Below are 144,179 nucleotides of genomic sequence, written 5' to 3'. Positions count from 1 at the left end.
GTGCGGTGCGGCTCCAGAGATCAGGGGCGTGATGCAGGGCGGCCGGTACGCTTCGAGCGTACGGGCCTTGCTTGCCTCGCGCTGTACCTCCGATCTCACTTCTAGCAGTGGGGGGCGGCGAAGCGAGCAGTGCGGCTCAACGGGGAGGAGGAGGCAAGGTGCGGGCGGCCCAAGCATGACGGGACAGACACAGCTCAGGTAGAGCGGAGTCACCCGAGGCGGGGCGGCCAGGCACAGGCTACACAATAGATGGGGGTGAGGCGCACTTGGGATGGCGGCTTCCAGCGGCACAGAAGGTCGAGCAAAAGTCCAGGAGCTTGTCAGGAAAGGCAGGGGAAGAGCCCAATAGTCCTGGGGCTCAGTTCAGGAGGCAAGCTCACACACAAGCCCTGGAGATTTGTTTCAAAAGCACAAGTTGAATAAAAGTCACTTCTGTCCTTTTCCTCTCCTTCTTGGAGCAAGGCACCCACCACAGGCCAGTCTCCCAGGTCAGAGACAGTAGTCCTCCATGCAGCTTTTCCTAGTCCTTCTCTTCGGGCAGAGGTTCTTCTTGGCATCAACAGGATCTGATTTCTTAGGAGCAGGGCTCCTACATTTATACAGGGGGGCCTTTACCTAATCCAGTCCAGTTCCTGAGCATTTTGTTTTGGAGACTGTGTCTTTTCTTTCAGTGTGCAGGGCAGAGACATCAGACGCACCTCGGGGGGTGGAGCCAGCATTGAGGTGGTAGAGCACAGCCATATTCAGAGTCATGGGGCACTCCTCCCACCCATCCTGGTGTAATCCTTGTATTCACCACCTGGCAGCCCAGACTGTCTCCTGGAATTCCCCAGCCCTGTCACTCACACAAACCAGACAGCAGAGACACATAAGAGCAAAGGCGGGCTGAAATGGTTAGGCAAGCAAACACCAGCTTTCTAAAAGTGGTGTTTGCAAACACAGGATATTAAAATAAACTTTACTAAAAGATGTATTTTATTATGCTGAGTTCAGGCATATCAAACTTGACTTTCTACCATGTTCCCTGAGCCTGCTGGGATTATAGAGTGTAATAATTCCAGCAGCCCATTCTGGCCTATGAGAACAGGTAGCTTTCCAATAGTGAAAAACGAAAATGGCTGTAATTCACTATTAAGACATGCCACACACATCAGGGCTTGTCCTACCTTATGCTTAAAATGCACCCTGCCCTGGGGCCTACCATAGGGGTGACTCACATAAAGTAAAGGGGAGTTTTAGGGGCTGGCAAGTGTGTGCACTTGCCCAGCCAGCATGACAGCACCAGACTGCACGCAGGTTCTGCAATGGCAGACCCTAGACACATTTTACAAGGCTGCTTCTGTGGGTGGCACAACCAGTGCTGCAAGCCCACTAGCAGCTTTTGGAGTTACAAACCCTGGCACTCCTGGTGCACTTTACTGGGGTCTGACAGTAAACCAAATAAGCCAATCATGGAAACCAATCACATATACACTTTTCATAGGGAGCACTTGCACTGTGGCACTGATTGACAGTGGCACAGTGCCCTGAGCAGCTAAAACCAGCAAAACACATGAGGCATATCAGCAAAAAGTGGAAGGGAGACTCACGCCAAGGTGCCAGGTCTAACAGTTTGCAAGTACACATTCAGTTTGTGGGGCTTTGCAACCATAAGGGGCAGAGGGCCTGCCCATGTCCTTGACGATGGCTGGCAGGCGGCGCATCTGACCAGGGGGTCTGCCTACATGCTCCCGTTTCAGGCCATTGGGCCTCCCTGTCTCACAGAGGGGGCCGCAAGCGTGCCCCTGCTCCCTGACTGTCGCAACCGGAGAGGGCACAGTGATTGCCCATGTCCTTGCGGTGGCGGGTCTTGTGCAGAGCTACATTTGGTGCGGCAGGTGAACCCGGGCTCCAGGGCATACGAAGCCTTTCGAGCCAACAACAAGGGGAGGCAGGTTTGGCCGGGAGGCTCATTGCAGAAGTAGCCTCATATAAAAGTAACACCGTCAGACAAAACGGGGAAGAAGGGGAGGGGGTGAGGGGGCGGGGGGGAGTGGGTGTTGCGGCTTGACAAACTGGGTGCCATTTGTGTGCGCACTTCCATCCCATCTGACACATTCCAAGGAGAGGGTGTTGGCTTCATTCAGAGCCAACAGTGGACCACAACCAAAGCATCACAGCCGCAGAAACAGGTGAAGAGGTAAACTACTTTCGGTCGTAATTGAGTCGCAATGGCGCCTGTGGTCAGTATCTGGTTGCTCTCAGGTTTGTGCTCAGGTTTGTGCTCTCAGGTGTGTGCATGATTGGCATTGCGAGGGCCTTGCTTTTAATACTCTAAATGTATGTGACTATCTCCACGCATGTCGGCAGCATGTGTCGATTCAAATACAGTGATCCTACTTGCTAGTTGTGTGCGGTGTGAAATGAGTTAAGCCATAGGGTGAGGTTTCCTGCTAGAGGACGCTTACACCACCACTGTTTAACTGTATTTTATGCATCATGCCGCCTAGTTTATTCAGTTATCACTTGACCCTGTATGTACACGTACGCAGTTGAATGTACACGTGCATATGATGAATTATTTTTGACCAGATAAACGAGATACCAGTCACGGCACAAACAGGACAAACACTGTGATGGACGTTGCAAAAACTTTACTTAAGAATACTGTTGCCTTCAATTGATATCTTTAAGGTGTGTTCTACCGATGAGGAAAATAAGTTCTCTTTGGTCAGTCAGGCATGCTAACATTCGTTAACAATAAGCATAAAATAAATAAGCATCCCAAAAAATGTATTTTTGTTTGACGGTTTTGGGGGGGGGAGGCACACTGTTGCAACACTCACCATATTAAAGTTAATGTCCCCTCAATTAACCATTCCAAATGTATTTCAAAGTTACTAATACGCCATAATGTATGCACAGTGTGAAATGCAGTTGGACTCAGTGTATGTAGTAAGGTTGCATCATAACTCCTTGTATCATCTGACACCTCTTTCTACTATACCTATCCCCCAAACCAAACCTTTCTAAACTCTTCCCTCTGACTCCTCCCCTCCAAAACTCCTTTTTACTCATCCAAAAGCCTTCTCCTACTGCTAAGACCTAAAAACAAAACAACAAAAAAATCCTTCACTCTTTTATCCCTCCACTATCCTTTTCAATCAAAATTAACAGAATAACATGTTCACTTCTCAAATTCCACATTCAACTATACTAATTCACCACTAATCCTTTATGGGCTTTCGGAGTAGCGTGTTCAAAACCCCATCAGGGGTAACAAGCGCCATATAAATACAAACCTTTTTCTTCCTCTATCCTTCTGCTATCATTCCAAATCCAAATAACTGACTAACCTATTCACCACTTAAAATGTACTTGCATGTTTCACTATATTAATTCAAGACTAATCCTCTATGGGTCCCGGAGCAGCGTTCCTGTCCAAGGCAGCAGCGACGCACGCTTCTTTAGAGTCTTGCGTACTGGCCCAAAGTCTGCCCTCTGTTGCAGATGTAGCAGTAGCGTGCACTCATTTTCTGTGCCCCGTCTGCTGTGAGTAGTCTGCATCCAAAAACATACCCAATATAAAGACACTAACCTCCCATAAGCCTTTTTAAAAGCAGTTAATGGCAAGAATACACTTTATTCCTCAGCAAGGGCATCTGTGCAGGGGGGATGGCGTCCACCCGGTAAAATAAGTGGGGGGACGCCGTCCACCCACGTGGTACCCCTGGTTACGCCCCTTTGAGAGACCCCCTAGTTTTTTCATCCCATCCAAAGCCCTGGCCTACACGCGCGGTCGGGTTCTTGGCGCACATAGCCTTGGCTGCAGCGCACAGAGACCTTACTCTGCCGCACACGGAGGAAAATAATTAGAGGGAACATTGGTGTCAGTTATTACCTGCCCCATGCTGGCATGTTCTGGAGCATGCCCAGTGGTGGAGTGGGGTGTCTGTCTGTACTCTCGCAGGAACACTTATATCAGCCAGGGGTTGCTTGTTGGTATGCACTATCTGAATGAGCATATGGAGGGTTTACTTAAAACGTTCAACCACTCCATTAACTAGGGGCCACTTTGGAGTTATTCTTTTGTGTTTGATGCCCTTTGACTGAAGATATGCCTCAAACTCTTGCTTCTGGAATGCCAGGTCATTATCTGTTCAAAGTTCCCTGCAGTAGCCCATGGGTGTCCATCATTTTTTCAATCTTGGGAATTACTTCCGCCGCCTGAGGTGACGCTTCTGGTGAACCTGTGACTTGGCACCACTGACAAACCGCACCCAGGTTTCTACCATCTCATCCATGAGTGGGAACTAAACATTGTCGCACCTAAGATGGTTCTTCGTCTTCACCATGCCTTTGTGCCCATTGTGTGCTAGTTGAACCACCTCATGGTGAGGCTGGTGGGAATCACTATTCTGGGTTCTCACCGGAGACACCCTTCTGCATCTGTCACTAATTTGTGACGTACGTGGTGGAGTGAGTCCAAAATCTGCTGGGCTTCTGGAGTGCACAGTGCTCGATGCTATTTGAAGGAGTTCCACTTCCCTGATTGTACGGCCTCAAGAGCAAGCTGCAAACACTCATCCTAAGTTATCGCTTCCCTGATTGTGTTGAGGGATAAAGGCAGCGGCCGATGCCGCTCCACCATATACCTCACATACTCCTCAGATGCTTCATTCTTTTCTATCTCTCTCTGGGTGGCGTTGCGCGGGTTGACTGACAAGTAGTCCGCAGAGTTCTTGGTCCCTTGTCGGTACTCTACACGACAGTTGTAGTCCTCAAAGTGCACCATTCACTTCTCAATGCAAGGCGACGACTTAGATGAGGTGCCTTGGAACAGGGAAATGAGCTGTTGTGACTGTAAAAGGATGGCCTTAGACATACAGATGAAAATGCCAACAGGCCCAGTGGATATCAATGGCTTCTTTCACTATCTGTGAGTATCTCTGCTCTGTGGGAGTCGGCTACTGGCTGGTGTACACAATAAGGGCCCACTCTCCTTCAACTTGTTGCTAAATGAGAACAGCTCCTAAGCCTTTAGGGCCAGTGTCTACTGCAATAGTGGTCTACTTGGACAGGTCCAAATATACTAGCATTGCATCGGCCAAGAGAGTGCCCTTGGTTGCTGCAAAGGCTTTGGCCTCTTTGTTGTCCAAGGACCATGGGGTCGACGCTTTTGTGAGGTCTCTCAGTGGTTGTGTGAGGGTGGGTAGGTCAGGAAGGACCTGGCCACAGTAGTTCACTTTCCCCAGGAAGCTCCTCATTTCTGACAAATTTTTTGGGGCAGGTGCCTCTCAGACATCTCGTACTTTATCTTGATCAGGGGCTACGCCAGCCTTTGAGGTGTACCCGAAAAAAAAAGATTTACTGTTTCAGAAACTCACTCTACTCCTTGTGGAGGGTTAGCCCTACTCCCTGTATCCAGCACAGTACTTTCCAAAGTTGTGTATGATGGTCTGTGATGGAGTTTGCAAAGATGAGAATGTCATCACTGATGTTGATGACACCTTGTAGTCCAGCTAGGAGTTCCTGGATTGAGTTTTGAAACACTTCTGCTGTGCTTCAAATTCCGAAGTTTAGGCTGCAATATTGCCTGATCTGACATGTGTCAAAAATTTTGTAACATACCTCGAGTCTGGGTGCAGCGGCAGCTGGTGGCAGCCGGGGTGCAGGTCAAACTTGGAGAACCATTTGGCTCTGTTGAGCTCTCCAATGAGGTCACTTATTTTGTGGGTGAGGTGGCACTCACACTGTATTGCAATGTGCGGCACCCACATGTCCATGCATATGCACACTTCTCCAGGTTGTTTCTGCTTTTTCACCACAATATTGGGGGATGCCCGTAGGATGGACTTGGTGACCTTTTTGATTTTTCCTGCACTGTCTAGCTTCTCTAGTTCTTTCTTTTTTTTTTTTTGAAAACCTTTATTGTGCAGATAGTAGCAAACAAATACGGGCCTACAACCAATTAGGCCGGCCACGAAGCAATCTGAAAAGCACGTAAATCAATAAAGAGGTTTCACGGCAGTCACCCAGTATATTGCGGACTAGTAGTTCAATCGTAGAGGAGCTGAGTGTGACCGTCGGACATAGGATCAAAGAAGGTTAATTTTTATAATAGAAAGTATAGCAGGATCAGTTGCATTTTAATCATCTGAGTGCCCATAGCGGCCACGAATCAAACAGCAAAACATTAAGGCATTAATAAAAACGGTTATCAGCAATAGTCTACAGCAATCAGAATATAGATGCCATATTTCCAATCAGTACCCATCGTAGCTCGCCACGTGCACACAGACCACCAAATTATTATACTTATACCTAACTGAGTAACCAGAACGGCATAAGGAGATACAGTCATTCTCTATACTGACCCAGAAGATAAGAAAAAGGGGGAACGCTAAAAAAGAAGAAAAGAAGGGACGCCGCGCTGCTGTACGCGCCCCACAGCGATAAGGGCGAGCAAAATGACTGGGGACCACGGTATTGGGGGTAGGGGCGTTCAAGTCAGGATATCTGTGCAAGCAATATCGTATATAGTAAGAAAACCTCACCCCCCCCCCCACAAGCAATCAAACCGTGGGAAACACGCACAGCCACTGCGTCCTAAGAAAGGGACACAAAAGAGCCATAGAAACTAAAAAACGGTCAGAAAAAGACCCCAACCCACCCACCCCACCCTGCACCCCTGCAGAAGGCTACGGCATACCCCCCCAGCAGCGTGCCTGTCGCACTAAATAGGAGACCCGAAATATAGGAAAGGTTAGAGAGAGGGAAAGGAAACAAAGAGACAAAAAAAAAAGGAAAAAGAACCAGGGGGAGAGAAGATCCATCAATCGAACCATTCGGCCCCTACCCCCCGCCATAACACACATTAATGCAACATCAAAACGAAATCGACATAGTCTCGGGTATCATAAACCTTCGAAGGAATCGTCCATAGTATCATGTTTGAGGGCACTCCTCATCTCCATCCGCCAACCATCAGTCCTCTGGGTCCAGAACCGGCTCACCCCTGTCCTTTCTTATCCATCACTACCGCGCGTGGTAGAGCAGTGGGCAGCAAACAAATCAAAGTGGTGAGGCCGTATGGTAGAAACAGGACAGACCATGGGAGCAAACCAGAGGACTCCAGCAACCAGCGGCCAAGCAGGAACTTTGTGCGGCAGTCTGGACGTTTCAGCAACGACAACGGGAACAACAAACAGTGTGGGTAAAGTCTCACCGCCCAGGAAAGTAGAGTCGTCCCCGCAGGATAACACTGGGGTCTCGCCGGGGCAGTTCGAATCGGCAATCCACGTTGTTCCCCGATCAGTCGAGCAGGAACGGGCCCGACGCAGTGCCCACGCCCACGCCCGCCACGATCAAGGCGACCCCGGGATCCGGGGCTGCTGGTGTATAGTCTTGTCGATGCACAGTGGCAGCACTCTTCACTGCAACAGAGGGGGACGAAACAGCACATGCTCGGAGCCGAGCCGCGTCCGTGAGGGACGGCCCGACAGCCATGGCGGTCGTCCTTCTATCCAGCACAAGGGCGTCGGGGGCCAGGGTCGCGCGTAGAGTCATTAAGGGGTCAAGGACATCGCCAAGCGTGGGCTCCCGCTCACATGACCAGACCCCCGTACACTTCAGTGACACAAATTCGCCGCCCCGGTTCAGTCCGTGACTCAGGGCGCCGGCCGCCATCTTGCAGATCCAGCCGCGTCCCCGTGCGCCTCAACTTCTGGAACGGGCTCTCAAGCAAGGCCACCACAAGAGCCCCCTCGAGCCCCAGGAATGACAATCTGGGTGCAGAAAGGAGAGCCACCAAAAGGGGGACCACCAGCGCCACACGCCGACTCCGTGCGCAGGGCTTCAAGATGGCCGGACAAGGCAACAAAGGGGGGAGCCTCCTACACGGTCTTCCCCCGTCCACGGCGTGCTGCACCTCACCACGGGGCCCTCTGGCCGCTGGACCGGGCCCGATCCGTTGCCATCGGCATAACCGCACCACGGCCTCTCCCAGGCAACCTCTCCTCTCCACCGGGGGCCGCCGTCGACACCATCTCGGAGGCTGACCGCCACAGGCAAGTCCCCGGTCTCTACGCCGCGGAGGCCCCAGACCAAGCAGGGGTGTAACTTCGGATCCGCCGCTCGCAGGAGCCCCCGGGACAGACGGTGAGTACAAGCTTTCCTTCGGCTTTCCGAGTCTTCCAAAGGTATGTCGTCTCGGGGCAGGATACGTGTCAGGATATGTGTGTTGGGCAGGAAGGCTAGCGGAGCCGAGCTACATTGCGGCCGTCACAGTCGCGAGCTTGGCTCCTCCCCCACTAGTTCTTTCTTGACCTCAGGTCGCAGGTTGAAGTCTATTCACAAATGTTGCAATGCCACTGGTTGTATTCACTTGTCAATATGAAGTCTAACTACTTTGCCCCGTCAAGCATCCTATGCCATTGAAGAAACCGTCAAACTCAGCAAGGATGTGGGAAAGAGTCTCAGTTTGGACTCCTAGGGCGAATATAACCAGTCCTATGGTTTGGGCTGTGCTGGAACTGATTAACATGCCCTGACATCCTTTCCCTGCATATATGGTTGTGTTGATGCATGCATCCAGATGTGAGACTTGCGAACTATCGCTCGCCGTGACTAACGACGGAGGCTTCAGTATGTGCTTGTACATGTTTGCTGACATGATGTTGATGGATGCTCCAGTGTCTATCGTTGGCTGTGATCGGGTGGTGGCCAACAAGTAGCTAACACTGAGGGTGCAGCCTTCGAGACGTAGCAGTGTTGCCAATGGTAAATACCATGTGCACTGTGTACTCATTATCCATAGCATGGACTGTCTCATTTGGCTTTGTTTGGCGTGGACGAACGGCATACTTTCATACTTTCACAAAGTGTTTATACTTGCTGTAGGCGGTGCATTTTCTGCCTTTCGATGATCAGTCCACTGGTCGATTGGACAGGCCACCACAGTAGGAGCACTGACACTTGTATGCAGACGGCTTCCAACCCTTGTCTGGTGTGGGTCTCACTAGGACTGCATTGATGGGCTCCACCTTGGCTGTTCTGTGGAGTGTTGCCTCCATGTGTGAAGCTCTCAATTTGGACAGCTCTTCTAAGTGGCCAAGAGTAAGTATGTCCTGTAGGGGCTTGCCTGACTCCTGAAGGATGTGCTCCAACAGTTTCTACTAGGTAAACCCTTGAATTATATGGCCTCTGATCTCTTCATATTGGTTGTTAAAACCACATGCACTGGGGAACTCCTTCAACCTGCCGTAGAGCCCCTCCAGGGATCCTTCGGACTCCTTACATGCTGGCAAAATATGAAATGTTCATGGTCTCTGCAGGCCAGGGCTCGAAGTGTGCGTTTAGGGCAGGCACAACCATGGCATGGGTTCTAGGCACCGCTTCTGGAATAGTTTTGTATATTTTGTGGATGGCTTTGCGTCCTAGATGGAGCAGCAGGGCACTTTGCCTTTCAGTAGCCACTTTTGTATCCTCGAAGTAGAGCTCAAGGCAATCCATCCGGTCCATCTGGGTGCTTGCAATGAGAGGGCACCCTCGATGAGGTAAGGCTTGAGTGTGGTCACTTAAGCCATGGTATTCGATGGGGGAGAGCAGTGACCCCAGTTGACACCTCTGGAAAGATGGACAATGGCTGGCAAAGTGCCTTTGGCACGAGCACCGCCGGCAGAGGTACACAACCGGGCGGCTGCCAAACAGGGCTTACATGGTGCCTCACAGTCAAAGGGGGGCAGCACAGGATACAGTTGCATAAGCCTAAAACACACCCATTGTTTCTGCATGGCACTCTGGTGTTGGAAGCTCAAAAGGGCAGCCCCTCTCTCTGAGGTATTCATGAACTCTTTTGTATTTTGTTCCTTTTCATTTGTTTTTTTTAGTTTGTTATGTAGTGTAACAGTGAGCAATGTGGCTCCTTCTCTCTAAACTGAGGGGAAGACGTTGAAGACCTGGTGGGGGCCACCTTGCGCACTCCGTGGCACGAGCACCGCAAGCGATGGAGCGCTTAGAGGCTCCCAAACACGCTGAAATAGGTGAGACATGAGAGAGACAGTTTTTGGCGAGGCGGGCCGCTCCGCACCTCGTTGCCAATGTAGAGATTCAGTGGCCCGTCAGGGCCCGGTACTGCACGCGGGCCTAACTTGGCACACTGTGTGCGCCAGAGACCCTGAACGACACAGACATGAAGTACTTGGTTCGTCGGCTGGTGCGTCTCTGCCTAGTCAACCCCACCCGCCGCTTTTATTGTCCGGCCCATGCTAGCATGGATCAAGCCAAAACACATGTGCACGGCGGGGCCTCTACTGGCCGGCCCCTGCCATTTGGGATGTCCCTTCGCACCTTGCTCGGGGATGGAGATTACAATCTTCACTTTATTCGTCCCAATAGTGCTTTAAAAAATGGAAAAAGAACAGTTAATGGACAGAATGCAGAGCACTGTCATACGTTCACCCCAGTACAGAGATCTGAGCCTAAATCCATCGTTTTTGTGCTCACCATGCCATTCCAGTTTGAGCTCAGCCATATGCAAATCAGCCTTTACCCTGTGCCCAATGGGGAACAGTCCAGCCCGAACTGCCAGGTCAGGTCTTCCCTGGACTGGAACCAAGCATCCTAGGACTAATTTCGAAGTTTCACCCCTCATTAGCCAGGATAGCTTGGCTCCAGTGGCATGGAGAGCACGGGACCCATGTCTGGGCATACCCGTCCCACTCGGGGTGACAAATGCAAAAAGAACAATTGATGGACAGAATGCAGAACAATGTCATACATTCACCTCAGTACAGAGATCTCGGCCTAAATCCATCCTTATTGTGCTCACCATGCCATTCCACTTTGAGCCCAGCCATATGCAAATCAGTCTTGACCCTGTGCCCAATGGGAACAGTCCAGCCCGAACTGCCAGGTCAGGTCCTCTCTGGGTTGGAAACAAGCATCCTAGGAACGGTTTCTGGGTTTCACCCCTCATCAGCCAGGATAGCTTGACTCCAGTGGCATGGAGAGCACGGGACCCACGTCTGGGCATACCCATCCCACTTGGGGTGATAAATGCAAAAAGAACAATTGATGGACAGAATCCAGAACAATGCCATACATTCACCCCAGTAAAATGGAGTCTCTTCTAGTTTACATGTCACTCTGCAATTCCCCTGCAGTTCCATAATTGGTGTTGTCTGTACCCACAGTGTAGGACATTAGATGCTCATTTATTGAATATGATTACCGGTTGCTACCTAATCTCTTTGTTCTGGAGCAGGCAAATTACTTTTCTCACACTTAGCTTCAACCAACTTCCAAGCTTCAAGCACTTTAATTTGTTCGAAAGAGGGGGGCGGGGTTGCGCTTACAAATATACCAAGAGCGGTTTGCAATTTGGATGAAGTAAAGGGGAGAAGAGAAATTCCAGAAGCTCCAAATGGAATTTCAAACCCAATAAAGTTAGTTCTGAACTATTTATTTGAAATAATTGCAAACAGAGTACAGGACGTAAAAGTCCACCTCAGATGGTGTAGGCCGAAGTTTAATCAGACGCCTCCTTTTTGACTATCCAAATTCATGAATACCTCCATGTGGAAGATCACGCCTCTTCGATGCTTTGCTCAAGTTACATTAGCTAACATTGCAAAAGAAGAATTTCAAATGAAAAATACCAAAATAGGATATTAAGGTTCTGTGTGAGTTAACTGCTATATCTCTGACCACACTATATTTTCAGGGTGCAAATCCAGGCAGATTTTGTTTGTGTAGATGACGCTCTTGCTTTTTTATACAGGTCTTAGGAGGCACGCATATTGTAGATGTATTTTAGAATCATACCTTGAATTCCATAACCTTGCCTCTTTGCCTGGTTTTACTGAACAATGGTGGTGAAAGCAAATACTTACTTTATAATCCTGTTTTACGTTCGACTAAATGTTTGGCAATTTTTGAAACTGAAGAACTTTTCCAGTCAGAAAGGCAGCCAATTTGTTTTATATATTGACAAAGCCAATAGATATAGCTTAGGTGAAACCTGTTGGCTTTTCCAGTGCTTGTTTGGTTTTGAAAATCTGGTCACCTTGCAGACACGGTTCCCACAAGCCTGAGAAGTGAGAGGCTTCCACATAACCCTGGCGCGTGAACACAGACTTCACGCAAACCCGAACCATATGACATTTATCAAAGGACACAGTGTGACTCCGCCTAACAGTGCGTCTGGTAAACACTGCACTGTTGACGGTCACTTTGTGCACACTCACCATCGTTATGTCAACAGATAAACCCAGCCCTTTCAAAGGACGTGTTCTCAGGAGTGTTCTGGTTTTCTCTGCCCAGGTACACAGATTGCTGTTCTCATTGTCTAAAACGTTTTATTGCTTGGAGATGGCTTGTGCACAGACAGTCAGGCCTGCAGCTTCACAGAGCATGGCATGTTGGCAGTGTGTATGAAAGCAAAGACAGTGTTAAACCAGCAATTATAAATCTTTAACTGAGAGTAATGTATGGAAGGGCAGTCAGGTTATCAGAGCTGCCGACCTTAGAGCTGGGGAGCAGGGTTCGAGTCTCGGCGTCGACCTAGCATTCTGTGATCTTGGGCACATCACTTAATCTACCCGTGCCTGCCAAAAATGAATGTGTTCTTGTGTAATGTAACAGGGGCTCATGTAAAGCGCTCTAACCTTAGTGCCGAGTTCGCCCTATATAAAACTGAAAAAAAGGCTGTAAGTAAACAATCAGGGCTCGATTCAGAAATACTTTTCTGTGACTTGTTCTTGGCTTACTCCACCAATCCAAGAGTGAGAGAGATGTACTCCTGCAATTGAGACGTACATCAGTAGTACTACAGGAGTAAGTCAGATGAAGTTGCAGAATGATCGACGACGCATTACTTAACCAAGATACCTTATACCCCAGCCAGGACTTTGAGGTCATCGGCCCAACGTTTGCTAACAGTGCCTAAATTCATCGGACTACGAAGGGGGGACGTTCCTTCCAGGTGGTAGTGGGAAGATTATGGAACACTTTGCCTATCTCCCTCAGACAAGAACAAGAGCTTCTTAGATGTAGCCTCCTCCCTGCCCACGACCTATGCCATTGCTAGAGTGGACAGAGTGAGACAAGTAGGGGGTGGCATTGCTGTGATCTTTAACAGGGATTTTAAGTGCTACCTGGAATTGGTTGACATACCTGGTTGCGAAGCAGCATTTTTTAAAATTTCACTTAACCCTAATTTTATGTTTTCTGTTTTTTTAATCTACCGGCCGCCTGGAAATAGTAATGCTTGGGCTGCTAATCCTTCAAATTTCATCTCAACTTACTATCTCAACGCCCAAAATTTAACCATACTGGGAGATTTAAATCTTCACCTGGAGGATAAATCAAACACTATTGTTACGAACCTCCTTGAGGACCTTGCCGCTTTTAATATGACTCTGCGAAATGAGGGCCCTACGCACAAAGCTGGCCATTTGTTAGACCCTGTCATATCGAATATAAAGGAGCTAAAGTGGCTAAAAACCGACCCCATTTGCTGGTCAGATCATTTTCTAACACTTTTTAGTATTACCCTCAGAGAACCCACACACTCATGTTCCACCCGCCCACCGAATCTCATGAGAAATTGGAAAAGGTTGGATTTGACTGAATTGCAGATTGCATTGAAGAAATCTCCCCCTGTTCTGGGTTGCAACATGGATAATAACGCGCTTGTAACTCACACATGGTTAGAGAAGGCGGTTGATACTTGCCTGCCCCTTGCTAGGTGTAGAGGGAATGTTCATCGCCCACCTGCTCCCTGGTACACTGAAAGTCTTAAAATAGAAAAATCTAACTGTAAGGCGCTTGAAAGACAATGGCGTAAACACTATGACCCTTTAAAAAAAGAGACCTATCGCAAGGCTAGAAATCTTTATTATTCGGCCTGCACAAAAGCTAAAGCCTGTTATGTAACGGAAACCATCAATACTGCTGCAAATAGATCACGTACCCTTTTTAATACGGTGAAAGAACTAGCTGGAGCTAATTCAATGGCTGCTGCATGTCCTCTTACTACCCAGAAATGTCAAGACTTGGCCACTTACTTTGTGGAAAAGATTGAGACCATCATCACTAACATTAATCCTCCTACTAAGGATGACAGAGAGGACTTTCCTCCGATTACAACTGGAGGGTGTCGGCTTGAGTCTTGGCCTCTTATTACGCTGGACACTTTGAAATCTCTAGCTACCTCCATCAAGTCAGGTTCCCCATGTGATCCTCTCCCTATCAGCATTCTGAGCCAGTTGGATGAACCCGCCCTGACCATCGTTTCTGAGACACTCAATGCCTCTATTCGATTTGCGAAAGTTCCAGCGGCATGGAAACACGCCATGGTGAGCCCTTTGCTGAAGAAGCCTACCGCCGACCCTGAGGTGTTAGCCAATTACCGTCCTATCTCCCTACTTCCTGCCTTCTCAAAAATCTTGGAGAAGCATATTCACAGTGCTCTCAGCACATTTACGGAAAACAACGGCTTGCTCCATTTCTCCCAGTCAGGCTTTAGGGCTGGACATTCCACCGAGTCCGCCCTTCTGGGAGTCACTGAGAAGATTAGGGAGCTCTTGGACGATGGGCAAACGGTTGCACTTGTCCTGCTCGACCTTAGTGCGGCCTTCGATACCATCTCTCACTCCAGGCTGCTTGCCAGGCTGGGTGAGGATGGTGTCGGAGGGGCAGCGCTGGACTGGATTGAATCCTATCTTTGCAACCGTACCTTCCAGATCGCGTCATCTCAGGCTCAGTCGGACATTTTCAGCTCGCCCCTTGGCGTGCCTCAGGGCTCAATTCTGAGTCCGCTATTTTTTAATCTGTACCTTCGACCCCTCGCTGACTTAGCGGAGCGAGTTGGCTTAGAAGTAATGACTTATGTGGATGATTCGCAGATTATTTTTTCTCTCTCAGAATCTGACCCTTCATCTCCATCTGCGCTTAAACTTGGCCTTCGTGAAGTCTTCAGCTGGATGTCAAATAACCAGCTGAAGCTCAATGGGGAAAAGACTGAGATTCTTCTCTTAGGTAAAAATAGGGACCTCTGGAAGGACACTCATTGGCCGCCATCCCTGGGTGCTTTTCCTACACCAGCTACCCAGGTTAGAAACTTAGGGGTGCACATCGATGACACATTATCGATGAAACAACAGGCCAATAAAGTAGCTGGCATCTGCTTTACAATTCTTAAATGGCTGCGCAAGATTATATGGATGCTGCCCTCGGTCACCCAGAAGACCGTAGTCAATGCCCTCATTACATCACGGCTTGACTACGGTAACATCCTTTACCTGGGTTCCAATCAAGCTGTTATCAGACGTCTCCAGCTTGTCCAGAATTCTGCAGCCAGGCTGTTGTGCAAAATCCCCAGAACAGCGAGGATTTCTAAACACCTCAAGGACTTACATTGGCTCAGGGTGGAAAACCGGGTACAGTTCAAGGCCATGAGTTATATGTTTAAAATAAAGGCAGGTACCGCACCAAAGTATCTGCAAAAACTGGTTAGGCCTTATCTCCCCACACGCAATCTCCGCTCCTTAAATGCAGCGAATTTTGCAGTGCCCAGATTCAGACTGGCTAGAGTCGGAGGGAGGTCCTTTTCCTTTTTGGGACCGACCCTCTGGAACTCCCTTCCTCTTGTTATACGAAAGGAGGAAAACTTTGCCAACTTCAGGAAAAGCATTAAGACCTGGCTTTTCAATAAATAATCTGGTCTCTAGTCGTTTCTGCTTTTGTACAGCTCTGGTTCCATAGGCCTGGCGCCGGGAAACCCTTTGTGGGTATCTGTGCGCCAAATGCAAAAAATAAAATAAATAAATAAATAAATAAATAAATAATAATAAATAGTTTCAGGCGCCAATTTAAGACCTGGCTGTTCCATCAGTAATAGGGACGTGTAGGATTAGAGCGCATACTGTCTCTCTTTTCAAGGGGGACTTCTTAGCGCCGGGACACTCCTTGGAGTAGCCGTGCGCTTTTAATAAATTCTCCATAACATTAACAGAGATGTCTATTTGCATATGTCAGCCGCTGTCTTGTTTTAGGAGCATCAAAAATATGTTGAGAAAGGCCTAGCCGGGGTTTCAGTTGATCCACATATTCTGATATAACATACAATGACTGGAATTTATGTGCATAGTCTGTTGTTACCACGGAAATCTCTTGTGCATCTGCCCCTGCTGGACCAGGGTTGGACACCCTGAAAAAGCCCCTAATCATTGAATCTACCCTGGACTCTTAGGCGACAGGGCCTGATGCTGGGAAGCAAGCATCCGGGAAGGTGCCCCCTCACCCCCGAGGTATGCGGCTGCCTGCTTGAACTTGACCTTTAGACCAGTGATAGTGCAGTGTGTCACCCAGGTACTTTGAAGTGACTTCAGTAATCCTTTAAAGCATCTGACCTATATATCAACCTCCTTATTTTGGTTGCTGTAGGAAGCAAGCTCTATAAACTCCAGCAACTCTCCCCGACTCCTCCGAACAACCATATTTTACCAGAATTAACAGCAAATGGACACCCGAAAATAGTACTCCTGCAACAAACAGAGAGGATGGAACCAGGAGATAGTGCTTTGAGTGCATATGTGTTGAAGCGCTAGAATGCTATGCTGGGAAGTCCTGTCCTGAAACAGCTTGTGTAATAATAATAATGATCAGGGCCCCTGGAATTATGCGGCAGGGAGGACTAAATTGTGTGATACAGCTGGATATATTATGCAGCGTGAAAATGCTAATTATGTGGCGTTATGAGGCACATTTTGTTGATGACCTCATTATTTTTGAATTGGTAGATGTGTTAACCCTTTCCGTGTAAAGGTTTCACCCCATCAGTACCACTTTGAAACACAAATACAGAAATAAGCAACAGAAGAGTGAGCAGTCAACCTGGCGCATTTTAAGTAACTTTCGCTAGAAACAAATGTTTTTTACGGAAATCGGCAGATTATGCTAGTGATGGATTATGTGGCAAATGCAGCAAATTAATATTTATCGATAAAACGCAGCAGCTGCAAAATAAAATGATTCCATGTGCCCTGAGTATAATTAAGCCAGCACAGCAATGCCAACCTGGCACACAATGAACATGGTTCAACTCCTGTGCAAGTACTTTCAGTGCTTCAGGCAAAATAGCAGTTTGTCATTTGGGTGTTCCTGTTCTTCCTCCACTGTACACAGGAAAATGGCATTTTGTAGCAAATTGCTGCCCCAAAGGCAGCTGTCTACAGTGACTTGTTGCTTACCTCATTGGTCAAAATCAGAATCACATCTCTTGCTTTAGAACTGGCAACTTGTACAGCTTTTTATTGGTAGAACAAGCCAACACCTTGCCATCAGAGATACTGTGAGGGGTAACTAAAAATACAAGGAACCTGTATCAGTTTAGGTGAGTACAAGTAGAAGTGATGTAGATATTCAAGCGAGGGTGAAGGGCATGTGTGTAGTAAAATCAAAACATGCACACAGTGCAAAGCTTGATTAAACATAACTCAAATGGACAGTGGTGGCTCCTCCACTAGGGCGGAGAAGCGTTGCCCACTGCTTTTTGCAGTGAAGAAAAGGAAAAGAAATTAATAATAATAACTCAACATTATTATCATTTTATTTGGTCCATCTGGGGTTTCTTGGCGGGCGGATCTGCTCTGCTCTCAGAGCAGGGGGAGGAAAGGTGGGCACTATGTAAGTGTGCATGAATGTTCTCCATGCAGGCTGCATTGCGGCCTGGGTGACGAACATGCCCAGGCTCCCATTCCCTGGCTGTGCGCCCCACCACGGCACTCAGACCAATCACAATGCTGCATTGCAGCGCTGTGATTGGCTATAGGGAGCCGGGTGCTTCCTGCTTCATGTTTGCAGAGAGGAAGCCAGGAAGAGGAGGGAGAGGATGGAGGAGAGGCGCAGCTGTTTGGAAAAAAGGGGACCCCTATATACAAATAGTGATACACTTGCTATACATAGGGAAACTAAACAGTTTGGTAAAGGTCTATAGTCAAGTGAGAGTATGTATAAAATGAAAAAAGATACAGTTGTACACAAAGAATATTTTCAAAAAAAAGAAAGAAAGAGTTCTTTTTGATTAAATAAAAGTATACAAACTAATGCCTATGCACTAGTGGGTGGTGAGTTTATTTATAAGTCATTATTGGTGTTTTATAATTGTTTGTGTTTCATAACCAACGTACTCTCACTTGACTATAGACCTTTACCAAACTGGAGAGGCGCAGCTGGCCAGCAGGCAGGTAAGTGATATTTCTTTTAACCCCCCCTACCCCTCTTTACTCCTCCCCACCCCACTGCTGCTTCCCAGAAGCAGCCGCCACTGCAAATAGAATGGTTGGGTCGGTGCATTCTACGAAAGGATGGTTCTGAGGTTATCCGCCATTGTGAATGTGTGGTTTTATAGAAGCCTTGAAGAAGGGGAAAAAAGGCGAAACTCTGGAGATGTTCAATCTGGGGGTTAGGATGCTGAAGGACAGAGATATGGATGACAAGGCACAACAACGGCTTTAGCACAATAAGTTGCTGATGTTTCACTGAGTCTACCCTGCGACGAGAGAACGTGAGCCCATCCTAAGTAGCCGAGGGTCTTCCCAGACGTGGTTCCCTTGCTCGCTGTGCAGAGGATCCAAGCTGCATCTCACTGACCAGGCCGAAACTAGTCTGGAGTTGCTAGTGTTCCCTTCTGGAGCAGTCCCCACCTTGCAGTTCAGGATGGACTGTTCCCATGAGGAGCGAGGTGAATACTGATTTGCATAAGGCGGGCCTCTGTCTTGAGTGGCACAGTGAGTGAAAAGCAATTGGTTGTAATGCTACCCTGAGCGATTGCAGTAGTTTGGACTATTTGCAAGCATTCCTCCAATCACCTTTTGTATATGTGGACAGACACACCAGACCAACTCTGTGCATGGGCTTGAATGTAGGCAGTAGGAGGAGCTTATATATTTCCAAGGAGCCAGCCAGTCTGATGGGCAAGGGTGCCTGAAGTTTGTCTAAGGAGGTTAAAGGGAGTACACTGAAACATATAAAGGCAGCCAGGGGATCTATTACTGCACCTCCCGAAGTATTTGAAATGGTGGTGAAGAAAACTAAAACAGCGTTGATCAACTTTCATTCTTAAAGTAGGTGACACCTCTCATTGTTGAAAACCAACTTGCAGAAGGTAAGTCCGAGTGTTAGTTCTCTCACACCTGGATGACAGCAGCATCCTTATTCATCATGGTCTCCGTGATTCCTCATTGGATGCACGGTATACACTGGTGCACAGGTGCGCAACACCCATTGGGCTCAAGGGGCTTCAGCCCCCTCCGTCGTGTGTGTCAGCCCGGGCGGAGACAGCTTTGCCTGCCGGCGAGCATCTAATTGCAGTCGCAGCCGAGTACTTCACAAGTCTTTAAAAGACCATTTAGTTGTAAATGAGGCTTTTGTTGTGTGTTCACCCCTTATTACAGCCACTCTTGTCTAAGTTTGGAAGAATTAGCCCCCCCCCCGAAATATTTTTCAGCCCCCCACCCCCCCCCCCGAAATTTGGCTCTAGTTGCCCGCCTGCTGGTGCGTGTCTCATTTAAGGCGTGTGGAAGTTCAACCAGGTCACCTCAACCTGAAGGACTTCCAGGGGCTTCTCTTCCAAGCTTTGCGTACACAACAAACTAAATCAGCACCCCTGCATACAGTAGCCAAGAAAATCAAAATCTCCGGTGGACAGTCCAAACTAGATGCCAGATGGTGGAAGATTGGAAATGTTATTTGCCAAAAGGAAAAGACCAGAAGACAGTCCCTCTCAATCTAATGCTCACAGGATCTGGAACAATGTCGGGATCACTGGCAAAATATCGGAAACACAAATAGCATGTGGACAGAATATTGTGTCAAAAATATCGATGACCAACTTATCAAGAAGGTAAGTATAGATTTACTATTCTTAACTCCACATCTACGTACCTTGAAGATATATGTATATCATAAAGGTGCATATATGTGGAGGTACTTTTAGTAAAACTTAGCATACCTTTAGAAACTTGCCTTCAGGATAATTGTGTCCTCAATATTCTTGACACAATATTTTTTTCACACGATAATCTGATACATTTTCCTGCACACACATCGGCATCCCCATCAGACCTGCCTCAAACCTTGTGCAGTGGAGAAAGGAAGTGAAATCCCTCCTCTCGAGAGAACACCACATCTCCACATGATAGTAATTGCCACCCATACATATCCTGGTATTCTGGCTTCCTGTAAATGATCCTGAAGCATAGGCTTAAGTGCCAACCATGTGTTCATGCCTATCACAGAATATTAGCACATCAGCGTTGTGTTAAGAACAATCACTATCAGGTAGATTCATCAAAGACCAGTTTTGCGAGTCTTTAATAGCGATTCATAAGGAATCGCTATTACAGACTCGCAAAACGGGATTCATGTAGAAATCGCAAAATGTATTGCCATTCCTACACATTCCTTATTTGCGATTAGCAAATTGCTAATCGCAAATAAGGAATAACTCCCCATTCATTCCTATGGGCCTAAAGGCACACACATGTCCAAAGGACATGTGTGTGTGTAACATGCAACTGAGAAAAATGCACTAAAGTGCTTTTTTCTACTTTTTCGCTATTTACCACGAAGTCAGACTTCGTGGTAAATAGCGACAAATATTGCGAATTCGCAATTTAAAATTGGTTCATGAATTGCATTTAAGGAATCTCTAATAGAGATTCCTTAAATCCAATTCCTCGCAAATATGCGATACCGCAAATAGCGATTTTTGCATTTGGGATGATGAATCCCAAAATCAAAAATCACACTCGCAAAAGGGCCAGATTCTCAGAATCTGGCCCTTTGCGAGCGCTATTTAGCTTCATGAATCGGGCTGTATGTAATTCGGTACCCTCTTGAAGGCACACCAAAGCTGTGAAGATGATACACCGACCAGCGCAGGTCACTTTCACCAAAGGGTTGCCTTTGATTATGAGGTTTATATAGGGTTTAGAAAAACGCTGTGTGCCAACCAGCGCCGTGGGTTGCCAGCGCCCGGGGCAAGGCAAGTATCCTTCCACTTTTCTTTTTAAATTTTGCACCCCTAAGAATTTTGCGCCTGTCGCAAATGTCACTGTGGCCCCGCCCACGCTACACCATTAGCGCCAGTGAACCAGCTGTGGGTAAGGCTCTCGTAAAGACAAGCATAATTTTTTGGTGTATAGTATAGAAAAATTTATCTCTGGAAACCAACGTAATGTAACCCGATAGAATATGCAGGATCAATGAATATACCCAAAACAGTTTGAAAAGCAGAAAAAAGAAGAAGGTGTAAAAGCTTTTAAAGACTTCAATAAACAACTGACCACAAACTTGAACCAGAAGAAAAGCCATCCTGACAACTGTAAAACATGTCGAGTGGAAATATTCTGCATTCTGCATAAATAATTCTGCAAAGACCAGAAAATGGATCATATCCTTTCACTTAAAATCATAGGAAATGGTACAGGATAATGGATTGTAAAATTGGCAATACAAGCTGGAGTTTCATTAAGTGCATGAAATAAAGATTGCCTTTTTAATAAACCGAGGACAGATGCTGTTGTTGTGTGAATCAAAAGCACAACTAAATCTGTATGAATAATTCAAAGTACTGGGCAACAGAAGGACAGACTAATAGCTGATATAAAATCCTGCTACGAGAAATCACAATTGCAGAATGAGTAACTGGAAGCAGCATAAGGTCGCCTCAGTGCCCAGGCAACATCTACCAGCCCGGCCTCTTGCATCCCCCTTACCATCCCAGAGACAAGAAACTGTACGAGTGTTCCATCTTAAAATACATAATGAAAATGTAACTATATTATGAATTAAAACATGTAGAGTGGAGTAGGACGGGTGAATTAGCACCCTAGTCCACCTTCTTGCCTTCAAGTGTTACACTTTGGCAGTGGGCCCATTTGTACAGCGCCTCCGTAGAGGCGCTGATTCCAACATCAGCCAAGCCTTGGTCCATCTGGATCTGTCGGCGGCCTTTGACACGGTCGACCACACCATCTTGGTCGACCGTGTCAAAGAAGCGGGCATCGGTGGGACGGCCCTTAACTGGGTCCGTTCCTTTCTGACGAACCGCCACCAATCCGTCCGACTCTCCCAGTTTTCGGCTGACAGGAGGATGCTTACCTGCGGTGTTCCGCAGGGTCCGTCCTTGTCACCACTTCTTTTTAACCTGTACCTCACCCCTCTGATCCGCTCCCTCCGGGGAAGGAATGTCTCTGCATTTAACTATGCAGACGACATTCAGCTTGTCTTCAACCTTGACTCCTCTGATGAAGCGGCCCAAAATTTCCAATCCACCCTCTGCCATATCAGTAATTGGATGGGCACCCACCATCTCAAACTTAATCCCGACAAGACGGAGCTTGTTCTTGTCGGAGGCCCATCCAACCCTTGGAACTCCACTTTCTGGCCCCTTTCACTTGGCCCCCCTCCCCGCCCTGCTGATAAAGTGAAAAGCCTGGGGGTTTATATCTCCCACGATCTCTCTATGAAGCACCAGGTCAGTGCCACTGTGTCCTCTTGCTTTTTTCAGCTTAGGAAGATCCGAAAAATAGCCCACTTCTTGACCACCGAAGCCCTCACTTTGGCACTGCTGGCCCTAGTCAGCTCTCGGATCGACTATGCTAACGCTTTGTATGCAGGCATCCCTCAATATCAAATCAAACGACTGCAGTTGATACAGAATCAGGCAGCTCGCCTGATCTATCATCAACCTAAACATCATCATGTCCACCCTCTGCTTAAAGCCCTTCATTGGCTTCCTGTATCAGAGCGTTGCAAGTTCAAACTAGGTTGTCTTACTCATAAATCTTTGGCCGTATTGGCCCTTCCTTCATCTCTTCCCTTCTACATCGCTATGTCCCTTCCAGGCACCTCCGATCCTCTGACCATGCACTCCTCCAGGCACCCAGATTCAGGCGCACAAAACATGGAGGTCTCAGATTTTCTTTTCTGGCCCCCTCATTTTGGAACTCTCTCCCACTGGAACTCAGACTCTCTTCCTCTTACTCTCAATTTAGGTCTCTCCTTAAAACACATCTTTTCCGTAGTGTTTATACATAAGTTTTTCTCACCTCCCCCTCTGCCTCTCACCGAATAAAGTGAACAGCGCCAAGAAACCGTCCGGTCTATGCCGCACTTTATAAGTAATTTTTACATTACATTTACATTACATTACATTACATTACTGTGCAAACCATAACTGGAGAATCTCAAGGGTTTTTCGTTTTGATTTTGTAGCCATAACTGCCTCTGTATTTTGTAACTTGGGGTTGCATCATCACCTTCGCTTAAAGCGAATTTCAGAAACTACATACATGACAGTGGTGTAATCATGATTGAACATTTCGACAACCATCTAGTTTGAACTACTGTTCCATATCTTGTATTACTATTATCCGCAGCCCCTCCTTTTCCCTTTTGACTTCCAACCTTCAGCACCACTCCACATCCCAAAAACCACCCCAACACTCCACGCCTCATTCTCTTGTGCACTTCCATGCCCTTCTACCACATTACCGTTGCTCTACTCAGGGTTACGTCCCCAGTACCTGATGGTGGTTGTTAGTATTAGTATTTTTTTTTTTTTTTAATTTTTGAAAACCTTTATTTGTGTAGATGGTTGCATACAAATATGGGCCTACAACCCAGAGGCCGGCCACAGAACAAACTGGAAAGCACCCATATCATAAAAAGTACAGAGTGGTTACGCAATACTACACAATGCTGCGAGTCCATAATGCTAACTGAGTGTAACCCCCCGGCACAGGATAACAGAAGGATAATTTTATGTTAAAGAATAAAGGATCGGTTGTATAATAAGCGCCCTGGTGCACATGGCGGGGAACAGAACCAGCAACACTATAATAGGGAATCCATAGATCGGTCATCAGAATAGTCCAAAGCGTTCAAGCCATAGATGCCCTTGCAATTCTTCTTCGGTCAGTGTCCACCCGCAACCTCATGTGCCCAAAGACAAGCAGAACATAACTCTCATGATAATCAAATTATCAGTGAGACGGATAAAGTTGCAATCATTATACAGCCCAACCCGGTGAGTAAAAGAAAACGAAAATACTAGAAAAAAGGAAAAGGGGACTCCACGTTACTGTACCCGCCCCAAGGCGATAATGGCGATCAACAATCCAGACAGCAAACATTTTTAGGGGCGGGCGGCTAAGTCAGGATAAGCAGAACCTGAAAGTACCATATTATATAGGAATACCCAAACCTCCCCCCCCAGGCACTCACCCCGCGGGAATCACGCACAGTCATGGAGACCCAAAGAAAAGGACACAAAAGAGCCATAGAAACAAGTAACTATCTAATAGACCCCAATCCACCCGCCCCACCCTGCACCCCTGCAGAAGGCTATGGCCTACCCCTCCCAGCAGCGTGCCTGTCGCCCTAAACATGAACCCGAAATATAGAATGAGATAATATAGGGAAAGGGAAAGAAAACAGATAAAAAGGGAAAAAGGAGAACCAGGGGGGGTGGATACCATGGAACAAGGCGCACGGCCCCCACCCCCCGCCCATACAAACAATAAGTGCAGCCCAAAACGATACTGGCATGTTTTCAGGTAGCCATACATATTAAGGATTCAACAAATTATCTCAATTTGGGGCAGTCCATAACTCCGTGCACCGAACAGCAGTCCTCCCGATTAAGAACCGGGCTCACCCCAGTCCTTTCTTAGCTATCGCCACGATGTATGTCGAAGTAGCGGGCATAAAACAAAGCGGAGAGAAAAGGCCGTGGAGCAGCCGCTGAACGGCCAATGGAAGCAATCCATGAGATCTCCTCCGCCGACGGTAATGCAAAAGCTGTTTACAGCCGTCATGTACATCGGTGTCATTGATCACCAGCAAATCTTCCCGCATGCGAACCAAGACATCGCTACCCCCACCAAAATGCGGGAAACAAACAGCAACCACCTCGGGCCCATCCGCATCTCTGAGGGACGGCCCGGGAGCAATGGCGATCACCACATTGTCTTGCACACAAGAATCCCGGGCCAAGGTCAATTGCCAAATCTTCAGCGCTCGTAGGACGTCGCCAATCGTGGGTTCACGCTCCCCAGTGCAGGCCCCAGCACAGTGCAGAGGTACAGCATCGACATCCCGGGGCGTTCCACAGCATACGGCATCAGCCGCCATTTTGTGATTACAGCGCCGTCTTTTCGGAACCAACTCCTGGGGCGGGCTCACAAGCAGGGCCCCCGCGGGATCCCTCTCAAGCATCCAAACAGCAACCTCGGTGCAGAAATGAGGGCCACCAAAAGAGGGGGACCCGCCGGCGCCGCCGCTCCACTAGAACCACTCTCCGCCACCGAGCGATGAAGTTCGGAATGGCCGGGCAAGGCAACAAGGGGGGGAGCCACCAACACAGCATCCCCCACACACAACTTGCCGCACCTCACCTCTGGAGCACCGGACGGTGGCACCAGGCGCGTTCAGTTGCCTCCGGCTTTCTCGCACAACGGCCTCTTCCGGCCAGCCTCCATCCACCACCCGAGGCCGCCACCGACACCGTCTCGCCGGCTACTCGCTGAAGGCAAGGCCCCGGTCTCCACCCCACGGAGGCCGCACTTCCTGGGAGGACGCCGCTGCGGACCCACTGAACGCCGGAGCCACCAGGACGGGTGGTAAGTATCAGCAGATCGTCATCTATAAAATGATATCGTTTTTGGGCAGGATGGGTGGCAGGATAGATGAGTTTGGGCAGGGAGGCCGGCGGAGCCGAGCTACCGTGCGGCCATCACGATGTCGAGCTTGGCTCCTCCCTCGTTAGTATTAGTAATTGATAACCACCACAGGGGAAGCCTTGTACACCTGGACCAGGGGCAATCAATATTTAGTCCAAACAATGGTTCAAGGTATTTAAGAAATTGCAATTGCACAAACAAATAATGGCAATAAACAATTATTTAAGACAAAAAGCATCTGTGCACACATAAAAAAGTGGAAATTAGAGAAACAAGAGAAATGCCCATATAAGAAATATCTAGAAAAGCTTACAAAATGTATTCAATATCTAGATAAAAACACGTTTATAACATAGAGATAATATATACTGATACACATAACGTGTGTTATAAAATACAAGACCAGACAGGTGGCGAACAGAAGGGATTACACAGAGGAGGGAGTTTCAGAACAACACTGAAACTACAACAAACAAGACCTTGCGTTCTTCATTAATTGCGGGCACAGTTGCGTCGACGGCGTTTCGACCTTTGTTATGAATACATGGTCATCGTCAGGACATAAATTTAGCTGAACGTCCAACCAAACAATTTCCAGTCACATGATAAACGATCGTAACAGTTACCAATCATTTTGTATTTCACCAATGCATAATGGGAAATCTTAATGCAATGGTGGATAGTTGAAAAAATGTATTCAACTCCTTATCAATATATTCGTTACCGCAGTGGCTGCATGAATGAATCGGGCAAACTGAATCACGGGATAGGAGAACAAATCTCCTCTACGCTTCCATCAAGCGTGCGGGCGGAGACGTCCCTTCACGCGGCAAGGAAGTTTAGAAGCTGTAGTTAGTGAGTATTAGTAAAGCCACTTTTTCAACACCACTGAGTTGCAATTCTCTGTCCAGCCACAGACAGTAGTGCCACAAGCCAGGCAACTGCCTATGTAGTGGCCACTGGGGGCATTTGAAGGGATCAGCGCGTGTGTGCCATTTTCTGTCCACATTTGATAAGGACGTCTCATCTTTCGCGTTTTGAAAGTGAGGGCTTGGGATACTTCCTGGTTTGTCCAAACATTTTAAATAGTGGGTTTGTCTCCCAAAGTGTTTAAGCAGTGTACAAGACAGGGAGGAGCATCTCCACAATGGCATTGATTCAATTAAAACATTTTATAAAAGCACAAACAAATGCCCAAAGTCGTCACAGCGCTAATAGTGGTTAGTCCAGCACACATGCCGTCCCAGGATTTCGGCACCTCTGACTGAAGAGTTTAGGCACCACAGGCATGTTTTCTAACTTCAAGATACCCAAAGAAGTCAAGGGAGGATTCTCCCACTTCTAGGAGAGGCATCGCCCATCTTTCCTAGGCACAGAAACTGTGTCACAGCACAAGAAAGTTCTTCCTGGGCAAAACCGTCTTAGACAGTAGCTTGATGTGTCTAGTTCCTTAACCGTGTAGTCGTGAAAGGCGTCAGAGCTGGAACAGGAAGGGCATGGACAGTATGCGGTAGACTAAAAGTACCAGAAATACTGTAGCAGCTGATGAGAAAGGTAAATTGGATCTTCCTCAACCTGCCTTTGATCCTGGAAGTGGTGAGCAACATCACCACCAGTCAAGAAACTTTGAATATAACCCAACAATTTAAATGGAAGGTCTTTTGCGGATTTGTTACACAATTCCAGTAATTCTGAAACTTTTAAGAGAAAACAGCATCTCTCATAATTAAATTGTCATTGAGTCAAAGTTTGGGGAATGTATTCTTGGGTTATTGTCACTGTTGAATGTTCTGATGTATAAATCCTAAAGGACAGATTTACTATGTTCTCACACAGCGCAGTGCCGCAGACGTAAATGCTGCGCCACATGAGTAGGAGACCAGCAGAGCACCAAATTTATTTAAATATGGCACCCTCCTCCCATCACCCTAGCGCCAGAACTGAAATCAGCTGCTGTGCGCCACGGTACACCTTTGCGCCGTGGTGTCTCCTGGAGTCTAGCAGAGGTTTTATTAGTACCATATACTATACATAGACTGAGGTCAACCCTTTTCCGACTTTGTACGAGTGCTGTACAGTGCAGCATACTTTAGTTGGAAAAGGAAGGAGAAATGAAAGCATTCCTCCTTCCTTGCGCCCACTTTAAAAGGGCGCAGTTCTCTGACGCCAAACCCAGTCTGCTTTGTTTAGTAAATTGGCTTTAGCATTAGAAACTTTGGAAGGTTGCCTGGGAATGCCCATGCACCACCCAAGGTACTCCCCTTTGGCGCAAAGTAAATCAAAGCATGGTATTCGCTGCTCCGCGTTACTTTCACGTTATTTCCAGCACTAAACAAGTTTAGCGATTGAAAGTAAATTGAAAAAAAAGATTTTGCACAGAATTGCGTCATTTTTTTGACGCAAACACATGGTAAAATCTTAGTAAATCTCCCCCTACGTTTTGTAAGTTTATTGTAATAAATTTAAATTAGATTTTTTTTTTAATCAAGACATCCACAGCATTCTTCCAAGAGATTGGAAGCATGTGAGAGAGGCAGCTTTCCTAGGTTAAAGAAGCGGCTTAACTCTTTGGAACATTTTGCCTTCTGAATCTGGAAATAAAAGGGCATATGAGGCAATGCTAATTTTCAACCCTGAACATTTATCAGTGTGCAGCCTACTTGGCGGATTCCTTATTACAGGTCCAGATATTCTCCTTTGCAGGTCCTTGCAGGGACTTCAGTGTTTACTTTGCAGGATGGTCAAATACCAAGGTGATCTTGGTCTCAAATCGTATTGGTCCACTGGTAGGCAAAGTTTTAAAGAAAGCATTTAGGGCCATATGTATCATTCCAAATTGCAATCTAAACGCCGAAATGGATTACAGATGGCTGCTGATTAGTCTGCCTGAGACTCTATTTGGTGGATGGCGGGGGTGAGAGGTGGGACTGCAGTTTCTTTGTCAGGGTGTGAAGGGCCCTTTAGAAGGAGAGTCACCCCTTGTCTCTCTCCTGATCACTATCAAGAGTGGCTGTTGATAGCCAGGAGTAGACTGTTCGCACACGCTGTAGTGGGCGGAAGGTGTTGGATTTACAATCCAACACCTTACCTGCTGTTGCACAAACTGGAGTAGGAATAGTAAATTATACTATTCCTAAGTCTAGCGCGCCCCCTACAGCAAGTCGTTGATATGACTTGCGATGTAATGGTTTGTGTTGCAACAAAGCGGTTGTTGTAACGACCGCGTTGTAATGCCATGCGATGTAAAGCATACTTAGTAAAGGTATATATTACAGAGCAGCCTGAGGACACATGAAAATGGAACTGACCCAAACCGGTTGTGCAAAGATGGACAAAGAATCCACATCTGTGAACTCTGTGTAAAAGTGAGAGCTGTTGACCGACTTATTGCCCTGTTCCAATTTGTCGCTGACCAAAGAGGGGAATACTCAAGTGAGTACCCCGAAGACTACTGTGCAACTGGGGCTGGGGTCTACCCGAAAGCCCACTTCCCAGAGGTGAAGGGTCATCACCCAGAGTCCCAGTTGAGGGAAGAATTGCCTGACTTGTCCTAGAAATACAAGGAGTCATGAGTAAGTGAAAATAGATTAGCCAGTCCACCCTTCAGAAGGGACTGACCATTAGAAGGGGGCTAGAAACCATTGGCCTAGGTGCATGAATTTCTCTCCAAAGATTAGCTGACTGTGTGACTGGCGTGATCAGCAATGTTGACCAGTCCCAGAGATCCTCACAAGAACCGCATCTTGTCTGAAGTGTGCCCAAGTGTCTATCATGTCATCTCCGTCTTCATGTCATTGCACTTGAGTATGTGGGCATACTCGGTTGGCCATCTCTGAAGCCATGATTGACGTTTGTCTTTGGCATCCACCGCATGCCTGAAACCCCAGATGGCATGAACCTACCACTGCTAACTCTGTGCCCTGTGGTCCCAGCTGCCCCAGAACGAAGAACTGCAAATCAGTGGTGCCTGCCATGGGTAGACCCCAGTGAGCGGCTTTTCTGGCACTGAACCCCAAGGGTGCCAAAGGGACTATGCTGCTCAGAAGCACAATGTGCTGAACTGGTGCCTGGCAACCAAGTCGTTTAAGATCCAAGCGCCTCTTCGGACAGCTTCCCTCATGCTTCCAACAGTACCTGCTAAACCACCTCTACCCCTGGGGACTCCAGTGCGACTGACAGCACCCTCACTGGACGATCTGGGCCCACTGAGCCTATGAGGCCCATCAGTGCTGAGAGACAGCTAGAGTCCAGAAGAGGGCCATACCAGAGGCTGCTGTTTCTGCTGCCGCCATCCAAAGACTCACTGTGTGGCCTGCAGCCGCCTGACCTGAGTGGGACTGATACCAGTCGTGTGCCTTGGGTCCTGAACGCACCCGAAGGGAGGTCCATCTCAACTCCACGCCTCCATAAAGAAAGAGCAATTGAGGGACTATATGGACTTTTTAGCCCCAAGAAGTGACTGCATGCCAAGAGAGGAGAGGAAGTGCTACAACTGAGCTAGAGACTACCCCATCAGAACCCCAACCCCATAGAGTGGATGGAGAAAGGGAGTGGGTTAGAATGCATAGCAGGGTCCCCAACGTAAAGGACATGAGACTCACACCTGAGTATCTGGTATCTAGTGCATTCTTGTAGTGTGTAGTAGGGTGCCTTTATGTAAAATAACTTGTATTTTTCAAAAGTAAAGCACTGCACTGGACAATTATCTTATTGCGCTGCTGGGTGTGACTTTGAGTGTCGCGTCTATGTGTTCGTACACTAACCTCCCAAAGAAGCCTGCGACTGCTCGCTATCACCACCACTGAGAGGCAATTGCTGAAAAAGGTTGAACATAGCTCAGTTTGCAGAGCAATTGTAGGATGGAGCCTGAGACAATCCCGGCTGTGGCCCTGCCTTCCCCTTGGCCCCTCGAACCAAGTCTGACACTATAACATAATTCCCCAGCATCACACTGTCATTCTCATCGCCTCATCCAAATGCTGCATCTCCATATGGCGAATTACAGAATCAGCACCACACCAAGGCCATCGAATACCAGATTATGACCTACAGCAGCTTACCACGACTGCCTGCGTTCATCACCCTCCTGCTCTGCACCACCTAGACAAAAGCACCCCAGGTCCAAAACTGCCAAATAGAAACAACAGGGAAAAAAACTTGCAGTTTTCTTCTCTATGTGAAATTACATATCTAAGTGTGTCAGGGAGAGAGAGGACATTTTAGTAGGTTTTTCATTGGTGTGAGGAGGGCAGTAACTCATTTAAATAAGAACTCCATGGGTGAGCTCCTAGGGTTCTCCGCCTTCTCTGCTGGGACCATTGCTGGCGGTTATGATGGTTCTCAAAACCAATGGCACTAACATAGACTGATATACCCCTTTGTGTTAGTTTCCACACCACCACCCTCAATACTCAGTGGCTCACCCCAAACACCACCATCATCCCCAGGATTGCACATGCTCCAGCACTAGATATCATTCCCAACACTGCCACTACCACCCAGAACAGGGGACCACAACACTACAACAAGCCCAGAATCCCAGCTCCATCATTCTTTAGTCCTGCAGTTTTTACTCACCATTACCCACCACCACCACAACCTGAAGACTAGCAGATAAAGCAAGCCATCACATGGTAAACACACTGTGCTGCTAGGCCAAACATGGCAAATCCTGTTCAGCATCACCTATCAGCTCCTTCATACCAAGACACCACCAGGAAAAGCTCCTCACCACCACCCTCAGCACTACACCACCAAACATGCAAGCCACACTTCACCATTCCTCTAGCAAGGCGTCATTACCTCCCTCACCACACCACCTCCAAACATTACTGTTCCACTTCCCCTATCACTGACGCTAAACTCAAACCACTGTAACACCTACTCTGCACCACTGCAATTACTCCTGAGAACCACACCACAATTGCTAGCACCATAACCCAATACCCCATTGTCACACCGAATAGAACACGTTACAACGCAAACTCTTACTATGCATGCTTTTACAAAGTGGTTTTTACATCGCAACATCCATTACAATGCATAATTTTACAACGCATGCCATCACAACGCATTCCATTACAACGCATACCATTACAACGCATACCACTACAAGGCATAATTCTTTTAGGGCATCAGTAGAGTAAGTGTTGGATAGTGTAGGGGTAAAAACTACTATTCCCACTTCAGTGGGTGCAACAGTAGGGTAAGTGTTAGATAGTGTATGGGTACAAATTACTTTTTCCCATTACTTACCTTATAATGCGTTGTAATGGCATGCGTTGTAGTGACATGCGTTATAATGGCTGCATTGTAAAGGTAGTGCATTGTAATGACTGCCTTGTAATGGTTGTTTCCCATCACACCGCCATTTGACACACCATAACCTAATGCTGCGCCTCCAGATGCCAGCACTACACTGCCACAACATGCATTATACACTTTCTTGCTGTACACCACATGAGGCAAGCACTAGCCCAGCACAAAATTGCTACATAAAGCACCGAGAAGAATGCTTTCTATTTTATTTCTATGTGAAATCAGAGATATAGTGTGGGGCATATCTTGTACTGTGAGCTCCTCTTTGGATTTGTGAGGCTGACAAGTCTGTGTGGATGCACCTGCACTCTGGAGTGGTACTTAACCTTAAACTGAGCATCATTATAAGCAACTCCAAACCAACCTGTTTCTCTCTGCTGCTGATGAAGAACAGAAATCCGGAAGCACCTGTACCCAGAGATACAAGCACTGCCTGTGCCAATGCCTGGCAAACTCTGTTCAAGTAATGCGTAAAGTTAAGTGACACTATTCATGTGTTTCATCTACCATGATGCATCTGAGCGAACAGGTAGTGTTATTCCAAGAACTGTGCTCCCCTTCCCCTTTGACAACCTTTGGAGTTGACCTGGCCTCTCCTCATTCAGCATTGTGGCAGGAGAACAGGGAATGTTTTAGTTGGGTTTCCCTTGGTGTGAGGAGGGAGGTAACTCAATTATCTAGGGAACCCCCCATGGGTGGGCTACTAGGTTCTAGCAGCTGAAACAGCTTTCTACCATCTTAGGAATCTCCTCTATGAGTGCCTAAGCTATAACTCAGAATAACTATTGAGTCGTTGGAAAGGTTCACTGTGATAACTTAATGGGGATAGGATCAGGACCTTCCACCAACCACTGCTGAGTTACTGTTATAGCTTGAAGTTCCTACCACTGGCAAACCAAAACACAAATGGACTTTGAACAAGAAGTGCGAGGAGGAGAAAGAGAGCAAATCTCCTTCTTGTCTGCCTGGGTGAGCACCGAGACCTCAGATTCTGCTCTTCCTTGTACCCAAGCTTTGGTGGAGATTCTCAAAGGGCCAATAAAGTTAGACTCCTTTTGTTCACAGGGTAACTTGGAGAAAAAAGGTTTTTGGAGGAAGAAATTGGCAAGACCAGTGGCATTAGACTTTTGGCTGTGGCCCTAAAGCAGAAAAGGTAGGAAGAACGTCTCCCGTTAGATTTATGGCCTGGATCCCCAGAACTCTTGAATTGGGTGCATAGCGAGCATCCTGGCCGAACTCGTGCAACTTATGACAAAGTTGGTACTTTAAACTTTTTCAACCTCTGGAGGAACGGGACAAGGTGACATGGCTACGGTGCAGCTGAGGTGGGCAAGATGTCCTAATTTTTTAACGGCTTATAAATGTTATTACTTAATAATTTTTGTTGCGATGGTATTAATTTGAAATGTAACAATAGCTGGGTTATCATTGCAGCAAACTGATGTACTTTTTCCACATTAGCACTTTGAAAGGAAGGGGAAATTAATGTTTATTAGTCAGAATATTTTTCTGGACCCTGACAACAGGATCCTCGTTGGCCCAGAGAAGCGGACTTGAGACTTTTTTGAGAACAGGCGTCAGCACCAGCGGTGTAGTGTGGGTCGCCAGCACCCGGGCAAGGCAAATATTGCACCCCTAACCTGTGGACGTTTAGCACTTCCAGGCGCTAAATTTTAAAAGAAAAAAAAATAGTAGTGCAAATTTTCTTTCTTAGATAATTTTGTGACTCTCCAAATTGATTGTGGGCTTAAATTAACATTTTCTGTACATCTGAACAAGCAGATGTCTGATTCTTGTGGTAAAATCTGATCAATCTCTCATAACTTGTACTCTCTCTTTCCTCTAAGTTTTGTGCTGTGTTGTGCATTGTATCTTGTGTGGCATTTGCTAGATGACAGAAAATCTGGATAGAATGAGTAAGACTGTAACTCAAAAGAGAGCCCTGACTGAGGCAAGTAAAGTATGTAACTTTGGCATTCCTGGTAGTCAGCATCCTCAGAGATCCAGTTTTCCATACTGGTCAGTTTCTCTCTGTCTGATGTTGGGCTCGCCACAGACATAGACCAACACGTGCCTATCAGCAGGACATCTGGTAACCCGCAGCTGGGCCAGATACCTTTGACTTGCCTTTAACCCTAGTTCTGAACCAGGAAGAACTCTCCATTGACAAAAGACTGCCTAGTATGTATGAACCGGTGCACATCTTGGACCACTTGGCGCTCTCGCTCTGCAGCCCTTGTTTACTGTGTAAAATACTTGGGAAGATGCCCTTAAATCCCTTGCGCCACCATGTGGGTGAAAGGCGAGGACGGTGGTGCCACTCTGCCCCCTTTCAATTCTTTTTGACCAGTACTATGGTCATCTGGCAATGACCTTAAAGATCTGAGAGACTGGCTCAGTGCTTCCTGGTTTTTGACATTCACCAGCAGAACACAAGGGTTTTCTGGCCTGGGGGGGGGGGGCAACTGAAGTGCGGCCCTCTCTTATCCAAGGATGGCCACTGACTCGCCATACCAGTGCGTGCCCCCAGACCTGTGGCTGTGCGCCTTGCCCATACTGAGACAATGGCAGCTGGAGTTTGGTACCCCGCTGGCGAGGCCGTTCGGGGTACTATTACCACCTCATCACAGTTCCCCCAATTAAAATGTAAGGAGATAATATGGCCCCGTAAGAGGTCTGAATCCTGATCAGAAACCCACTGGACCCTCACAACCGGATCCTTGTTGGCCCAGCTAACCGGACTTAAGACTTTTTGGAGACAAGGCGTCGCCAGCACCCGGAGCAAGGCAAGTACTGCACCCCTAACCAATGGACTGTTAGCACTTCCTTGCACAAAATTTTAAAAGAAAAAAAATAGTAGTACAAATTTTTTTTCTTAGAAAATTTTGTGACTCCTAAGAATTTTGCGCCCGGTGCAACCGCCTCTGAGGCCCCGCTCATTTTTTAAATTTTATTTATTTTATTAAATACTCGGGCACCTAAACTATCATCATTTAGGTTTGGGTGGGGCCAGTGTTTCTGATAGCAGTTTTCTGGCTGTGTGATAATTAGGGCTGTTTTAGCTCGATACACAGAAGCAGGGCCACAAAAACAGAGTTTATGTGTTTTTTTGGGGGGAGTTTTGTATAGCGCGAACAAGCCCGGAGGATATCAGGTATCAGAGCGCTTTACACGAGCACTAGTTTGGTTACAGATTCATTTTTTGGTTATGCACATACAGATTAAGTGATTTGCTCAGAATCCCAGGATGTTGAGCGTCGTTGCCGAGACTCAAACCCAGTTCCCAATCTTAGAGGTCGACCGCTCTAGCCGTTAGGCTACATCCTCTCCCCAAGTTGTATTCCGGTTGTTTCCTGGAGGCACAGAGAAACTAGGAGAAAGAGCAAACACTTCTTATCTGATGGGAACCTTCTGCTAAGCATCTGTGCCCTATTAAGTGAGGGGGTGGACCTGCAGAAGTGCTGCTATGATCCTAAGAAAGGACATTCATGGCTGCCAAGTTTCCCAGGCTCACGCGAGACTCGTTACTTCTATGCTCATTTTTCTTAGAATTCTGGCACTTGTCCTGGCTTTATACTGGGTTTAATAATACTTCAAGCCCCACAATTATAATTTTAAAAAAGTGGACTGGGCAAACTAGTCATGCACGGACCTGGGAAACTTGACAGCTATGAAAGGGCTCGATGATTTCCCAAATAACCAGGATTTCTACAGTAGAGCGTCATCTGATGACGTCAGAGTGATTCCAAGAGTATCTCCCTCTTTTGGTTACATTAGAACGGCAGCTCCCTGGGTCTTTCAAAGGGTAAACAAATATAACATAAACATGGCAGTTAGAGATGGAAACTCTGACTTCTGGGCCTTATAACATTAAGACGTTTTATTTGAATGGTTCTGAGCGGCTGTGACAGGGCTGCTTCAGTCCATTTATTCCCTTTGCATTTTGTAGTCTTGTAAAGGCCATTTTAAAATCAACACTAGAAATCCCAGAATAAAAAAATTTAAAAAACCTGGCCTGGAAATGCTCTTCGCGCAAGGACTTGGAAAATGGTGTAGATATAGACACACTTTATGGTTTGATGCCAGCTTTTACTTAAAAAAATAAAAAATCCAAATATGGTGATGTACTTTAGGCTTTATAGTCCACTTCATATGACATTTAAAATAGATTGGAACGCCTGTCTTAACCCATAAATTTGCAGACGTAGCACAAACAGACCACGAGCTCCCTCTAGTGATGAGAATGTGGATTTATTTCCAAGAACACATGAACATTTTATTATTAAGGCTGTGCATATATACTACTGTTTAAACCTCTTTACTAAAATTCCTTTTGTTTTAAGCTCTTACCTGTCAATCTGCACAGCTATTGGCCTGGCAGTCATGACTGAAAGCATTTAGAATCACTCCAAAAAGAATCCCATTTCCGTTTTTATCCATATTTAAAGTTAAATACAGACAGGAAAAGCAATGTTTTTCTATCTGTGTTATATCTGTAAAAATCAGTAAAAACGGAAAACAGCCTTAATTATAAGTAATCATTGTTTATGATTATGCAATGGTAGCTGGTGATCTTTAAAAGTGGTGGGATGTAATACTTGCTCCGAATTCCGGAGGAAGCAAAATGAGCCTCACTCCTTCAAGATTTTGGCGGGGTTTCTCGCCCCAAGAAAAAAAAAAAATTGGGGTCGAATACAAATAGTGCATGCTAAACCACAATTTTCAGGTAAACTTGCTAAACGCCAGATGGCGCTTCTGAAGCATTCTAGTACATTTATGGTGTGTCAGGGAAGCCCAATGCTTACCACAAGTTGACCCCATTTTTAGGTCGAGCTTGGGCAGTGCATGCGAGGCACGCTGTATTTGAGTAGGGGCTTGAAGCTTTACCCACTCTCCGCCCATATTTTTCATTGGCTTGTGTCATTTTCATTTGTAAATGCTGGCTTCTGATTCGTTAATAGGCTTGTTAGTCTCTCCTTAGAATTGCCTTTTCTTCATTTGTAATCGCCCTTTTACTTCGGTTGTTACACGGTAAGTCTTCTTTAGTCTGTAAGCACCATTTTCTCTAATGAGTTTCTCCTACTACAGACACAACATGCTTTCCTCCAACATTCAGCGCGCCATGCATGCTTTCACTTTCCAAGCAGCCTGGGACAATGGCTGCTGCTTCTTTGAAATAAAATAGGTCTCACATGTAGAAGAGTTTGAGCAATTGACATTGTAAGTGACAATGCCTTTTATTTATGTGTTAATTATTAAAATAGATGAATAAAAGTTACTGTCATTTAGATTGCTAATAGCTTGAGCTCTTGCAAATGCGAGACTTATTGCATTGCAAATGCTTGGCGAATTTGTCATGCACCCGCCAAATGATAAGAATTACCTCCAGCGTGCAATTGCCAAAACGTTGCCATTTATACCGTCATATACCATGGGTGACCATTATGTCACAAACTATCCACCAGTATGTCAGGGCCACTCATTTTCACAAGTTGCGCCCTCCTCATATGCCTGAGATGAAGAATGACCTCTGGTACTCCAACGCAAGCATTTTGCCATAGGTGTCTTGTGTGCCTATGATTGCAGAATGGCAACACCTTTATTTTATCACAGTGCCCTCCCTTGCGCCAAGCATTATGTGCAATAGGCCAGTGCCGCAATGTTGCCATGGGGGCCCCACTGAACTAAGAATTACTTCAAGAATGCCAGAGGCAGTGCCACAGGCTTAATATACATTTCACACATACACTCTCACTGACTCACAATCAATCACCCCCTCATTCTTTCTCACTCACTCACTCACATTCTTTCATTCACTCTGACGCATTCTCAGCCAACCCACTAACTCACTCAAACTTCCTCGGACTCATTTTAACACACACTCAGACTCCTTCATTCGTACTTTCAAATACTCACTCCTTCTCACTCATACTCATCCCAACTCATTCAGTCTCGCTATCACTCACTCTTTCGCCCTCTCACTCACTCCCCTCTCCTTCTTTCACATACAATCTCCCTTAGTCACACTCTCGCACTCTCAGATACTCATTCTAACTCATACTCCTCCCCCCTCAATGGTTTTTACTCTCACTCATACACAAATACACTCCCACACCCTCATTCGTTAACGCTCAATCTTACTAAATCTCAAACACACTCACTCACTCACTCGCTCACTCCCTCACTCACACATGAACAGAGCAGCCTTCCTAATTTTTTTCCATTTAACTTGCTTCCTCTTCTGGCAACTCCTGCATGTAAGCAGCAGGGCAGGAGTGCAGTGCTGGCATAGGAGCCAGAAAGAAAATTCCTTTGCTGAAAACAAGGGTCCAAATAGAGAAGGTGAATCCTGCAATAATGAGGGGTAGACCTGCCACAATCCCTCTTACAGCATCTGCTCGGGTGAGACTCTCGCTGGGTACAGTATTCACCGATTAGTCCCTGACAGCCCAATTTTAGAAGCTGTACTGAGCTGCCTAAGGAATGCACTGTATGTCTGCTAAAGAATAAAGGATTGTGCCATAAGTATAAGGGGATTGTGTCTAAAGGGATCATGGTTGAATTACTAACCTAGTAAACACAAGGAGATGATGGACGGAGCGCTGAAACTTTTCAGACACTCACCCCCAGTCACAGATCTGGGTTGAATCCATCATCGTTCTTTAGCTCACTTTGTCACCCCAGTTCAGACCCAGCTATATGCAAATCAGTCTGACCCTGTGCCTCATGGGAACAGTTCAGACCGAACTGCCAAGCCATGTCTTCCCTGGACCGGAAACAAGCATATGTACAACCCAGACATTCAGTTGCACGTGCCGTCTTCTGAGTCAGCACTTTATAGATGGCTCATGCCTGATCCCCTCAGCTCCCTTGTCCTATCATCAAGAACCTGGAGAGGACGAGAGAGAACCAGATCTCCTAAAAACACGAGTGTTGTGTTTTCATGAAGTTACTAAATGAAATGTATAGCAGTGCAGAGGCTAAGGACATTATGCAATGACTGAGAGGGGTGGGACACCACCCAAAATGCCCCTGTTGACGAACCACTACTCTAGATGCCACTATAAACACCACTCTATTGTTATATGTAGACATATGGCACACCAGAGAACAAACATTATTGTTTAGTTTTTGATATGATAGTATTTTCCTGTGAAACATGTCCCAGAACACTGTTTTTTTTCCTACAAATTTATTTATTGGCATTTTGCATTAAGTAAACCATACAACACAAAACTCCCTAGGTCCCAGAACACTATGTTACTGAACAGTGCACCTAGTCAGTGGGAAATGTAACACAAAATATACTCATGAGAGTCTTTGTTTCAGAGAAAACAATCCAACCAGAGTCCTAGTGAAATATAATACAAAGAAATCATACCCAACGTGTGGGAGAAGATTCTGTAGCAAAGGGTTGTGTCCTGCTGTCCTAGGGTGAGAACTGTTAGGAGGTGAGTTGGTGAAAACCTACAAACATAAAAGGTGTGTGGGTGTGGACAACCCTGGAAAGCCCACTCCCTGCCCCTTGTGAGTTGATGTACCCAAAGAAAAAACTTTATGTGAGTAAAGCCTTTTAGGAATGCCAATCGTTAAAAAAAATAGAGGTTTTACTCTAACGCCCTCTGAACTTCAGGTCCTATCATTTAAAACTTGTAGCGCCTAGAAATGGCCCAACTACCCTTAAAAAGCGCTATATGTTCAAATCTGTGATGGACAGGAAGTACTAACAGCACCACTGAAATAAAATGTGCGTAAGTACTACTTCCGGGCCACGCTGTGTCTTCTACATTAAAACGCATTTGTCGCTTTCTAAATGACTTTGACATTTGAAATGAGGAAAACAGCGGCCTGATGGGAGGCGCGGGGAAAGAACACGCTGTCCCTGCAGGGTACATTACACCAGGGGGAGGGCATGTCACAGCGGCCTGGCACTTCATGGAGCACCGAACGCGAGTTTGTGAAGAATCCACAAACGCCCACCAAGTGCGGACCATATAAAACAGACACCGGACTCAGCCCTCTGTGTTCTCACAACACTGAAAACAAGCACTTGCAATGCAATAGTTCTCGCATGTATGCGAGTTTGAGCTATTGAAATTGTAAATGAAAATGCTTTTTATTTTTGTTTAAAAAAAAAAAAAGAAAGAAAAGGCATTGTCATTTACAATGCCAATAGTTAAACTCGCGTAGACCTGTTGCATTGCAAATGCTTTTTTTTGTGTACTCCCAGTCTGTTGAACACAGGCATTGGCGGCATCTTGTTTTCACATTGAGGCGAGTACTGTGGGGGACGGCAGCTATTCTTTTAAGTGAAAGGGCGCATGGCTCGCTGCAAATACAAACAAGTAGCCGCCATTGCCGAAATTGGGGGCATATTATCAAGGGATTTATCTCAGTTTTTTTCGCTTTAAAAGCCAAGAAAGTGGAGATAAAATTATCTCCCTATCAGCAACAGGGTGCTAACACGCAAATTCGCATGTTAGCACCCTTTTTCTCTACGCTTCCCCTTGCATCTCTAATGAGATGCAGAGGGGGCGTTCCAGAGAAAAATAATAGGAGAAATGTTGTTAAGCGACATTTCTCCTATTATCAAGGATTTCGCTAACCCTGTTAGTGATTAAAAAAAGCAGCGCTAACCACGGTTAGCACTGCTTTTTTTACACCTGGTATTTTCCTGACTTAGCCATGATATCCTATGGAAGGTGGATATCATGGCTAAGTTTGTGAGCCCCTATTATCAAGCTAACGTCAAACTTCGAGAGATTATCGTTGGTTTTCCAGCGATAATCTCTCAATTGGCAGTTAGCGCGAGGATTTTTATCACTTCTGAGATAAACCTTGCTAATAGCAAGTTACCTCTGCGATAATTTCCGGCGATGCTTAGCGTTAAAAAATGTGTTGCTAAGCATCGTTAGCGATAAATATCGCTAAACGTTGGTAATATGCCCCAAGGTGTTTTGTTGTTTTGCGCCCTTGTTGTTTTGATGGCTGCTTGATTGTATTTGCAGTGCGCCATTTATGCTTTCACTTAAAAGAATAGCTGTCCTCCCCACAGTACTCACCTCAAAGTGAAGGCGCGCCTGACACCCTGCAAATAAATACAAGCGGGCACCATTGTCCCCATCAGTATCAATAACAAAAATAGTGTTTATACACTAGATAAAGCAGACCATGTAACGAGCCAAGTAAAAGGTCCAGTCCTTATGGGCGGTAACAAATGGAGAGAACTTGGTACCAAGGAGGGACTAACAAGCCTCATAATGAATCGGAAGCCAGCGTTTACGAATGACAATGACACAAGCCAATTAAAAATATGGGCGGAGAGTGGGCAGGGCTTCCAGTGCATACTCAACTACAACATGCCTCGCAGAGCGAGCAGCGCAGGCGCACTGCCGCTAGGCTCGCACTAAAAAGCTAGAATTCAGGCCTCGGGGACCTAAATTGATTTATTAGATCGACTAAGTGCCCAGTGAATCCTGTACTTCATGCTATGCTACGCCTCTGTGGGTTGCTTATGTAGCGCATGTATGGACCAATGGCCACTTCAGGCGTCCGAAGGAAGGCAGAAGTGGGAAGATGTGGGCAAAGAAAGACCGGAGGCGCGAAGGAGAGAGGGCAGTGCCCGGCTGGGAACCAAAGCTGCCTTTGAAATGTTTTAATACCAGCCCTACGTTGCACCAATGGTGTTTAGTGGGAGGCAGTGAAGGGTCACACCCGAAAGAAAAGTTAGGAATAATAGGAAAAGGCGTAATGTACACATGCGTGGCTACAAACCATATATTTACAGGTAGCTCTTAAAGGGGAACTAATTAAAGCATTCCAATACTCAAGGTTCTGCTGTAGTACTAGTGACTCCGAACTATATGTCCTGGGAGGAAAGGCAATAGGATGTCCACACTCCTGGTTAAGTCCACACTAAGCTTTTGTTCTGTTTGCCTTTGCTATGCCTTCAGGTATAGGGATACTAGGCATGGACATTACAGTAAATTATCTTTTTGCTGCCTTGCAGGTCTCTGCATTATTCTTTCCGTTTACTTCCCCTTTAATGGTGGCCACTTTGTTGAAAACTGTTACCTCTGTAGTACCTTCTCTATTGCCGGGGTGTATTCATTTCATCTCTAGGAACCAGAAATGGTCTAAGTGCTACCGCTGGCAACGACCATACAAATTCTTTAAAGGATCATAAAACCAGGACTTCTAGATGTTGTCCCAAAAGATAATGTTGTCTGACTGTTCTCTCCCCTTTGGGCGGTGGCTGCCTTTCGAAAAGGGCAACTTGATGACACGCCCAAAATTATAAATTGCTGAGTCAAGTAAACTAGATATCGTCTCAACTAGGGCATTTGATTGCAGTCTGTCAACAGGAGTATCAAGGGTGTCGGCTATCCAATTATCAGCTCAGTAGAAGCAGTACTGCAGAAAGTATGCACTTAATTGGCTAGTATGTCAGAATATTATATGGTGAACTATCATCTAACATAAATATTGCATCCTAAATAGAGCGTAAAATAAAATTGTCCCATTGGGTGTAGATTTTCAATTATTAACTCTAATGGGGGGATAGTTTTGTAAACGATATTTAGAACCCGACATTTATGTCAGATGACGTTCTGACAAAGATACTGGTCCCATCCCACTCAATTCTTCACCTTGCTTTTACATAAAATACACAGCATACCCCAGTGCTAATTACAGTTCTTTGTTAAGCCCCTAATGGTTTTAAACTAAATAAGGTAATCTGGAGTTTTCTTCCCTCTTTTCCTTATTTGATCTGATCCGTGGAATGCTGTTCTTAATCTGGTGTAGGATTTTGAATATCATTTCATTTTTTTTGTTTTGTTTGTTGTACAATGTACCAACCAGTGTTATGAAAAGTCATAAATAACGTATTTAAAAAACGAAATAATGTAAGGCAAACTTTATTCGTATGAATCTAGGAGGAGTGAAAAGTTCTGCTAAACTTTTAAAATAATTAGCTCAGTTCAAAGTCGCTGAAAGCTGTCAATAAGACACTCCTTCACCGGCATTTGAAAAAAGGTCAAGATATCTATTAATTGATATACAACTCATTTCAAATTAACCCAGTAGTCTTAGTAATTGGGTAGAGCTAGAAAGTGGTAACAAAACCCCAATATAGGTAAAAAGAGCTATCTTTGTTGAACCAAAACTGCGAGGCGGACATGGACAACACACAGGTGGCTTCCCAGACTCCAACTGCCTCCCCAAGATGAACACATTGTGTGACTCCAGACATTTCAAACCAGCACTCCCACATGAAGGCACTCCAATCATCTGACAAATATCAGACGTGACCTGTCCTTTTTTGACAAAACAACAGAACGCAAAGAAAAATACCAAAAAGACAAAGAACACTTAGCGTATATTGTCCAGAAAGAGGAAAAGCAAGAAAATGTATAAAATCGATGTGACATCCTGAAACTCTTGTGACACTTCTATGAACCACATTGATTTCAGCCTGTGTTGAGGATTCACCTTCTGTCACACCACACTGTCATCAGTCCTCACTCTCACAGCTTCCTAAACACTCTACTACTGATGCAACTATGTGCACAGAGCATTATCTTTGCCCTCCAAAACTTTCCTGATAGGGCCTAACTTAGATAAACCTTTCTTCACTGAACCTGAATTGTAACCTTAATAGAATCTCCAACTACAACATCCGTACTTTTGACAAAGATCAGCCCATCAAATAGGTCGTCAATGTTTGACTGCACCTTGGCTAGTTTTACCTTACTGCCACACTGCCTTTAATGAAATGCCAAATGCAAAAAGAACAGTTGATGGACAGAATGCAGAACAATGTCATACATTCACCCCTGTACAGAGATCTGGGCCTAAATCCATCATTTTTTTGCTCACCATGCCATTTCAGTTTGGACCCAGCCATATGCAAATCAGTCTTGACCCTGCGCCCAATGGGAACAGTCCAGCCTGAACTGCCAGGCCAGGTCATCCCTAGACTGGAAACAAGCATCCTAGGACTGGGTTCGGGCTTTCAGCCCTCATCAGCCAGGATAGCTTGACTCCAGTGGCATGGAAAGCATGGGGACTCACGTCTGAGTATACCCGTCCCACCTGGGGCGACAAATGCAAAAAGAACAATTGATGGACAGAATGGAGAACAATCTCATACATTCACCCCCGTACAGAGATCTGGGCCTAAATTCATTCTTTTATTTGCTCATCATGCCATTCCAGTTTGGACCCAGCCATATGCAGTTTGGTCTGGACTGTTCCCATGGGGCACAGGGTCAAGACTGATTTGCATATGGCTGGGTCCAAACTGTGGTGACGTAGTGGACAAAAGGCCAATGGATTTAACCCAGATCTTTTGACTGGGGGAGAATGTTTGCATTGTCAGCATTCCGTCCATCATTTGTTTGCTGTAACACTTTTCGCCCTAAGTGGGATGGGTATGCCCAGATGTGGGTCCCTTGCTCACTGCGCCACTGGATTCAAGCTAGCCTGGCTGAAGAAGGGTGACATACCCTGAAACCAGTGACAGGATGCTTGTTTCCTGTCCAGGAAGGACCTGGCCTGACAGTTCGGTCTGGACTGTTCCCATGGGGCACAGGGTCAAGACTGACTTGCATATGGCTGGGTCCAAACTGGGGTGGCATAGTGGACAAATGAACGATGTATTTAATCCAGATCTTTTGACTGGGGGAGAATGTTTGTATTGTCAGCATTCCGTCCATCATTTGTTTGCTGTAACACTTTTCGCCCTTAGTGGGATGGGTATGCCCAGACGTGGGTCCCATGCTCACAGCGCCACTGGATTAGAGCTAGCCTGGCTGAAGAAGGGTGATACACCCTGAAACCGGTCCCAGGATACTTGTTTCCGGTCCAGGGTGGACCTGGCCTAACAGTTCGGTCTGGACTGTTCCCATGCGGCACAATGTCAAGACTGATTTGCATATGGCTGGGTCCAAACTGGGGTGGCGTAGTGGGCAAAAGAACAATGGATTTAACCCAGATCTTTTGACTGGGGGAGAATGTTTGCATTGTCAGCATACCGTCCATCTTTTGTTTGCTGTAACACTTTAATGAAATGCCCACACGTTTCTTCCCTATTCCTCAGCCACATTTGAGGAAAAAGTGAATAGCTTGTCAACCATGCAAATGTTCAAACATTGACTTTTTGCGGTAGAGTGTAGAAAATATCTTGGTGGCCCAAAGCATAGATCTCAACTCCTCAAATGAGGGAACTCTACAGTCAAAGACTGATGCACACATTCAATATGAACATTCTTGTGTGTACCATACAGCAGACTGCATGATTGCACCAAAGGTTTTGCATCTTCGTTGCCATCAATGCCCATCTTATATTAATTGAGACAAAAATATCGGAAAACAAAGTTAAGAACACACCTTGTATTGGGCTGGTTCACAAAAATACCTTTATCTACTTAATATATAATCCATCAGAACACTAGTAAATTTATGATCCGTTGGCAACACATGAAATGGCATTATAAAATCATTAGATAGCTTGCTCCAAGGATTCTCTGATATCCACCCTTTCAGGTCTCGGCCTCAGGTTAAGACTCGAAATAGGAAATTATAGGTTCTAATACAACTCCACAACCAAAACTCCCTACACAATCCACTCAACACCTCACAACAAAAATCAACAGGGCAGGGGCATGGAGACTGGAGATCGGCCTGTGATGGTTGTCTCATCAGACTCCTTTGGATGGGATCTTGTTTTGAGGTCACTGTGTTTCCGTTCCTGGGCAAAGTAGTCAGAGTAAGCTCAAAAGGGAAGTTCCTGCAGTTCATGTTGGTCCAGCAAAGCTTTGTGAGTAGCTCTCTGCACTTTGCTCCTGCATAGTTTATCAACCAGATCTACATTCCTGCACCTTTGTTGCTTTCTTTCTGATTGGTCCTCCTGGGTTCCAGCTCCCTCTTCATCTATTGTTTCTATACTGCCCTACCGTCTTTGGTGTTCTCCACTTGGCTCCTACATAATAGGTATTCCAGTCTGTAGTTCTATGAGTCGGATACATATTACACAAAACAATTCTTCCCTCTACTTTCCAAATTTTAATCCATTCTTGCCATCAAGGCCTTTCCACAGCCTTCTCTTTTAAGGACCATGTATAAATGGCTATGTTGCACAATATATCAGCTTTCTTACTTTCCAAGTGATGCCTATTGGCTCTCTTTGAAGGTGGTATTAAGGCAATGAGCAAGAAGAGGTGAAAATAGAGGTTTGGATTTAGACATCTCTATTACCATCCATCAGAAAACCCCCATCCCTCTCCACTCGGAGGAAAAAGAAATAGATTGTAGATCAACTTTTTGTTTCTGTTGTGGGAATGAAAGACATGCTTATGTGGTCTATCCAAAGTGTTAATAAAAGATTTAGCACAGCAGTAATGGGAGAGAATCTGCAAGAACAATTCTCTTCCATCTCTGTCATAATATTAGCAATGCTATGAATGCGCCTATTGCCACATACTTCTGTTTGCAAGGAATATAGGGGTGAATACAATGGAAAAAATGTACATGTAAGTGCTCATATACATTGTAGAGCTATGGGAAATACTATAATCCTTATGTACTGCTACTACAGATATGTCAATGCTTCAGAAGGATGGGTCTGCTGCGACCACAGATCTCCTTAGACCCCAGACTAGCCCATTTTAGAAACGTTTGTGATGGCCACCAGTGAGAGTCCTTGGATGGAATGCAATACCCTTGAGACTGATGTAGAATTTCGTATAGTAACATGTCGCTGTCACTGTTGTTGAGATGCTGCTACCCTCCTGATCCTCTAGTCGTGTGTATATTGTGCATGTTCACTTCTATTCTGCTAAGATAATAGAAAGAAGAATAGTTCTGATGACTGGTGATGCAACATCATAAAAATTCAGAATGTCAAACATTTGCAGATGTCATTTACTGTAAAGAAGTAGCCAGATTACCACTCAAAAATACTGTAGTTGTTAAATAGACCTCAAAAGACCTGCCTGTATGTCCCACTGTGGAAACATATAAGCATTTCCTGACAAACAAAATTATATATTAAATAATTATCTGCAAATAATTGAGCTAAATGGTTAATCTGACTCTGCCTTCATCAGCACATTTTATATAATGAAAACAGTTATCACGACAACTCCAAGATTTTGCGGCTGCGTTGGCCAACTGCAGGGTCCACCATATATGCCAATGCACCTAATAATTCTGTGAGAACAGACCATGTTTAAACTCAATCAGCTGGAGCATTGTTAAATCCCATTCCTTATCATTCTTGTAAACAGATAACTTCTGAGACCAATGATCCCATGGGTGTAAAGGAATGGCTAGCTTATTGTATTGCTTTTGATACCAGGCAAAACAGTCTAGAAATTGCATGACAATCCATCACTGTGAAGGCAGGTAATTAAACATTTTAGGATTGTTCCGGTCAGCTTGGTGTACCATTCAGAAAAAGATTCTCTGCAAGATTTAATGTCAATGTTAATTTCAAGCAAGGCCATTAAAATAATGAAGCTTTTGCTTAGTCCTTTGTGCATTGTGAAGTTGTCATAGTTTACTAATGTCTTCCAAGACACTGTTGTCACTAATAACTACTCATGTCAGTAACTATGTAAAGCAAATTAAAAAATATTGTAACACTCAAAAATGCTTCCAGTATTAATTAGAAGCTCAGAGTTTGCAAAAGGAGCATGATAAACGCTTTTTTAATCACTGTATACCTTTGATTTCTTTTTACAATGGTGGCACAATCAGCTGGCAATAGACTTGAGGGTACTGGAGTTACAACAAAGTCATCCATTAGCAGAAGGAAATGCAGTTGTATATGTAACTCTTTATTGTCGGGTATGTAATGAATAAAAAGAGTTCAGTTAATCATCAATCACCTGCAGGGTAACATTTTCAGCGTATCTGCCTGCCAATCAATGTCACACTAGTTTGATTTTGTGAAAGACACACCCTTGTCTCAAGGGGTTACAACGAGAGGAGTGATAGTGGATTTTTGAAAAAGAGAATCTATCATTTCAGACCTTTTCTACAGGGAGCTATTGAGATTAACCCAAGTCGCCTTATGAGCTATCTTCTTCTGTTATAACAAACCCTAAATCTTAGTTTAGTCTAATTTCTAGAAAACATTCCATAGCTATATAAATGTTGTTATGAATTTCATGACCAATTATCATCCTCAAAATGATGTTAAGTCAGAGCGTACTAATTAATATATCTAGCAATAGCTTTAGTGTTACTGTTCTCCTTGTACCAGAAACTGAATTACAACATTATAATAGACAGGCTATCATTGAAGGAGCTTGGCCATCATAATGCCATCACTGTGTACAGTTTCTATGGCAGTCTTGCACATCAGTACCTCTGAACACAATCTCACTCATCCCCTCTGAGTCCTAAAGTTATGAGTTCTAACTTTACTACTCCTAAACTGAGAACAATTCTAACTTTAAGACTTTCGGTATTCACAGAAGGCATTTAGGAGTCCTAAAGTTAGGACTCCTAACTTCTGTGAATACCTAAATGAGTAAGTGCCTTCTGTGAATACCAAAATGGTAGTAAGTTTAGGATTTTGTCTTAAGTTAGTTCTGTGAATCGAGCCCTATGACTTTTAAATCTGAAACACACAGCGTGGTCTGGGAGCATTCATAGCACTTTCGCTGTCATGGTGGTGCCCCTTGTTGACTTCAAATGCAGCACCTCCATGAGGGAAGGATAGGAGAGTTAAGAGGAAGCTGGAAACCTGATTGGGTGGATATCAGAGAGGTGTCACCGCTTCTACCTCCATCCATTGCACCGCATTGAAACGGCCCATGGACAATTCCAAAAGAGTTTGCGTGAGGTGCTTAGGGGGGCTTTGCCCAATCCGCTCACCAGTATCTACACTACTAGTGTAGCCTTGAAGAATGGAGAACGAGTAAAGGATTGAGTGAACATAATATCACATCATTTTGCTTGCTATTAAAGGGCTTATGAGAGCTCCAGACCACTTCTTAGGGGTGATGAGGAAGACAAGGGAAAGGCCACAGGAGAGAAAGACGGATGCATAGGATAAAAGGTTGCTTCTGATGGTTTTTTATATTTGACTGTATAGTTTGTATGCCTCCCTTAGAGCACTTGAAATGCTGAGCTAAGAGTTGGGCAAATGAGGCAGACAGTGGGAACAGGAAAGGCCAAGGGTTATCCTTAGGACCCAGATCCCATCACATGGCTGAAGAATGCAGTAAGCAGGCAGTTTTTTTATTTTTTTACACTTGATTTTTTATGATGGCAAACAGCGTTGACTGTCAGCATACAGGCGCTTTTTGTAGCATACTATATAAACCATGGTGGTCTTGCGCGTGATGGCACACTAGTCTCCCTGGCATGCTGGTATGCATCCTGTGATGTGAGTACTGACAATGTAACCCCTTTTTGGGGGTGAGGGCATTTCCAGCACCCAAAAATGGGGGTGACACCTCCGCCACGTTGTGCACAATTTTCCTCCAAAGTGAACCCCACCTTTGCAGCCGCCTCTAAAAATATTGAACCTGACTTGACTGTCAATTAAGGGTAACAACAGCTGGAACCCCAAACACTGTTAGGGGGTTTCAGTGGGACTCATGGGTCATAAATGCAGTAACAGAAATTAAACCGCTCTAAAGCCCCCTGTTTACTTCCTTTACTTTCAGCTTCCTTAGAGCAGAGGTCTTCAAACTTGGGGGGGGGGGGGCATCCTTGGCGGCCTGAATTGACCTTGGGGGTGGGCAGGTGTTGCAGGCTCTGGCCAAGAGAAGCATTAATGATGCCTCTAGGGAACAGCAACAAAGATCATGCTTAAAGCAGGGCAGTGAGCCAGTCTGCAATGAACCGTCAATAATGGGCTTTTTCATTCACTTCCTAGCTGGGAATAGGTATTAAAGAAGAGGTGGGGGTGGTTGAGAGCTCCTAATAACCCTCAAAGTCCCCCCCCCCCCCCCCCCCCCCCTTGGCTCTTTTAAGGGCTCCAGGCTGCCCGAGGCATGTTGGTGAACAGGTATTTTTTTTTTTAGGAACAAATATTACATTTATTAAACTATTTTAACATTTGAATTATAAAAAAATGTATATATGAATAGGTGTGTGTGTGTTAAAAAAAAATTACACATATTGGCGAACATGTATTTGATTGCATTTTTGAAAGTTGTAACTGAACAAAACTTAAGTGCTTGAATTCTTAAATATTTTATGAACTGGCAGTTTTATAGAATATTTATGAGAAAATATTTTTGTTGTTTCTGTATGACCCAATGATTTTTTAAGTGTAGCATTAAAAAGTTGGTGAACATTTTTTTTTTTAGGAACGAATATTATATTTATTAAAGTATTTCAACATTTAAATTATAAACAAATTATATATGAATAGGTGTGTGTTAAAAAATGTACACATATTGGCGAACATGTATTTGATTGCATTTTTTCAAAGTTATAGCTGAACGCAACTGCACTGCTTCAATTCCTAAATATTTTAAGAACTGCCAATTTTATAGAATATTTATGAGAAAATGTTTTGGTCTTTCTGTGTGGCCCAATGATTTTTTTAAAGTGTAGCAATAAAAAGTTTGAAGACCATCGCCCTGGAGTCTCAGTGGCATAGTGGGTGACGGGGATGTTAAGGAGGTATGGATGGGTTAAAGGGTCAACCGGGTGATGTCAGGGGGTTCAAAGGAAGGGTGAGATCACATCTGCCACATCTGGGACTTTGGTGAAATCACACCTTTGATGCCGTGAGGTCGAGCCCGACCCCTCCTTCACAATCCATAATCTTTCCTTTTGCAGCTGCAGCAGCGCCGACCTCATTAAAAAAAGATCAGATCAAATGTATCATGAACAGACATTTATTTGCACAAAAAAGCCTTTTTTTAGTCAGAAAGAGATGAGCAATTCTGAGAAGCACTGCCCATTACCAAGCTAAGACACTTAGCACAAAGAAGGGGTGTTGAGCAACTTCTGGGCTAAAGACACCTGAGGTTACCCTGACACTGAAAATGAAATAGGGGCTTTTGTAAACTCTTTTCTGCTTCCAGCTGAGTGACTTAGTACTGGGGGCTGATGGGATGATCCCCAACTCGCCATATAAAGAGGGGGCAATAAAATGTTTGAACATCAGCCTCTTGTAAGGGAACCTTTAGCGGCCAATACATTTAAAGGGCCAAACTATTGTGTTTTATCTTTTGTACTTTGCAAAGGTTTCTTTTTAAATCATGCAATACAGTTTTCAAAACATTTAAAAAAAATATTATAAAGTCAGCGACTTCCCTTTTGCCTGTTTTATCGACAGTCCATTTTATTATGGTTTTAGTTATTCTCTTTAGCCAGGTGCGTCTGTGAAATATTTGGCAGATCTGGTGCAAGGACTTTCATACCTCCAGGAAAATTCCATCTTGCAGTTTTTGTCTCTTACCCTCTCCTAACAACAAGGATTTTTTAAGGGAATAGTTTTCAGATGAGAGACCACATTTGTCTTTGTAATAAGATATCTTCCTATAGGTGTCTTAATGTAGCAAACGACCAGACATCAGTCAAAAACGAGGAAGACATCAATGTGTTTGTTTAGATGTTGCCAGGCCAGTTCTCTAGGACCTCTGAAACTCAAGGGCATCATGCAAGTCTTGTGATGTTGTTCCTAGAACAAGCAAACACAAGGAGATAATGGGTGGAGTGCTGAAACTTTTCAAATACTCACCCCCGTCACAGATCTGTGTTAAATCTATCATTTGTTTGCTCACCATGCCACCCCAGTTCAGACCCAGCTATTTGCATATCAGTCTTGACCTTGTTCCTCATGGGAACAGTCCAGCCCGAACTGCTAAGCCAGGTCTTCACTGGACCGGAAACAAGCACCCTGGGACCGGTTTCAGGGTAACCCCCCCTCACCAGCCAGGCTAGCTTGAATTCAGTGGCAAAGTGAGCAAGGGGCCGACGTCTGGGCATACCCTGCCAACTTAGGGCGATCAAAGCGTTGTTCCTAGAACCACAGACGCCAGACACTACTGTGAGCTCATTGAACTTCCAACCACCTTGTGTTTGAGGGTTGACTTTTATGTTATAGGGAGGTCGAACAGGCAGACATTCTCTTGGATTGTGGTAGAACACCTGCTTAGTCCAGGAAGTGCCTACGCCGCTCACAAATAGGATGTCCAAGAAAAGTTATTCTATAAGGAAATGTGCTTGGCAACTTCAAGAAGTCTGATTACAGTTCTGAGTAAATGGAGCTAGACTTGCACTCTATCGTGCTCGACCGGCTTCAGTTGCAAGGATACAGTTTCAAAGGTGATTTACATTTGATACCTAAAGTGTAGTGTTGGGTTATACAGGAGAGAGTGTCACAACGTGATGCTCTACCTCAGTTCTGTGGATGGAGTGCACAGAGGTCTTACAAGGAGCAATTGGTGAGAACTGTCAGGAAGTGGGGATGACCAGGGCCACAGTGATGGCAGTGGAATATGGGCACTGACACTTGAGCCGGGCCTGTCGATTCAGTTGTAGAAGGCACAGCGGCAGAGTGAAGCAAGCAAACCCTCACGCTTAGGTAGGTCAACACTGTTGGTTGAAGAACAAGGTGGGTAGCAGCAGTAGGTGAAGGCAGACAGACCCTCAAACTTGCTTCATGCCTTCTAGTGGGGAAAAACAGATGCAGCACAGGAGTAGGAGGCCCATATACCCACACGCCCTCCCTGCACTGCATTAAGGGCAGAACACAAGTACAGCTGCGGGTGGAGAAGAACATGGACCTTTACGTTCTCTTGTCGCTCATCGTCAGGTTTTTGGTTGAGCAGGTAACCAGCCTCTGATCTCAGCGGTTTTGATATTGTCAAGCTCCCACCACCAGTCTTCAGGTTAGTTGTATTCAGATCGGACCCGAAGTCTGAGCTTCTATCCTGAGATATGAGTCCAATTCCACTAGGCGAGACAGCCGAGGATTCTGCTTCTGGTTCCACCTTCCACCCTTCCTCTGCACAGGGATACTGGATCTGGCATCTGAAAGATGAGCACTAGATAAGCCAAAGTCATCAGCTATACACCCAGCATGATGACATCTTGGCTCCAAACAGCTGTCCACACATGTTCAAAATTGGCCCTGGATGAAGCTAATCAGGCAAAAGTGCATTTCCTTCAGGTGAGGGTTTGGGTTTGTGTATATACAGTATTACTTTGTATATGTCTAGGGGCCTGGGAGACAGGTTCAATTAAATCAAGACAGGAACCTGCACTAACAAAAACACAGACTAAAGAGTATGAAGGCTGTGTTCCTCAGAAAAGTGCCTGCGTTGACACCTGTCTGGGTGCAGGGGAGATGTTTGCTATCTGCAGGCTGTAGCAGTCTTGGTATGCCTGTTGGAACCCGCTCAGCGTAGGAGGTTCTACTTGCGTAGGAGAGAGGTATGGGGCGTGGAGACTCGCAGTGGTGTTGTATGCCTAGGGCCGTGCAATAGTCTGAATTGACTGACCATGGAGATGTATAAACCCAAGTGGAAGGCACACATTCTAACAAACATCATTCAAATATATTGTATTGATCTGCAGGTATTCCAGAGTCCAAGGATTAACACTGGTCTAATCTGCCATGAATCTATTTGATATTGATATTCGGAAACAGTCAATCCATTCTGTTATGAACTGTAATGGTATTAATTGTATTTGTAATTGCATTTATATAGCGCTTACTACCCCTGAAGAGGCGTCAAAGCACTTTTCGGCGAGTAGCACACTGCCCCAGAACCAATAAAGGATTAGGGTTGAATTAGTATAGTGAAAATATGAAAGTAATTGTGGTGGATATGTTAGTCAGTTATTTGGATGTGATGTGAAACACCTCAGAACCTCTTCTTCCCTCATGGACATCTAAAGGAACCTTAAGACATGGCTCTTCCAGACAAAACAGGCCTGATCTACTCCTCCCTCCCTCCCCCCAAAGACCTGCCCTACTCAGCACCTGGATACCTTCACAGGTGATTAGCCGCACTCTACAAATTCACATAACATAGCATAACATTCTTAATTTAAAGGAGGTTTTCTGAGTTTTGTATATTGTGTAAATAGCCTGTGAATTTTGTACCTCTCTGATTTGCTTAATTCGTATACATTTATATAGTTATCACTAACCTAGAATAAATAGTGTGCAAAGTATGAGAGCCCCTGCTGGCTAGACCAGCTCAGTATAAGTTAAAATACTTGTGAAGGCAAAATGGAGGCAGCTTATTGATGAACCCACAAATGATGAGGGTTGAGTCAGGGTCTAGTCACTGGGGACATCCTGAGCCTTGATAATTGCTCTGTACACGTGTGTAGGAAAAACACTGGTCACAGTGAAGCACTCAGTGGCTGAGGCTTGTAAAAGGGAAGGTGGATCACAGCAATGTGTTTTTGAACGAGGAAAGTACTTTTTGCGTCTGGGATGTGAAAGTGTGGCTATCAAGCAGACCTACTGTTTGCAATATACATAGTCTCTCATTCCCAGTGGCCAGTTAAATCCATTAAATGTGATAACTCCTGACAATACAGATACTGGAATTCCAAGTTTTTAAGCTAACAACCCACTCCCACAATTTTCCCTAGGTAAATATCGGCTCATTAAACCTGCTCCCATTTGCTGTGGGAAAAATGCCTGGTGAGCACGGGACACGCTGATTTTGGTGGAACAAGCTTGCATTGAATGAAACGATAGATAACTTCACCACTGTGGCCCGCTCTATCTGCTCCTGATGGCTCCCGCTTGCTTGTGACACTTTAATGTGTTAGCGCTGCATGGGTTACCACATTGAAACCTCACCTAATTGTTTTGCCAATGCTTGTTTGCTGAGCATATCCTGCCAGTTGGTGTCTTGCTGGAGTTCCATCGGGTTCTGTTCTATCGACACTATGAACAAAGAAAAACAACTGTAAGGAACCATCATGGTCTCTCATATCGACACACTTTCCACCTCGCCCTGAGGCCGAGGAGCTTCGAGGTGATGAAAGCTGAAGGAGGCCGAGAGGTAGTTTAAGGTGGTATTGTTAAAAATAAGGGGCATATTATCAATGCAGGTGAAATGAAATTATCGCCACTTTTAAGGCAGTTTTTGGCCGCAAAGCGGCGATAATTTCATCGCCCTATTAGCAAGCTGTCGCTAACATTAGTTAGCGACAGCTTTTAGGTGATAGCGAGCGGTTTGGGGCCGGCTTTGCATTTCACCGATATTTATCACTAATGACATGCAAAGTGGGCGTACCCAACAAGTTAGCGACTGAAAGCAGTCGCTAACGTCGCTATCGCCTATTAGCAAGGCAGGCGTAGCGATAAAAAAAGTTCACGCTAAGTGCGAATATCGCTAAAAACTAACGCCTGCTCAGACCAGTTCTTGGCCATTATATCCAGTGGGAGGTGGATATTCTGGCTAAGACCCTATTGGCGATGATACATGAATATTGCTGGTTTTCCAGTGATATTCACGCATTTTGCGCCTATCGCCAGTTATTTTATCGCATTGGAGATAAACGTTGCACGTTATCTCTGCGATGAAGTCCGGCGATGCTTGGCGATAGAAAAAATTTTGCTAAGCTTCTTTAGCGATAAATATCGCTAGTTGTTGATAATATGCCCCAAGTTCCAAGAAAGGGAAAGATCCACTTTAATCATTTTAAATTAAAGGCGCCTTTAAGCTAGGTAATTTAAGGCACTCTGCTGAGTGGCACACTTGCACCTGCTGTCCTTCTAGCTATTACCTCTACCACAAGAGCCACTCTCCACCTGCCGCTCTGTCAATAATGACACAAGTAGTTAGCCTAAGGCACGTTTTATCACGCCTTAATGTAACTACTTGCATCATTTGTGTGTGTGAGCCTACTGCCTCATAGGTGGGGGTGGGAGGGGCAGGTTAAGGAGGGTCTGAGCTTGCTTGAGAAAAAGAAACCAGCCAGCTGAATAGAAAATGTTCCAGCATTTGGGAAAAAAGGATTTTAGATTCCATTAAGGACACAAGGGCGAGGATTATGCTTCTCAATCTTTACTACTCTTAAAATAGCAGCCAATGAAAAAACAGAAAACACATTAACACACTACATATCCCATGAGGCTTTAAACCACGCCTCCAATAAACCATCCAATAGTCTTTTGGTATCTAGTACAAAATAGAGAAGCGCCATCTGTCTGACTCTTTCTTTGTGCAAACACAGTCCAAAAATAAGTACAATGTCCATAAAATGAACGAGCAAACAGTTCCAAAGACTCTCAATTGAGCGTTATCACAGACCAGAAGGCCATATCGTAAACGATGAAAGTCTAAACACATCAACCATAGTCGAGAACGCAAGTTCACTGGATACAGCTATGCCCATGGGCATTAATTTTGTTTCAAATCCGAACCTAAGAACAAGAATCCCATCTTGACATAAGTTAAATCACAAGGGCGGGTAAAAATTACACTGTAATCATCACAGATACGTTTGATAACAATGACATCAAAAATCGTACCTGTCCCAATCGGTGAGATAATCCTAGCCTCCCTATCCTTAATAGAATCTAAAATTCTTGTTGCAAATGCTAGAAAATTTTTATTCTATGGCAGGACCAGCGGCTCCAATTATGCTGGTTCAGAGCTCACCAACAACAAAAACAGAAGAAACATGCACAATAGGTTTATAATAAAGTATCTGAAACATAGAATCTGATAAACAATCAGCAGCATGGAGAATATCTTCTAATCTAGACCCAAGAGCAAAAGGCTTAGACGCCGTAGCTCCTTTAGCTGGATGAGCACCATACATGGAAATTTCAATCCCAGCTTCCGACATGACCCAAGGAGCCAAAGTTGCTGCTGACACTGGACGAAACGGTTTTTGGATAGCCAGCAACAAAGGACCCAGAGGTTCAGCGCTATGATCTTGCCAACCTAGCAATCTTGCCAACCTAGCAAGATCTTTCGGGTTCACCCCTGTATCGTACGCTGACGACACCCAACTCCTTTTTCCCTTCAAAACTCTTACACCTGCAATAAAAAATATCTTTTGCAGATGGCATGAGAGCCATTGCAGACTGGATGTCATCAAACTGTCTGCAGTGTAATGTCGGGAAAACCGAAGTTATGTTGTTCGGTCAAGCGATGACACACTGGTCATCAGACTGGTGGCCTCAGGAACTAGGTCCTGTTCCCACCCCCAAAAGTAAGGTCAAGAACTTGGGAGTATTATTTGACCAACAACTTACTTTCAAGGACCACGTCAATCAAGTAGCCGGCACCTGTTTCCGGGCTATAGGGATGCTAAGACGTGTTTTTCCCTATCTCCCGGATCACCACAGAAAAACCCTGGTGCAGGCTCTTGTTATCAGTAGGGTTGACTATTGCAATGGATTGCTCCACGGAGCCAATGAGGAGCAACTTAAGAAACTGCAGGTCATTCAAAACACTGCCGCAAGGATCGTCATGAATGCTCCACCCAGGACACCATCCTGCCCCCTACTGTCTCAGCTTCACTGGCTTCCTGTGAAGAAGCGAGTTCAGTTCAAGATTCTGTGTATTATACACAAGAGCCTAATGGAGATGGGCCCCAAGTATTTCATAGACATCTTTCAGCCCTACATCCCAGGACACTCTTTGCGCTCCAGCAACCAGCAATTACTTAAAATACCCAGAATTAAGAAAACTAGACAAGGTGGCCGTGCACTGGCCCACACCGGACCTACCCTATGGAACTCACTGCCGTTTGAACTGAGGTCAATCACCAACCACATGATGTTTAGAAAAAACTTAAAAACCTACCTGTTTCCCAGCTATTAATGTCACTCCATTCCTGGACACATTTTTACTCTCACTTCCATCTGCAGTTATAGCGCGGAGATACCCCTTCGGGGGTCTAGTCTGGCGCTTTATAAGCATATAAAATAAAATAAAATAAATGAGCCAAAGTGCGTTCTTCATACACTTTCAAACATTTTACAACACATAACTTTGCATTGTGGCAGGGGCGGCCTTAGGCATGTGCAAGCTGTGCACCTGCACAGGGCCACCAAACCCCAGGGGCCACCACACCAATATATATCCTTAATATAATAATCCTCTGAGGATGGATACATATTTGCGTGGCGCCCCCTGGCAGGGATTTGGCGGCCTCCGGTTCTGTTCCGCTTCCAAACACCCTGACCCCCCCTCTTCACTGGCCTCCGCGCTCCGTCCCGCCAGGACCCCTTCTTCCGGGGCCCCCTACCTACGCTCCCTGCCCAGGGCCGCCAAGAGCCTAGAGCCGCCCCTGATTGTGGAGAAAGGCAGGATAATCAACGAACCAGGACATAGTCTTTGTCCATTTTTCACTAAGAAAGGAAACACCTTCAGGAGAAAATAACCTACCTGCAAGGTCGAGGGCTCACACATGCGCCAATCTTCAACATGAAAGCAAGCATAACAGCCTAATTAGCTTGCAGAAAGTTGTTTCAATGTCAAATCAGCATTATCAGGCCATGACTCTAATAAAGACAAAACATTTGTCACATCCCATTACTGAGTGTATCTAGGTTCTGGAGGGTGAGAAACCCATATACTTTTTAATAACTTACATACCAAAGGATAGACACCAACCGGTTTGCCATCCATGAGATTGTGTCCAGCGGGCAATGCAGACCTGAAATTATTTACTGACCTGTAAATTAATCCAGATTCAGCACACTCAGAAAGGAAATTCAAATATTTTTTAACTTGGATCCCATGGGTCCCACCTCCTATTGAAGGCACCAACCCACCCATCGTTTCAATGCAGAAGAATATTGTTTACGGGAGAAAGGAGCCCTAGCTTCATGTATACATTTGGCAGCTGCTGATGAAAGGCCTGCAACTTGACCATGTCTCCCGATATCTTCCAGACCATGAGCGTCAACTGGTTTTGGAGAATCAGAGGATGGGATGAGCCGACAGGGTCCAGGAGTAGCTATGGGAAGACAGGCAGTCTTCCTGCAGAATGGGAAGGGCTACAGACAGTTCCAGAAGCATCGGAAACCAAGACTTTGTTCACCAGAGGGTTGATCAGAACAAGGGTTGCCAATTGACATCTAACCTAAGCCGCAACCCTCGGAATTATGGCAAAGGGCGGGAATACATAATTCACCGGACCCTTCCATGACTGCAAAATGGCATCCTTCTCCATGGCCATCGGATCCGGACTCCCGATGTAAAATTGCGTCAGTTGAGCATTCAAACAGGAAGCAAAAAGGTCAACCTGACACAGTCCCAGAAAAAACATAATCTTCTGAAAAATGCAAGGATGGAGTATCCAATCGTTGAAGTCCACTAGGGACCTGGATTTCCAACTGACCACAAGGTTGTCCTTGCAGGGAAGGAATTTTGCTAGAACAGTTATCTTCTGGTACAGGCAAAAGTGCCAGAAATCTTGGCAATGTTTGCCAGAAAGCGCAATCTCATTCCCCCCAAACAGTTGATGTAAAGCACCGCTGAGAAATTGCCTATCTGCTGGAGTATGCAACAGTTGCTTTTGATGGGAGAGATCGACTTTATGGCAAAAGAACCTGCCAGAAGTTCTAGACAGTTGATATGGAGCCGTAGCTCTTCAGGCAACCAGCGACCGCCGGTAAAAAAATCTCTGCATCGCGCTTCCCAGCCTTAGTGACTGGCATCTGATTCGAGGACCATGTCGGGAGAGACTACGAAATTGAACTTGCCATTCCACACTTCCATATGAAGGAGCAACCACTAAAGCTCTTCTCGGGCATTGGGGTATAAAGGAACCAGGTGATTGTAACTGAAACCCTGTTGCAGGCATTGAATCTTCAGGTGCGGAAGAGCTCTGCAGTGCTACGGGCCGGGGGATACTGCTTGAATCGATGACACTGGCTAACTTTAGCGTTAGTGGCAGCATTCTGCCCTTTCACAAGGAGCTCCTCCGTAGCCAAAATAGTTCCATTCCGTGGCAAGTGTGAGAAGGTGGCCTGATATGCAGTGCTCACTATTCTAGTGAACACTATGTATCAGTCCAGCAACCCTTATTGATGATTGGTTGTAAGTCAACCTTATAGACCAGCTATCCTAGTAGCGTGGATACGAGCAGTCTAAGGCTAAAGACTCGAGAGGGCGTGTTAAGCCAGCTGTTATACCACATATACCCCTTGAACACCAAGTGAAAGGACACCACACAAGTGTTATGAAAATAAACAGTTATTTATTAAAGATCACAACAGCCCTGTACTCTTTATGAGGACAGGGTACTAAGCACAAACCAAAACTCTTACAAAAATACTTAAGTTAGCACAGTATATACAAATGCCCGAGGGGCACGGAAAACCATATACTTGAAAAGTGGAATGCGAAATTACTAGCAGGTAAGTACAGTACTAATAGGCTTAGGAATCGCTAGGACTTAACTATAGAACCTTCAGATTACTTATAGGAGGCCTAGGGGACTCGGGTGCAGTGTGTGCACTCACGCGAGATGCGGGACAAAGTCTATGGTAGCTAGAAATTGCAAAGTTAGTGTTCTCGGGCCAACCCGACCTGGTAGGGAGAAAACGAAAGTAGATTCTGACCCTTGGATAGTGAGGCTATGCTGGGGCACCGAAATGCCGAAGTTACCTAGCCCAGGGGCTGCAGCTGCATAGGACTCAAAGGACGTCGGGAATCCTCGTTGACGGACCAGGAGCCTGGAAGAAAGAAGTTGCTGGCAGGCGACCAGTGAAGAAAGTTCGGTGGATCCAAGCCTGGATCGATGGAAGATGACACCTGAAAGCAGAGGGGACCAAGTTCGAGACTACTAGCCAGTAGTCAGTGGGCACCAGGAGGGCACCGGATGGTAGCCACCTCGACAAGGCGTGTGGGTGACGCTGTGCTCGGAGATCTCACGGACCAGGAGGCGTTGTCGGCGACCAGGAAGGAGGATCGAGCTGTCCCACGAAGATAGAAGCTGTCGGCGTCGCTGGACCCAGGATTGGGCAACAAAGCCTTGGCAAATTCAAGCCCACGCGGTGGACCTAAAATGGCGTCTGGAGTGGACCAGGAGGGTCCGGGGTGCCTCTCTTCAAGAAGGAAGCAAGGGCCAGTCTGGAGCAACCAGACCAGCAGCAGTGATGTCGTCGGGCGTCGTTCAGAAGGCCACAAGCCAGCCGGCTAGTAGCCAAACAACGCGGTGCACAGCAAACAGCAGAAGGGCCCCACGCAGATCGTGGAGATGCAGGGAGGCTGACCTTGGGTGCTGGAGCTGCGCAGGGTCGGGGCTTCTCGGACCCCAAAGCACTCACCCGTGGAGGACACGGTGGGCTTGTTGTAAAGATGTCGTGCAGTCTTGGCGATCGTCGGTCCCTCGAGGTCTCGTCGCACTCACGGTTCTCAGCTTGGCTGTAGAGGTGAGTAGAGGTCAGAGGTGCCAGGGAAGCCGGGTCTCGTCGAGCTGGGTCGTCGGATTCGTGATGAAGGACTTGCAGCAGACCGCAGTGTTCTTTAGGATGGTGCCTGCGGATGCAGGGTGACTACTCCTTAGCCACAAGGGAGAATCTTGATGAAGAAATCGTGAAGTCCTTTCGCAGAAAGTCGTGTCTTGATTCCAAAGATGATCTAATTTTAACAGGGGGCCCGCTCCCATCTTTATACTAAAAAAGGGGGCTGACCCGGTGACTAGGTCCTGCCTTTGGGTGGGACTAGGAGGGGGGTGGTTACACCCCTCTGCCATGCCGGACTTTCCCCAGGCCAGGGGCTGGTGTGCCCCTGGAACTGATTCTGACCGGCCTATGCGTAGTGAGCACCGGGGTGCCACTCAGCAGTCACCTTCCTGAAAAGCCCTGCCTACCCAGGATACACAAAACCATGTCTGGGACGGTGCTAGCACCGCCCGGACAGGAAACCCTTTGTCCAGGCCTCCCTCGCTGGAAGGACTCCCAGCAGCAGGAGGTCAGACTCGTGTCTATGGTGGCAGCATCCATTTTGTGGAGCTGAGGCTTCAGTTAACTCTAACCAGGGTTCACAGTTACATACATGTCGTGTCCCTCTAGAAGGGTGGAATGCTAACCCCGTCGCCAGAATTGGCGAGGGGTTAGTATTCCAATTCGTATGACACCTTACTCGACATGTTTTGATAAAGCAATACCAAAGATAGCATTTAACCGCGAGGATTATAATGCACTTAAGAGTATATGGTATGCGATATCATGGAACAGCTATTAGGACTTGGTTCCGCAAGCTGCAGACAGGCTCAGCTCATGCCAGAGCACCATCTCACACGATTCCAAGCACTCTGCCTTCAGGGTTGTCAAGGCCTGCCATAGGAGTGACTGATAGGAATCTGTGTGTCCATTTTAGGGTTAGGTATAGGTATACTACACCTACAGCAAAGGGTGATTACACGACTTTGCCCCAGCTGCCATGCAGCCAGTTGTGTCAAATTTAAGAGGCCAGCCAGGGGTGGCATAATACATGCTGCAGCCCCTGGCAGCCCTGGGTACACCTATGCCCTGAGTTACAGGGTCTGATAAGGTGGCCCAGTACCAATTGGAAATGTACCTAGGATACATGGAATCCATTTTACAGAGAGAGCAGTAGGCCTGGGGTCCTGATTGGCAGGGCCCCAGGTCGACTATGTCAAAAACCAGCTAAAACACAGGGCAAAAAGTTGGGGGCAACCATAGTCAGGAGGTACCTTCCTACACAACCCCCCCCCCCCCCAAACGAAAGGAGATAAGGCTATCCTTGTCCAGGTAAGCCTCTATTACCTAAGTGGCCATATAAGGAAGGACCAGCTCTGGCTTGGTTTCCCCCTGTGTCATGGTCCACTAGGCAACCCCTCACCCTAAGGGTATCTGAGGGTCTCCACCATAGGGAATCTCTGCCTTTGGTGTGCCTTGGGAAAGAAGAAGGCTGATGCTGGGATGGAGTACTGAAGTGAGGCTCCTCTACCTTTGGGCTCAACTTCCTCCAATCACCATTCATCATGTGTGCCTTTCTTTCTTTAGCTGAGATGCACTGAGCTCTCGGGGTCAGCCTCTGGCTACCTAAAGCTGGAGGCTGAGTCCCTCTGTTTGGCTTACTGGAGGGACAGGTCAGGTCTGGGGTTTTTAGGCCCCATGTTTGGCTGTGCCCAACAGTGTCCAGCTGTGGGAGGTCCCTAACTACTTTTAAGGGGGATCCCTCAGGAGTCTGTTTGATCTTCACTTGGCTAGGTTTACCAGCTTCAGTGATCCTAATCTGTTGATTAAGGGGTTCTTTTGGACAGGGGGCCCTTTGGGGTCCACCACTGGCCTCCCTGACCTCTTCAGCCCTGGGCTGACTGAGGCAGGGTAGAGAGGTGCAGGTTACCTGCTCCAGACTGGGTCCCACCTGGGAAGGGTCCACTACCATCAGGGGCTCTGCCAGGCTAGGCCTGACTACCTCTGGGGCAGTTCCTTCAACAGGGGTAGAGTCAGTTCCCTGAGGAGGCTGGCTCTCACCTAGTGTCTGGGAGGGGGAAGACTCTTCTTCCTCCTCAATGCTCTCTGTCTGAGTGGAGTGATCCATTGTTTCAGGCTTCACAACCTCACTATCTGTTTGAGTAGAGGCTGAGACCATTTCAACCTTGCCAACCTTTTCAGGAAGGCACTCAGTCTGTGTTTGGGCTGTGACTGTCACAGCCCTCCTATCCTGTTCTGGAAAGTCTGTCTGAGCCTGGGCAGTGGCTACCACTGCCCTTCCAACCTTTTCAGGGAGGACTGGTGCTTGGACTGGGGCTGTAGCTATTACTGCCCCACTAACCTGTCTGGATAGGCCTATCATTCTGGAGTGAGTTTCTTGTTCCACCTCAGCCCATGCTGAGAGTTCCAGGTCATTCCCCAGTAAGCAATCTACAGGTAGGTTATCTGTCACTGCCACTCTCATGGGCCCTGTGACATTACCCCAGCTGAGCTTGACTACTGCCATGGGATGCCTTCTCTTCACTCCATGAATGTCTGTCACCTGATAAGTAAAACCAGGGGTCAGTTGAGCAGAGGGGACCAGATGGTCAATCACCATGGTGATGCTGGCCCCTGTGTCTCTGAATGCCTCAACTTTCTGACCATTCACTAAAACCTCTTGTCTATACTTCCCCAAAAGGTGGGGTCCAGTAGTGAAGTTGGCAAACCCCATGCCAGTCTCACAGACAAGAGTGTGGTCAGGGGACCTGGCTAGGCCATAGTCCACCTGATTGCCCAAAGTAATGCCCACCACATTCTTGGGGGCACTCCCACCACCTGGGGGATTACCACTAGTGGTAACAGGAGGTCTGGGAGTGTTACTTGGGGGTATGTTTTCCTTATTGCTATTTTTAGGGCACTTGGCATCACTTTTGTAATGGCCCACCTGTTTACAGGTATGGCAATAAGGTTTCTTCTGTTCTGAAGGAGTGTTCTGGGACCCACCACCCTTGTTGGAGTTTTGGGGCCCTTGGGAAGTCTTCTCTGTGGATTTATCCCCACCCTTCTCTTGAGGCTTGGTTGATTCCTTTTTCTGGTCACCACCCTGGTTTTTAGGCCTAACCCTGGTTCTGACCCATTTGTCTGCCCTCTTACCCAATTCCTGTGGAGAGGTCAGATCAGAGTCTACCAGGTGCTGATGTAATAACTGGTTCTGACAATTATTTAAGATTTGCTCCCTCATAATTAGATTATACAATCCTTTAAAATCAGTAACCTTACTACCCAGTAGCCAGCCTTCAAAAGCCTTAGTGGCACAATCAACAAAGTCAGTCCAATCTTGAGACTGAGTTTTCTGGGTGTCTCTGAACAGCATCCTGTATTGTTCAGTGGTTAAACCAAACCCATCAACCAGTGTATTCTTCAAGATTTGGTAATTGTTAGCATCCTCCACCCTTGTGGTGAGGAGCTTATCTCTACCTTTACCATCAAAGGAGAGCCACAAGATAGCTGCCCACTGACTTTGGGGAACACCCTGCACAGTGCAGGCTCTCTCCAAAGCAGTAATCCATTTGTGGATGTCATCCCCTTCTTTAAAGGGGGGCACTATCTTATTCAGGTGCTTTGTATCAAAACTCCTTTCCCTATTGCTAGGTTTATTGCTGCCACCAGTGGGCTGTAGCCCACATAATTCTTGCTCTCTAGCAAGGGCAAGTCTCTCTTTGGCCAGGGCAAGTTCTTCCCTTTCAATCCTCAGTTTGACTGCCCTTTCTTCAGCTTCATACACTCTCCTCTTAGGGGAAGACATCCCTCTGTGAGAAGAGTTGAGAGAGCCATTGGTTCGAAGGGATCTGTTAGAGCCTCTTGATAGAGACCTAACTCGTCCATTCCCAATGTTAAGCTGACCTGAGAGTGGGCCCAGGAGTCCCCTGGTACCAAGCTCATGTCTGCTTAAGTTGGACCTGGTTAGTCTATTGACTTCTACCTGTCCCTTATCTGCCTCATCCCCTGACAACTGGTCCTCATCCTCATCCTCATCCTCAGCATCATCTGCTTCCTGGAGGGGATGGTCCTGGCTATCAAAGGGTCCCTGTAAGGAGGGCAAACTCCCCTCTGGATTAGAAGGGTCTGGGTTACCAGCCCTACTGGCATCATAAGCCTCTAAGAGGCCAATCAGAAAGGAGGTGGTGGGGTTAGACCCCTGTTTTAGCTTCCTGAGGGTACACACTTGTCTCATCTCATGGAAGCTAAGAGCAGCATATTTTGAAGTAAGGACCTGTGGAGGGTCCACTGACACAAGGGGATACTCAGAGTTTCCTCCTTTGTCTGACATGCTGATTCTAGTGTGGTGTAAGTGATGCACCTACCTACACTATGTGTTTACCTACTGATCCCTTGCTAAGAGTTGCAGCCAAGGTGTGCTAAGCCTTGAGGAGCTGCAACAGCTGGTTCAGTAGAACTCAGAGTATTCTAAGCTTAGTTATATGTACTAACAGTACTTATGTGATCTTTCAACAAGATATTCTTAGGATACGTGTGGTAAAACAACAGCAAGCTCAAATCCCAACCGCTGCTCACCAATGTGAGAAGGTGGCCTGATATGCAGTGCTCACTATTCTAGTGAACACTATGTATCAGTCCAGCAACCCTTATTGATGATTGGTTGTAAGTCAACCTTATAGACCAGCTATCCTAGTAGCGTGGATACGAGCAGTCTAAGGCTAAAGACTCGAGAGGGCGTGTTAAGCCAGCTGTTATACCACATATACCCCTTGAACACCAAGTGAAAGGACACCACACAAGTGTTATGAAAATAAACAGTTATTTATTAAAGATCAAACAGCCCTGTACTCTTTATGAGGACAGGGTACTAAGCACAAACCAAAACTCTTACAAAAATACTTAAGTTAGCACAGTATATACAAATGCCCGAGGGGCACGGAAAACCATATACTTGAAAAGTGGAATGCGAAATTACTAGCAGGTAAGTACAGTACTAATAGGCTTAGGAATCGCTAGGACTTAATTATAGAACCTTCAGATTACTTATAGGAGGCCTAGGGGACTCGGGTGCAGTGTGTGCACTCTCACGCGAGATGCGGGACAAAGTCTATGGTAGCTAGAAATTGCAAAGTTAGTGTTCTCGGGCGAACCCGACCTGGTAGGGAGAAAACGAAAGTAGATTCTGACCCTTGGATAGTGAGGCTATGCTGGGGCACCGAAATGCCGAAGTTACCTAGCCCAGGGGCTGCAGCTGCATAGGACTCAAAGGACGTCGGGAATCCTCGTTGACGGACCAGGAGCCTGGAAGAAAGAAGTTGCTGGCAGGCGACCAGTGAAGAAAGTTCGGTGGATCCAAGCCTGGATCGATGGAAGATGACACCTGAAAGCAGAGGGGACCAAGTTCGAGACTACTAGCCAGTAGTCAGTGGGCACCAGGAGGGCACCGGATGGTAGCCACCTCGACAAGGCGTGTGGGTGACGCTGTGCTCGGAGATCTCACGGACCAGGAGGCGTTGTCGGCGACCAGGAAGGAGGATCGAGCTGTCCCACGAAGATAGAAGCTGTCGGCGTCGCTGGACCCAGGATTGGGCAACAAAGCCTTGGCAAATTCAAGCCCACGCGGTGGACCTAAAATGGCTGGAGTGGACCAGGAGGGTCCGGGGTGCCTCTCTTCAAGAAGGAAGCAAGGGCCAGTCTGGAGCAACCAGACCAGCAGCAGTGATGTCGTCGGGCGTCGTTCAGAAGGCCACAAGCCAGCCGGCTAGTAGCCAAACAACGCGGTGCACAGCAAACAGCAGAAGGGCCCCACGCAGATCGTGGAGATGCAGGGAGGCTGACCTTGGGTGCTGGAGCTGCGCAGGGTCGGGGCTTCTCGGACCCCAAAGCACTCACCCGTGGAGGACACGGTGGGCTTGTTGTAAAGATGTCGTGCAGTCTTGGCGATCGTCGGTCCCTCGAGGTCTCGTCGCACTCACGGTTCTCAGCTTGGCTGTAGAGGTGAGTAGAGGTCAGAGGTGCCAGGGAAGCCGGGTCTCGTCGAGCTGGGTCGTCGGATTCGTGATGAAGGACTTGCAGCAGACCGCAGTGTTCTTTAGGATGGTGCCTGCGGATGCAGGGTGACTACTCCTTAGCCACAAGGGAGAATCTTGATGAAGAAATCGTGAAGTCCTTTCGCAGAAAGTCGTGTCTTGATTCCAAAGATGATCTAATTTTAACAGGGGGCCCGCTCCCATCTTTATACTAAAAAAGGGGGCTGACCCGGTGACTAGGTCCTGCCTTTGGGTGGGACTAGGAGGGGGGTGGTTACACCCCTCTGCCATGCCGGACTTTCCCCAGGCCAGGGGCTGGTGTGCCCCTGGAACTGGTTCTGACCGGCCTATGCGTAGTGAGCACCGGGGTGCCACTCAGCAGTCACCTTCCTGAAAAGCCCTGCCTACCCAGGATACACAAAACCATGTCTGGGACGGTGCTAGCACCGCCCGGACAGGAAACCCTTTGTCCAGGCCTCCCTCGCTGGAAGGACTCCCAGCAGCAGGAGGTCAGACTCGTGTCTATGGTGGCAGCATCCATTTTGTGGAGCTGAGGCTTCAGTTAACTTTAACCGGGGTTCACAGTTACATACATGTCGTGTCCCTCTAGAAGGGTGGAATGCTAACCCCGTCGCCAGAATTGGCGAGGGGTTAGTATTCCAATTCGTATGACACCTTACTCGACATGTTTTGATAAAGCAATACCAAAGATAGCATTTAACCGCGAGGATTATAATGCACTTAAGAGTATATGGTATGCGATATCATGGAACAGCTATTAGGACTTGGTTCCGCAAGCTGCAGACAGGCTCAGCTCATGCCAGAGCACCATCTCACACGATTCCAAGCACTCTGCCTTCAGGATTGTCAAGGCCTGCCATAGGAGTGACTGATAGGAATCTGTGTGTCCATTTTAGGGTTAGGTATAGGTATACTACACCTACAGCAAAGGGTGATTACACGACTTTGCCCCAGCTGTCATGCAGCCAGTTGTGTCAAATTTAAGAGGCCAGCCAGGGGTGGCATAATACATGCTGCAGCCCCTGGCAGCCCTGGGTACACCTATGCCCTGAGTTACAGGGTCTGATAAGGTGGCCCAGTACCAATTGGAAATGTACCTAGGGTACATTGAATCCATTTTACAGAGAGAGCAGTAGGCCTGGGGTCCTGATTGGCAGGGCCCCAGGTCGACTATGTCAAAAACCAGCTAAAACACAGGGCAAAAAGTTGGGGGCAACCATAGTCAGGAGGTACCTTCCTACAGCAAGGACTAAAACGTTTATTTTTTTCAGAACAACATTTTATTGTAGTTTTGCAGTTGGCAGAATACAATGAGCCACTGCTCCCTTTAAGTCAGAAAGACAGTGTGCATATAAGTATCTTCGCAAACCAGTTATTCAATCAACATTCCAATATTATTGCCTTACCCTGATCCCCCCGCCCCTAAACTCCCACCCTTAGAACTCCCCGCCCGGTACCCACCCCCAACCCTGCACAGTGTCTACACGGTCCATGAGGAAGAGCATATTGAGCTCAGTATCTACGTGTGTATCATTTCACCCAGAATCAACTAGTAAACATTCAGCATCAGTGGCTCGTGGCGCCGGAGGGTCCAGCAACAGACCTCTGTAGTCTGCCCATCTTTTCCAGATTTGAAATTTTTTTCTGGGGCAGCCCCTGGCCTCAAATACCGGGCGTTCCAGCCCCAGGACTAAAACGTTTTTGACTCAGCCAATATTTATTTTTTAGATTAATGAGAGTCCGGCAGCTTCCCCATCAATAAAATCAGCAAAAATCAAGACAAAGCAAAATAAGCATTGACAAAGTCAAAACGCTGGCAGCCAACACCAGACCTATTGTTTTGCCAATGCTTGTGTTTTTTTAATTGTGCTCCAGGTAGAAACAATTTACCCATTTGAAAGAGAAATTTTTAAGGATGCGTCTTTTAGTAATTTCTTCATACAGCCACTCTTCTTGGTTAGTCATAGATAGTACACCCTGGAAGGAAATGATAAATGATGAGTTTCCACCATGGCAAAAACTAACTAGAACGGACCCTGGTGGTAGTCATCATATAGAATGATCGTTGTTTTTCTTAAGTACAGGAATGCTTGAACCACTGTACTGCATGACATTTTTTTCCCTTGCTTTTAATTGCATATAACGGGAAGTGATTGGCAGCTTATTTTGCCTCATCTATGAAATTGGAACTAGGGAAGCAGGATTGAGTCCTAGCGTCACCTCAACATCCTGTGATTTTGGGCAAATCAACTAACCTCCCCTTGTAAAAAAACTAAAAAATGACTTTGTTAACCCTATACATGCTGATGACGGAACCGCTCCATCATCAGCCGCGGTGGCGCTTGCTGATGACGGAGCGGTTCCGTCATGGCCCGGCTGCCGCGCCTGCGTGGCGCATTCTATTGAGCGGGCGGGGCCATGACGGAACCGCTCCGTCATGAGCACAGCTCAACCGCGGCTGGTGACGGAGCGGTTCCGTCACCAGCATGCGCCCGCCGCGCGGCCGCCCCGCCCCCTTAGCACTGCGGTGGAATAGCCGCCGCAGTGAAGGGGTTAAATGTAATCTGGTGCTCATGTAAAGCGCTCTGATTCCTTAGGGCCAAGGTCACACTGCAAAAATGAAATAAATAAATGAAACGTACTCGCCAGGCAATGCACATGGTAATGTGGATGCCCTTAACTGCCTAAGTACATCTGACACTACAGAATCTTTTTTAAGGTCTTCTAAAATTTAGATCAATAGTTTCTACTACGGTTACAGCGAGTCTCTAATCCAGGCATCTCCAACGAGTAGCTCGTGCGTTAACAGTAGCTCTCCAGCACCTTGTGAGTAGCTCTCCTGTGTGCAGCCCAGCCTCCTACAATAGAAACGTTTGCTTAGTTGAATTATTATTTGTATGACAAAATTAAAAAGCATACATTCAAGATGAAAATGTGTGTATTTTCAGAACTCATAAGCTGTTGTTTGGAGAAAAATGTTTGAAGTCTCAAAATGTTTTTAAAGCTATTATTTGAGTAGGAGAGATTTATTACTCTGATTATTACCTTGGTGCCAGGGGGTGCAGCTGTGTATTATCCACTTAGAGGATAATTTACGAGTAACCCTGCTTAATCATGCACTGATGTGATCACTGCTGACAGTCTTGTTTGGGGTGGCCATTTTTTCATTGAACATAAGAAGCTCTTGTTGCAGAATAGTTGGGGACCCCTGCTCTAATCCCCCGTGTATCTGTCTCGTATATGAAGTGCATCTGTTTTATTGCAGACCAGACACAGGTATAGAATGCGACATGATGCAAATGGGTGCAAGGCTACATTATGTTTTTAGGTTTCTTTAGTAGTAGTAAATATTTATATTTATAGATTTAGATTAGAAATCAGTACAATAAAATACATTAAGTAATGAATATGGACACAAATAAGCCACATATATTAAAAGGCAGTAATGTAGTCGACCAATTAACAAATACATTTATTATCATTTAAAACTTTAAAATTCACTTGATCCTTCTTTTTTCAATTGATCCTTTATACGCAACCCCGGGAGTGAAAAAAATGTAGTTGCACACCCAATTGTTTTGTTTGTGGCCCCAGAAAAACATAACATTGTTGCATCTTTAAGTGTTCTGAAGCCTGTTTCTCAAAAAATTGGGTTTAGGTTCTTGATCCTCAAATCCTGTTGTATGAACATAAACAAAGAGTTTGATCTGTAGTTTCAAAGGATAAATTACAAAATCAGCACTGTCTGTTCTTATCTACAGGGTTTCACAAAGTACCTTCAAACAGTAGAAGTGGGATGTGTAATAGCCCAAAAGTATTTTTTGTCCAAGGATCTAAAGGGGTCATTAGGATTGCGGACTGACTTTCATATGTCTGCCATCCAATCGTTTTTGGGACCGCCCGCCTACGAGGCGGCAGTCCCACAGGGCAAATTATAATTCGACCGCCACTGTGGCGGTTACATTGCCCATGTTTTGCATTGTGGTGGGTGCTGTGCTCTGCAGCACCCACCACAAGCCAAAACAGACACCCCACACATATTCCTGCACTACATGGCAGGCACCATGCAGTGCCTACCACATGGTGTAGGGATATGTATGGGGGCACCATAGGTGCCCCTTAGGGCCTCTGTCCATGACTCAGTGAGTTAGAGGGGCTCGCTACAGGCCCCCCAATCTGTTTTCGCCTGCCGTTTTACTGCGGGTTGACCGTCGCAGAATGACCGACAGAAAGGAATATTTTAATTCCTTCGATGGTGCCTGATAGGCACCTCCGTAATTCTGGGATTACAGGGAGGTCCAACAGGCGGTCGGATACAGATCGCCTCTCGGACACACAGGCCGCCTGTTGGGACCTTGGCGGTCGATGTTTCCAATCACCACCCGTGAAAATGCCATTGTTATATGGTGGATGGATATCCCTGGAAAGATGGCCGAAAGACCGCCACGACTGCCTGTCAGTGGTGGTCTTTCAGCCATCGTAATGAGGCCCTAAATTAGAATATAAATAAGATTGCATTCTGTTTAAAAATGTGTTATACATGCAATGAGAATTCTTCTATTAAGTTCAGCATCCATATCACTCTCTTAAGATACTGATTTCACATTTCCTTTAGTCAAGAGCTTCCCAGTCATCATAGGAAGCGACGCTAGAGTAGATATTGATGGCAGCTGGTCATTTTCTAAGAGCTTTAGCTGTGTCTCGATGGACACAACTCTTGTTCTCAGATGTAGTTTTAAGTCTTTTTTAATAAGGCCCTTGAATCTGGACACAGGTGCATTGTGACAGCAAAATAAATTATTCATCATATTGATGAGATTTAAAACAGCTAAATGGCTGAGACCTAATTCTAATCTAATCCAAGCACGTAGGCCTTAAACTGAAAGTTTGCTGAAAACTGTTTTTGATGTTAGATTAGGTATTTTCTGTTCTGTTACCAACTTAAAGACTTATTTAAAATTTGATGGGCTTGTTTCACCACTGTCATGGCTAACTACAGCCTAGAATTTTAAGTCAGTCTTACTTCGAAGGCACCACCAGCACAGCGGCTCCTCTGAAGGCACTGAAACTTTGCTTCATGGTCGCCATATTCAGTCTGTCCCTCACAGCAAAAGTTTTGTTTTTCAAAAACTCTCAAATCAGGAAAACCAAAATTAAATGACCTCATCTCTTTGGGAGTTGTCACCAAGTGTGTGAGGTTTTTTATTTGCTCTCCAGGACAGGAATTTTAGGCTTTCCGTGGTGGTGTCAAACAGGAAAAAAATGATGTTGGAATGTTCTTACTAAATAGTGTGGAAGGTCTGAGATACTTTGATTGATGCACAACACTAAATATTGCCCTAGAAACAGAAATACAGTACCTTACAGGCCATGTGTAAAATGCGCAAAAATGCAAAAGGCCAGCAGCCGTACAAACTTCTATTATTTATTAAAATATAATGATTTTTAACTCATAATTTATAGCACCATACACTACCAGACATGAACATAAAAAAACGACAAAGAAGGCATGATTAAATGCATATGATAAAAACACTTACTCTTTCAATTATAGATTGTGTGGTATTAATTATGTATTTTTCATCATATTACAAAAAAACAAATGTGAAAATGAATGAACTTATTCCTTGTCACGTTTGGTTTTAAATATACGTCTCCTTGGTTTTGAGGGGCCTCTCTCTCTTTTGTTTCACAGTACTTTGATTGATGGCCAATGTCCGTCTGGCCATTGGCCAAAAGTGGCCACTGGTGGTGCCACCAGAGACTCCACTGCAGAAACATGGCAGTGTGACCGACTATAAATTGAGCAGGAAAACTGGGATTTTGGCCTGCAGATCAGTGGGAATGTATGACGTTACAACGCAAACATTTACAACGCTTGCCTTTACAACGCAGTTTTTACATCGCAACATCCATTACAACGCATGATTTTACATTGCATGCCATCACAACACATTTTTAGAAACTACATTTACAACGCATTCCATTACATCCGATTATACCATTACAACGCATACCATTACCTTGCATTTGAGGTAAGTGATGGATAGTGTAGGGGTAAAAATTACTATTCCCACTCCAGAGAGTGCAACAGTAGGGAAAGCGTTGGATAGCGGGAGGGTAAAAATTACTATTCCCACTCCAGTGAGTGCAACAGTAGGGTAACTGTTGGATAGTGTAAGGGTAAAAACTATGCCTTGTAAGGGTATACGTTGTAGTGACATGCGTTGTAATGACATGCATTGTAATGACATGCATTGTAGTGACATGCAATGTAAAGAATGTTGCCTTGTAATGACTGCGTTGTAAAGTTAGTGCAGTGTAATGACTGCGTTGTTGTTTCCCAGTCAATGGTAAAGTACCCTGTCCACTAAACTCTAAATAAAGCCCAGTATCTTCCCGGGGCAGCATGGTCAAGGGGACACAAAGGTTCGGAAGAATTTCATGAAGAGCCTATATCAACTTTAGCTTTCTGATGAACCAGACCCAGTAGCACTGCTACCATTATATATATATATATATATATATATATATATATATATATATATATATATATATATATATATATATATTTATTTATTTATTCTTTTTATTAGGCATTATACAACCAGTTGCCCATCTCGGAGGGCAATACAGATTTATACATTCCGTGCACAGTTATGAAGTAAACAATAACACTATACGCAGACGACCTCCTGCTGTTTTTAGAAAACGCTGAGGAGGCAGTGGAGGGTGCGGAGGAGCTCCTAGCGCGATTCAGGGACGTCTCTGGTTTAAAAGTAAACTGGCCGAAATCTTGCCTCTTCCCCATCCGAAAAACAGAAAGGTGTTCCCTGGCCCATCCCAGACTACGCTGGGAGCCTGACTGCCTACACTACCTCGGGGTATATATCTACCATGAGCCTGCAGACCTATTGGATGGCAATATAGGCCGCTGTATCCGAACGCTGCAAGGCAACATGTCCTTCTGGGCCACCCTCCCTTTATCCATGACAGGCCGGGTGTCATTACTCAAAATGATTGCCCTGCCACGATTGTTGTACTTCTTTAGGACCCTTCCCATATGGATACCAAGAGCGGTCTTTAAACGCCTAACATCCCAGATGGTATCATTCCTATGGGGAGCAGGCAGGCGGAGAATAGCGTTGGCGACTCTGACCTGCCCGAAGAACGAGGGGGGACTGGCGGTCCCTGACTTCGAGCTCTATTACCTAGCAGCGCAACTACAGTTCTTTACGCGAGAGTGTACCGGGGTCCGGAGCGGGAGAGGGACATTGGCACCCCCGCCATGTACTAGTGTATATAACCTTACAACAAAGATTAGTAATTGGAGGGCTGTCCCAAGAAGAACGGACGATGAGATTATGTTGGAACCGCATGCAGAAGCGAGCCGGTACTGAACACCCCTATGCGCCCTAAATCCCGATAGGCATGATAACAGCGCTGCCACATGGTGGAGACTGGTCGAGACTCCAACTTTGGGAGGAGGCTGGTCTACAGATGGTGGGAGACCTCTTCGACGACGGAGTACTAACACCCTACCAGTCCCTGCAAGAGCGATACGACCTCCCCAGAGGTGACTATTTATTACATGCGGCCGTGACGAGAGCTATACAGGCTCACTGGGGGGAGGGACAGATGGAACCCAAGACAATATTAGCGTGCCAATACACGATGATGGCAGCGGGGACATTCAAGGCGGTTACGTACCTTTACTCCAGAATGCATACAGAGAATATGCAACCTCTTACGCGCCTCAAAACTCATTGGGAGGCTGACCTGCAGAAAGAAATCCCAGATACAACGTGGTCCCAACTGGTTCAGAGAGCCTGGAAAAGCACAAGAAACGCCTGCTTCCAATTAATACATCTTTACATTATCCACAGGGCCTACCTTACTCCGCTCAAAATAGCAACGTATTTTGGCGCAGAAGACGCAGCATGCCCCCGATGCGCGCAACTAGGTGCAGACCTCCTACATATGCTGAAGGACTGTCCACATTTGCAGGACTACTGGAGGGAGGTGGGCGACGCCCTGAACGAGGTAGCAGACAGGGAATTGCAGTATGACAGCGCGGTTGCAATCTTACACTGGTTTCCGCACACGCGCAAAAACAAACTATCAAGCAAATTCATAGACATGGGCTTAATGATTGCAAAAAGGGAGCTAACCAGAGGGTGGAAATCAAGGGCGGCGCCGACACACAGAAGATCGCTGAACGAATTCCTGAAATGGGCTGCAGCGGAGATAACAATTAGGTACCAACTGGCCCGACGTAGATCAGATGAGAAAGCACAGGAAGCAGCACTGGCGTGGGAAATCCTGGTTCAGGCTCTCAGGGATAGTGCAGAGGAGAGTGAGGGGGAGGAGGAGGCTATAGAACCAGGAACCCTGGGGGAGGCAGTCCCGAACCCAGCACCAACACTGGACACACGAACACATCATTCAACTTAAGACTCCTGGAACTCCCAACACAGTTGGATCTTCCGACACCAGACACAGGTACAGACACCCGGGGGGGGGGGGGAGTGAATCTCAATAACAATGGAGGACACAGTAAGCTTCTCATGGTTGTTGGGGGAGTTGGGGGAGAGAGGGGCGAAAATTAAAAGCAGAGAGCGGTAGACCAATTGAGTTGACAGCACTAACCACTGGGGTTTGCAAGATGCTATTAATGCGAGAACCGCCGCCCGGCCTCCGGGTTGTGGGTTGTACGGCTGTGTGCATGAGAACCGGATGGAGCCTAAGGGCCTAAGGTCCCGCAACAAAATAATGCAAATATGTTGTAATACTTACATTGAACTCTGCAATAAAAATTGTTTTACAAAAAAAAAAAATGAAGTAAACAATAACAAACATAGCTATTACCAATACTAAATTCCTATGATTACAGTTTAAAGATCTCTTCTTCAATTGTTTCATTCCACTAAGAATACTATTACATTTCTAGTATACATACTAATTCTTTAGTGCTGTAGAATCTTAATAACACGAAAGAGGCTCAAAGTTACACTTCTCTAGTGTTATATGGGAAACATATATTCTAACATGAGACAGAATCTCAGACATGTTGGTGGTATTCAGCGATTTAAGACTTAAACACCACATTGTCAGTGAAATATGCTTTAATGTTGGTACACATAATGCTTCGAAGAGATGGATGTCTGCCAAGCATTACATAACCAAAGGGCTTTACTTGTGGCCAGATGTAGGAATGGGGAAATAGCGCCTCGCAAATTGCGAGTTTTTTGCGACTCACAATTTGCGAGGCGCTATTTCCAATGTCCAACAGTGTATTTACAATGTTAGCGATTCCCAATGGGGTCGCAAATTGAGAGGCTCGTGAATATTAATGAGCCTCTCGCAATTTGCGACCCCATTGGGAATGGCAGGCCCTCTCAGGTATGGTGGCCTGCTGGGCTCAGCAGACCACCATGTCTGGGACTGCTTTTAATAAAGCAGTTTTTTTTAATCCAGCCCGTTTTCCTTAAAGGAAGGCAGTGGTCCCTGGGACCACTGCCTGCACTTAATAAATATTTTCTTCTGCATTTGCGAGTGCATTACCACCCTCCTGAAGAGGGTGGTAATTTGCGAGTGTTTTGCGCCCGCAATTGGGGACGCAAAACATTTTTACATAGGGTTGTGCTCGCTATTAGAAAGGGAACGCCCCTTCCTAATAGCGAATCACAAACCCCTATTTTGCGAATCGCAAAAAATTGCAACTCGCAAAATAGGTTTTGTACATTCCCCATGCTGTTTTTGCATGCGCAAATGGGTTCGCAAACCCGTTTGCGCATTCAAAAATGGTCGTACATCCGGCCCTAGGCATTCAAAATGCTCACAACTAGTATTGAATGGTGTCATCCACTGCATTACAAGGAAAGAAACCAGTTCTTCACAGTCGGGTGTGTAACTCCCTACTTTCAACACCCACTCCCAATTACACATGCAATTCTTATTGAATAATATTTCACGTGTAGACAAATTGATAGTGTGATTATGATAGTTTAAGTGCATTGTTACAAATGTGGCTGGAAACCCAGTGAATCAATCATAAAAGAAATGTGGGGGCTATATGTTCTTGCATCGATGTGGAGACCAGGTGCTCTGTTGACCATATTCTGTTTTTTTCTGGTCTACCAATGGTTCCCAGTAGTGACCTCAAATATCTGTAACTTCACAGGGAGTATTCCATGTTTTTTATGAGATGTTTGACTCAGCTTTCTAGTAGATGCAATAGCAGTGCACCTCTATTCTATTCTATTCTATTCTATTGTTACTTATAGCGCCTGGATCCCCACCATGGGTGTCCCAGCACGGCCCCCTCATGTCATGCTATTGGGTAACTGTTTGTAGTCATGAGAGAATAAGTCCTTATATCTGCTCCCTTGGAGGGGTGAAGGCCAACTAACCTTTCTCATGTAAAGTAAGTGGAGTCATCAACCACTGTGGGCCTTTACTCCCATTTCTTAGTACATGGTGTGTTGTGTGTTGCCTTTGTAGTATTTTTGTTGTACTGAGGCCCCTGAAGCACACGTGCAGGGCTTATGATACCTAGGGAATAGGCAGTGTAAACACAGGGCCTTATTTATGAGGCCTTGCGACAGTTTTGCGCTTCCGTTGGGTCACTTTTTGTGATGTATCAGCAGCATAAAACATGCCTCCAGGTGCGCCCTATTTACAAAGTGACGCATCTAAGCAGATGCGTCACTTTGTAATTCCCTGTGCTACATTATACCTGCGTCAGGTATAATGTTTGCAGGGTGGGCGTTCCCACGTAAGTAAGCCTCGTAGAAGTGACGCAGTGAAATCTACAAAATGTCAATGTGTCACTTCTAGAGTGCAAATGCGTCAAATAATTATGCCTGCTTCACAGAAGGCGTAAGACTGACGCAGGCCCTTTCACATGGGGCTTGCCCCATGTGAAAGGACACATTGCTGGAGTTGCGTCACTTTTGTGACACACTCCAGCAATGCGTCACTTTTGCACCTGCGGATACGTCAGAAATACTGACCTATCTGTAACTCCTTGCGACAGGATGCGACATATAGTAAATATGACGCATACATCATGTCGCAGGGAGGGCGCACTAAGAAGTGACGCATCGCTGCTGTCACGCAGCGATACGTCACTTCTAATGAATGAGGCCTGCAGTGTTCGACTTTTAGGTTGTCTTCATTCATCTGTCAACAAGACAGTATTATATACTTAGTTCCAGGCTCCCTTCCCTTCAACTCCAAGGTGTCTAGTGGGTTGGAAGAATCTGTATCTGTTACACTTCTGGTCAACCCATTTCTTCCTCTGTTGTTCTGGGTGTTGCCTAGAAACCATGAAGGCCTTCGCTGACCCTGTCTATTCTATTCAGACTGAAAACACAAAGATTGATCTTAGGAAATACCCCTAACTTATTCCTTTTCAGCACAAGCACCTGAAGAGGCTTAGGCATGCATAGTGGTTGAATTTTAAAGAACACTTACCATTTGGTTGTCCATGGCTCACTAACAGGGCCACCAAGCACAGGATAAAAACTTCCCCCTTGAGCCACTATGTTATGCTTCATTTGGACTTCAAGGAGACTAAGGGCACCAGCCCAAAGACTTTTTTACCAAGAAGAAGGACATGCCTACAGTTGTAATCTAAGGATTGGGGCCAAACCCTAGCAGCTGGAGAAATCAATTGGACATATTGCATCATTCTTTCTGGCGCCTGTGCCCCATTGCCTGTATCCGGGCTAATGGACGCACACACGAGAAGACGCTAAAATACAAGTCTCCAATACTGAAAGGGATTTGGAAACAGAATAGGTCTTTCCATATTCTCGTATTGTAGTGCGAATGAAGTAATCTGGGGCACACTTTGGAGATTTCGACCATAGGATACCCCATTTATGGAAATCGAATATTTAAACATTTGCGGACTGCATAAGAAATCGGCAACTGAATCCTCCAAAATCGTACTCGGATTTTAGGAGGATCCCTTGAGAACTCATTGGAATTGAGCAGCCCTGAGGAAGTTGCAAGGGGCAATTCCCCCGCTGCGACGAAACGCGTTGGCGTGTGGCTAAAAAGAATTAAAGAACACAGAGGAGCAAGAATCCCAGCTTTTTTCTTTATTATGAGATATCTGCTTAATATAAGCTTTGAATGTATTGTTGTGTGCCTTGAAACTGGTTAAAATATTGTTTCAATCTTTTTGATTGATAAACGTGGGAGGTTGGGTGTTTTCTCCCGCTTTCAAGAGCACCACACTGATTGATTTTGAGAAAACTAAATAGTGTACTCCATGTATAGCGCCTGGGACTCACAGACCCACAACAGTAGAACGCCTGTGCCCCATTGCCTGCTATATGCAAACAAACAAGTAGTTAAACCTTGAGTCAAGTTAAAATATTGGGCCAATGGGTATAACATGTCAAGCCAGTTTTACACATCATTGAATAACTTTGGGCATGTGGCCTTATGTTATTTGTTTTGCAATTTTAATGTCTAGGCTTGTATCTCAAACACAGAAAATAATGAGAACTTGTATCTTTTCTTTTATCTTTTCTGAGCATTCTTATTTTACTTGCCCTACCTTTCCTTATGTAAAAGAAAATCTTCTCACATGCCAATTGAAGTCTAAAATGGTTTATTAATTATAGAATCACTGGTTACTCAAAATCTATGAATCACATAGTCAACCAAAAAGAATTTCCTCCAGCTCGGTTGATGAAACAATCTTCCAGAGCAATGGAAAATCACATAATTATACTCTAATAAACATAAGATTTAAATAGGGTCATATGAATAGTTCTTTTTAAATACAAGCAGGTGTCTTATCTGAAACCAGCAAAATTACCTGCTCAACTGATCCTGTGGGCAATGTTGGAATGATCAAGAAAACATGGCAGCTGCAAGTTATTGTCACACCAATGGAATTTTATAGATTCCATAATCCCTCCTTCTTGTGGTATTCCTTTGTGCAGTCTTAAGACATTTCACTATTCATCAGTGGAGTCACTTCCTGTTCTGTACTGATTTCGAAGCATTAAAATTATCATCTGGCATCCAATCATCATTATCATATTTATTATCCATGATCTTCATAAAGTAACATGGGATGTACTCTTTCCCCTAATACGTCTTAAGATGGAGGCGATACAGCCTCCGACAAAGACGTAGTTCTGCATAAAGACGATGGGAATTACTAAGGCATTTTCAAGAATCTTTATTCCCTAACCTCCAAAATTGCTTCTCAACGAAAACCAAATGCTAATTAAGGGTATTGCATCATCACTGGTATTTTATCCCTTCAAACCTTCACAAATATGATCAATCTATTCATGTATGCCTGGGGAAATGTTTGGGTCGAAACCCCGATTGGCAGCCAGGAGCACATCAAAAAAGAGTCTACACTGCAAAATCACAGTCAATTGTGCCTCCTAATGGTCAGAGATCCAAACTAAGACAATGACAGTTAGATTCACCACCTCCTCCAATACATTGGCAACTTGGCACAGTTCCAAGATGGGCAATCCTATTATGTAAGATGGAAACAGAAATTTATCGGATCCGGCAGACTCTGAGATGTCTCTGGGTAGTCCTGTCCGTATAGGAGTGAGCTGCGGCAATGTCTCTAATATCGGGCAGCCTAAAAGTGATCTGGTTCCTTTATGTTAACCTGAACTCAAACATGCACTGCCTTCCTCCTGGTTAAATACTAACTTAGTTTTCTGTTTGTCTATACAATAACTAATTAATTGTCAATCAAGTTATTCATTCTTCTTATGCATTTATTCTTCATTTCATATTTTGTATGAAACCAACTTTATATTCTTCTATTTGAACTTATAGTTATTTTTCATAACATTTTAAAACATAAAACTTTATATGCGGCGATTGAGGATATTGCTTTCAGCCCAATGCATTTCGGGACTGTGGGTCCCTTCCTCAGGGGGAAGCCTGTTGAATTAAGTACATTAAATTAATATATTAAGCTTATCACGGTACAGTTACAGAACCATCATTACAAATAATACTTAATTCCAGTTTGTCAATCATTTTTCTTACATCCAATGTTTGTTTTCACATGTCTATTTTTTCTAGGATTTTGCCTTCATATATGCATATTGAAATTTAAAGTCATTTACATGTCAGAAGTCATTGCCAAAAATAAAATGTATGTAACATTTAAATGAAGTCATAGTGATAATTCTCCTCTCAGTTATCAGTTTTTTACAAAAATTATTATTATGATGTTTCTAGATGCCCTCTTTTACGAGAGATTAAAGCTTAGGTTTATGCTCTTACCGCTATGCTTCTTGTATGGTAGATTGTTTTTTATCGAATTACCTCCTTGAAACCTATATAAATTACATGCCATCAATCTTATATCGAATGTGTGTCTCAAATTTTTATACTGTGATTATGGTATTAACCCCTTGCATGCTACTGACAATCTCAGCTCGTCATGCAGCACAGTGGCCGTGTGCTGGTGACGAGCTGAGCTAGTCATGGCCTCCGCGGAACGCTCACGTGGGGATAATGCCCCGCTGTGCTGGGCGTTCCATTGAGCGGGCGTGGCCGTGATGAGCTCAGCTCATCACCAGCACACGGCCACCGTGCTGCATGACGAGCCGAGCTCGTCAGCAGCACCGCGGCACCGCGCACGGTCCCCCCTCCCCCCGCGCCGCGGGGGAATTAACCCCGCGGCGATGGGATTAATATATGCCTCTTACTCTTTTCCGAAGGCATCACCGGCAGCCATCCTTAGTCTGATCCTACCTGGAGCCTCCTTTTATCAGATAAGTCCTTTACAGTGCATGCCTATTCAGCTTCATATTTGGAACACTATCGCATATCTAGCGCTTGTTCCAGTTTCTTCGTTGAATCTCTTCCATCGCAAGATGCTTTCCAGAATATCATATCAATGATTTTAACATTTAGCGGGACCAGGTCGCTTTTCAAATATACCTACACGAGGCTTGTTTGATAACCAGACATCCGACCTTTTTGTGATATCGTTGATTTTAAAATTAATAAGACATCGCTGCACATTCAGTGCACCGCATTTTTATTAGCCATTTATTAGAATCAAGAACATCCACCAACTATGGAGTTGCAGGTTTTAATCACTAGGAACTAATCACATTGAAACAGGATCTATAATTATGTGGCTTTCCTGAAGAAGGCGTTGTATAAGCCGAAACGCGCGTCAAGTTAATAAAGATATTGCCACTTTTTAACCCTTTATTTATACATATTGATTAAATATGATGTGTTACATATTGTGTTTCATTTTTTAAATGTTTTGTATAAATATCATTTGTTTAGATAATATGAGAAGAAATTATTAAAATGGTAACAACTTTGAATATATTTTTTCTGTCTTCCTTGGTTTTCTTAATGTTATAGATACTGTATATATTTGCTTTATTGACATTGCCTAGGAGTTTTTGTCACTACCATTTAAGTCCCTGTCCTAGGAATTGAACTATCCATTGTTCAGGGGGTCCTTGTTTTTTCTCCTTAGCCACTGGAGGTGTTACATTCTGATTTTGAATGATTCTTATAGCGCCAGCTAGAAATGTAAATTTCTCCAGGCACTACCAGTTTGAAGTCGAAATCTAGTAACAAAACGTAGCAAATGAAAGTCTGTAGCGCAAAGAGATATAAGGGTAGAGGTGGAACAAAGATTGATGGGAAGAAAATTCAGTAGGTCTGGACCTGAGATGAAGCACTGCCTTTGCTTATCTGGTGAAATGATATTTTAGTGCCACTGGCAATTTGCAAAGTTTTGAGAGGAAGCATCTCTTAGTGAATATGGAATAATGGGTTGCTCGAGGTAGATTGAGGGCCGACCCACTTATACATTTACAAATCAAACGTTGCATTGCATTGGAAGGGCAGCCAGTGGATTTGTGTTAGGCAATGGTATCAGGTGTAGGTTGAGTTGGGTCGAATCCCTGCTGGGTTTTCAGCATATCGTTTAAGAATAGTTTGCATAGTGGGGCATTGATCATATGGTGGAATCCCTCAAGGTATATCACTGTATATTTAATTAGAACATTGGAATGTTGGGAGCGCCATTGAAGACAATGGAGTAGCTCGGGCTTGTAATGGCTGGTATATGCCTTCTGCTCCAATATTCCATAGTCGGAATGTTCTAATAGCCTCATAGGTCTTCTCTCTATCAGGCTATGCTGGTGATTAATGGCCCAAACCATTGTTATCGCCCCTCGCCTGACACATGGGCCTATATGTCATTGAAGACGGCACAAGTAAACACAGGAAGGTAGGTGTTCCTGGGCTCCACAGGTTCTCATTCACCTCAGCCTCCAGCTCCGACTGTCATCTAGGACTCCAGGTTCACAGAGTTCTGAGGGTGACACTACCATGCATGTAGGGTGGAACGGGACAATCCATTGTTACAAGAAAAAAATATAAAGGCAAATAGAATAGAACATAGCACAACAACTCGGGTTCCGGGCCTTTACAACTGGTATAGTCTTCAGCAGCAAGCTACAAGGCTGCATTTTAGAACCATTGGGTACCTCTTGCAGGTGCATAAGAGGTCCTGCAAAAATTTCGACTCGGGCACTGTCATCACTTGAGGGGTACTGGATCCAGGCCGAAGGGGGAAACAACCTTTACAATGCAACTTTTACAACGCACTACCATTACAATGAAACTTTTACAACGCAACATCCATTACATCGCATGCCATTACAACGCATGACACTACAACGCATACCACTACAACGCATGTCATTACAACGCAGTCATTACAACGCATACCATTACAACGCATACCATCACAACGCATAGTACCCTTACACTATCCAACACTTACCCTACTGTTGCACCCCCTGGAGTTAGAATAGTAATTTTTACTCCTACACTATCCAACACTTACCCTACTATTGCACCCCCTGGAGTTAGAATACTACTTTTTACCCCTACATTATCCAATACTTACCATACATGCAATGTAATGGTATGCGTTGTAATGGTATGCGTTGTAAAGGTAGTATGCGTTGTAATAGAATGCGTTGTAAAGGTAGTTTTTAAAAATTCGTTGTAATGGCATGCGTTGTAATGGAATGCGTTGTAATGGATGTTGCGTTGGAAAAAATGTGTTCTAAAGGTATGCGTTGTAAAAGTATGCGTTGTAACGTCATACATCCGCCAAAGGAGTTTATCCTTGAGAGCCCCAAAAATTCACATCATCTTACGTCATATTTCTATTAAGCATGCGGGTCATTAGCCCTGCTTTTGGAGCCTGCTTGCCCTTTTTGGCCAGTTCTGGGATTTCTCATTGACCGGAGTCAATGAGCAATCATTGCAAATGTGCAGTCAACGCCGTCTGGGGAAAGAATCTGTGGAACTTTGAAGCTCGTGCCATTTTAGCATCATCAAGCCCCCCCTAAAGGTGCCCACCTGGAGGCAGTGCCATTTTAGCATCATACAGCACCCCTAAAGGCCCACCTGGAGAGAGTGCCATCTTAGCATAATCATCACCTCTAAAGGTGTCCACCTGGAGAGAGTGCCATCTTAGCATCATCAGCCCCCCTAAAGGTGCCCACCTGGAGGCAGTGCCATCTTAGCATAATCATCACCCCTAAAGGTGCCCACCTGGAGGCAGTGCCATCTTAGAATCATCCATCACCCCTAAAGGTGCCCACCTGGAGGCAGTGCCATCTTAGAATCATCCATCACCCCTAAAGGTGCCCACCTGGAGGCAGTGCCATCTTAGCATAATCATCACCCCTAAAGGTGCCCACCTGGAGGCAGTGCCATCTTAGAATCATCCATCACCCCTAAAGGTGCCCACCTGGAGGCAGTGCCATCTTAGAATCATCCAGCACCCCTAAAGGTGCCCACTTGGAGAGAGTGGCATCTCCAGGTCACTGAGGGCTGTCGGCGGCACGGCGGACCAGATGAGACGCAATAATGCTATATTAATGATTTCATATTTACAGGTGGATTGAATGATCTTGTCCTCTGGCCGAGGCTTAGCCCGGGCTGGGCGGGGCTGCAGGTGACACCCCTCATTATTCTGCGCTCCCGGGCGCCGCGCGCCGCCGACCCTCGTCCCTCATGGGCCGCATTATCCTTCACCTAATACCCGGCAGGAAAGCTGCGCGACAACCTTAATGACCCCGGCCCGGGCTCTGCGCTGCCCAAGCGAGCGCCAGTCTGCCCGGAGACCCAGCCTTAGAAAAGAGAGCGAGGCCACAGCTGGAGGCCACTGCCCAGGGACAGCGCAGAGGGCGCCACCTGGAGACCCAGAGGACCACTGCCCGGGGACAGAGCAGAGAGCCCCAGACCACCTGGAGAGGAGACAGAGAGGGGCGTGCCACTGCCCAGGGACAGCGCGGAGGGCACCAGGCTGTGCCACTCAACTCCGAGACACACCTTGGAAAAGAGAGAGGAGGCCTCTACTGTCTGGGGCGCACTGCCCGGGGACAGCGCAGAGGGCTCAAGACCACCTGGAGAGGAAACCCAGAGGGGAGGGCCACTTTCCAGGGACAGCAGAGAAAGCGCCAGACTGCCCTTTGATGTAAGAGGGCGCCCTCTGCTGGAGCCCACCGCTCAGGCGCGGCCATGGACGGACGCAGGGCGCACAGAGGTTGCTCGGCCGCACGCGGCGCTCTGCTGCTGGTTCTCAGCGTCCTCCTGCACGGTAAGGCCTCCTACCCACTGCCATCCCAGCCACACTCTCCCTACACCCCCTCCGCCTGAAGTTGCTAAAATCTCCTCAAAACTGATTTGAGCTAATGTTCAGATTTCACTCAACAAACTGACAGGCCTGATCCCTCCCACCTGTGGGCGCAAACCACCCAACCTGCCCCGGAAATGTTTATGATTAGTTGTGGTGAAGGAATGCAGAACATGGGGCCGGATGTATGAAAGATTGAAGTGTATGCAAACCTCTGATGTACCGGGGACAGACCCACAAGCTCTGGATTCGCAAAATGTGGTTGCAAATTGTGCCTCAACTTTTTGCAAATCCAGTGAGAGTTTGCAAACCGACCTATGTACTGTCTTAAGGTTGTAACTAACCAAACAATACATCATTACTTACTTACTATGTACTGTCAGGGAGTTTTGGAGAAAAAAAACATCTGGAGTGGGGTGCAATCCGACCTACCTCATTTCCATTTTTTAAAAACATGTTATTGCTATTTTCACAGCCACCGGTAACGAGGACAATTCATTCCCCTTTCCAATACACTGTCCCACCAAAGCTTGCCTTACCTGCACACCTCCATGGCAGGACTGGCCAGCCGGGCAGGTGGGCAATCCCCCGGGAGGCTGGAGCCCCAGGAGGCCAGTTTCGGCCCTTCGAGGCCGGTTGGGGGCTCCAGGGGTGGTGGGGGTGCACCTTACTGGTTCTAGCGCGCATTAGCACGCCTGCACGTGGGGGCTGGAATTTGCCAGGGCTGTTTTAAATTCCCAGCCCGCCCCTGCACACCTCCCCTCTCCCAGCTTCCATACTGGACTTCAAAGGTCCAGTCGCGGACAATCGGAGATGTTTCAATGTCCTCTTCTATAGTCCATGGCCGGGTCCTACACGGATCCCTCAGCATGTGGCCGATTCTCCCCATATTTTCGAAAATGTATGTGTGCAACCTCGGGGTACATGAATCGGGGTACCTCGTGAGTATTAATGAGGTAGGTTGCAAATTGTGACTTACTCCGGTCGGATACCATCACATGGATGGTGGCTGGCCCAGCAGAAACCATGCCCGAGCTCGCATTTAAATAAAGACTTTTTTTAGCATGCAGCCCGCTTTCTTTAAAGGAAACGAGGTTATGTTTAAAAAAGTTTTTTTCAAAATTGTTTTCTTAAAGAAAGTTAGTTTAAGAGTCAGCAGTATTCCCCTGGAGCACTGCCTACTTCCGAACAAATATTTGTTGACAATTCACAAAGGGGCAGGGGCTCTGAAACATAGCCCTTCCAACGTTAACCTGCTTGTTAGGAGCTGATTCACTCGGAACTTCCGGCTGGGTCTGGTGGCTTAGTGGACTAATGCACCCACGGCAGAGTCTGTGTTCAACCTCATGCTCACAAATTCAAATCCCAGCAGATCCCCTTAGCCTTTCATCCTTCTGAGGTCAATAAATTGAGTTGGGTAACAGGAAACATCTGTGACTCTGCGCCAAGACACCCTTCTGGGTGAATGTGCGCTTTACGAATGCACATTTTATGTTATTTCATAATCAACCGATCCCTCCTCTACCCTATGAGCTCCGCTCCATATCCAGTCGTTTTGTTTATTTCGAGTTAAAACAACTCCTAGAATGTGCATCACACAATAACAAATATGCAAAGTAGATATTATAGTTACCAAGTGCTAAAACATACAAAATTAACCTGCTAAAATTACTTACATGTTAAAGCGCAGAATAACCGGTGCATAACATACACATTGTCAACTAATAAATTAACAGTAAAAAAAATTTTAATTAAGAAAATGAATAAGTAAAAGAACATTTAGGTGACACAGAAACAATTGGCCGCATAATGCAATCTAAAAGGCGATTTAATCCTTACCGCCTATAATCATTGAACGTGAACGTCCTTCCATCAATTCTAGCCTCAATCATGAGTTCATGGTTGATATTTCAGTCTTCCATTTAGTGATGTCAAACTTTGCCTCACTAGAACTTATGGTGTTGACAATAAGGTGTCGAACTCCTCACTACAGTCCCAGTTCAGCCATTACCTTTACTGCGATTTATAGTTCTGCCTTGTCACAGGGTGATTCTTTCCCTTTATCCCTCTGTGGCCTTTTTGAAATATGAAATGAAATGAAATGCCAGCATTTGTAAAGCGCACAGCTACCTCAGGAGAGGTGTCCCGGCACTGGGGGTCGTCGGGAAGATTAAGCTCACTATTGCCCAGAGTTACAAGGTGCTGGGTTATTCTGCCGCCTGCATCGAACCGTGAGCCCCCGTGTTCCGGAGTCGGCCGCCCTGGCCGCTGCACCACACCTCTTCCCTTTTTCACTTTCCCAGTCCTAAATGCACTCTTTTCACTCTTTCATCCCCTGCTTTCCACCCTGCCCCAATCTAACTGTTGACTGTTGTATATGTTTATGTGCTTTCCTGAAGAGAACATTTTTTCGTAAATCAGTAATGTCTTGTACTCCATAAGTTTCGGATTGTTGAAATGCTCCTGTAAAGCGCTCTGACACCCTTTGTAGGGTCATGTTCGCGCTATAGAAAACACTAAGTAAATAAAAATAAATAAATAAATGCACCTTCAGGTCCTCCTAAGCGTGTTCTTGAAACCACATTAACCCCTTGCATGCTCGTGACGGAACTATTCCGTCACGAGCCACGGTGGTGCTGTGCTGGTGACGGAATGGGTTCGTCACGGCCCAGCCTCCGCACCTGTGCGGCGCTGATTCCGCGCCTGCGCTGAGGGTTCTATTAGGCGGGCAGGGGCCTATGACGGAACCATTTCGTCACAAGCACAGCGCCACCGCGGCTCGTGACGGAGTGGTTCCGTCACGAGCATGGTGGTGCCGCACGCCCCCCCCCCCTCCCCCCTAGCGCTGTGGCGGAATTACCGCCGCAGCCAAGGGGTTAATCCACAAAGCAGCTCAATCGGTAAAAGACTCTATAAACATTTGGCTTATGGGTGGTCTGTTGTGAGCCCTCACCACTAGGGTTGGCCATCTTCACCCTAACATGTGTTTCTTCTTCCACAGACCACAGTGTGACTTCTCAAGTGACCTGCAAGGGTGGGGACTCTGAGAACTTCCTGGAGTCCTTCAAGCACGTGTTTGCCAAGAGGGCTTTCCGCCCCGTGAAAGACTTGAACCAGCCCTTGGCCGTCAACATTTCCATCACCCTCTATGCCATCCTAGGAGTGGTAAGTGCTCGACCCACAGACCCACGCAAAGAGCGGGGTCTTTAAGAGTTGTGTTGATTAGATGCCAGTCTCCCTGGAGCTGGAACATGCACATCCTTGGAGGGGCATTTGCTAGCAGATCATGGCATCATTAGAAGGGCATCTGGGACTCTATAAGGGGTGTGTCGCGCCGGGCGAGCGAGGTATCCTCAGGTGTGATATACCAGATCTGTGGACTGTCCTCAGGGGAATATATGCCAGCTCCACTGAGCTTCATTAGGAATGAAAGTTGCAGGTACAGTGTGGTCACCTTAGATTTGGAAAATGGTGGAACTGAACCCAAGGGGCATAGCATGTTGGCGCTATGTGTCTTCCTCACGGATGTGACATTCCATCCTTAAGAGTCATACACAAAGGCAACCTGTCTGCCACATATCTGCCACCTTTGTTGAACCAGAAGCCCTAAACATTTACACAACATCAAAGCATTTGTAGCATGCAAGTATGCCACTGAGAATTCATAGGGGCCCTGCAACACTCCAAAGCATTAAATAAGTACACAACATAGCAGGTTAATTGCAAATAGTTTTAGCAGGTGATATGAGATTGTTTGAGTGTTATTGATTTCCTTGTCGCCATCCATGATTTGTCGGTCAAGTCAGATGTTGAGTCACCCGCCATCTAATTCCTCAACTATTATAAAGGTTATTGGTGTGATATTCATCGTTCTTCGTAAGCGGGTCTCTCCGCAGGGCCCTTCCTCAGCTAGGGAGATAACTCAGCAGGTTGGATCGCAGCTGTGCAACGCCTGCAAAGTTGCAAGCACTAGCCCAGATCATCTAACTCACTTTACTCTCTCGGGATAGCTTCTAGAGTGAATGGCCCTCAACTAACAAACGCTCCTTTTAGGAGTTTTGCTTTTCTTATATGGTGGTAATGCCCTACTCCATGACCTCCAAGACGCCACACTGGCACGCCTTATGTACATCCTACATGCAGAAATATGATCCCATCACCCCCATCCTGATGGAACTCCATTGGCTCTCCTTGCTGGTTCGTACTGTCTTCAAAACCGGCTGCATCATTTCCAAAGCCATCAAAACCAGCAGCTCGCTTATCAGACAGACAAGATCACCATCTCTGGGGGTTCTCAGCACACCCTTAGCCAGGACAAACTAAAAAGTGTAAAAAAAAGAATAAAAACAATGCAGCTGGCCTTTCTCCATCTATGATCCCAGAGCTGGGAACAGCATCCCTCTGTCCAACAGGACTGCCCAAACACTTCTTAACTCCTTGGACGCTCATGACGAGCTCAGCTCGTCATGATGTACACCTCCATACACTCATGACGAGCTGAGCTCGTCATGAACAATGGAGTTCCACATAAATCAGCACAGGGGGGGAAAATGCACAGCAGCAATGTGGTTAAGTTTATGAAGAACTGAAGACTCGTCTCTTTGAAGAACTCTTAACCACCCACATCCCAGCTTCTCCTCCTACCACCCATTGACTTCAGGCTTGCCATGGACCCTGTACTGTGCTCTGCTGACGTTTGGTGAGGTTCACACTATGGAAATACCACATACATATATACTTAACATGCAGCCATGCTCATTACTCACCGCTGGAGGCTAGCCTTTACCCTACCGCAGTCGCACCCCCCAGAGGAGATGTCTCTCCCTTTCATGCAAGGTCAACACATTTTTACCCTCCCCGGCTTATCAGAGGACATCCTTCTACCGCTTTGCCAGCCCTTCCTATAGGAGCTTTCTCTTGTGACAGCTACTGATGCTTTCCATGTCTCTGGTGAAATAGCTATCTGTTTCACTTCTATAGGCTCTTTCCACTTTTACAATGTGTACTGGTTCCTCCTTCAGCAGAAGATGTCCCTCAACCTCCTCGCAAACACCACCTGTAATGATCTCCACCTTTCTATCTGGACCCATTTGAAAACAAAGAACAATAAAGCCAAGACTACTAAATCAAGGCACAATTAACTAAGATACCTTTATTTGAATTGAAGATGCCTAAATCACAGAACACACTGACCACAGCAAAACATTATTTTTTTCCATATTTAATTGCCACCATTTTTAGGTCGAGCCTGCGGAAGCCCGCAGGCGCTGCTCGCTCTGCGAGGCATGCTCTAATAGAGTATGCACTAGCAGGCCCGCCCACTCTCCGCCCGTATTGTCATTGTCCTTCTTAAATGGTGGCTTCTTATTCGTAAATGGACTTGTTCATCCCGCCTTGTCTCCATTTGTTATCACCCATAACGACTAGACCTTTTACTTTGCTTGATACATGGCCTGCTTTAACTACAGGGTTAGCCCTAATTTTGTTATTGGCACTGATGGGGACAATGGCGGGGAAAAAACCTTTACATCGCAGATTTTACTCCACGATACAATCACAACGCGGTCGTTACAACGACCACGTTGTAACCACGCAGTGCCATTACTACCTAAGTCATTACATTTGCAGTAGATGGCGCTCTAATATAAGGAATAGTATAGTTTACTATTCCAACACCTTCCCTACTTTTACGTAGGTTGGAGTTGGAATAGTAAATTATACATTTCTAATGTTACAGCGCCATCTACTGCAGGTCGATGTAATGACTTGCGTAGTAATGGAATTGCGTGGTTACAACGCGCTTGTTGTAACAAATATGTTGTGATTGTATTGCGGAGTAAAATCTGCGTTGTAAAAGTATATATTCCAATGGCGGCAGCTTTTTGTTTTATTGCATAACGAGCACTGCGCCTGCTCTAGGGACACCATGATCATTAAAAATTTTAATTTATTTACCATTCATATTGAGCACGGTGTCCACTTCTGGGACACCGCCCTCTATTGAAATTTTATTTTTAAGTTCATAGTGAGCACGGTGCCCACTTCAGGGACAAAAAGCTCTGTTTGTTCATTTATTTTTTAACTTTAAAAGTGAGCGCAGCGCCGCTTCAAGGACACCGCGCTCGGTTTCTTTATTTTGTTTTTAACTTTAACACTGAGCACGGTGCCTGCTTTAAGGACACCACACTCAATGTTAGAGTTTAAAAAAAAGAAACTGCGCGCGGTGTCCTTTACACGGCGCCGCGCTCAGTTTTAAACTTAAACAACCATTTGCAATGCAATAGGTCTCGCATTTTCAAAAGTTTAAGCTATTGGCATTGTAAATGAAAATGCCTTTAATTTATGTTTGAAAAAACAAAACAAAAATATTAGGCATTCTCATTTACAATGCCAATAGCTTAAACTCGCCTAAATGCGAGACCTATTGCATTACAAATGCTTGTTTTCTTTATAGAAGGAGACTCCAATTCCAATACCCAACTACTCCTTTTCAGACCTTTATTACTCACAATAGCATGTTCTTATGTTTGATAACATTGTCCTCCAAACCCATTTCCAAAGCCTCTTCTTATGTCCCCGGCCCCTCAATTGTCCGCCCCCCTCTAGTCTGTACTTTTCTAATATTATTGGTTTCATAGACATTTCAGATCCGCATACATTGCTTTAAAGCAATATGCTTTGGAAAAGATAGAAAAATACAAAATTCAAAACTATATAATCAATGAGATGTTCCTATATTTAAAATCATCAAAAATAGCAGTATTCAGAGGTACTAATCAAGAGAAGTAAAGGATCATAATAACAGTATAGAAAGACATTCTCAAAGACAATGTGTTATATAAGAGGAAAGATAAGTAAAAGACCAGAAGTTTGGTTTTAGGTAATTCATTTTAATGTCTTTAATATGTATTTTTTCTTTTATTGTTATTCATTTATTATTGTCAATATTATTAGTATTATAATTATTGTTAGACTTTCTTACTGGTTTAAGAAACATGTTTTATCATAGGATTTAGTCGTATGGTTCTATGCATGTCTTTGACGCAGCATGAATGTATGTCTTCATCTTTATTGCAATAGTCAGAAATGTTCTCTTATGAGCATCTGTTGTAATATTTTGCTAAATTTTTCCACACCATAGGTATTGTTTTTATTATTTATATCTTCATAGTTGTGGTTTTGTTGGATATGTGTAAAGTTGCCCCTGTAATGCCCTGTTTACTGCAAACCCTACCTTGACCCTTCCTGATGCTTTGCTGCTTCCCTCTCTTGTTTTCCTCATTCTTTTGCTGTGCTCTTATCACCTCCCCTTAGTTTCACACAGTGGATTGTGGCCTCTGCTTGAATTTTATCTTCATTTTTTCCCCAAGAACGAAAGGAACCAGCTTCTGACCACCTTCCTGTGGCTGCGGATGGTAAGTAAGAGCGATTATTGGATGTCAATCTGTGGCCCTCAGAACTGATATTTATTTTTCCTAAAATATTTTTCACTCTACATCCTGGGGATTTGTAGTATGCTTTGAAAGATGCTCTAGCCATTGGTTTCACTTTCTGGGGAAAAACATAGTAGGCCAGCAGTACTAAAGGACTGGTTGCAATAAGTTGTTGCAAATTGCACAGACTTATTGCAACCAGTCTTTAATTTTGCGATGCGACTATTAGTAGCAGCTGATGTCAGGGAAAAGTGGTGGGGTGGGAGAGGGTGCTTGATGACAATAACAAAGCCGATGGCTCCACTTGCAGTACAGTTTCCCAGACTCTCCTAAGGCCAATCCAGACGCTGCTCTAATGCTATTGGGAGCATGAGAAAAGAGCCGGGATTGGCCAGAGCTGGCAGGAATGGCATTCCCAGAGAGGCTGAGAGCCTGTGCCTGCTGCCTTCAAACCGCCAACTCAGCTCGGGGGAGGCACCCCAGTGCGCATGCCGGTTTGACCGTCCTAAGACAGCGGGCCAAACCCACATGTGCACCTTCAGCAGTGCCCACCCCTACTCCCCCATGCCTGTCATCATGATGGCCCGCCTCCAAGACTTGGCCCTGTGAAGAAAAATAAAATGGTCATAAATCTGTTTTATTATCATTTTATTTTTCAAGTTTTGCATCTGCTGGCGAGGGTGGGGAGGGGCGACGCTCCTCCACCATAACAGAGGAGCCGCCGCTGTTGACAATGTAACAATAGGCTACTTTGCAAAATATCTAGTTACAGAGAGCCAAAGAATCGCCCTCCTTATGAATATTAATTAGGCAGGTCGCCATTTGCAAGCCCCAGTGATTGGCTAGAAACATAGGGATGGGGTCTACAAGGAACAGCAGACCACCATCTCTGTGTTCACATTGCCAAGTAAAATTTATTTTTTAAGTGGCCCATGTTACTTGAGAGGAGTTGGCCTAACGGCTAGGACAGTCGACCTCGAATCTGGGGAACCGGGTTCAAGTCTCGGCAATGACGCTGAACATCCTGTGATTCTGAGCAAATCACTTACTCTCCCCGTGCCTAACAAAAAGGAATGTGTCCTCATGTAACGCAACTGCTGCTATGTAAAGCGATCTGATACGGGGTCAAGTTTGCGCTATATAAAACTCTGTAAAAAAAAAAAGTTCAAACAACTGGTGTAGATGTTAAAAATAAAGTTGCCCATTTGGGGAAACATTGTGCAGCAAGCAGTTGGCCTCCTTCCTGTGAGACGGAAGACACCATTCAGAAAGGTGAGGGGTGTCCTTTGGGGACACCTTCCCCTTTTGTGAATCAGTTACCACCTCTTTTGAGCTGTTGGTTACTCATCAGTGGTTTGCAAACCTCTGATACTGAATTGTTTTAGGGAGGGGACACCCCTTTCACACCCCTTCCTAAGTGCGATTCAATAGGGGTCACTAACGCCATTTTGTGGTTGCAAAAGATGTGACACGGATGCAGGAAAAAACATGAACGCCTCCTAATTTTTCCAAGAGGTTTCAGGAATTGATATCTGTGGGTGGAAGAATATGGTATACATTTATGTACAAGGATTGTGCCAATGTATCAACTTGTTATAATATGCTGTATGATATTATACCATATAAAAAGATGACACACAAAAAACGATATTTGTGGGTTTCTATATTGGCTTAAGTCTGCCAACTATTCCAAAACACGTCAATCAGATGTCCACTTTTACATTTCCCCCTCATCCATTTGTTACAGCGAACATACTGTATGTGTATCGAACACTCGTGAAACGAAAGCCCACATTTTAAAAAACTTTCCAAAAAGTGCAAATAAAATTGCCAGATTTGCAAAAGGCAGTGAAGAATACCTTCACAAACTCCGTCCATCATCTCCTTGTGTCTGCTTTGTTCGCCCTAAGTTGGCAGGGTATGCCCAGATGTGGGCACCTTGCTCACTTTGCCACTGGATTCAAGCTAGCCTGGCTGATGAGGGCTGTTAGCCCAAAACCGGTCCGAGGATGCTTGTTTACGGTCAAGGGAAACACAGCTTGGCAGTTCGGGCTGGACTGTTCCCATGAGGCACAGGGTCAAGACTGATTTGCATATAGCTGTGTCTGAACTGGGGTGGCAAAGTAAGCTAAAGAACGATGATGGCTTCAACCCAGATCTGTGAATGGGGGTGAGTGTCTGAAACGTTTCAGCACTCCGTCATTCATCTCCTTGTGTTTGACTTGCACAAAGTGCCTGCCAATTTGGTGAAACTTCTTTATGCAACTTTTATTTTTATTTTTTCATTTTGCCAATAGGATGTTGAATGGAAAAGTATACTTTTGGAATGTCCCCTTTAACGTCTTGATGCCTGAGGCCAATGTGCACCAAATTTGGCAAAATCCACCATAGACAGAATTATTTTGCTCTCATTAGAAAGGTATAATTGTCTCCAGACATAAGTAACCCACAAGTGAATCCATAACACCCATAAATTGCAGACATGGACGTCATTTAGGGGTCGCCAGGGGTCGCAATTGTGACCCCTGGACTTACATGACAAAATGAGCGCCAAAATCACAGGGGCAACATTGGTTTGGGCTCCAATCTCCTTGTTTTTTGTCATTTATTTTATTACACTAATAGTGAATAACAGTATAGTATTCACTATCACTGTAATAAAAATGGAATACAATTAACTAGAATATATAACTCTCCCTGACAGCTGAGTTAAGTAAAAAAATATTGTAAATGTATGTTGCGTGTATGCGTGCAGGTGAGAGTGTTTTTATGTGAGAGAGAGTGTGTGTAAATGTGTTATTGTGTTTTACTGTGTAAGCATCTGTGTGTGAGTGAATGTATAGGTCAATTGGGGTGTGTTGTTACTTCCGCTACCGCTGGTCTTTCGTTGAATTGATGTTCATGAGTGCAGATCTTGATAACTTAAGCTGTAAAAATTCACAAGACTAGAGTCTCTTCCCTTCTCCAATAAACTATGTTTACATATTAAACTCAGACTATATTTTTAACAGCAACGACTGACTTCAGTGAATTAGTACCGGATTTAAAGTTTGGCGGATTGGTTAATCCGTCTCAAGTGACGGATATGCAATCCTCCGTATTACAAGTGCATTTTACATATCGATCCGCTTTATTACAAGTGCATTTTGGATATCCTACCTGCTAAATTACAAGTCCATTTCAGATATCCGATCCGCTGGATTACAAGTGCATTTTGGATATCTGATCTGCTGTATTACAAGTGCATTTTGGGTATCCTATCTGCTGTATTACAAGTGCATTTTAGATCTCGATCCGCTGTATTACAATTGCATTTTGGATATCCTACCCGCTGGATTACAAGTGCATTTTGGATATCCGATCCGCTGTATTACAAGGGCATTTTGGATATCCGATATTCTGTATTACAAGTGCATTTTGGATATCCGATCCGCTGTATTACAAGTGCATTTTGGATATCCGATCCGCTGTAATACAAGTGCATTTTGGATATCCTATCTGCTGTATTATAAGTGCATTTTAGATCTCGATCCGCTGTATTACAATTGCATTTTGGATATCCTACCCGCTGGATTACAGGTGCATTTTGGATATTCGATCCGCTGTATTACAAGTGCATTTTGGATATCCGATCCGCTGTATGTGGAGTGGAGAAGTGTGGCTCACTGGTTAGAGGAGGCAGACCTGGAAGCAGAGATCAGCCCGGGACCAAGGTTCAATTCCCAGCTCTGCGGGGTCTTGAGTCCCAAAATGTCCATGGACTCGACAATTCTCGCTCCAGTGCCTACTCGATTCACGGGTTCACACTCTGCGACTCTGGGCAATAGGTTGCTTAATCTCCACAACGGCCCCTCGCGGTGGGATGCCTGGCTTTCACCTTGCGGATACCCTGCCGGGGCTATCTCACAGGGGAATACCAGGACGGGTTCCCTAAGCAAGTGCTTAGAAACCGCTCGGTGATTTGCGCTAAATAAATTCCTGTACATTTACATGTATTACAAGTGCATTTTGGATATCCGATCCGCTGTATAACAAGTGCATTTTGGATATGCTTTCTGCTGTATTACAAGTGCATTTTGGATATCCCATCCGCCATATTGGAAGTGCATTATATCTAAAGGCACTTGTAATATGGCAGATTGGATATTCGTCAAGTTTGTGACAGAGTAATACATCTGCCGAATTATAAATTAGGCTCTTAGTCTGGAATCCTCTGTGATGCAACCTGTATTGCAGACTTATTGACTTCCAACAGTTTATCAAATATGGATTTTGGCATGGGGACTTTAAAACAACAAGAACCTCCAGAATCCCAAAAATGCATTGCACAGACGGTTAGCATTCAGTTCATTTTGAGCACCCCATACTAGTCAATTTCTATTTGGAGCCTTGGGGCTTAACCTCCTTCATTTAATGTGGTTTACCGTCAAGTCATGACCAAATTTGCCAATGGTCTTCAGGCAGATCTTGACCTTGTTTGAATGTCTCCTTTCTAGGTGTGGTTCAATGAGTTTGCGTGGTGGGAGCCTAAAGACTGTGGAGATGTACAGAATATATCAGTTCCTGTTGACCAAATGTGGACACCGGATGTCTTTGTCCTCCAGTTGTAAGTAACATCAATCCTAGATTCAAAAGCACTGCTTAATTTGAGCCGGTCGTTTCTGGTGCTCGGTACCGACACAAATTATCAATACTGCCACTTACGATAGTCTGCCACAAGGTTGCGCTGTCTGGCTAATTTAGAGATGACCACAACAACAGTCAATTATTCATACAATGTATGTTAAAAATGACATTTACCTGCCGCCCAAGCCATTCTTATATCATTGGAGGCCTGAAATAGTCTGAATCATCACTTGTAGGAGTGTGATAGTTAGTAGTTGTGTTTTTATTATCATTGGCAGCCTAGCAGGAGCAATGTGTGGTGCAAGCTGCAGTGGCCTTGGAAGGAGAGCCCTGACACCTTTTTTTTTTACAAATTGAGCAATTCAAAGTGATGCTGCACCATCTAGGACATGTATTTCTTAAATACACCCAAGAACCTAGCCACTTCCAACACTCTTTAGCGATGCATGAACTTTCAAGGCCCTAGAAATGTCCCTCTAAAGCCCTCCGCATGTGAAAGATGCACAGTAATTCAACTCTCCACCTTAAAAAAATCCATACCCCAAAAGTTATAAAGATATTCAAGATGCGTGGGTGTTGTAGCATGGTAAACAATCATGCTCATGATCAAAGTTTTCATTTTCATTTGATTTTATCCCAAAAAACAAAAAGTCTTTTGGCAAAAAAGAGAAGGAGGTGCAAACAGTAAATGACCCTTAAGGGGAAAAAAACGAAAATATCAAGTATGATTGATGGGAGGATTGCGGAGTGTCTCTTCATAGCAAAAAACAACCAGGAAACAGAATCAACTCATTGTCACACGCCCCAAAAAACTGATCCAAAGAGATTGATGTTTTCACTAACATTATCACATTCACCCATAGCATTGCTCTCAATAATTCGCTTGAGACCAATGTGCTTCCATGATCCTCTGGCCATGCATGGTCTTCCAAAGTGCTCAGAGGCAAACTTCTAGTTCTTATGAGCTCAGCTATGGCACCTGCTTGTATTCTGCTTCTTCACCACTAGGGTCGCTCACTTTCCAGAAGATTGAGAGCACAAGGGATAAAGACTGGGGGTTGGCTGTGGTCCTCTTAGTTCACTGTAAGGCTACTTTGGGTTCTAGGGCAGTCATCGGCTTCTGGGTAGTGTCGATAGTGGGTACAATTGTTCACCTTTGGTTTTTCTGGGTCATAGTTTGTATTGCTGGCTAACTGGACAGCAAAGTTACACCCTAGGTAAAACCTACTCTCCAAGAGTAGGAGCAAAAACTTATTCAAGGAAGTTATAAAAGTTTTGAAATTAAGATACCTTAGAATACAAGTGATTATACTCAATAATCGTAGCGTACAATCGGAGCTGTGTCTTCGAAAAAGAATAGGTATTTCTGATGAATATTCCTTCCTGAAGATTCCTCAACTCTTGGAAAACAGCTCTCTGGTTGGCTAAATGGTACTGGGCGCCATCTTGATGCCTGGCTCCACCCCAGGCATGACATCATATTTCTATGGGGCTTCAGCCAGCCGGCCGTCCCTTGGCGCTAGCCGACCTCATACTATCCTCGACAGTTGTTAGCTTGGGTTCAGCTGGTGACAGTAATTGAAGACCCACATGTGGTGATCCTACCTGCCTTGGTCCTGGTTGCATCCTTGGTGCTGGCATTTGCTTCAGATCTGATACCAAGTCTATTCTCATGCGCTCAAGGAGACAGGCGAAGGGGCTGCTAGAAGAATTACAATTTGGGGGAGTCTCAGCACAAGCTTTTGCACAGATCTTTGCAAGAGATGAGTATTGTCCGAGGCTGGATTTTTGGCTCAGATTCGGGCCCCATATAATTGTCGGAGATCATTGTATACAATGCCAGCAGTCAAGTAGCCAATTTGCCCCCCCCCCCCCACCCCCCCTCTGAAACCTATGCTGGGTGTGATCTAGCTTACCAAAATGCTAGTAGGCTTCATATCGTGCCAGATGTAGTGCCCTTTGGGACTTCCATCAGAGGAGGTGGCTTCTTTTACTGCAGTCCTAATAAATACGGCAGAGGCTCTTCAGTTGCCTCTCTCCGTGGAGGAACATAAGGCAAACCTCCTTTTAGTGATCCTCCAGCTGTCCTCTTTTCCTGCTCTTGGGCCCGACATATACTTAAGTTGTAAATTTGGTAACCCATGCAATATTGTAATCCCTCCCATTGATGTAAACGTCCCCTTTGGGATTTTAACACCAGCTACGATTTACCAAACTCAGGAGAAGGAGCTCTGTTTTTTTATAAGATTGTTGACCCAATTCTTTTCCTGTTAGAAAGGGTAGCTCCCTATTCCCATTTTTTGCTCTTTTCCTTCGAAGCCATTGCTCCATTTTAATGAGTCGCTCATGGAGCGTAAACTTGGTGCATGGGAAAAATCATCTTCTGCTCCTTTGATAAACCATTAGGTTTTCGACCATCACCCTCCGGTGCCAAGAGGCCCCATTTGTCCTGAGGCTTCAGCTTGCTCTAAGCAGACCCCATGGTCCTTCTACAGATCTCTGCCTGATGGTAGCTGAAACAGATTGTGGCCAGGGGGAGCCTTCAGATCCACCAATGTGAGCTAGCTTTTGGCAAGGTCCCGTGCTCCCTGGGAGATGGCCCGGATGGTTGTGCCTAGCATTCTGGGCCACCTCCAGTACCAATTTGATGCGATCTTCACGGATGCAGCAAAGCAGATCCTGCGCTCACGCCTGGACACTGTAGACTTTGTAGCAAGATCAATGGGGTCATAGATGGACATCCGCCACCATGCCAGGCTTCATTCTATGGGCATTTCAAGGCATGTTCAGGCAAATTGGATGGGCATGCTTTTTGATGTTTCCTGCTTGTTTGGCAAACATGCTGACTCTGCCCTGAAGCACTTTAAGATGGGGATGCCTACAGTTCATTACCAGGGACTAACCCCCCCTGCCCACCAGTTGGATTAGCAATAATGTAAATTTCATTGACATTCCAGGAGCATGACATTTCACCAACGTCAGCCCTCCTTGCCATCCCACTGCACCTGTACCAGTTTCTCCGACAATACAGAGAATTTGGTGGATCCTCGGCCAAGTCAACTTGGCCAGCACCGGCCCTCTTGTTCCTCCTCCTCATCCCTTGGACCACCATCTAAACCACTTTAGCTCATCTTCAAAGAAGCATGTACATCACCTTTTGTGCATAGCCAGCCAGACGGGTGGGTCCTGCAGATCATGGAGTAAGAATATGCCCTCCCTTTCCAGGAGCAACCATCCATTCCTCCTGCCCACTCTGTTTTGTAATACTAGCATGTTCGAATCATCCAGGACTTGACTTTTATGAGTAAAGTGGCAGTGGAAATGGTTCCAGAATATGAGATTGAGCAGGAAAGTTACTCTTGCTCTTTTCTTGTGCCCAAAAGGGACGGCAGGTTTTGTCTCAATCACAAATCTTATATCTTGAATGCTTTTCTTTGCAAGGAGAAATACAAGATACTGTCACCTGCACACATCTTTTTTTAAATCTTTTACTGGGAGCCTGAATGGTGTCCTTCAACCTGCAGGAGGTCTATTTCCACATAATGATCCTGCAGTTCCACATGAGGTACCTGCCTTTTGTGGTACCAGTTTGCGGTTTATCGGTTCGGCCTGACATCGGCACTTTACGTTTTTACTAAGGTGATGGAGGTGGATGCAGTGCAATTTCACATGACTAGGATACCCGTATTCCTGTATGCCAATGATTGTCTGCTAAAGGAGGGCTGCAGGTAGTTTTGGACCATCCGAATACCCTATTTTCTCTTCCTTTCAAGTTTTCAGGTTTGTAATTAACCTACCCAAGTCACATCCGTAACCAGCACAACGCCTCTTCATTGGAGCAGTGTTAGAAACAATGATTTAGAGAAAAAAGGACTCTGGTCTCCAGCGGGGAAGTGGTGTCATATCAACCTGCATGTGTTTCAAACAATTCACCTGATACTGAAGATGTTTCTGTTATCCCTTTGTTGTTGGTCACTTCAGGCCCTCAAGGATAACACAACTGTGATGTGGCACATCAACAAACAGAACAGCGTTGTCTCACGCACTCTATGTCAAAAGGTATTGAAGGTGTGGGCTTTGGCTCAGGCTCACAAGATTGGGTTGATGGTCAGTCACCTGGTAGTCTCCCTGACCGTGAGGACCAACAACCTAAGTTAGTTTCACATGGTGGATAATGAGTGACAATTTTTTCCTCTTTGGGGGTAAATCTCTGGTGGATCTCTTTATCACCTAAAAATGCTCGCCTGTTTGTGTCCTTCAATCTCCACTGAATGGAGCATTAAAGAAAGTGTTTCTCCTAAAACAGGACTTTCCCTTTCATTACACATTTCCTCTTATCTCTCTAATTCCTTGGGTTCTGAGGATATTGACTCAGAAATGGATGTAGATGATTCTAATTGTGTTGGACTAGCCGCAGATGGTATGGTATATGGATCAATTGGGTTTGACTCTGTGTCCTCTTCTCACACTTAGACTCAGAAGGGACCACCTCTTAAAGTGAGAGAGGATAGGTTCTGCTCCTCAATCTCCAGAACCTCCTCCTTGGTGCCTGAGATCATATGATTTGCCTGCAGAGGTGGTGGAGGCTATCTCAATAAATTCTATCTGTTTTAGATGTATGTCCCTTGTTGTGTCCAGGTGCACCAGGCAGAACATTGCCCCTCTTGAGTCATGTCTGTCAGATGTGTTGAACTTAGTGCTCGCTCATGCCTGGCAGGGCACTCTGAAAGGTTATCTGTTGGCCATGTTCAGAGCGACAGTTGTGAAATGAAAAAAGTACTGGGCTGTTGCTCTCCGGGCTTCTACAAGCCATTAGAAGCCTGGACCATTCCAACATCTTCAATGGAGTGCACACCATTCCAATGTTCTAATAACAAATGAATGCAACTGTTGGAAAACGGAAAAGAAATGGTAAAAGTGAGTGCCAACATATCCTGCCCACAGAAGCAGAAGAAAACTGGCCTGGATTTACCACTGCATTGCTTCATGAGGCAAAGCAGATGCTAGCCCCTCAAGAAGCAGTCTTAAATGTTATTTCATTGGAGACTGAAAGTTGCCTTAATTTCCCAGAGTTTTCTTTCCACCACTGCTCATTTTAACCTTTAGAACAATGTTGTATCCCCGCCGTGAAGATTGTTTTTTAAACATTTTGAACAAAAAACTAAAATTTAAAAACTGGACAGCAACCAGGTAGACATGCTTAATTGTTGCCTTTATACATGCATTAATGCATGTAAAGAGAGGTCTTATCTCCAGGATTCCTGCCCATGGGTGGAGATATTCAAGGTCTGGGAAGATCCCAGGGTCCCAGTCTTTCTTTGTTTACCTGACTAGTCTTTTCGAGTCCCCATTCGTCATGAGGTTTATTGAAGGGTCAATCTGAATGTTCCCTCTTTCACTGTTCATAACACCTCAAGCAAATCTTAATCTGGTTATCACTTTCCTGATGTGTAGTTTGTTCGAGCCCATGCATAGCTGCCCATTGCAACTGTTAACTATTAAGACGTTTCTGATTGCCATCACATAAGCTCAGCGTGTTAGCCAGTTACAGACTTTTTCAATTTGTTTCCATTCACTTCTTTCTTTCCAGACAAGCTGGTTCTCAGGACAAAGGCTTCGTTGTTTCCAAAGATGTGACCATATCTTCAGACCCACCACATAGGGTGAAGTGCTTGGGTATTGCTTCAAGGGGGGAGGAATCTGCGAGTAGAAATGTACATCAAAAGAAAAAGTGTCTAACTTTTGGTAACGATATTTCTGGTAGATATTCCATCCACCTGCAGATTCCTCACCTATCCCGCCCACCTCTCCATTTGAAAAGTGGTTTTAGGTCAGACAACAAGGTCCCAATTTAGCTTTCGGAGCACTGCATAACATCTTGTCAGTCTTGATGGCCTTATCTCCTCTCCACACAGGCTTCTGTTAGGTGACCTTCCTCTTTCTACTCTTGGTCAGAGGGTCTACTCAAGTCCACAGATTGGCCCTTACAGTTTCAATTTCTTCCATGATGAATTGTGTAGGTCTTCCTCTGGACAGTATGCCTCATCCTAACCTTGAGAGGCCTCCAGCAGCCAACAAAGGCCTGTCCCTTGCAAATATGGCTACCTGCTTTTGCAGAGTCTCCTTCCGAATGCAGATAAAGTGCAACCTCTGGTTGGATTAGGCAAATAGTTATCCTTCTTTTGGGATGCTGGTGCCTCTGTCCGGGGCTACTGCAATGCTGAAAACAACAGAATCGAACAGTTCCGGCCGACCGCATCAGTGCGGACCGGCGTTAGTGTTAGCAGATTCGTTAACAGTACCTTTGGTTCTGGAAACCATCACAGTTGCGATGTGAAGCGTAGCAGTGCGGCCTGCAGTGCCCTCAAGTCCCGGTGCAGGCAATAGCTCAGTGGTGGACGTCAGCGGCATTGGTGTGACCAGGGCTGCGGTGCGGAGTAAGGTGGTGCTCATTGCATTGCTGACAGGTAACGATGCAAGCAGCAGGGCCGGTTGATGGGAGATGGCGTCAGTCGGCCCACGCTGCTGCGGTGTGGGACGGGACAGTGCATCGTGTGACTTACGAGCGGTGCCCAGAAACCACAATGCAGTCACAGGAGTCGAGGTCAGTGTGCAGTGATGTCGTTGATGAGACTAGGGTAGTGGAGTGAAGCGAGGCAGCGCAGAGTATGGTGCCCACAAGTTGTGATGCAATCTGAAGAATGGTGGGGCGGCAGTCGTTGCCGTTGGTGAAACCAGGGTTGCGGTGCGAACTGTGGCAGGCCTTCTGCAGTGCCTTCAGGACACAGAGCCCGCAACGGTGTCAGTGACAGTGTCAGCTGCTTTCCTCCCTGTGGCAACTGAAACCCATAGTACCAGAGGCATTAGCCAGAGGTAAGTTAAGTCTTTGCTGCCCCTGAGAGTTCGAAAACAGGAGTCAAGCTCTATTTCAAGCCCTTGGAGATTCTCAGTGACAAGTGTGGAAAGTTCAGTCCAGTCCTTTTACTGCCCAAGGCAGAAGCAGCAACTAGATGGGCAAACCCAGCACAGCAACAACACAGCAAAGGGTCAGTACTCCTCCTGGCAGTTCTTCCAGCTCTTCGTCTTGGAAGGTTCCTTGATCCAAGCAAGTTCCCTGAAGTCTTTTATCTCCCTGAGGCCAGATAGAGGCACAAAGGATGGCGAAGCACTTTCTAAAAGTGGTATTTTCAGACTAACAATATAAAAATCATCTTTACTAAACGATGCATTCTTACATTCTGAATTCAGGCAAAATAAACTCAATTTCTCTATCTTGTCCCAATGGGAATTTATACTTATAAGATGTTACCAAATCGAAAATCACTGTATTTCACTATCAGGACATGTCAGACATGCCTGTACAAGTCCTACCTTTCACATACACTGCACCTTGCCCACAGGGGTAACTTAGGCCTACCTTAGTGGTGATTCACACGTAATAAAAGAGAAGGTTAGGGCCTGGCAAGTGGGTGCACTTGCCAGGTCGACATGGCAGACAGAACTGCGCGCAGACACTGCAGTGGAAGGTCTAAGAACCCTTGGAAAAGCTGCTTGTGTGGGTGACACAATCAGTGCTGCAGGCCCACTAGCAGCATTTGATTTACAGGCCCTGGGCACACAAAGTGCACCATACTAGGGACTTGGTAGTAAATCATATAAGCCAAATATGGATACAATAATCCATTTTCATAATTTACTAGGAGAGCATATGCACTTTAGCACTGGATACCCGTGGTACTGTGCCCAGAGTCCTAAAACCAACAAAAACGGGGTCAAAAACAGGAGGCAAAAAGCTAAGTCTGGGGGTAAACCCATTGAAAAAGCCAAGTCTAACACTAACTCATCAGCTTCTTTAGGAGTCCCATTGCAAGTAGGACCTTTAGACATTTGGCACCCATTATTCTCCACTTGTGCACTACTCAGTGACATCCAATCACTCCAGCTTGCAGTGTTCCAGTGCTACCTTGGGTCTACTGGAGGGTATGACCTGTCTGCCTTTTGTCTTTGTTAGTGTGGACGAGGACAAATCCCCTCAACTCCCTTATCTGTTTGTGGAACACACCGGCAGGGTGCATTACCAGAAGCCGCTGCGTGTGGTCAGTTCCTGCAACCTGAGCATCTTCCGCTTCCCGTTCGACATCCAGAACTGCTCCCTGACCTTCGGATCGTTCCTGGACTCAGGTACGTGAGTTGCTCCGGCTCTGGAACTGAAGTATATTAAGAGTATCAAATCATAAAATATCTATGGTTTCTAAACTATTATCCATTACTATTGCATTTACCAGTTTATATACAAGGACCATTGTTGAACGGACATAAATATCTGGCTTTTGATACCATTTACAGTTCTATGGACTCAGAGGGATGCTGTGCTTTGTGCATCCGGATATCTCAGCAAGAAGGAAGTAGGAGGTTGAACAAGGTGGAGACGAGAGGGCATTGTGATGGTGTGAAGAAGCTCAGATACATTGAGAATCAGAGCTACTTGATGCAAACACGGCATGATTATGAGTCTTGCGGTCTGAAGACCGCCAGACTCCCGAGATGTGACGGTGGCGGTCCAGCCACTGCTGCACCTGCGGTCCGGCCTCCCTATTACAGCTAGCGTGGTTGGACCACCATTGCACCACCGCAACCGACAGGGACCAGAGATCCCTGGCGGTGGCGTGGCGTGGCGGTCTTGAGCCGCAATATGCTTGGTGAGACCGCCGCAGTCCTACCAAGCATATTACACGTTTCCTCTCCACCACCGTTTTCATGGCATTTCCTAATCCATGAAAATCATGGCAGAGCGAGAACAGAGAGGGCCCTACAGGGTTCCCTTGTGCCTCAGGGCCATGGGCTGCCTGCAGGGGGGCACATGTTGTGTTCCCCTGTGTGCATGCACCCCAGTACCTGCATGGCATGGGCTGCACCAGTATATGCTGTGCGGGTACTGTGTTTGATGTGCCCATTGCGGTGTCCATTTCACAGTCACTGCTGTGGGACCGCCAAAGAACCATCCACAAGTGACAAAAAAAGTAATAATCTGCGGGACGGTGTGCACACGGGTTTAGCGGTGTGGGAGGGGGCCGCCTGTGTGGCGGTCCCCCTCCCACACTGCCAAGCTCATAACCAGTCCCTTAGTGCTCAACCAGGGATGTGAGGGGGACCGGTCTTCCCCCCTCGCCAAGGTAATTATCCCCACATTGTTATTTGAGCTTTGTTGTATGTGGCTTAAAAACACGAGGGACCTCTCCATAAGGGCAAAGTTCTGTGCCGTTTAACTGAATCGAGACAGCTTACTTGCTAGGTACACATTATAGTTTGTTTCATACAGACCAAACCAGGAGACAAACCGGAGATGGTCATTGGTGCACGCGCACACATCAACACAGCAACAGCCATGGGAATGAAAAGGTGGCTCTGGGATTTCCCCCTTCCTGTATAAGCTCTGATCTGTGTAAGAATTCAGGTACCATAAGTAAGTAAGCGTATCAAGTTTATACCCACAGCGCGCATGCTAAACCACTCCACAAGGAGTGTCACAGCGACTGGTTTGCAGAGTCACTTTGGGAGCCTACGTGGGAACCTCATGATCCTCGCCTACTCTTCCCACACTGATGGCAAGACATCACACCCACCTATGATACCAAGATGTCAATGAAACACAGACAAGGACATCAGAGCCAACAAGCATCTCAAGCATAAAGCCATCCAGCGTACACTTTTCTAGACTACATCATGCCAACTAGCAGCATCACATCTGTACCAGGAAGTTCAGAGCAAACTCAGAACCTAAGACACCTCACCAGCTCTTCCAATATAAGACACAGCTGCTTCAACCACATAAGCACACCGAGGCCTGCAACCACCCAGCAATTCCAGAAAGTGGTACAGGGCAGCAGTGTGCTATACAAATACTGCTAGCATAACAAAAACTCCAGGAGATGTGCTGGACATTAACAACACATGCTGCTCATTGGTACTCCGGAAGGGGGGCAGTGCGCACAAAGAAGCAGGCAGGGTCTTCAGGGACTGTACTTCAGGGCTGGAGATCAGGCCTGCAGATCATGGTGCAGATACATGCAGGGGGTGCAAATCAGGCTTGCAGAGCAGGCTACAGAGGCATGTAGAGGCTGCTATTCCGGTTTGCAGATCAGGCTACAAAGGCATGTGGAGGCTGCAATTCAGGTTTGCAGCTCAGACTACAGAGGCATGCGGGATGAAATTTAGGTTTGCAGATCAGGCTATAGAGGTATATGGGGGCTGCAATTCAGGTTTGGAGATCAGGCTACAGAGGCATGCGTGGGATGCAATTCAGGTTTGCAGCTCAGATTACAGAGGCATGTGGGGGATGCAATGCAGGCATACATATCAGGCTACAAAGGCATGTGGGGGTGCAATTCAGGCTTGCAGCTCAGGCTACAGATGCATGTGGGATGCAATTCAGGTTGGCAGATCAGGCTACAAATGCATGTGGGATGCAATTCAGGTTTGCAGCAATGCAGGGTTGCAGCTCAGGCTACAGATGCATGTGGGATGCAATTCAGCTTTGCAGCAATGCAGGGTTGCAGCTTAGCCTACAGATGCATGTGGGATGCAATTCAGGTTTGCAGCAATGCAGGGTTGCAGCTTAGGCAACAGATGCATGTGGGATGCAATTCAGGTTTGCAGCAATGCAGGGTTGCAGCTCAGGCTACAGATTCATGTGGGATGCAATTCAGGTTTGCAGCAATGCAGGGTTGCAGCTTAGGCAACAGATGCATGTGGGATGCAATTCAGGTTTGCAGCAATGCAGGGTTGCAGCTCAGGCTACAGATTCATGTGGGATGCAATTCAAGTTTGCAGCAATGCAGGGTTGCAGCTCAGGCTACAGATGCATGTGAGATGCAATTCAGGTTTGCAGCAATGCAGGGTTGCAGCTCAGGCTACAAATGCATGTGGGATGCAATTCAGGTTTGCAGCAATGCAGGGTTGCAGCTCAGGCTACAAATGCATGTGGGATGCAATTCAGGTTTGCAGCAATGCAGGGTTGCAGCTCAGGCTACAGATGCATGTGGGATGCAATTCAGGCTTGCAGCAATGCAGGGTTGCAGCTCAGGCTACAGATGCATGTGGGATGCAATTCAGGGTTGCAGCAATGCAGGGTTGCAGCTCAGGCTACAGATGCATGTGGGATGCAATTCAGGTTTGCAGCAATGCAGGGTTGCAGCTCAGGCTACAGATGCATGTGGGATGCAATTCAGGTTTGCAGCAATGCAGGGTTGCAGCTCAGGCTACAGATGCATGTGGGATACAATTCAGGTTTGCAGATCAGGTTATAGAGGCATGCGGGGGATGCAATTCAGGTTCGAGATCAGGCTACAGAGGCATGCAGGGATGCAATTCAGGTTTCGAGATCAGGCTACAGAGGCATGCGGGGATGCAATTCAGGTTTGCAGATCAGGCACCTGGTGCATGCATGAGAAGACGCCACATTTCTTACTCGTCACATTTTAGGTTTAATTAATCTCTCAGACCTCTGCCTCTCCATCAGGGATAATATATATAATCCATAATAATCTGGACTCTTCTGTGCTGTGGGTGCTCAGGGCTGGAATTGACACAAACTCAGGCAAACAGTGATGTCATCATTCACTACTGAGTGAGCTGATCTTAGACCTGTAGTGAGCCATCCGGCCACTACGACACACTGTCACACTTTGCAACCTCAGGGCCGGGCTTGGTCCCGAGGGTATAAATAAAAGTGCAACCAGCGCTCATGGTCGATTGCATGTACCACATCTACAGTGCCAGGTGCCCTGTTATTTGGGCACAGCTAAAAGATAAATTAACCTCGACTAGGGACCCTCTACATTTGTGACAAGGGGATCACTGAGTGGGTGTGGCTGCAGGACGGATGGTGAGAAAGCAGCGCGAGGCCTCCTAGAAGTAAAAGCCACAGCCAAAGCAGGTAAGAAGCTACAGTATCAGGACGCCTGCTACAACAGGTGAGGTGAGGCTGCCCCTAGTGAGTGAAAGTGGCACTGCAGAGAAATTCTCACAGGAACAGTGATTTTTTATTTTTTTTAAATTGAGGAACAAAACACCAATAGCCAACACTGTACACTGTACAGGCAGTACAATAACACTGACTAAATCTCACTGTAACCACCCCTCACATATGGACTCTTGGCCCTTATATAGGCAGGCTAAACCGCAGGAGAGCGCGTAGGGGGATGGACTAAAGAGGACCGAGGTGCAAAGGACTCTGCAGGGCGTTTACCTGTTAAGCGGTGCAGGCTGCAGTAACCAAGCAGTTCCACGGAGGAGTGAGTCACCATGTCAGTGCAAGCACCTGAGGAGGCAGAGGGGGTCCCAGAACGCTGTTCGCACTCCACACGTGCAGCACTATCCCCATTCAGTCAACTGGCAATCCAGGCACAGCAGCGCCTAGATGGCGGAAATGGATTAGACGGTTTGAAAACGACTTCCTTACTGCCAGTGAGACTAATGACGTGGTTAAGAGATCAGAAATGTTACACATGGGAGGGGATGAACTGTATGAGCTCTGTCAGGATTTGCCCAACACACATGATGAGCGTGACTATGATGCGGCAGTAAGAGCCCTCAACAGGGATTCCGACCCGCAGTTAAATTCAGATTACGAACACTAAGACAGGCATGGCAGCAAGAAGAGGAGACGGTAGACATGTTCTTCACAAGATTTTTCAAATTGGCAAGCTCCTGTACAGGAATTGAAAATCAATTTGAAATCAGAGCACAGCTGATTCAGGGTTGTAGTTGGTCGGAACTGCGGAAACTCATACTACGACAACCTGGCATTACACTGGATGGCATTCGGATACTAGGCAGGTCCCACGAGCTAGATGGTGCACATGCCGAGAAATGGAATCTGCCTTGGCACGAAGAACCACTTTGGTTTTTTTTTAGTCCTCATCACGCAAAGTTTCGAGAAATAGAGTGGTGTAGCAAGGTAACCACTTGAAGAGAGCTTTTCTTGATGGTCTGTACCTTCCATGGTCCTTCCCCGGCACTAGGATCATTCTATATCCTACGTGGGGGTATCCTACCGGCTTGTTAAGCATCTCTTCCGCGGCTTGCCCACTCATTTCATTGTTAAGTACTCTGTAACCGATACTCAAAACTATTAATGCGCTTAATCATTGGACTTCAAAGGGTCGCTGAATCATGATTTATTACACTCTCTCAGCCCAGTACTGTTCCCAAATATTACAAAACTCCAATATTTTGCTATATGGCCCGCTTTATCCAATTGATTTATTCTAATGACTGAATTCAACCATTCTTCTACTGTAGGGGGAAGGGAGTTAACCCACTTTATACAGATCTCACGTCTGGCTGCTAAAACCAACAGAAATAATAATTTCCTTTGCCTTTTGTTAAAATTAGATCCCCCAGTATCGTCTAATTTCACCCCAAATAATATCAGTTGGGCGCTTACCTCTATTTCTTGATGGAGGACATCAGAGAGGATCTTACCTACATTCTCCCAGTAGGACTGGAGGTGCGGGCACTGCCAAAACATGTGGATGTCATCAACTCTTTCTTCGCTGCATTTAGAGCAACTCCTTACTCTCCATTTGTTCATTTTTGACAACCTCTTAGGTGTCCAGTACGCTCTGTGCAGAAGAACCACTTTGTTGCCAAAGGCAGGCCAGGCTAGAGCCAAAGAGGAAAGGGTGGAGGCCATCTGGAATTGGGCTGGAAGAGGACGAGGTAATGCCAATGCACACCTGGGCGAGAAAGCGTGTAGCACCGGCAGAATGGAGAATCACCCGCAAATTGGGTGCCCAGCCATTGAAAGACCCTGTCTGAAGTGTTGGCTAACTAGGACACTGCAAGAGTGTGTCAGAGTAACACTCGGACAGCCGGCACAAGAGGAAAGACCAAGAGGTGTGGGTATGTCCAACTGATCTCAGAAGGAGTAGAAACACTGGATCACCAAGAAATTTTATGCCAACAAATTCACCTCTTGGTAGAGGATGAGGAAGAAGAAGAGATATTCACCATCTCCTTCACAGGACGAACAAATCAAAAGAAACTGTTCATGGCAAAATAACATCTAAGACCAAATTTCATGTCACCCAGGACAGCTCAGGCACACTGTTGGGCTGTCACACAGCACAGGACCTGGGATTAGTAATGTTTGCATGATAAGTCCACCAATCGCATGCTGATGAAATCCTGTCAGAATTCCCAGAGTTATTTGAAGGGCTCAATGCTTGAAAGACACTGAGGTAAAACTACACATCGACTGTTCAGTCTAGCGTGTAGCTCTATGACATGGATGAGTACATATTCATCTGCGATCCCTTGTAGAGGCCGAGTTGGAGAAGCTGGAAAGGGTGGGGGTAATTGAGAAGGTGCCGTGGCCTACAACGTGGATGTCCCCATTGGTGATCGCTCCCAAAACCAAGCAGCCTGGAGCAATAAGGTTGTGTGTTGACATGCGGTTACCAAATAAGGCAATATGCAGAGAGAGACCTATTACACCTTTAACTGATGAAATTGTCACTGACATTAATGGGGCAAAATGGTTTTCGAAAGTAGACCTTAACTCCAGATACCACCAACTAATGTTAGATGAATAAAACTGCTACATAACATTGTTTTCAACGCATGTGGGGTTGAGAAGATTCAAACGGCTTAGTTGTGGAGTGTCCTTCGGCAGCAAAGGTATTCCAGTGTGCTATACGAGAAGCCCTCTTAGGACTAGTAGGAGTCATAAATGTCAGTGATGATGTAGATCAAGGGCTGACTGTACACAAAGACAAGTGTGCCTTCTACACCAATTAGGTGGAATTCTTTGGAAACAAATTTTCAAAGGTGGGCCTACAAGTGGATCCAGCAAAAGTTGAGGCCATAAGGGCGGATGCCATTCCCCAGAACCAGACAGTGATGCAAAGTTTTTTAGGGATGGCAACTTATTGCGGAAGGTTTATTCCTTATCTAGCAACCATCTCTGAGCCCCTGAGGGCTCTCACAAAACAAAATGCCCAATGGTCAAGTGCAACATCTCAAGTGTTTCAGGAGGTGAAGGGGGCACTACTAAAGGGAGCCACAGAAGCATACTTCAGCCCAGGGAGTCCCATTGAGCTCAAGTGGATGCCATTCCCGTAGGACTAGGAGCGGTCCTCCTGCAACAAGACCTTCAAAGAGAATGGGTACCGATTGCTTATGCAAGCAAGGCGCTGTCAACTGTAGAGACGAGATATGCACAAATTCAACAGGAGGCGCTAGCCATCAGAGGGGCTTGCCAACACTTCAATATATACCTATGTGGGCACAAGTTCCATGTGATCACGGATCACAAGCCGCTGGTACCACTATTCAGAGGAACTGCAAGAAATGGGTCACCACGGATTGAACGGTGGGCAGTACGGCTCCAGCAGTAGGACTTTTGAGTGGTTTACTGCCCAGGAATAAATAACCCGGAGGACTATCTGTCGTGCCACCCCCTGGCAGTTGACCCCAGGAATCAGCAAGACATTCATAGAGGGGTTTGTGAAGCTGATTACTGAATTATCATGCCAGAGGGTATTGTCTCTCGCTGAGATAGTTGAAGCCACCAAGGAAGATGAGTGTCTATGTGCTGTGAAAGAAGTACTGAGGGAACATCGTTGGAAGAACTTTCTAGCCAGAGTATGTTGGTTATACGGATGAGGAAAGAGAGGCCAGAACAAGCATCTGGAAGTGCAGGGATAAACTCAGCGAAAGCGTGAAAGGGCTGGTGTTGCGAAGCCAACAAATTGTGAGAACAGTTGAGGTGGCCCATCAGGTTCATCAGGGTCTACCCAAAACAAAAGCAAGGTTACAGGCCAAGGTGTGGTTTTACAGGGTGGACCAGATGATTGAATAATTTGTGAGCGTTTACCATTCCTGTCTAATCACTGCAAGAGAACCCCCAACAATGTCGGTATTTACAGAAAGTCCCAGCACACAACCATGGTATCTATAAGCATGGATTTCTGGAGTTTTCCAGAAGGGTACTTAACGCTACTCGCAATTGAGAGTTACTCCAAATTTACGGTGGTGGTAATAGTTCAATCAACTGCTTTTGAGAGCACAAGCCAGCGCTGGCCAAGATCTTTGTCATGCTTGCGCTGCCACACAAGATCAGAACGGATAATGGTCTGCCGTTTCATGGCCAGGAATTTAAAGACTACATGTATCATTTAAACATTAAACACCAGCGAGTGACTCCCCAGTGGCCTCAAGCTAATGGGGAGGTTGAAAGATTCATAAGAACCCTAAATAAAGCACTCAGAATTGGAGTTGATCAAGTAGCGGAGATGGAAGGGTGTCTCCATCAATTCCTGCGGGCATATAGACAAATGCTACATAGTACCACGGGGTGCTCGCCTTGCAAGTTAATCGTGAAGAGGCCTGTGTGGGACCTAATTCCAGTGAGTGATAAGTGGAGGCCAGGAGTGCTAGACAGTGCAGCTGCACAGGCGAAGAGAAAAAGAAACAATGACCGGACCAGCCACAAGGGGAGTGCTCCAGAGTCAGATATCCGTCCAGGGGAATGTCGTGGTAAGTGATTGAAGTGAAAGGAACTATGATCACTGTCAAAAGAGGAGAGTGTTTGCAATCAAGGAATGCGTCCTTGTTCAAGTAGATCACAGTGCCTCAAGAACCTGTGGGGTGGGTGAGCTGGTACCTCCACTAGAACCAGGTCTGGAGGATGTATGACGTTACAACGCATACTTTTACAACGCACACCTTTACAACGCATTTTTTACAACGTAACATCCATTACAACGCATGCCATTACAACGCATGCAATTACAACAAATTTTTAAAAACTACCTTTACAACACATTCCATTACAACGCATACTACCTGTACAACACATACCATCACAACGCATACCATTACATTGCATGTATGGGAAGTATTGGATAGTGTAGGGGTAAAAATTACTATTCTAACTCCAGGGGGTGCAACATTAGGGTAAGTGTTGGATAGTGTAAGGGTACTATGCGTTGTGATAGTATGCGTTGTAATGGTATGCGTTGTAATGAATGCGTTGTAATGACATGCGTTGTAGTGGTATGCGTTGTAGTGTCATGCGTTGTAATGGTTGAGTTGTAATGGCATGCGATGTAATGGATGTTGCGTTGTAAAAGTTTCGCTGTACTGGTAGTGCGTTGTAAAAGTTGCGTTGTAAAGGTTGTTTCCCGGTCTGGAGGAGGAAGAACTGGGGATACCAAGTCAGGGAGAAGATGGGGTGAACGAGGAACTTCCTGAGAGATCTGAAGCACGTCTTTCCAGTCCATCAATCAGTGTGCCCGAACCGAGAGGGCACCGGTGTCCCAGAGAAGATATTCCTATCAGTTAAGAGCAAATCCCCGGCCCAGCCAAAGACTGAAAGACTTTGTGTGCTGCGAGCCGTGGACCTTACTGAAACTGTATTTGCCACATTGTACATTATTTTGTATTTGTTGTTTCTGGTACTAAAGGGTATGAGGGTTGCAGTGAGCCATCCGGCCACTATGATACACTGTCACACTTTGCAGCTTCAGGCCGGTCTCGGATATAATTAAAAGTGCAACCACCGCTCGTGGTTGATTGCACGTACCAAATCTGCGGTGCCAGGTGTCCTGTTATTTGCTTCAGGGGCGGCCTTAGGCATGTGAAAGCTGTGCACCTGCAGAGGGCCACCAAGCCCCAGGGGCCACCACGCCAATATATATCCTTAGTATAATAATCCTCTGAGGATGGATACATGTTTGCGTGGCGGCCCCTGGCAGGGATTTGGTGGCCTCCGGCTGTGTTCCACTTCCAAACACCCTGACCCCCCTCTTCCCTGGCCTCCGCGCTCCGCCCCACCTGGACCCCCTCTTCCGGGGCCCCTACCTACACTCCCTGCCCAGGGCAACCATGAGCCTAGAGCCGTCCCTGTTTGCTGCACAGCTATTAGCCTTAAAGATAAATTAGCCTCGACTAGGGGCACTCTACAGGACCCATAAAGGTAATTTCCATCACTGTCATCTACCTCTTGTCAGCAGTCTTGTTCCTTTCTCAATGGGAGGGTTCCCGTACTCAGAGATGTGTGACTACTGACTGCTGTGTCCTCCCTGGTGGCTGGCACAAGCGAAGGTGAGCTTATAACATGGACCGAGTTTGGCAGGGTATATCATATGTTCATTGCAACTGGGGGTCTTGTGTTAATTTTAAAAGCCCTTTAGATTCCTTGAATGGACTACAGTTTAGAGATTTGAGTGCATATATGGGGTTCAGACGGGCTTCATTTGCTTGCAGGGATTGCGGAGCAAGGCGCCGGGTACATGCAAAAACTTCAGGCCAGGGTTTCGGGTGGCTACAGGTGCTGAAGATCAGGGCATTGGGTGCATGCAAGAACCACAGGCGAGGGCTTCGGGTGTCTACAGGTGCTAAAGATCAGGGCATTGGGTGCATGCAAGAACCACAGGCGAGGGCATCGGGTGGCTACAGATGCTGAAGATCAGGGTAGTAGGTACATTCAAGAACCACAGGCGAGGGCTCAGGCGGCTACAGATGCTGAAGATCAGGGTAGTAGGTACATTCAAGAACTACAGGCGAGGACTTTGGGTGACGACGCGTGCTGAAGATCGGGGCGTTGAGTGCATGCAAGAACCACAGGCAAGGGCTTCGGGTGGCTACAGAGGCTGAAGATCAGAGTAGTAGGTACATTCAAGAACTACAGGCGAGGACTTCGGGTGACTATGCGTGCTGAAGATCGGGGAGTTGAGTGCATGCAAGAACCACAGGCAAGGGCTTCGGGTGGCTACAGAGGCTGAAGATCAGGGTATTAGGAGCATGCAAGAACCACAGGCGAGGACTTCGGGTGGCTACAGGTGCTGAAGATCGGGGCGTTGGGTGCATGCAAGAACCACAGGCAAGGGCTTTGGGTGGCTACAGAGGCTGAATATCAGGGTATTAGGTGCATGCAAGAACCACAGGCGAGGACTTCGGGTGGCTACAGGTGCTGAAGATCGGGGCTGTTGGGTGCATGCAAGAACCACAGGCGAGGACTTCAGGTGGCTACAGGTGCTGAAGATCAGGTCGTTGGGTGCATGCAAGAACTTCAGGCCAGGGCTTCGGATGGCTACAGGCGCTGAAGATCGGGCGTTGGGTGCATGCAAGAACCACAGGCGAGGGCTTCGGGTGGCTACAGGTACTGAAGATCAGGGTATTAGGTGCATGCAAGAACCACAGGCGAGGACTTCGGGTGGCTACGCGTGCTGAAGATCGGGGCGTTGAGTGCATGCAAAAACCACAGGCAAGGGCTTCCGGTGGCTACAGAGGCTGAAGATCAGGTATTAGGTGCATGCAAGAACCACAGACGAGGGCTTCGGGTGGCTACAGGTGCTAAAGATCAGGTCGTTGAGTGCATGCAAGAACCACAGGCAAGGGCTTCGGGTGGCTACAGAGGCTAAAGATCAGGGTATTAGGTGCATGCAAGAACCACAGACAAGGGCATCGGGTGGCTACAGAGGCTGAAGATCGGGCGTTGGGTGCATGCAAGAACCACAGGCGAGGACTTCGAGTGGCTACAGGTGCTGAAGATCGGGTCATTGGGTGCATGCAAGAACTTCAGGCCAGGGCTTCGGATGGCTACAGGTGCTAAAGATTGGGGCACTGTGAGCATGCAAGAACCACAGGCCAGGGCTTTGGGTATCTACAGGTGCTGAAGATCAGGCGTTGGGTGCATGGACGAACTACAAGCCAGGGCTTCGGGTGGCTATAGGCACTGAAGATTGGGTCCTTGGGTGCATGTGAGAACTACAGGTCAAGGCTTCAGGTGACTACAAGTACTGAAGATTTGGGCGTTGGGTCCATTCAAGTATGACAGGCCAGGGTTTCGGGTGGCCATAGGTGCTGAAGATCGGGGTATTGGGTGTATGCAAGCACAACAGGCCAGGGTTTTGGGTGCCTACAGGTGCTGAAGATCGGGGCATTGTGTGCATGCGAGCACAACAGGCCAGGGCTTTGGGTGGCTACAGGTGTTGAAGATCGGGGCATTGGGTGCATGCAAGAACCACAGGCCAGTGCATGGGGTGGCTGCAGGTGCTGAAGATCGGGGCATTGGGTGCATGCAAGAACTATAGGCCCAGGCTTCAGGTAGCTATAGGCACTGAAGATGGGGACTTTGGGTGCATGTGGGAACTACAGGCTAGGATGTAAGTTGTATACAAGCAGTACTGGTCAGAGCATCATACGCATGCAAGACCTGCAGGCAGCGGCATAGGTTGCATACAGACAGCATTGATCAGACATAGGGTACGTGTAGACGTTTCAGGCTGAGGGCCTCATTACAGGCCCATTGCACCATCAGTGCGTCACTTTCTGTGACACCGTAATACGCAATGGGCTTGCCCATATTTACACGGCCAAGTGCAGTCACCCTGCGTGAACCTTTCATGGCCTTGGAAATATGAGCCCCTTTTATGCATTATTCTACATGAAAGGGACGTTCCGTGGGTGTTGCTGTGGGTGTTCCCACTCAACATGTATGAAACCTGACACATTCCCAGATTTACAACATTTTGTAAGGCTGGGAATACCTGGGACTCGTACTCCTCCCCAGGGCGCATGCATAGAAGGAAGAAAATGCCATTGATGATTGTTTCTGTGCAGAAAGGTATCCCTTCCTGCACAGAAACAATCTTCTCTGCAACACAGGCACCCTTGCAACATGGCGCAAGGTTGCTGGCGGTAACACATGGCAACCAACTGTGCGCCAGCACAGGGGAAAGCTCACGGACTCATTGTATTGTTGTTAATATGACGTATTCTTGTTCTTATAAAATGACGCAGCTTGGCTTAGCAAAATGCATTTTGTTGTAAATGAGGCCCTGTTTGTTGGGAAAAACCAAAGGTGGTGATGGGCGGAGCGTTGACAATATAAGCACTCACCCCCAGTCACAGATCTGGGTTTAATCCATCACCATTCTTTAGCCCACTCTGCCACCCCAGTTCAGACATGGCCATATGCAAATCAGCCTTGACCCTGTGCCTCATGGGAACAGTCCAGCCCGAACTGCCAAGCCATGTCTTCCCTGGACCGGAATCAAGCTTCCCAGGACCGGTTTCTGGCATTACAGCCGTCTTCAGCCAGGATAGCTTGACTCCAGTGGCATTGAGTACAGAGCCAGGTTTTCGGTGTATCCAACAGCACACAGACTTGCAGATAATATCTTTATGTGAACCTATGGATTGGCAACCTTAGATCAGTGGTTTAAAGGCTGGGACCTGCTCTGAGAGTAGCCTGCAGTGTGCAAAGTGTCTGAGTGTTGCACGAGGTGAACAGCTTGCAAGGGCCTCTTCTGAGTTATCACAGTAAAGTGAATATAAAAAGGATGGATGGAATGCTTGAATTAATCTAAGACACTGGTAAGTACTCTGGGCCGCACTCTGGACCATCCTAGTTTTGCACACCATCACATCGGGTAGATTATGACTGCCTGTCTCTCTTGCAGTTCATCACATCAAGCTGGGCCTGCTCCCGTCGTTCGACCGCATTGAAAACTTCTGCAGAGAGACACTGACCTCCCAAGGCGAGTGGGAGCTGGTGAAAATTGAGAGGTGGTTCAGTGACAGCATGCCGGAAAAGATTACATACAATGTAAGTGGTTCTCTGTTATTGACCCACTCTGGGCCACTAAACCTTTGTGTCTCTAACTGGTTGAGTCATATTCTAACCAGGATGACTGGTGCTTATGGGAGAGCGTATTCCATGTACAATGTAAGCACAATTGTCATACTAGTATCAATGAATCAATCAGTGCTTGTTACGCGTGGCTACTCACCCGTGATGGTCTCATGGCACTGGGAGGTGGCGAGCGAGCAAGGCATGGCGTTCCGAGATTTGGCGGCGAGGTAGGAAAAGGATCTTCCTCTGGTCCTGCAGAACCGAGGGACAGTGGCAAGTGACCAGTTGAGAAGAGGTGTCTGAAGGTTGCATGGAATGAGATGCGTTGGAGGGCTTTATAGGAGTGTATGAGGAGCTTGAAGGTGACTTTTGTTTACTGGGAGCCATTGGAGCTCTCGTAGGTGACCGTCTTCCTGGCCTCAGTGGGGATCCATCTGAAGGTTTTTAAAGCAGGCGACGAGTGTGGAAGCATGAAGCGGTGACGCCGTTGATCTGGTGGTTCATGGTAAGCGAAGAGTCTTGTATGATGCAGAGGTCTCATGCATGGTCAGTGGGTGTGGGGTGTACATAGCTCGGCGGGCCACCGGGAGTTGTTTGCTAGTAAGTATAGACCTGTTGCCTGCCAATAACCACAATTCCAGCAGATGGCTAGATATTGTGAGCTACAGGCGACACATGGGCTAAAGAAGTATCTTTTCCAAGTGCTGTTTCAATCAAGCCGTAGAACCAGCCTCAGGTCTCCAGGTCATTAACCGTATGGCCCACTAAGCCAGCTCAAGTCTCTGTATCATTAAACAAATAGTTCCTCTTGCCCTCTGCATCATCACATACAGACCCCGTTGAATACCTTAAACCAAAATATAATTTAAAGTATAGACCTCCACTCCTTTGATAGGGGGATTTCAACTGTTTGTTGGCTGGGGAAAGGGATAGACAGCCCCTCAGGCAGGATACGAAACCACAAATGACCTCCTCCCTGCTGGAGGTGATGTCTAATTTGGGGTTGCTGGATGCATGAAGAGGTCACAGACCATTCGATTCGATAAAGCCTTCACCTGCCACTCGCCTACACACTACAAGTGTGTATGCCAACTTAGGGCGAACAAAGCGATACAAAAGGGGATGATGGACGGAGCGTTTGAGCAAATCAAACACTCAACCCCAGTCAAATGATCTGGGTTTAATCCATCACCATTCTTTAGCTCACTCAGCCACCCCAGTTCAGACATGGCCATATCCCCTTTTGTTACGCTTTGTTCGCCCTAAGTTGGCAGGGTATGCTCAGACGTGAGTCCCTTGCTCACTTGGCCACTGGATTCAAGAAAGCCTGTCTGATGAGGATTATGAATCCGAAACCGGTCCCAGGATGCTTGTTTCAGGTCAAGGGAAGACATGGCTTGGCAGTTCGGGCTGGACTGTTCCCATGAGGCACAGGGTCAGACTAATTTGCATATGGCCATGTCTGAACTGGGGTGGCTGAGTGAGCTAAAGAATGGTGATGGATTAAACCCACATCAGTTGACTGGGGGTGAGTGTTTGATTCGCTCAAATGCTCCGCCCACCATCCCCTTTTGTATCGCGTTGTTCGCCCTAAGTTGGCAGGGTATGCTCAGACGCGAGTCCCTTGCTCACTTGGCCACTGGATTCAAGATAGCCTGGCTGATGAGGATTATGAATCCGAAACCGGTCCCAGGATGCTTGTTTCCGGTCCAGGGAAGACATGGCTTGGCAGTTCGGGTTGGACTGTTCCCATGAGGCACAGGGTCAGACTGATTTGCATATGGCCATGTCTGAACTGGGGTGGCTGAGTGAGCTAAAGAATGATGATGGATTAAACCCAGATCAGTTGACTGGGGGTGAGTGTTTGATTCGCTCAAACGCTCCGACCATCATCCCCTTTTGTATCGCTGTGTCAGAAAGTCCGGCACGGAAAGGCTGTCGGAATCCGACAAATCCCGGCTGCGAAAACGCCGTCCATAGGGGGTTACGGTGCGGTTATGACTGACAGGTAAACTCCGAGAACCGGTTGGAACCAAGTCAGAATGACTGGTGTACATTACGACCGCGAATATCATAATCAGGCGGCCAGACCGTAAACCAATGATTCAGTGAGAAAGCTTTCGACTGTTGGGCGGAGGCTTTCCGACTAAAATTGTGATCAACCCCATCATGTATTGTATACTCTGCTATTGTAATATCGAAGTGCTGCATTGCAGTTTGTTGTTTCTCGTGTGTAATTCCATTAATAACATTTTTTTTTTAAGTATACACCTTCATGCCCTTTGACCTGGAGATAATTGACGTCTGGTCTACTCAGGTGTGTTTGTTCATGCATTGTTGGTGTCAGTCTAAAGATATTTCAGTGTGGGACCTTTACTTGCCTTGTGGCGATAGTGATGTGTTCTTCTCCCCATAAGTCACGTGTTGTGGACTCCTGGGACTCCGTTCTGCAAGTAACGTGCATGGGTGTTTGTCACCTTAGATCATTCTGAAGCGCCGGCCTAGCGTCTACGTGGTGAACCTGCTGATCCCCAGTGCCTTCCTGATGCTGATCGATGTTCTGAGCTTTAACTTGCCTCCCCACACTGTGGATCGGGCTTCCTTCAAGATGACGCTCCTGCTAGGCTACACCGTCTTCCTGCTGATCCTGAATGATCTGCTCCCTGCAACGGCCAGTGGGACCCCGCTGATTGGTACGAACATGCAATAACTCTTAACTCAGCCTCAAGTGCCTGCAATGTCACTCGAGTGATGGGATGGTGGGGGCATGGGTTGCTTCAAGAGTGGGAGTGTCCATCAGGTAGAACCTCAGCTCCCTATCAATTTATCAATTAGCTACCAGTATGTCCTCCTTTTGTTGTGATCATTAGCGATCAAGCGATCAATGCTATTTTAAGCTTTTCTTTTACCAAACTAACTAGAAGCTGGTGCTTTTTCAGAAACAAAAATTGATTTATCCAGACCTGGGCACAAAAGTGGTCTCTTTGCCAACTTTTTCCTCTGCCCGTACCATATGAGCCCAAATCCACCTGTTCCGGGCAAACTCTTGGGAATCCCAGGTCTGCACAAAATATGCAGCAAATCACCACCTAGACTTTTTCACGGGGGAGTCATTTTATGTTGGGTGGGCTGGTTGCTTTGTGGCTGGTGCAGCGGAGTCCCCGTCTCTGCCAACCCAAGTTTCAAGTTTATTTTTATTATGTTTTGGCTCTCATCGAGGGCCACATAAAAGACATACCACCAATACAAGCAATAATACATCAAACACAATATTTCTAGTACATATGTCGATCAAGTCCAAAAATCATTCATTAAAGTAGGCACAAAGAGGAGCTGGCACAATAAATAAATAACATTAATAAATATCTAAAAAACTTTTAAAAAATTTAAAAATGAAGAAGCAGAACACTTCATTTGGAGGCCAATATAAAGATTGCACAAAAATATTTAGGGTAGATATACCTAAGCGGAGACAGATAGGTTTTAGCCATTTAAGGCGCAAAGTGCGAAGTGCTGGGCAGATCAACAGAACATGCATACGGTCCTGTATACCAATATTACAAAAATTGCACATATTGGATGAACCGTGCCATTTAGAGAGAAGTACATTTAATGGCAATAGATCGTACCGAAGAAGGAACCAAAATCTTCTGATGCCATGGGGTAAGTTCCATAAAACATAATTTACTGCTTTTTTGGCAACAAATGAGTTAAGGAGAAGATCACAACCCCCTTTTCCTTGTAATATGTTTTTATCGGTTAGAAAGCATAGTTCCCATGATGCCTGTTTTAGCAGGGTTTTTAGTTGTACTGGAGAGTACTGGAACAAAGTACCTTCCTCCAACCTCAGAATAGTCACAGCTTTTCTGAAGTTCTTTACAAGTAATGAAAACTCTTTAAAGTTGCCTAATAATTCACTCTTCAGCAGAGCCCTCATTGTCCCCGGTTCCGCTCTGGCTAGAGAGGCCACCCATCGTACCAGGGCACAGAGCCCCTGCACCCAGCTACCCCTTAGCCCAAACTCAAGTCTGCATGCTGCTAAAGAGCAGTTAGTATTTAGGGACGCGAGGGATCTCAGAAGTTTCCCTTCGATTTTATTGCAGAAATCCCATAGTTTTATATCTATGAGTTCAATGCCGTAAATAAGGGTAGCGGGAATCTTAGCCTTATATACTTCAAGCAGACAGGCAAAGTGTCTTTTGCCAGTTGCTGAGTAGAGTGTTTTAAGGCCATTGCCATGTGCTATAGCCTTTCGTGCACAGTGTTCGATGTGAGGCCTCTCGCTCATGTTGGCCGCGATGATTTTCCCCAAAAAGGTGTAAGTTTTAACGACCTCCAATTTTTGGCCACCGATGTGCCAGCCGAAGTTTTCCGAGCGGCACTTCCTTTTCCCCCCTATACACATAATTTTGCTTTTGGTGATGTTAATTTTCATAGAGTGGGAGACTGCAAAAGCATTAAGGGCTTGCAACCTATTTGCCAAACCTTTAGGTGTCAAATCAAGGAGGAGGATGTCATCAGCGTACATCAAACAAGAAACAGAGGCCCCCCCTATCACTGGAGCAATGCCCTCACAGGCCGCCACCACGGCAGGCAAATCCTGCGTATATAGGGAGAACAAAAGGGGCGCTAGAAGACAGCCTTGCTTTAGACCGTTAAGGGAAGAGATACGATCCGAAAGACCCCTTTCCCCCCCCTGCAGCACCCTACACCATGTTTCCGTATGTAATGAGCGGACAAGCTCTAACAAGTACGGGGGTACTCCAAGAAAGGATAATTTTCTCCACAGCGTTCTACGATTTACTCTGTCGAACGCTGTGGAGAAATCAATGAAGGCTGCATAAACAAATCCCCGTCTTACTTTCGTATACTTGTCAGCTATTACGTGCAGGGCGGTTAAATTATCTAACGTGCCATGTTCCTTACGGAATCCCGTTTGTTCGCGTGGTAAAATATTGCTCTCGTCAACCCAGTCGGAAAGTAGATTTAAGAGACATTTCGCAAAAATCTTGCCGACTGAGTCGAGGAGCGCAATCAGGCGGTAGTTACTGGGGATTTCCCTTGCACCCTTCTTGAAGATGGGTATCAAAATACTACCCCTCCAAGATGCTGGAACCCTTTTCGTCTCAAAACAGGATTTGAATAGAGGGTAAAGAATTTTACTCCAGAGTAGAGGCTCCTGCTTGAGAACAGTCATGGGGAGTTCGTCCGGTCCCATTGCACCGGACGAGCGCATATTTTTTATGGCCGCTACTATTGTTTCCTCTGTGGGATAGATAATTTCACCTTCAGAGGTTACATCAGGGAAGTTAGTATCCTCTATAATACCATTCCCCCCGTAGAGCTCCCAAATATAGGAAGACCAGACATCTTCGGCAATACCAGCTGCGTGCTGCAAGCCAAATTTAAGGAATGACTCTGGAGGCATTTTTCCTTCAAAGTGGTTCCCCTCTTCATAGGAGGAGCCACTTTGAGGCAGCAATCAGTGATTTCAGGTCCATCATCCCATTGGAAACTTGTCAGCATTCTTTTTTTAATGAAGATAGACCATCAAAGCCTTTGTGTATCTTTGGAGGAACTGAAACAATTTCCATGATGGACTGGGGGACCAGCTGTGCATGTTTTTTATTGAGAACTGCCAGGCTTTACCTTGTGAACTCAAACACAAACAAAACATGGTAGAAATAGACTATGCCTCTGACATCATTCTCGTGTGCATTATGTTTGTCCAATGGTCATCCTGAAGGTGTTGGGGTCAGCTTCTTTGTCTGCAAAACTACAACCCTCCGCTCTCTCAATGAGGCTGAAATGTGAGACCTGGGTGGAAGGGAAAACAGCCAAGTGTTGGCAGCTTTCTTGTTAAAGGAGTGGTGGGAAATTCACTCCTTTCACGAGTCTGATGCATCAGGAGAGTGTCATTCTTCTCCACTGCATTAACCATTTAGACTCGAGAAGTCTTGCTTGCCCCCATGTAGCTGACCAAAGCCAAGGGGATCTCAGTCATAACTTCACTAATTTCAATGCATCCCAGTAGAGTATCACTCCTTATATCAGTGATCTTAGTCACCACAGTGAAGTCCAACTCATTCCTTGCATCACTGGGGTATATACTTCCCTGGAGCATCCTTCATTACACCAACCACTAGTCTCACGCCTAGGCTTTTTTACAAGTCACAGAACTCCTGTGAGTGCTCTAGTTTGCAAGTATCCAAATTACGCACTATTTACCAAAAAGATTCTTTCGAGGTTGTACCTTCCAAATAGCTCAAGCTAGGCATTGTGCGCAAGAGAAAATAGCTCAAGTGCAATTAACCTCTTCACCGCGGCGGACATTCCGCGGTGGTGCTGAAAAAAATGACGCGTGCGGGGTTCGGACAGCCCCCGGCCGTCCTCCGCACATGCCCACTGTGACATCGGACGGGCGGGGGCCGTCCGACGCATCGAAGAGGTTAGTGCCTGGGCAAATGCCGCCTGAATTGAGCGCATGCTCCTAAAATTGAATTAGCACCAAGGTCCCAATAATGGCATCGGAATCTCATGCATTCTCCCATCGCTGGTGACATACAAGCAAGTCATTTGTTCTCTCTAGTTTAGCTTCAGTCATTCCATACCCTTTCCTTATGCCCATTGCTGGAGTCCAATTTCTTCCTTATGTGTTTCCCCCCACGTTTTTCCTTATACACCTCCATGCAGTGGCCCTCACTCCCACAGCACATTTTAGATGTCATTTACCATAAAAGCTACCAATGCATCTTAGAGCAATTGCCATATTAGTGATGAATGTTCTTCTGTGAGTGGATTTGATTTCGTCTTTCGCTACAGAGGGGCATTACGACCCAATCCAGATGCTGATTGGAGGTTCTTGGATGAGATTTGTAGGCTTTGGGTCAACCCAAGCTGATTCTCTGTGGTCATTGTAAAGTATCTCTACTCAATGTAATCAGGTAGTTGTTTTTTTCCTCACCTTTTGTCTCTTAGGGATATATTTCTCCCTGTGCCTCACGCTGCTGGTCATCGGGCTCCTGGAGACGGTCTTCGTCATGAACATTCTTCATCAAGGCTCATCGAAGTGTCCAGTCGTCCCCCAGTGGGCCAGAATCATGGTCCTGCACTACTTGGCCAGGCTGGTGTGCTACAAGAAAGTGGATCATTGTGACAGATGGACACTGAACAACTCACTCACCTTCGAAAGTGTGATACAAGGTACTGGAAGCTCACACACTGCGAATGCAGCTGCAGAGAGAGAGAGATTGCAATTCCAGGAAGATCACAAACCATGCCGCAAGGCACTGTTGTATGTGACGATGACCTAGGTGCTGATATTACCAGACGAAGAGAGAGTAGAGGTCACAGGACATTTGAGTACGTGGACTTTGACTTTAGCTACTGTCCGAGATGGACCTGGAGGATCTTGGGAGCCACTGAGTCAAAGGCAGCAAAGAGGTCTAATGATGTGAGCAAGCAAATGGTGCCAAGTTCAGCTAGATTAAGCAGGTCACCTCTCACTGAGATTAGTGTTGTTTCCTTGCTGTGGCATCGGTGGATTACACATTTTTGGGGTCAGGTTTGACGTGTGCCTTGATATATGTATTCCACCTCCTTTTCAAGATTTCTTTAGCTCCACATGAGTTATTCTGTTTAACTGAGTTTGGTGAACAGTAGTAGATAATGTTTAGGATCAGAAGGCTGCTTTTTTCTGGATGTCCACTTCCAAGATAACTCTTTGATCAGTTAAATATGAGATTTGTGGGTTGTTGGGTGGTGATTTGTATCAATAGGGAGACTGCAGCCTGCCAGTATTTTACAAACCTTTCCTTTTAAGAGTTTGATCAGAATTCCTGTATTCTTGGTATCACTTTGAACAGATCACTAGGGCTACTAAAAGCTTGAAGCACCTTATCGGAGAACCTTCATTGCTTCGCTGAGTAAATCGTATTAATGTGTGCGGTATGAATGTTCATGAGCTAACTTAACCTGCCAGAGTTCTTGAGTTTCTTCACTTGTCTGATGTGCAATCAACTTGTTTGAGCTGATTGAGAAGGCGCTGATACCACTGTTGTTTTAAAGTCTGTTTTTGTCCTTGTTGGATTGGGCGCAGGATTCTAATACCTGGGTGATATAGTCATCTAGGATGCTGATAGAGGATGATTCAGGGTGACTGGCGACTGCGTTGGCTGCGGTTGTCTATCATCAAAGTCTTGAAGGTGTTTGAGAAAATCCGTGCTTCAAGTGGAAGAAGGTCCTTTTGGTTTTCCAGGGCATGAAGCGGTAGGTAATTGTTTGGTGGTGAGACCAATTGTCGGCGATTAAGGTTATGTTGCTCATTTCCAGGCTATGATGTACGACAATGTCTTGAAGGTTACTTTGAACAGGTTTTCTGGACAGAACATTTGGAGATGTCCATTAGACCTTAAGAGGAAGGCCTGAATCATCCTCTAGCATCTCTATAGATGTTGAAATTTCTGCCAACTAAGATATGTTTGAAAGGGAGAAAAGCTGCATGAGTACTGTAAAGAAATGTTCCAAGAAGGATTTGGTCACATTGGTTGGGTTGTAGCATGCAATGGCATCATGTATAAGTACCTCACGCTAACAGATTGCACCACTTGAGCACACCCATGCTATGACTTCATGTTGTGTGTTGTGTGTTGATGCTTGTAAGTGGAATCCAATGTCTTTACAGGTGTTGTAGAGTGGCTGAAAGTTGTAGATCAGAGATGGTTAGAGTATTTTTGTGTATCATGGATACTCTCACCCCCACCCCATTTGGGGGATTGATTGGTCATGAGGTGAAATATGTTTAATTGCAGGGGAGATTGTTCTGACCCTGTGAAATATATTGCAGTGAAAAGTATGTTTCAGGGTAAGTGTTTCTTTGATAGGATAGGATGATGTACCTCATTGGCACTTTGGATGGCTGGCCTGGTGTTGATAGAATGGTCCATGCAGCATCATGTCACTAGGGCACTTTGTTCCCAGTCCTGGGCTGAGGAAGGGAATACGATAGATGGAAAGGGGGATTAAACAAAGCAAACAGGCACAGGGATAGAGAAAAGGTATTAAGATAAACAACCACAGGCAAAGCAAATAGACCTGACATTGATCACCAGCGTTTTGGTAATTCTTGTTTTGTTTTTGTCATGGTTTTTACAAACCTTTATTGTTCAGGAAGCTCCCAGGCCTTCATCAATCTAAAAATAAATCATTGGCAAAGGGCAAAAATAAAACAATGTCTCTTAAAAACGCACATATTGCCATAGTGCTTCCTGGCACTAAATGGAGCTCCTTTGTGTGCGGATGTGCTCCTTGTGAAATGGCGATACCAAAGGGGGTGATGGACGTAGCCTTTGAGCAAATCCAACACTCACCCCCAGTCAACTGATCTGGGTTTAATCCATCACCATTCTTTAGCTCACTCCACCACCCCACTTCAGGCATGGCCATATGCAAATCAGTCTGACCCTGTGCCTCATGGGAACATCCAGCCCGAACTGCCAAGCCATGCCTTTCCTGGACCGGGAACAAGCATCCTGGGACTGGTTTCGGATTCATAATCCTCATCAGCCAGGCTATCTTGAATCCAGTGGTAGAGTGAGCAAGGGACCCATGTCTGGGCATACCCTGCCAATTTAGGGCGAACAAAGCGATACCAAAGGGGATGATAGACGGAGCGTTTGAGCAATTGTGCAACATTCCGTCCATCATCTTTTGTGTGTTTTCCTTGTGAAATGGCAACATGACGTAACTCATAGTAAAGTCAGCCAATGTCTGAAGTAGGCTGACTCATTGTTTGTTGATGCATGCTGGCGTGGGTGAAAGAAAAATGGGAACGACACAACCACAGACTATTGGACGAAGTCTGACAGAAACCCCCCATCTGTATCTAAGTTACACACATAATTGTAGTAAGATCAAAAGATCTTGGCTAATGCACACCCACAAAAGCCAATTGAAATAGCATTGGCTGCCAGCCTCTTGCTTTTAGGAAAGAAAGAAAGAAAGAAAGAAAGAAAGAAAGAAAGAAAGAAAGAAAGAAAGAAAGAAGGAAAGAAAGAAAGAAAAGAAAGAAAAAAATGGAAGACCAAAGGAAGACAAGAAAGAAACAAGAAAAAGGCAAGAAAGAAGTAAGGAAAGAAAACAAGAAAGAAAGAAAGAAACAAGAAAGAAGGCAGGAAAAACGGAAGAAAAATGTAAGGAAAACAAGAAAGAAGAGAGAAAAATGAAAGAAGGAAGGAACACAAGAAAAAGCGAAAGAAAGAAAGAGAAAGAAAGAAACATAGAAGGAAAGTGAAAAAAGGAAGGAGAGAAAGAAAGCAAGGAAAATGGAAATAAAGAAGGCAATAAATAAAGAGCGAAGCAAGAAAGGAAGAAGGAAGGCAAAACAGGAAGACAAGAAAGAAGGAAGTAAAAAAGAAAGAAGGTAAGAAAGCAGGAGGGAAGCAAGAAATGGAGAAGGAAGGCAAAACAGGAAGATAATTAAAAAGGAAGGAAAAGCAAAGAAGGAAGGAAAAAAGAAAGAAAAAGAGAGTAAGCATGAAAAAAGGCAAGAACAAGGCAAAAAAGTAAGAACCAATGTAAGGAAGGAAAGAAAGAAGGAACAACATGAGGAGAGGAAGAAGGAAGGAAAGAGCAAGAAAGAAAGAAGGAAAAAGAAAGAGACATGGTTGCAAAGATAAGAGCACACTCTTGAGCTTATATTCAGAGTTTGTGTGAGCTGCTGTTTGTATTACTGTTTTACTGGTCTTTCAAAAAGCTCTGTCCTTCACAACTTTTTCAGATTAGTGAAGTAGCAAAATCCCAACAGTAAGATAAGCAAAGGTCACTACAAAAGAAATTTCCCTCAGCGCTGGCAGGAACTGATAAAGCTGAAATGCGCACTGTACATCAAAAGCATCCTGCTATTACACGAGGCTCTAAGCACAAAGGTAACATTAAAGTAATTATACAGTAAAAACAATAGCACTTCTGTGCAGATGTGCTCATTGTGAAAGAGCAAAGTCAGTCACTCAAAGTGAAGCTAACTGGTGGCTTGAGTAGGCTGACCACTGCCCCACGCTGCATGCTCTAGTGGGTAGAAGCAACATGTGATTGACACAGCAACAGACCAATGGATGAAGAGAAGGGGCTGAAAGCCCCTCTTACTATATGATACATATAATTTTAGCAAAATCAAAAGGTTTTGGCAACGCCAGATCTAAAAAGAAGTTAAGAGCTGGATAGACCCGGGTCAGATATATTTTTAATTAGAATTAGTATTAAAGTATTAGAAGGAGTAAGTGATGGTGTCATAAGAAAGGGCAGGAGACGCATGACACATGCTGTGGTGTGTTGTGTGCCTCTATAAAAAGGTATAGAAAACATGGAGGAGTTTTTACATACAATCCAGAAAACGATGAATTTGTGGCTAGATGAAATTTTGAAGGAGGATGGGTTATACTGCGGTTGCTAAGGTGGAGAGCTTAAAATTATTTACATCTAATTTTAATGTGATTCTGTGTTCTTGAAGCAACTCATGATGTTCTCTTGTTTACAGTAGTGTGTGTTTTTTCACTGTTGAATGAGTCTGGTGGCTGAATGCAGCAAAGCTGTCAGAGGTGCTAGGATAGATTTTGAAATTATCTTTCCTATTATTAATGCACAAGATGATAAGTGCTTGACCCCCCTGGGAAAAATCTGTGGGAAGTTGAAATGGTTTTAATTTTTGAGGAACAAAGAAAGGATATTTACAATGATAATACAGGCTCAACATGTGGGTTCATGGAATTGGGGGTGGGGGTGTTCTATACAGAAGCTAAGAGTTTTAATTTCAGAGGCAGATGTTGGGTTGAAGATGTCAATGTGGAGATCACATGGCCAGGCTTGGTTGAATCTAAATGCTTGTTGTCAACATAGAACAACACATCCCATCCTGTCATAGTTTTGTCTAAGAAAAGTGACTGATATCCAATTATGAGTTTCATCAGACAGTTTTTTTCTTGGTACTTATGTCATGGAAGGAAGAGATTTTTAGATAAATGTGTACATTATCCACATATTGATGAATCAAAGCACAAGGATCACCACTCAAGAGCCAATGACAAATCGAACTCTATGGATGCTTTACATACCTCTGAGGGACTTTGCAGGTTGTTAGGTCAAGGTGAGAGGTCGGCCGCATAATTGTTCATGTACCAAGGGTTATAAAGGAAGTGAATCAACAAAGGGGTTTGATTTTGAAGGCCTTGACTGTTCCACACATTTAGAAAAGTCTCTGATAGTTCACAGTATGGAAAACAGTAGAGAGAAGGTTTTGCTTTTTTTTTTACTTTATCCTACCAAATCCTCTTACACAATGTCTGTAGTGAAGCATACACAAACTGGCAACCCTGGAGTCAATTTAGCTTGTATTGTGACATGGTACCTTGAGACATTCTCCCAGAAAGGTTATTGCTCAATTATTTTCTCTATCTGCAAAATACAAGGTTTATTTTTCAATTCTGCAAAATCTTATAAGGTCCCTTTAATTGACCACTAATGAGATGACTGATTTACTTGAAAGACATTCACAGACATATCTTAGCAATCTTTGGATCTAAATTACTGCCACTACTGACCTCTTCCTTGTATGATGCTTAACAACAAATTGTTTTCTTTCATCATGTTTGATTCTTAGAAAAGTCAATAGGCCTGCATAGTGGCGACTACAACCACCTTGGGCCGCACATGACGAGTCTACTGAGGAGCATTTCCAGCGACCTGCACGCCATGCGGAAGCTGGTGGAGAACTACTTCGAGCAGCAGGAGACTGCTGAGGAATGGCTGCGCATGGGCCTTATTTTGGACACCCTCATCTACCGCGTGTACCTGCTCTTCATGCTGGTCTATGCAGTGATACTTGGATCTACTTGGGGCTCTTGGTACCACATCTAATGTTCTGGCCATGACCACTAAGAATCATTCACCTGGTGACCTTGGAAGTGACATTGTTCAGCCACTGAGACACTTAGATACTGAAGGGAGGGAACTTGGCATGTTCATACAGTGCCAACAGGTGGGTAGATTTCCTTCTAACCCCATTGCGTGAGTGGCCCTCACCTTGGATCCTGGAGGGCCACACACGACTTGACAAAATACATAGTACTAAAAACCCTCACCGGAGAACTCTGTCTCCTTGTTTCTGAATTATAATTAATCCATGTGATGGGAGAGTGAGGCAAAGGATGTACCTTTAAGAATAATACTAGAAACCTTAAGACATGCAGACATGAGACAGAAAGATTCTCCCTCAAACCACAAGGATTTGGATAATGGTTCTTTGAGATAATTGGATAGGATGAATGTAATTGTAGTACATGTTCTGCACATTAAACAGTTACCTATTGGAACCTTGGCTCATGTTCAGTTTAAGGGGATGGGTGGTCAGGGCCAGTTCTGAATTCACCAGGGAGTGTTGCTAAAGTACTTTTTATTTTAGTAAATTAGGTTGCCACAAACATTTCTCAGATCACAGGATCCTGAATTTCAGTGGCACTTTAGTTCAAAGAGAACACAGAATTAGGGTCAGAGGCAGTCACTAGGGTGAAAAGAATAATAAGACTGCAAAGACAGCAAGTCTAAGGAGCCTCCTTCTAGCACACTCAATGGTACAATTCTTTAATACTGACGCAGCTGGGAAAAGTTGGTCCAACCCTGAGACTAACCAATCAATCAAAGCTTTATTTCGATATGCAGAATATCATAAAAGCACATAAAAGTATAAAACCACAATTCATTAACATTACATTTTTTAAAATGGATTACGATATAAAACCATTCGTACTTCAATAAATATTGTTTAAAAAACATATTAAACATTAGCAGCTTTGTGAATATTTTAAAAGAATTAAGCTAAAAATATAGTCATCTAGTAGCCTTCAGTCTAATCAGCCAGGCCCAGTTAAGAAATTTGGCCACCCCACACACTAAGGTTGTACTAGTGTCAGCCTTGAGGATTCTGAGTGCAGCGGAGTGGTCCCTGGTTCCTAACAGCAGACACACAGGTTTGAGCCATTTCTGTCTGGGTTTTCCATAGGCTGGGCATGCAAAGAAGACATGAGGGATGTTTTCAGTGACTCCTTCACAGAATGGGCAGTCAGAAGGGGTTTGGTGCGGGGGCTTCCACTTACAGGTGTAATCGCGGAGAGGCCGTGTGCCCAGCCTAAACTGTATAAAGAGGGATCTGTCTCTTGGTTTCGTAATAAAATCCAAATAAGGCTCCAAGCGAGGCTTTGATTTGTGCTGTCTGAATTCCTCAGTCAGCCTACCTTGGTTTGGGTCCCTTTGTTCTTGATCATCAACCCATGTCCAGTAGGCTCGCTTAGTTTCAACCTTGGATAAAGAGACCCCAGGCTCCCAATCAGTTGGCAAGCCAGATTCGAGCAGGAGCCTCTTTATATTACGGATCCAGCTAATTTTGTGGGCACCAAGAAGATTCATAACTTCTATCAGACCATCCAAATACCTTGAAATCTCCGGGGTCCGCCATAGCCGAGCCCAATACAAAAGAGGACGTAACCTGGCTAGGTCCTTAATAGAGCAGCGACCCAGATCGCTCAATAATGGTTTGATAGGAGTGCCCCTCGGAAGTGATACCATCTCCCTGAAAAACGTATTCTCAGATGTGACCAGGGCATCAACACACTCAAAGCCCCACAACTCTGCGCCATAAAGGGCGCAGCCTACAGCTTTTGCAGCATAAATATCCAGAGCAGGGGCTATTGGCTTAGATATAGATTTATGATGCTCACGCCCTAGTGCTCCGGCTACCCTTTTGTGATTTAATGTCATTTTGTCAATGTGAGGCTGCCACTTTAATTTATCCGAGATTCTGATTCCTAGATAATCGAATTCTTTTACACGTTCCAGTGGCACTCCATCCAGGGAAAGGGTGGATCTCGATGACTTGCTTGGGTTAAGATAAAGGAGCTTAGTTTTCGAGGTGTTTATGACGAGGCCCCTAAGCTTACAAAACAGACAAAAGCGATCCAGCAATTTCTGCAGTCCTGCAGGTGTTTTTGATACCAATAATGTATCATCCGCAAAAAGAAGAGCGGGGACTTTGTCACCCGCCAGGGTCGGGGCATCAGCGTTTATTTCGAGCAAAAAAGAGACTACACCATTGACAAATAACGAGAAGAGTGTCGGGGCTAACACGCAACCCTGGCGTACCCCTCGATTCACAGGGATTCTATCAGTTTTTTGCTCTTGTGATCCCCATCTGATGCGGGCATAGGTACCATCGTGCATGCGTGCCAGGAGGTTCAAGATCTGTGGAGTAAACCCCATCTCCTCCAAGATCAGTCAGAGGCGGTCTCGAGGGACCAGGCCAAAGGCGGTCTTTAAGTCAATGAATGTCAAATAAAGACCGCCTTTGCCAATAGTAACCACCTTCCAGTATAGGAGTGCAAGCCTAAAAGCTTGGTCTACCGTGCCTGTGCAAGCCCTAAAGCCTGCCTGGAAGGGTGAGATGATACTATTCTCCTCAGCCCAAGAAGGAATCCTCTCCAGAAGTACCCTGCCAACCAATTTCTGTCCCCCGTCTATAAGACTAATTGGGCGATAGTTGGCAGGGTCCTCCCTGGGGCCCTTCTTGTAAATAGGAATCACCTCAGCCGCCTTCCATGAATGAGACTAACCAATCAGAGATCAGTGTTCGAACAGCGAGTTAAGACCTACACTGAGAAAGGAGTCGGTTAGTTCACACACTCAAAAGAAATGGGGCAAGCACAAGGTTTACACTGGATAAGCCTCTTCTGGCTGAGTCAGTGTAAACTGCTGACCTAGCAGTCCATCTGGGCCTTCAGGTTCATGTGATGGTTGCCCCATTCTGTTATGGTGGGTGGTGGTTGGTGTTTTAGTGGTGTAATACAGTGGTTCCTAACCTTCTGACATCTGTGGGCCCCCACTTAATCATTACTAGAACCTGGGGACTCCAATAAATCATTTTTGCAATGCAGCAGCACTCTTTGAGTAAATACTGGAAGTCGGGGACACCGCTCTAATCATTTTCGATGATTTAAACCACAAAAAAGTATAAAAAGAAGCATTCATCAAACAAATACACAAATTGTGAAATATTTTATTCAATTCACAAACAGATCCCAAAAAATGTTTTTTAAATTTTAATGGGAAGTTTGGACCTTTTCTAAATTCAATGGAGGCCACTCATTGTCCACACTATATCCCGTTTGATGCACTTGGACTGCTTCCACTAAGCAATCTGAGAATACTAACTCAATTTCTCCCCCCCCCCCCCCATTTCAAATTCCTTCACATTTGTAGAACATTTAAAACATTTAAATTTTACAATTTGATTATTTATATACACTTTAATAATCTGTTAATATTCTTCAATTTTCTGTGCAGTCGCAGACCCCCTGAGTAGGCTTTGTGGACCCCCAGGTGTCCCCGGACCACAGGTTAACACTGGTCTAATATATTCACTCCTGCAATCAGAGATTGCTCTAGTGATCACCAGTTCAAATCCCAGCAAGTCCAGTCAACCTTTTATTCTTCTAATGTTGACAAATGAGTAGTATTCAGTTAGGTAACAAGAGACGTCTGTTTTCCAGCATCAGGATGCTGAAAATTGGGAAAATGTGCTTTAAGAATACATTGTGTTATGTTGACAAGATGATGGTCATTCGTTTTCCCAGCTTGTGCCGTCACAGGCTGGAAAATGCAGAATGGGCCCTGTAAGAAAGTGGATTATTATTTGGGGTAGGCATTTGCCCCCACCTCAAGGAATAATGATACTAACTTGTCAAGGTGAACACAAAAATCACTAAATTACCGTGGGCTCAACCATCTGGTAAGGATGGCACAGATCAGACAGGCTTAACTGTGTGCAATGTGAAAAGTGTATATGCAGTGCACAAACTGTAATAAAGTGAAAGCACCAAAAAACATAAATGACCAACCAATTTTGGAAAATAGAGTAAAATGTAATAAACAAATTACACCAAAATGGCAAAAATCCCATAAGGGGGACCAGAGGTATGAATTTTTAAAGATTTGAGTAAAAATAGTGTGAAAAAGCACTAAGTGCAAATTATAGTCGATGGAAGTAGTAGACCAGGACCTAGGCACAATGTCAGGCTGACTGCATCGAAGTGCGGGTTGGATACATCAACCGGGTTCATCCTGCTCAAAGATTTTACCTTCTTTTTATGGAATCCAAAACACTTCATCCGAGCAAGGCTAAAGCTGTGTCCAAGGAAGATGCTTCAAACTCAGACACCTTTCCCGTGCTTTCCCCCTGATGGCTCAAGATGTCTCGGAAGTCCAAAGGTTTTCTAAGTTTCAACTTTTCAGGGTTTCTGGAGGAGCTCCTCTGGGTCTGACTCATGTCTAGGAATCCCAGGAACTCAAGGACAGCACTGAGGGGTCAAGCCTCATTGCAGCAGAAACCACCGGCTAGGCCAGTTGATACTGGTAAACTGGTCACCCTTAAGGAAAAGGCTTCTTGAAGCTTGTAGTGTCCTTGTAGCCACGTAGGAGATCAGTTAACTGATCCTTGGAGTCACTTCTCTGCCCTTGGTATAAGAGGGAACAGGATCAGTCCTCCATGGTTCCTCTCGGTCAAAAACAGCAGGTCCAGTCCACTTCGGATTTTCTTCAGGTCAAGAAAGTGTTCTAAGGATGGTTCCTTGAGCTGCCACATTTATGGTGTCACTATCTAATTGGTAGAGGTGACTCCTGGACACTTCCTAACCAATGGAGACGAGGCTTCCAAGGCCAACCCAACCCACTTTTTCAGCTGTTTCGGTTTGCCCTACTACAAACAATCCCACAATGCCCCTCACTCCTAAAATGCAAGATGGGGGAACACTTCCTTTCTTGAGCAGAGGTCTTGTGTCCACCCAGGGGTGTAGCCAGGAAAATTTGCAGTTTCCTCCCCAATGTCCACGTCAAACCAGTTCCAGGGGTAGCTTCCCACCCACACACTGGGTTGAGTGCTAGCCTGGCTAGAATGTGCCTTTGAGACAAAGTTTTCGCTTCTTCAGGTCTCTCTTTACACTAAACTATGAATAGACAATCTCATCTCTGTCCTTTTCAGGTTAATGTTTAAGCTACTGGGCCCACCCCAAAGTTCCTTTATTGCTGATAGAGATCGAATATACCACACCTATTCCATCTTGTCACCAGGCTTCTCCTAACAGTTTTCACACCTCAATAAAGTCAAGCACTTTCTGGACATCTGCTGCAGAGGTGATGTAAATCAGTCTCCAGGAGCTTTAGCCTGGGTAAAGATATATTTCTGAAAGTTACTTTTCTTAAATGCTTATTAAAAATCTGACTTCACGATTGAATTTGGCTTTTACATTTTTTTAAATAGGCGTTGAATGGCTTTTGTAGACGGTTCCAATCAAAAGGTACAGATTAATGGTTATAAGCAGCATTTTGACACTTTCTAGGATTCAGCAACCACCCTGCCAGTAAAAATAGCTTTAGGGTCTAGTCAGTGGAGGAACATGCCAGTTTCACACATATTCTACTTGTAAATATCAGGCACCCGACCTTGAGGGCAACAAGGTAGACTTAGGGGTGACTTATTAATGTGTAAAGCAGCATTTCTAGCCTGTGAAAAAGGGTTCGTATGACAGCCAGTTTTTCGGCTGCTGCAGTCGGATTACACATGGTAGGTCAGAAGCCATGCTTCCCACACCCGTTCAGTGGTTGGCACAGTAGGTGCCGCAGTCCACAGGTGGCACTCATAGGCAAGCTAAATAAGACAATTAGGAGTAAGACATAGCCATGCCTACAGGGGGAGCACAGTTAGTCTACTCCTGTTTAGCAGGGGGGAAGTGCACAGAGTTTAAAAAAAACAAGAAAAAATAGGGTCCAGAAAAAGACAAAAAATCTGGAGTGACAATGCAGAAAACTCCCTGCACACCAGGGTCATTTATTTTTCATCAGACTAAATAAACTCCTGCTGGACTGGATGACCACATGGCACCTGCCTGCTCTTGGTGGCTGGAGTATGGGCTATGAATTTGTTATAATATGTAAAGTGTGTTTTCTCCTTTCACCTGTTGCATTCTTCTGGGACAAACACTCCTGAGATCATCAATGTTATGTTACTCCTAAAGTAAAAATTACTCCATTACGATGTACACTGTCATACACAAATGCGTGGTAACGGTGTCGTTATTCTGGTTCCTTCTATGATTATAAAGGGAAAACAATAAACATTACTTTATAAAACAATGGTTAACTCATCTGAGTCTGTAATGTTGCATTTTTTCTCACATTCCAATGACCCTAGCATGGTCACCTTTCATGGACAGCTTCCAAGTCAAGAACATGAGGGAAATAAGTCTTTGCTTGGCAGCTACAACAGTGAGTACTAACCATGTGAAGAGCTCAGTATGTGTAGTTGGCTGCACCTTTTTTCTCATTGGCCGGTACATGATGTGCAGCTGCGGAGAACTGTGGGGCATATTACCAACAACTAGCGATAATTTTTGTCTCTAACTTGTTTAGAGACAAAAATTATCGCCGCACATCGGCGATTTTTATCGCAGATAAACCTTGCTATTAGCAAGGTTTATCGCAAATGCGATAAAAATCGCCGCAATGCATGAATATCGCTGAAAAGTCAGCGATATTCATGCATTATCGAGCAAATGCTCTTAGCCATGTTATCCACCTCCCATTGGATAACATGGCTAAGAACTGCTCAGGGCAGGTGTTAGCTTTTGGAGATATTCGCGCTTAGCGCGAATATCTCCAAAAGTTGGTAATAGGAGATAGCGATGTTAGTGACTGTTTCCAGTCGCTAACATCTTGGCACCGCCACTTTGCATGTCATTAGTGATAAATATCACTGACATGCAAAGCGGGGCCCAAGTTGGTCGCTATCTCCTATTAGCTGTCACTAACTGGTGTTAGCGACAGCTTGGTAATAGGGAGATAATTTTATCTCTGCTTTCTTGGCTTTTAAAGCCAAAAAAGCGGAGATAAACCCCCTTGATAATATGCCCCTAAAGCTCTTGGGTACTGCGTCAAAAGTCAGAAGAATTGGAATATGCCATAAGTTCCTTTTCAGACCACCTATAAAAACCTATGGCTTTCACTGTGTTTATGAACAAAGAAGGTGGAAAAGCTTGGCTGTTATGTCATTCACAGAAAGATGGGTTCAAGTCTAGCAACACTTGGTAGGTTGCAACTGTGAGTGTAGTTGTGCTTGTTCACAGGATTCAGGCCATTTAATGCCCTTACATGTACCAGTCAGTAAAGTCAGTTGGGCTCTCTATTTTTTGTTCCCTTGTTTTGGAAGAAGTCAGCAGTCACTGTGAGTGAGATCATTTCTATTGTGTTGGGTCTTACCGAGCTTGGCTGGTGTGTGTATGTGTGTGTGGCGGGGGATGCGGTGTGTGCTGCTTGTGGTGGAAAGTGGTCCAGGCTACTGTGCAATAGAGATTTACAGACATATTTTGATGGAGGACACGAAGACTCCTTTCGATTCACCTGAGACTCCAGACGGAGGAGACCAAGGTGCCCAAAAGCCTTCCAGGCCAGCAGCCAGACCAGCCAAAGCATCCTCTGGTCTGTCCAACCAGGAAAACCAGAATACAGGCCATCATCCCCAGAGCATGGACCATTCCACCTGTAAATATAGAATAATTATTAGAACACTAGAATGTTGAGAGCTCCATTGAAAACAATGGAGTGCTCTGGGCTTCTAATTGCCGGTAGAAGCCCGGAGTGTCAACATTCCAATGTTTGTTTACAGCTGTTGCTGTGAATGAAGGCCTCACAGAGACCGAGAGGCTGTCCACCCCCTGGATGCGATCTTTTTTTTACGAATTAGAACATTCTATCCTCTAGTGGCGAAATATTCTAATAGCCTTAGATCCTCCTTAGAGCGATCTACCAGCCAATAAAGGCCCTCTCCCTTGTTAACCCTGGAGCACGCCTTTAATGGCCAGGCGAGCCTGCTACGTTGGGCGCTAAGGCTATATTAGAGCCAACTAATATATCTCTGTGGCCAGGCTAGTTGAGGGCATCCACATTGGCAGTGGGAGGTCTCCACACAGTCTGGGCGGGATAGCTGAACCAGGGTGGGACTATATGACGTTGTTCCAGCCCCAGGGCAGTGTCCATCCACTTCCTCAACAGAACATGTTATTACTTTCAGGCTGTATCAGAATAGCATCATGGCAGACTACACACAGCAGCAGCAGGTATAAATACACATCTCAGATCATACACACTAGACAAGGTGCCTGACACAGGGGGGGCTAGAGATGGGGAGGATGAAGGCCCTGCACTGCAGGGGCTGTGGGGGGGCAACATTACACTCCTGCATACCAGACCACAACACTATACACCATATTATCACACACAACACTAAAACCTCTCTTAACCATGCTGTTAACCATGCTTACAAACCACTTAATACCACATGGTGTCACAACCCCTCACAAGTGAAAAACTGATCAAACACACCCACTGGAGGTAAGACAATTTCATCACAAAAGGTGACCCATAAGCACTGGAACCCACATGTCAGCAGCGAGGTGTGGTGCAGCGGCCAGGGCAGCTGACTTCCTAGCACAGGGTGCATAGTTCGATCCCTGGCTGCGGCAGCTCAGCTCAGCACCATGTGACTCTGGTCATTAGCTCACTTAATTTCCCCGACGGCCTCCAGAGCCTTGACACCCGTAAGGGTGAGTAGTTTGCGCTTTACAAATACGGATTTATTTTATTTTGTATTTAGCATTGTAAAAGTCACCGGTTGAGCCTTGAATTTCGGCGTCCCCGCTGAGCTGGAAACTAAAACAGCCCTGGGAAAAAAAACCATACTGCAGAAGTCTACAAGTAGAAGGGGGTCATAGATAGGTAATGGCTGCCCAACCTTCTTTGAAACCAACGTCTCCAAGCCTGCAGCCTTCTGTGGAAATGCCAGAGTGCCAGAATGGCCAGTCCAGCCCTGCCTTCCAGGTCATTAAACAACCCCCGGCACACTTTATTTATTTATTTATTTATTTTGGTGCTTAAAAGCGTGCGGCTACCCCCGACGGGGGTGTCCCGGCGCTGCGGACAGCAGGCTAAACTATAGGGTGGTAGCCACTAGGGGCTAACGAACAGCCAGGTTTTCAGTCTACTCCGGAACAGTGATTCCGAAGAAGTAAACCTAAGATCTAATGGAAGGGTGTTCCAGAGTTTAGTGGTTACAACCGCAAACGCTCGACCCCAAATTCTGGATCGGCGAAAGCGCGGGGTGGCCAGGAGGCGGAGATTGTTGGACCTGAGGGACCTGGTGGTATAGACAAGTTTGAGCCTTTTTCTCAAGTAGCCTGGGCCAAGTCCATTGAGGGCCCTGAAAGCAAAAGTCAATGCCTTAAACTGGATACGACGGGTTACTGGCAACCAATGCAGCTTCCTCAGGTAAGATGACACTCTTACCCATGCCCCATATGCTGAGAGTTGACTGTGCTACTGAATATCGACGCCAACAATTTTGTTGTACAAGAATATCGAAGACAGAATATTGAGGGACAAAACATTGAAAGTTAAGTGCATATAGGGAAGTATAGACTTATTCTTCCTAACTCCACATCTAAACACCATGAAGATAAATGTACCACCTAGGTAGATGCATGTGGAGGTAGGTATAGAAAATCTAAAAATACCTGTTGATACTTTGGGGCAGATTTACAAGCCCCTGCGACACTTTTGTACCACTGCTGCATCACTGCTGTGACGCAGCGGCGGCGTAAACCATGCGCCATGTTGCAACTCATTTACAACGTGACGCATCTAGGTAGATGCGTCACGTTGTAAAACACTGCGCCACATGAAACCTGCGTCAGGTTTCATGTGGGCGTTCCGTCGCAGGAAAGCCTCGTAAAAGTGACGCAGAAAAATCTATAAGATTTCACTGAGTCAGTTTCACGGCGTCGCTGTTCGACACTAGACCATTTACATCAGTGAGAGAACCATAAAGGAACCGGACTACACTGACATGCACACCAGATCCCAATGAAAAACCACATGCGCAACACTCATCCCTGACCTCCAGAAACCAACATGGATTGCCTGAAATTCACAAGACTAGCCACTCACTGAGATTCCCATAGTGATGGACACAAGCAGGCCGTCAGGGAGACATGCAGCACCTGGACACCAAGAAGGAGAACCATGGATGCCATTTAGGGGTCGCCAGGGGCAGGGGTCGCTTCTGCAGCCCCTCTTGTGACCACTAGCACTGCTTTTGGGACCTCTAGCTTCAACAGAGGGAAAATCAGTGTCAGGCACAGAAGCAGTTCGTCCTTATGGATGTCAGTGGGGGCTTCACTCTCCTTATTTATTTTTTGTCATTTTTTTTAAAACTGATAGTGAATAATATTACATTATGCGCATTTAGTTTAATGAAAAATGGAGTACAAGTAGTTGAATATGACTTTCCCTGGCAGCTGAGGTAAGTAAAAAAAATGCTTTTCAACGTATGTATGTTGTGTGCGTGCTTGCAGTTTTGAGTTTGTTTATTTAAGAGAGAGTGGGTGTATGTGTGTGTGTGTGTGTGTGTGTGTGTGTGTGTGTGTGTGTGTGTGTGTGTGTGTGTGTGTGTGTGTGTGTGTGTGTGTGTACAGGCAGGGTAACGTCACACATTCAATGCCAGGGGTAGCTGAAGTGACTTCACATGCCCTTTGACCTTCACTTTCAATCAACATACACATGCTCACACATACACAACTATTAACACGTACACTCACACATACACACATACCCTGCCTACACACAGACACACACATGCACACATACACCCACTCTCTCTTAAATAAACAAACTCAAAACAAATGTATGACATTACAACGCATACATTTACAACGCATGCCTTTACCATGCAGTTTTACATCGCAACATCCTTTACAACGCATTCTTTTACGTAGCATGCCATTACATGGCATTTTCAGAAACTACCTTTACAACGCATTCCATTATATCGCATTATTCCTTTACAACGCATACCATTACAATGCATACCATTACATTGCATTTAAGGTAAGTGTTGGATGGTATAGGGGTAATAATTACTATTCTAACTCCAGTGAGTGCAACAGTAGGGTAAGTGCCGGATAGTGTAAGGGTACTATACGTTGTAATGGTATGTGTTGTAATGACTTGCGATGTAAGGCCAGCGTTGTAATGACATGCGTTGTAATGACATGCATGTAATGAAATGCGTTGTAGTGACATGTGTTGTAATGACATGCGGTGTAGTGACATGCAATGTAACGGCTGCGTTGTAGTGACATGCAATGTAATGGCTGCGTTGTAAT

The 144,179-nt window shown here is 45.7% G+C and overlaps 1 protein-coding gene across 1 annotated transcript; it reads left to right on the top strand.

Annotated features, from left to right (window-relative positions):
• Positions 1–74,897: 74,897 nt before the first annotated feature.
• LOC147684109 (5-hydroxytryptamine receptor 3A-like) lies at positions 74,898–132,780 on the top strand. Its single transcript, XM_086942601.1, has 9 exons — positions 74,898–75,042; positions 89,168–89,331; positions 93,537–93,581; positions 98,096–98,205; positions 106,237–106,406; positions 119,699–119,844; positions 122,354–122,564; positions 126,850–127,074; positions 132,524–132,780. Exons 1-9 carry the CDS (start codon positions 74,898–74,900, stop codon positions 132,778–132,780), a joined length of 1,473 nt encoding a protein of 490 aa, XP_086798727.1.
• Positions 132,781–144,179: the final 11,399 nt, after the last annotated feature.

Source organism: Lissotriton vulgaris, chromosome 11, assembly GCF_964263255.1.
Source record: "Lissotriton vulgaris chromosome 11, aLisVul1.2, whole genome shotgun sequence".
Lineage (NCBI taxonomy): Eukaryota > Metazoa > Chordata > Amphibia > Caudata > Salamandridae > Lissotriton > Lissotriton vulgaris.
Note: the sequence above shows the minus strand (reverse complement) of the source record. Positions and strands in the feature narration are given on the sequence as shown.

Coding starts and splice junctions, on each gene's coding strand:
- LOC147684109 (XM_086942601.1), top strand. CDS start 74,898: ATGATAACAGCGCTGCCACATGGTGGAGACTGGTCGAGACTCCAACTT. Junction 75,043..89,167: donor GCGATACGACCTCCCCAGAG/GTGACTATTTAT, acceptor CTTCTTCCACAG/ACCACAGTGTGACTTCTCAA. Junction 119,845..122,353: donor CGGAAAAGATTACATACAAT/GTAAGTGGTTCT, acceptor TTGTCACCTTAG/ATCATTCTGAAGCGCCGGCC.